This window comes from Mauremys reevesii, linkage group 3 (genome assembly GCF_016161935.1).
Source record: "Mauremys reevesii isolate NIE-2019 linkage group 3, ASM1616193v1, whole genome shotgun sequence".
Classification (NCBI taxonomy): Eukaryota; Metazoa; Chordata; order Testudines; family Geoemydidae; genus Mauremys; species Mauremys reevesii.
The window spans coordinates 121,562,387-121,674,073 of NC_052625.1; the positions used below are offsets into that span (position 1 = coordinate 121,562,387).

General features: G+C 41.6%; 1 protein-coding gene across 1 annotated transcript; it reads left to right on the forward strand.

Annotated features, from left to right (window-relative positions):
- The first annotated feature begins 14,447 nt into the window (after positions 1-14,447).
- Positions 14,448-108,327, forward strand: ROS1 (ROS proto-oncogene 1, receptor tyrosine kinase). Its single transcript, XM_039530714.1, is given in 45 exon segments — positions 14,448-14,627; positions 16,989-17,039; positions 20,663-20,722; positions 21,437-21,463; positions 25,089-25,149; positions 27,610-27,758; positions 29,035-29,173; positions 33,797-33,998; positions 34,784-34,860; positions 39,555-39,677; positions 41,379-41,563; positions 42,767-42,864; positions 43,725-44,236; positions 45,068-45,280; positions 46,218-46,328; positions 47,348-47,529; positions 48,557-48,748; positions 53,429-53,529; positions 55,072-55,286; positions 55,618-55,781; positions 56,254-56,416; positions 57,740-58,002; positions 58,826-58,889; positions 59,902-60,104; positions 61,050-61,261; positions 61,814-62,103; positions 63,091-63,267; positions 64,720-64,937; positions 66,050-66,197; positions 69,724-69,956; positions 72,839-73,015; positions 73,987-74,161; positions 74,644-74,761; positions 78,689-78,876; positions 79,598-79,690; positions 80,242-80,377; positions 80,916-81,078; positions 82,324-82,388; positions 90,504-90,633; positions 91,711-91,808; positions 91,939-92,142; positions 93,094-93,228; positions 96,252-96,415; positions 105,255-105,402; positions 105,404-108,327. Coding segments are annotated over 45 exon segments (7,092 nt in total). The 5' UTR covers positions 14,448-14,504; the 3' UTR covers positions 105,546-108,327.
- Positions 108,328-111,687: the final 3,360 nt, after the last annotated feature.

Genomic DNA, 111,687 nt, shown 5'->3' on the forward strand with positions numbered 1-111,687 from the left:
CCCACTTGTACCTTTCCAGCAGGATTGGGAACGATTAATAACTGCTCTCTGAGTACAGTTATCCAGCCAGTTATGCACCCACCTTATAGTAGCCCCATCTAAGTTGTATTTGCCTAGTTTATTGATAAGAATATCATGCGAGACCATATCAAATGCCTTACTAAAGTCTAGGTCTACCACATCCATTGCTTCTCCCTTATCCACAAGACTCGTTATCCTATCAAAGAAAGCTATCAGATTGATTTGACATGATTTGTTCTTTACAAATTTTGACTTCATTAAAGATTTAAGTTTTTTTTCCAGGTGTGTGAATATAATTCAGACTTGTCTACTACTGATGACTCATCCAGCTCCACTTGTAGCTTACTTTTAGTATGTACATGAGGTCTTCTGTTGCAGTTGTTTCTACCAACATAGCACTCAGGATTATTTTTGTGGCCCTGTTAACAGGTATTAATCATTGTCCAGGTCTTACAATGCAACTCCAAATTATTCAGACCTGTAAACTTATATGTAAATGCTATTATTGAGTCAGAATCCTCTACAATTAGATTCACTTCAGTGGCTGATTTAGCGTAAAATAATTTACATAATTAAGAATCATGAATATTAAGTATAAAGTAAAGCCAGCTTCCTGTTAACAATAAAGATGTTGCTCCATTAACACTTGGCGTCAAGATAATGTCAACTCAAAGCATTTAGGGAAATGTTTGTTCTCTTGGCACAGTGATGACAAAGTGTCAATTTAGGTAGAGGGTAGTGTTATGTTAAAGTTTTACATGGCATTGCTTTCCATATGAATAGTTATATATGCAGTTGCCCTTCTGACACTTCAAATTGAAAGGCCTTCTAAAGTTTAATACAGGTACCATACAACTAATTAATCTCTAGTATGCCAGATGTAGTGATTAGTTTTAAAGTATATATGTATTTTGGTGTTCTAATGGGAAGTGGGAGGGAAAGGAGAAGAAAATAAACAAATCAAGTAGAGTTTACCTAAGCTTGTCTCACCACCCTGTCAGTGTATACACTCTTCCTTCTGAAAGTGTCTCATTTCATGCCTTGGTTCTTAGAAAAAGAACCCCCTGCCTCATTTACACAGATCAGTTTGAATTTCACCTTGTTTGGGAGTATACTTGCTTTTCTGTTGCTAACAGGAGAGTTCTTGTTCTTTAGAGGTTTTTAATGCTTTTTTGTGACTTGGGGGAAATCATAATACACAATGAAGTGGAAAAGACCCCAGTCACAAACAGAGAGTTTAAAGAACAAATCTAGCCATTGAGAGGCATGTTAATCCCTTCACTTAGCACAAGGACAGCATGTAAATTGAGACTGCTTTTACAATCTGTGGGGCAAATTTGCCCTCAGTTTACACTATGCAAATTGCCGTCAATAGGGTAATTCGGATTTACAGGATATAGCTGAGAATGATGTTGGCTCTCTGTGCATTTTAATACAGCATTGAAACAGAGGCATGGGCTGGTGGCAGTATACAAAATTAGAAAAGAAGTCGTGTAAAATAAAAACCTTAGTTATGGCCTGGTATTTAGGAATGGTGAAGTCAATCCTGCTGTATTGCAGCAGGGTGGGCTAGAAGGCCATGAGAGGTCATTTCACATGCCCGTGATTCTATAAAACTAGAGTCTCCTGGAATCAGTAACTGAATGAAGAATGACTGTTTGAAGTTGAATCATGGGAAGACTAAGATCGTGCTGGTGGGAGAGTGGAGATTTTGAAGAACTTTTACATCTCTTTAACATCACTCTCTATTAAGGCCTCCAGACAGCTGAAGCTGGGTGGCCATGTGGACTCATCACTGCTTCTGGATATACACATAACCATAGTTGAGAAATGTTGTTTTAAACATTGTTGACAAAGGGATTCATTTTTGCGGGGGAGGAGGGAGGAACCCTGCTATAGACAAATTTTCCCATTTTTTTGACTGATTCTAAAAAGTTACAACTTGTTCAGCATGCAACAGCCCATCTGCTCAACAACACAAACAGCTGAGAGTATGTCATCCTAGTGCTCCGGTCATTGCCTCCCTGGGGAATTCCAGGTCAAAATCAGCTTTAGGGATCTTGCTGGGACTGGGCTAATTCAGCTGTAGCTGAAGGGCAGTCTGTTTGAAACCAGTTTGAACTGTACTGGTACATGTCATTGTTTATACTAGTGTATTGTGTCTATGGTATGAATTTGAATTGGTACAGCTACACTGATGGTTAAAATCCCCATTGTAGACATAGTCTAAACTGAAAGATAGTAAAAAAAACAGGAGTACTTGTGGCACCTTAAAGATAGTAGGAGCTCTAAATATTTCATGTGAACAGAATTTATGGCACATGACTAATTCTATATGGTAACAAAAACTGGGTGTAACTCTTAACTTCAGTGTGAGCCATACTGCAGATGGATGTATGCCTTTTATCACTTGAATTACTGTTGCATATCGGGTAATGTCAGTTTTTATGATCTAATTATGAATCATTATTATAACTGCTCATTTGTCACTTTTCACAGATTCTGCAGTTTTTCATAGCTGCTTAATAGTTGGCCCTGGTGCTCTTTTAGCTTTCAGTTTAAAAACAAATTTCTAGTCTTGGTTTTGACGATAATCTGCTAAACATGAACAAAAGTAACTAATGCAGTGCTGTCATCTTCAATCCTGTCAACAATTAGTGCTTGTGCATGTGCTTTAAGGTCACCTTTTAGGTTATCAATATTCCACATATTTGAATTAATGTACTATGTTTTAGTACATTTGCCATGTTAAGTCATAATCATGATTTTTGTTGATTGCCTTTACAGATGTTTGTTCACACTTTATAGGGATGTCAAGTGAGAATTTAGAAGCTACCCATTGCAAAATACACAGCCATATGGTGGCGACTTAAGCAGTGTTTAAAGGAATAACCAAACTAAGTAGAATTCATTTTTTTTGTTTTGTTTTTTGTTTTGTTTCGATAAATATAACTATTTAGTTATATTTGCTAAATATGAACAGAGGATTAGACATTTCAAGTCAGAGTCAACCCTGATTTATGTGTGCACAATTCCACTGAAGTCAATGGGTTTATACCAAGACTGAATCTGGCCCTTCACCAGTTCCGACTTTCATATTGCAATAAAAAAAAAATCTAGCAACATCTGCCATGAACTCAGTCTGACATTCTCTGAGGGTGAGGAACAGGTCCAGAGGTGCTCTTTCTAGTCTTTCTGTTTGTTTCTTTGAAGGAAGAAGTATGGGAATCATGCTAGTTAATTTAGGAATTTGTGTTGTGTGAGACAAATTTCTTTTCTGCTCCCTTTGGCTGCTTTTTAAAATCCACATTCCTCATAAGTGTTGCAGAGAGTAAGCCAGTTATGCACCGTGGAAGCATGGGTCATAAATCTCTAATAATAATTGTGTATGTGGAAAAAGTATGTTGTGCACCTTTTCCACATAGTATAGGGACATTACACCCAGAAAGTAGAAGGTCAAATTCTTGTAATTCATGAGTGTCACAGCTGCCAATTACAAATTTAAGTATAGTTTAAATGGTCACTGTCAATCAGTTTTGGGGCAAACGTTTATATGTAATTTTTTTTTGAGAAAAACTTATTTGAGTAGAACTATTACAAAGATGGCTGAGGAAGAATTCTTTTGTTGACATAGCTGCGTTTACAGTAGCAGTAAGATTGATCTAACTGTGATGCACCAGGTGGAAATTTTTCACAGCCCTGAGCCAGGTAAGTTAGATCAATCTAATTTTTAGGTGTAGACCAGGCCTCAGTCTCACAAGTCTCTTGGGATCTCAAGAGACAGATCTAGACAAAACAGTGGTAAAAATGTGCAGGTTTTGTCCATGCTAGAGCCTCTCCACTGCTGCTACCACCACTGGTGGGGCTGCACAGGTGGTGAGTTACAACTTCTGGATTAGTCAGTGTAGACACAGCTAATGTGACTGCTGCTGAATATACCAAGAACAGGGAGCTAAATGATTTTTTTTATCTTCTTCTCAACTAGAAATCAGACTCTGAGCTAATATGGGCAATCCTACATTGTCTTCCTCCCATTGCAGGAGGTCAGCATTCGTGGACCATGTCCCTTAACATACTTTACTGTAGATTGTTAACCTAGAGTTGCTGAGTCTTCTTAGGCTTTGTCTACACTAGAAGGCTTTGCTGGTATATCTATACTGGCAAAGTACTCCTAATGGTGACACAGCTGAACTAGCAAAATGGCACTTTTGTCAGCATGGTTTACTCCAGCTAGAAAGAGCAACATAAGCCATATTGGCAGGAGCACTTTTTTCTGGTATCGCTTTTGCTTTTGCCAGTACAGCTATGTCAGTAAAATATTATATCCCCTCATGCCCCTGATTGACATAGCCATGCCAGCAAGGCCTTCTAAGTATAAACAACCTTAATCTTTTTGTGACCTCCTTTATTTTAGCGTCATGGCCATTTTCTGTGTTTAGGTATATGTAGCTATGTTGATATAATGGAACAGCAAGGCTAAAGCAGAAGAAACAAAAAACATTGTAAAGATACTGTAGACACAAAATACTGATAAAATTTGCAGACAGTCTGCTGCCTTTCCTTGAGTATAACATCTAATTTAAGAAAACTTTAGTGCTTTAGTTGAGTATTTCCAAATTTTCTAATAATCAGGGGCTTTATCTAAACGTTACTACAACATTCTAATTTAAGATGTTTGTATTTTAATGTGAATTTTGATTCTCTTTATTTTCATTTTTTAATAGTTACAATATTGTAATGTATGTAATTACAACCTTAATTTTATCTTAATGACAGGCCATCTCATATGTATACCACCTTCTGTCCAAAATCTGTGTGTAAAAACTCAGTAAACTATCACTGACCTACATATAAAACAATTAAGTTTCGCCACTTAAATTGTACATTCTTATTTAGATTGTAGGTTCTTTGGGGGCAAGGACTGTCTTTTTGTTCTGTGTTTGTACAGCACCTAGCGTAATGGGATCCTGGTCTATGACTTGGCTCCGATGTGCTACAGTAATACAAATAATAAATAATAATGAGAACAGTTTGCATCTTAGAAGTTATGCTAGTCAGAAACTCTGCCTTCAGCTCCACTCTTGAGGCCTCATCCAAAGCCATGAAGCCATTGGGAGTCTTTTCATTGACTTCAGTGGGCGTTGGATCAGGCTCTTAAAGACCTTAGAAACTCTGCAGGAGTCCCAGCCCCAGCCTCTCTCTTTGATCTTGCACAGTGTATAATTTTTGAAGGCTCCCTAGCACTTCTGTCCATATGGAGCACAAGGGACCCCCAAAAGCTGCCAGGATTGGGACTAAGGAGACCCAACAAGACAAGGCAGCCTATAGAGCTTTTAAATTGTGGTGTAATAGATATACTTTTGCTCCTGGCTGCTCTTAGTCTGGAATTTAAAAGACCCACAGGTGTGGGTCTTTCTGTAGCATTTATAAACACTGCATATGTCCCTGCTAGCAACCCTGTATTTACAAAATCTGTTGGACACCCGGCAGAGTTATTGCAGGCTAATATTAAAGCATAGCAGATAACTAATCCACCAAATATTCTACAAATAATCAAAGGCACCAGTTCTCATCAATGACAACAGAACAGACCAAATCTGGGTTTTCCAGGCTGTCTCATTTCTGACATAAGACATTCTTAAAAATGTTGGCAAAAGTGAAAAAACCCACATTTTAAAATGGTTGCATTTAACAGATCTCTTGTTGGTTACTTACAACATGTCTCAAAAAACTCCAACTCCTTCCTCTGTCAGAAGATCATATGTGAGAGACTTCAGGTGGATTGATTTAGATTTGGCAGCTACTAGAGCTAGGTGATATGTGGCTTATCCTTTGCTATGGAAGAACTAGAGTCTCTGGGTTTGTCTACATGGGGAAATTATTCTGGAATAAGATAAGGAGTGTAAACTGCTATTTGTGCAACTTTGAGTCCAAGGAGTCCCAATCCAGTACACTGTTCCCTAGGCCACACTACCTTTCAAATGAGAAATGATATAACACTTCTCTCAGCATTTGAAATGAACCTGAATTTTATTAACTGTTTTGTTTGTTTTAATTTTCATGCACCTCTGCATTTATTGGTTTGTTTAATACTGGGGCTTGATTCCCTCCTGGCAGAGCAGAGGAATGTTGCCCTCCTGCACTAGCAGGGGCTTTTTGCCCAAACTGACAGTTCATGCCCAGAGGAGGGCAGATGGTGGTTTTGCGGGGATAGATCTGTTTTAAATTGTGGTTGAAACCCCATGGAGGTTACCCTAAGGGTAGCAAATTGATGCATCTCACCAGTACCCTAACCACATCCTTCTCTGACATGTACCAGTCATTCTGGGGACTTCAATGACCAAATCCAGGCCCCCTCAATCAAGGTGGATGTTGTAGGTGTCTGATGCCACCACAATCACCATCTGAGTGGACTTTTTGCTGCTGGGAGCATGGTATGCTGCCTACAGGCTGAATTTAGCTCTGCATGCAGAACTGCTGTGAGAATAGGGGTTTATGTGGTATTCCGACTTGGTGGGTAGAGGAAGTACTGGAAACTATGTAAGAAGGCTTTTCGGGCCTTCCATAGGAGAATTCCATAGGAGATAGATTTGATGTTATCAAAACTGAACATTTGAACCTTTTGAACATGGGTGATGAGTGAACACCCCCTTTGGGGAGACTAGCCCCCTGGCCTCACCCCTTCCTGAGGTCCTGCCGCTACCCTTCCACCCTCCCTCACCTGCTGGAGCCCCAAGCTCTCCCCTCTCCGCCTCCCCGTGGCTGGAGGAACCCCAGCCGAATCGCGCCGCCCTGACTCCCGGCCTGGGTTAGGGGAGGCTTATTCCTGGCCTATTATACCCGCTGCCCATGCTTTTGAAGTTCATTGTTCACTAGTAAAGATACAGTGAGTTGTTGCCCTCCTCCGGTTGTCTCTTTCTCCCTCTCTTAGCTTTACACCTTCTTACACAGTTATCTGTATGCTTGGAGCAATTATCCATGTCCTTTGCAGCAACCAACCTTCTCTTCCTTCCGTTCTCTCCTGAAAGTCTTTGTGTATCCTTCCTGTGCTGTTCTACTCAGAGACAACTTGTCAAGGCCGTCTTGTGCTTGAGCTATTGTCCCATCTCATATTTGTGTAAGGTCAAAATCCGGTTTCCTCATGGCAGGGACCTGGTCTTTCTAAGTGCATTTTAGTCACTCTATAAATTAACAGATATATAATTAAACAAGTAGTTAAAGAATATTAGAGTTATTTTGCAAACCTCTCCTCTTTATAGAAACACACACACAAAAAAATGGATAGTGAATTGGTAGGATTTGTTTAGTTCTTCTCCCTTAAAAAGAAAACCTGATTTCAGTGATCACAGTTTACCAACCTTTCCTATGTCTCCAGTGGTATCTTGTAGGATAGCTGAAAAGACAGGTTAATAAGCAACCTAGATTTTTCAGCTTTGAATTTTTCAGCTAGCTAATCTATACTTGCTACTCTGTCCTGCTCCTGCAACTAGTGATGATATACTGCTTATATATTTATGGACCTACATTAGCTCTTAACTATTCCTTCAGTTTTCCATTCCAGATTAGCCTTCAGTATTCTTACCATTGTTAATCTTCCAAGCCTGAATTTTCCCAGTCTGTACATTGTTGTACATCATTTAATGAGATATTTCTCCAGGCATCATTATTCCAGATCAGTGGAAGCAAATCCCTGTCTCCTGACTGCTTTAACTAAGTATCTCACGCATGACTGTCTTTCCAATCTGATCCAGTTTAACAGTCTGGTTTTCTCATACTACCTCCCTAATCTGGGGAGATGGATATAAATCTTGAGCCAAACTCCATGGGGTTTCTCTTGTATGCTCTTTCCCCTATTTGTGCAAAGTGTTCCTGAACCAGTCAGTTGTCACTGCCAAGCAAACAGCTTAGAGGTAGCACAGAAAAATAAAAGGCAGGCCCAGAGAAACAAGTTTCAAAGCCCTCATGGTTCTTGTTCACTTTCTTCACTTGAGAAATTCACAAAGCTAATGAGACATCATTGCTGGAGGGTAAATGTGAATAACCTCTGATCTTTGGGAAACAATGACAAGCTTTCAAGTCCAGTGATTCTTTGCATCGCTTTACATTTTCAAGGCTATCTGCACAAGAAAAAGGCCTAGGAACTTCTTGGTAAAAATGGAGATTCTCTTTTTCATTTCTAGGCCCTACAAATTGGGCTGGCTGGACTGCGGCTTTTGGATTGGTAGCCCCCTGAAAGACAGGCTCTGAAGATTTTGTCCTTGCCTCAAGGAGTTGACAGTGTAAATCAGAAACAGACAATGCAGTTCAGGCACAGGGTTCAGGTTCAGTTTTACTGTGGTGCAGCTTTTAAGGAGATTTTTTTCCCCCGTTTTAAATTGGGATTTGGCACCTGAGACGGGAGAGTGCTCCAGAGACCAGATGGATGGCTTGTAGTGAAAACATTTGACCGGAACAGAGTAGATGTGGGTTCTTCTACTGACTCTGCCACAGAGTTCATGTGAGACTTGGGTCAAATCACTTAGACCCTGTTCCAGCTAGGCAGATGCTTAACTCTAAGCACATGAGAATTCCCACTGATTTAAGTGAGATTATTCATGTGCTTCAAGTTAAGCATATACTTAAATAGTTTGCTGGATCAGGTCTCAATCTCTCTGTGTCTCAAACCCCTCATCTGTCAGATGGGGACTGTGCTTCCCTACCTCATAGGGGTTTCATGAGGATAAATTAAGTGACGTTTGTGAGTAAATACGTAAAATAGGTAAAGTGTGATGGTCGTGTGCAAACTGAGAATTTTAAAAGACTTTGCTGTTCTCAGCCAGTTGAAGTGTTCTGTCCCCTCTGTACTGCATTATAAAGGTCAAGTTTTATTAATAGACTTCAACAGGTTTGGGATTCACAGTTCTGGGCTAATAGGTACGGTAGCCGTATGAAACAGATCAAAAACCAAATTATCTGTGTGTAGAATTTCACCATTTGTGAACTCTAGTCAAGAGAGAGTTTTCTCTCTTGAACTCCAGTCTCTAAAACCCATAAATAATTTCCTATCTGGAGGCACTTCTTGGTATTTAGATGATAAATCCAAAGGCCCCTGTGCTAAGGTGAATACTATTATTTGTTTGGCACACGTATTACACTACATTAGCTCAAACAACAAGAAAGAATCTACATTTGTGTTTTCTCTCCAGCCTTATTTGTGGTGTCTCACAGTGCCACCTGGTGGAAAACAAAATATGACCCTTAGTAAGGATTTCTCTTTTCAGAGAAAAGTTGGCAGTGTAACAAAAGCCTTTTATTATTATTATTAATTATTTTATTTATTATTTTTTATTATATTTGTATTGCAGTAATGTATAGAATCCACAGTCAGGAATCAGGGCTATTGTGCATGCGTGTGTGAGAGTACACAAACACAATGTTTCTTTATTGATATTTACATAGATAATTACAGTATATTTAAAAATAAACCTTCAAATATATGTCACTGCTTGAAATCATGTACAGAGTTTTATTCCTTCAAAACACAATGAGCCAAATTGATCCCTTGAGTTACACTAGAGGTGAAATTTGCTCCGTATATACAACTCAGTGTATACGTCATGCATTGTTTTGTGTTTGTACAGCTCCTAACATAATGGGGGCACGTGTCCATGACTGGGACTCCTAGGTACTACCACAATATAAATAATAATTCATTAGTATATAAGAATCACCCCAGATAAACAAAAAATAACTATATTATGTTCTTAAATTTTTTCTCCTGAACTTAGACACTGGTGGGTACCTGTACACCAACTCTTGAGGGCAGGGGGATGTGCAGGTATTTACATTTGGCTGCTTTTGGAGGGGCATGTTCTGTGCCCCTGCCACAGCCCTGGAGGAGCTTGCTGTCCCTGCTGCAGCCCTGAGGCCGGAGAAGTTCTGTGCTCCTGCCGATTATTAGGGGTGTGAGGGGGTGCTCCTGCTTGCCTGCTTTTGTGCACGGCCCTATCTGAGCGACATACAAGCTCCTTACGCTCATGAAAGGGAGCTCAGCACTGTGGTATATTGAAAACTGTATTAAAATTATAAGCTATTACTTTAGATGTTCCTTTTTTTCCCCCAGGTCCCGCTTGCAGGCTAGGGAGCTCTGCAGGAAGTGTGTGGTGTGGGCCTAACAGCAGCAGTCAATCTGCAAAGAGCAGCTTAGAGTCAGGTGGGTAGGGGAGCTTTCTTTCTTTTAAGAAGCATCCAGCTTTGTGTGTGTCTATTTTTGTGTTCTTGTGTATTTGGCTTATAAAGTCTAAGCAGTAAAGCAGGGTTGTGTTGCAAGCTTCCAAAAAGAGTATTTTATGCTTTGTATCTAATTTCTTGGTGTGTATACTGTGAAGTTAACAGGCACCAGCTTGACCAATGCTGAGGACTTTGAAGCTGGCATATTTCAGAACAGCTCTAGGGTCAGGCTCTGAGAGGCTGCTGAAGGGAAGGGTGGTGAAGCACTGGAATGGGCTACCTAGGGAGGTGGTGGAATCTCCTTCCTTAGAGGTTTTTAAGGTCAGTGTAAACTCCTGTGTGGATCCTCCTATATTTGTCTTATTGGCTTATTTCAGTGTAGTTAAAATATTTTCCTGATAAATTTAAGATAGACCAGAATAAAGCACTCTTACACTGAAATAAGTGTCCATTCAACATTTTACAGCAGTACAAAATCACAGCTTAAGTTAAACTGGTGCAACTCCACATGTAGGCAAGGGCTTCCTGGTGCTACCAAATATAGATATTTTAAAAATAGTGCTAATTATAACATCAATAATTTTAAAAGTTAATGGGATCAATAGACAACCTATTGTCATTTCATGTATAGCCCAACTAAGTGTTTCAACTCAGATGATATTTTGGGTTTGTATGTGGCCTAGGGTTGTCAACTTTCTAATAGCACAAACCTGAACACCCCTGCCCCACCTCCTGCCCTGCCCCTTCCCCAAGGCCATGTTCCTGCCCTGCCCCTTCTCTGAGGCCCCACCCCCACTCACTCCATCCACCCTCCCTCCATTGCTCACTCTACCCACCCTCACTCACTTTCACTGGGCTGGGGCAGGAGGTTGTGGTGCAGGAGGGGAGTGAGAGCTTCGACTGGGGGTGCAGGCTCTGGGATGGGGCCAGGGATGAGGGGTTTGGGGTGAGGGAGAGGGCTCCGGGCTGGGGCAGGGGGTTGGGGTGCAGAGGGGTATGGGCTCTGGGCTGGACATGTGGTCCCCGGGTGGGGCCATAAATGAGTGGCTCAGGGCATGGGAGGAGGCTCCAGGTGGGGGTAGGGGGTTGAGGTGCACGGGTAGGGGTTGCAGACTCCGTCTGGGGGTGCAGGCTCTGGGTGGGGCCAGGGTTGAGGGGTTTGGGGTAAAGGAGGAGAGGGCTCTGGGCTGGAGTAGGGGATTGGGGTGCTGGGGCGGGAGGGCTGTGCCTGGGGGTGTGGACTCTGGTGTGGGGCCGAGGATGAGGAGTTTAGGGTACTGGGTCCCAGTGGCGCTTACTGTGGCTCCCAGGAACTGGCTGCCAGGTCCCTGCAGCCTCTAGACACATGGGTAGCCAGGGAGGCTCTGTGCGCTATCCCTGCAGCTCCCATTGGTCATGGTTCCCAGCCAGTGGGAGCTGCAGTGCTGGCCCCCAGGATGGGGGGCAGCGCGTGGAGCCTCCCTGGTCACCCATGCATCTACGGGCTGCAGGGACCGTGCAACCCTTCCAGGAGCTGTGCGGAGCAAGGCAGGAAGGGAGCCTGTCTTAGCCCCAGGCCCCCGCTGCACCGCCAACCGGACTTTCAATGGCCTGGTTGGCAGCTGGTCTTTCTGACCAGGCATTCAAGTCAAAAACCAGACACCTGGCAACCCTTATGTGTAGGGCCCTACCAAATTCACAGTCCATTTTGGTCAATTTCACGGTCACAGGATTTTAAAAATTGTACATTTCATGATTTCAGACATTTAAATCTGAAATTTCATGGTGTTGTCATTGTAGGAGGTCCCAAAAAAGAGTTGGGGAGGGTCGCAAGGTTATGGGTGGGGGGGGGGTTGCAGTACTGCTATCTTTACTTCTCTGCTGCTGCTGGCGGTGGTGCTGCCTTCAGAGCTGGACAGATGGAGACTTGATACCAGTCAGCTCTGTGTTTTTGGGGAACCAGGGCGCAGTGTCTGGCCTGTCTGACTCATGAGGGACACCCCTTCCCCGCCCCGGGTCTCTGCTTGAACCAAGATTGATCAGAGAAAAGGCTTGCAGAGAGCAGTGAAGGGCATTGGGAGACGCACCTAGACCCCTCCTAACAAGGGTGACAAGAGTAAGACATCTCCATTTGCATACAGAATGAAAAGCAGAGACAACTCCCCTAGGCTCATCTGCATGAAAGATGGGACTGGGATTAGCATACAGAATGAAGAACAGAGAACTGTACTGAACTCTGGGACCAGAAAAACAGGGAAGCACTGCATCATGGGAATCTCTTCTCCCGATGTTAATAAATCTACGCCTGCCCACACCAAGCTCAGCAGTTATCAGACCAATTCTAGTAATGAATCCTTGATCGATATCCAAAATACTGAAGTAGCCTAGTTGCACTGTCAGCTCCCTGGAAGAAAACACTACCCATAGCCAAGAGTGATCAGGTCCTTGGACCATTGTTGTTTCTCTACAAAAAACCCTACCTATGTTCAAGTAAGCGTTCTAAGGCATAGACCCAAGCTCTGCATCAGTTCCACTGGGACTCCGTCTCCTGACTGTGCGGGGGGCTCTGCCTGTCTTCTGCCCTCAGAACCCTGAGCTGCTACCATCACCTGGGAGCTCCGACCAGTTCAAGTTTCAGGGAGAGGTGAGATTCCCTTCTCTCTCTCTCTCTCTTTTTTCCTTTCTACCTTTAGGTATTAACCTTTAATAATGTATGTTATGTTGGTTTAGCCCTCCTTGTGTAGTTATCACTATTATTCAATAAATAAATTGAGTGGTTAAGCTGGTTGCTTCTCTCTCTCTTGCCGAACTTTACTCTTTTGTGGTTTTAGCTTCCCCATTTACTCTACAGCAATACTTCTTTTATATAAGCTAAAGAGCTCTGTAGTGCCCAAAATACTGTGAGGTTTGCTAATAAAGTAGGTTACTACCAGTACAGTTGTGATGTGAGAGTGGAGACAGGGACGTGCTGAATCTGGTACGCATAAGGGTGACAGCTTGAAAGTGCTGCTTGATCCAGCCCATTGAGCCCAGGGGCATATAAGTGGGGGGTCAGCTTGAAAGTGCTGATCGATCCAGTCCACTCAGACTTGCCCTGCTAGTGTGTGTGTGTGTGTGTGTGTGTGTGTGTGTGTGTGTGTTTTCATCCAGTTCTGGGGTGGAGGAACCCAGCCCTTGGGAACCTAAGTCCTGCAGGATAGTTCCATTGGGAGGGGACTTGCATAAGGGAGGAGTAGAGCTCCATATGAAAACACATGTGACACAAGCAGTACATTGATAGAATTACCAAAGAAAACCCTGCCCCCAGAAGAGTAACTCGAATAAATGAGCATACCCCAAAGTAACGGGCAAATCTGGTAACCGAGCGGCGGCTGCTGGCTGGGAGCCCAGCTCTGAAGACAATGCTGCTGCCAGCAGCAGCACAGAAGTAAGGATGCATGCTATGGTATTGTCACCCTTCTACACTGCTGCTGGAGGGGCATTGCCTTCAGAGCTGAATGTCTGGCAAACAGCCCCGCTGTCCGGCCACCCAGCGCTGAAGGCAGTGCAGAAATAAGGGTGTCAATACTGCAACCTAAAATAACCTTCCGACTCTCTCACTAACCTCTTTTGGGTCAGGACCCCCAGTTTGAGAAATGCTTGTCTTCCCCCATGAAATCTGTATAGTGTAGGGTAAAAGCACACAAAAGACCAGATTTCACGGTTTGTTATGCGTTTTTCATGGCTGTGAATTTGGTAGGGCCCTACTTATGTGGCCCCATATACCATATTTGGAAACTGTTATTAAAAACAGTCTCAGCTAAAATGGTTGTGCAGGCCAGAGTGGACTATTTGTTAAAGATGTTTTAAGAAAGTTATTCACCACTCCAATCAGCACAGCTGTGTTACCTGAAGCCATTTTTAAAAACAGTGATTAAAAATTGTTTCATCATAAGAGAAAATACAAACAGGTCTCCTCTCTCCCTCTCTTCCTCATTCACCATAATACCAGGATAAGATCACTCCACTTAGTTTTCTTTTCACTTCAATGATAAGGAGTCATGTGACCTTTCATCGGTCGACACCTTTGTCTGAGCGGTTTAATAAGAAACTATTAAATAGATGTTGCACAATTTCCAGACAAGTGATCCAGGAAGCCCCAAAGTCATAGAATGGATTGATTATAAACAATGATTTTACTAACACTTAGAAAACTTCCGCATTTCAATGTTCTATCTGGCATCTAGAATCCACGGAATCTATGAGGCAGAAACAAGAAAAGTAGCAGACTGCCAGATGAAATTGTCGTTCAAGCTATGAGGAACATTAACGTGTGGAAGCCTAAGCTAGTCAGTCTTCTTTCTGTTTACTGCATATGGATTTCTACAGTATATTGTACTTTCTTGATTAATTGTCAGAATTTATGTACAGGCGGCCTGGTAAGTTTTGGAAAAAATTATACTTAACTCTTAGATATATGATTGTTGCTACCACAATTAGCATTTTCTAATGCAAACCACTTTGTTTGAAATTGTATGTAAAGAACCTATGTGGGTAAAACTGGGGGCTGAAATAATGTTTTTTAAATTGTTTGCAGTGGAAAAATGGATGTCGTACCTTTTAAAGGGGAAACCCAGTTAATCATACTCCATCTGAATTTTATTTCCCCTCCGTTACAATGATTCATCAGATTACTGTAACTGGAAGAGACTACAGGAAAAAAACAAACAACAAAAACTATTTTTTTATTTTTTTTTATAGACTGTCTAATCTACAGCGTTTGCTGTAAAATTAGCTAGTCAATATACCCTTCTATTTGTATGGGTCTTTCACACAGCAACATGGAAGAATAAAACATTTTAAAAACAGGAAAGTGTAACTGTAAAATTACAACAACTGGAAGGGGACTTAAGTGCAAATGTAGCATATAAAACTGTCTAGCTTTCAAGTTGCTGGTGTCCCTTTAAGTAGAAGAGTGGGTTGTTATATCTTTAATCTTATGTTTTCATAGTGTTCCTTTGGGTAGTGAAGTGGAATTTATTTGTTTTCCTTCTGTTGATGCATAAAGGTGATAAGCCCAAACTCTAACTGAAACCTGACCAATAATTATGCTTCAAATTTCATTTTTATTTGGCTTAGTATGTCGACTGATCTTGTCTAGAAGACCATGTACTTGTGCTCTGTAGAAATGACTTTGTATGTGTTCTGGCTGATTAGCTCTGTCAGTTCTGAAAAATATACTGATTATGAACATGAAATCTATAGGATGGATGTACCAGGTACACGATCTTATTAAAATGGCCAGCCTTTAAAACCTGTTTCTGATGCATAAAAGAGCCCTGGCAGCAGTGAAAGGGTTACTCATCTTTCCTGCTATGAGCTTAGGTCATAATAATATTCCTAACAAGGATTCTTTGATTAATTTTAAAATAAATTCTGAATGAGAAATGCTCTGTCATGCTTCATAGCGCTGTTCTTTAAAAGCCAAACATGTGGCATCCATATTCCATGTGCCACTTAAAAATATTGTGACGGGGACTGAAATGAGAAAAAACTGGTCTCAAGGTCAGTACAGTTCAAAGCTTCCATTGCCCCATCCAAAGGGTACCTGTGTGATCACACCTGCTGTGTGACTGTTTTGCATCAGACAGGGGTTCTTAACCATTGCCACACTATATGCCTCTTATCCTGCAAATACTTGTGCATGTTCAACTTCTCTCTATGAGAATAGTCCCATGCTTAGAGTTCAGCACACACCATAAGCGTTTGTAGGATCAAGTCCTATGACCCCACATTCAGCTACTCAAAGCTGGTTAAATGCATCCCAGAATCATTTGCACTTCTGAAGAGGTACCTGGTCTTGCACAATTCAAACCAGGTGCTCTGGGAATAGGAACCATAGTTCTGAGGCACTTTTGGTACCCGAAGAGAATCAGTTGTCATGTGGTTCGGTATAGCCATTTCGGAAGGAGGCCAGAGGAAAAGCACTTAATTTAAAGAAACAAAATCTGTAACATGCATTTTGGAGGTTAGACCCAGTTGGACTTGTGCCATTTGCGTTCCAGGTTTGTTTATGAAGCATTTATTATTGTCTCAGTAAATCAGAATAAATTGGAGATGGCTCAAAGGATTGGAAAACATGCCTTATAGGAGCTCAGTCTATGTAACTTAGCAAAGAGAAGATTAATCACAGTCTATAAATACCTACATAGGGAACAGGAATTTGATAATGGGATCTTCAGTTTAGCAGACAATGGTATAGCAAAACCCAATAGCTGGAAGCTGAAGCTAGACAAATTCAGACTGGAAATAAGGCATAAAATGTTAACAGTGAAGGTAGTTAATCAGTGGAACAATTTACAGAGTGTCATGGTGGATTCTCCATCACTAGCAACTTTTAAAAGAACATCCAGTCTTGACTTTAAAAGAGATGCAGTAGTTCAAAAGGAATTATTTTGGGGAAGCTCAGTGGCCTACAGGAAGTCAGACTGGATGATCACAGTATTCCCTTCTGGCCTCAGAACCTATGAATCAGGAGACAAAGGGCCAAATTCCTCCTTGAGATAACTTAATTGACTCCTGCTGACTCCACCAACTTCCATATCCTAATGATACTCTTTGATTACTCTCAAGCAAGTAAGAAGCGATTGTCATTTCAGCAATAATTTTAAAAGTTTCACGTGAGGTGGAAAAAAATTGAAGGAAGGAAGGAAAACGCTGTTATTTTGCTATTTTTTTTAGTAGAGGAAGTACTGGATATCTAAACTCACTTATAAATATATATATTTTTTCATTTACAGGAAGGAGAGCTTGGCATTAATGCTTGCAATGTTAGTGATATCAGTGCAGCTGTGAGTAATGGTTTGCATAGTTACTTATGTTATTGCTGTATATATAACTAGGGTGCAATGGTCATATCTGGTTATTGCTTTGCCAGCATGGTGGATCATATTAAGCCTTGGCAGAAGTAGGTGCAACTCCGTTGATTGCAGAGGAGTTGCATCTAATTACTACAGGCCTGAATTTGGCCCATATTCTTAAAAAGACATGTTTATTTTTTTTTTAAAGTGAATTTGCCATAGTGGAGCATAGGTCTCTGTTCAGGCTCCTATTTCAGTTTAGAGTCTACAAAATTCAGAATGAAGAAATATTTGTGATAATTTGGGTCTCCATCAGAATCAGTGCTCACATGAGTAGGGTGACCATATTTCCTAAAGTACAAACAGGATGGCCCTGGGCTTGCTCCCCCTGCGCCAGCATGGCTAGACAGAGCCGCTGCCACTTGGGGCTCCAGCTGACTCCCCCCAAGCTCCATGCTGTCCAGGGCTGGGGCTGAGTGCCTGAGCCCTGTGCTGACGATGGCTGGAGCTGACCCACTCCGTGCAGTCTGTGGCTGGGACTGGGGTTGAGTGCCCAAGCTCCACGCTTCCGGACACTGGGCCTGGGCCTGGGGCTGACCCTCTTAGCCAGGTCTGCACAACTCGTAAAGTGGCGAGGGCCATATTACTCCAAAGAAAACAGCTGAGGGCCGAAACCCCCCAGCCCCCACCAAAACACAACCCCCCAGCACCACCCAGCCTCGCGGAAACACCCCCCCCCCACGCCACCCACTATGCGGAAACAAACCCTCCTTCCCCAGCTCTGCCCTGCCGAAACAGCGGTATTGAATCTTGGTAATATGTTATAACAGGCCCCTAAGGTAATATAATTAAGGTAAAAGAAAAATGTTTATTTGCTAGAAGTAGATTAAGATCTTCCCCCCCATTTTATAATCAATTGCCCTGTTGAATGAATGAGGTGTGAATGAGGAAGGCTTGGAAGGCAGGCACCTCCAGACAGCTGCAACCCTTGGAGAGGGGATGGGAGCCAGACCAAGGACAATCAAACTTGTCAAGTGGGCTGATTAGAGAAGAGCAGACATACTGACGGCCTCGGGGGTTAGAAGCAAGCGCCTTCCTTTGGGAACACCCTCTTTGCAGCATTGGGGCAACTCCCAGCCCAGAGAAAAGCAGCAAAAAGAACCAATTTTTATGAGAGACAAGATCAGTAGAACAGGTCAGCCACCGACTTGCCACTCGCCTCCTCACCCCTCCCAAGTATAAAGCCCACCCGCCACTGCCCGTCCGGCTCATCATTCCCCCACCCCCCGGCTCACCTACTCACCCCCCTGTTGCCCGCTCGCCTCCTTAGCCCCCGTCCCCTGCTGCCGGCTCACCTGTCCCCCTGCCACTGCCTGCCCACTTGGCTCGTCATCTCCCCATACCCCTCGCCGCCTGCTTGCCTCCTCATCCCCCTCCTCCCCTGCCACCAGCTCACCTGCTCCCTGCCACTGCCCGCCCGCTCGCCTCCTCAGCCCCCCCCCACCGCTGGCTCACCTGCTCCCCGCCACTGCCCACTCGCTCGCCTCCTCAGGCCCGCCCCCCGCCGGCTCACCTGCTCCCCGCCACTGTCCGTCCACTTGGTTCCTCAGCCTCCCGCCTCCCGCTGGCTCACCACCCCGCCCCACTGCCCGCCCGCCGCCTCCTCAGCCCCCCTCCCTGCTGCCGGCTTCCTTGCTCCCCCCACCTCCAGCTCACCTGCCTGCCCGCCACTGGCCTCTTACCTTCTGCTGCTGCCCCCGCCCTCTGCTGCTGGCTCACCCTCACTCCCCAGCCTGCCACTGGCCTCTTCAACAGCCAGCCAGCCAGCCGGCCGTTGGCTTGCCCCACCCCACCGCTTGCCTACTCACCCCCCACGGGCCACATGTTGTGCAGGTCTGCTCTGTGCCCTGCTGCCTGGCACCTCGCGTTGCCACCCCCCACCCCAATGTTCCTCTGCGCCCCATTTCGGGTTGCACCCGGCTTTTTTTGTAAACTGAGCATTTGTTCGTTTGCGCTTGCCAATTGATCAATTCGCAAGAGCAAACAGGACAAATGCCCATTTTTGTCAAAGAAATCAAGACAGCCGGCACAGAACTTAAAAAGGGAACTGTTCCAGACAAAATGGGACATATGGTCACCCTACCCATGAGAGGCACACAATTTTTACTATTGCATTCTGGGTAGTCTAGTAAATTTAAAATAACACACCCATCTTATTTTCTCATAAATTTGACAGGCAGGAAACTGAAAATGCTATTTTTAAGATGTTGTGTTAGACTTCTATAGAGCTATACATGTTTGGGTTTATACTGGAGATCTCTACAGGTTAACACAAACTTTTGATGGGGTGATTTTTGGAAGGAGCAGCAGCCTTCAGGAGAGGTTCCCATAGAAATCTTGGATCTCTAACACAGTTCATCCTGATAGCCACAGGCCCCTTGAAGGCTTTTTCCCACTTATTTGCTGGATGCATGGAGGATTCAATCATCAATGTTATCCACAATCTTTAGTGAATTACAGTCTCTCTGCAAATGGTCTCGAGTGTGGGGTGGCGGGGGTCATGTGAGCGCAAAAAGCTAGATTGTCACAATGTTTACTTGGCCATGCAGCGCTGCCCCCTTACTCACCTAGTGTCTTTGCTGAGATCGAGAGTTGCCAATTATCATGATTTTCTTATGCGTTGTGATATTTGGTGTTTTTCGTAAAGCCCCAGCTTTTGGAGTCAGGTGATTGTGAGAGAATTTCAACTTTTTTTTTTTAAAGGAAGTTTGTAGACCTCCTGGAAGCAGAAAAAAGTTTGAAATGTAATTCACACAATTTCAAAACCAGAAGATAAATAAAAAATCCAACATTTATTATTATTTTTTTAAATATCATGATGTTAAGCCAATTTCATGATTTTTGGAAGGTCCGTTTTTTATGTTTTGGCCTGTTTATGGCAAATTTGTTCCTTCTCTCTACCCGCGAGTCAGGAATAGACTTGAAAGGACTGCTTGCTCCACCCTGGCCAGATCAAGGAAAGAGCTTTCTGATGGGGGTGAATTAATTAATTTACTTCCTTCCTGGAGCAAGAGAGGAACTGGAGCTCCCTTGGACAAAATTAATTCTTTGCTTTGTTCCTGGAGCTTTGCAGCTGGCACCATCCCTCTCTCAGGGCACAGTGTAAAGCTGCAGTCTAGACCAAAATGATGGAGTTGCACACCAGCCATTACAGTACCCTCAGTCAGGATGGCTGTGTCAAGGTCCTGTCTAGAAGTGGTTGTGTGGATCACTCACACAAACTTCTATGTTTATTCATTATATTAATTTTCAGAGGAAACTTTCAGGAGTTTTATCTGTCTATCTAGGCCCCGTTACCATAGTGTATAAGCATCTCAAAATCTTTAATGTATTTATCTCCATGAGGAAGAGAAGTGCTGTTACCCCATTTTACGCATGGGGAACTGAGGCATAGAAAGTTTACATGTTTGCCCAAGATAATATCAGAAGTCTGTGGCAGAGCAAGAAATTGACCCTAGGTTTCCCAGATTAGCATCCTAACCGCAGGACCATCCTTCCTCCTTGTTTGACTGCAACTCTTTTAAAGTACTAACTATTCACGGTCTTTCTTGCAGTGCACACAGGGATGTCAATTTTGGAATGCAACAGTACAAAACAGTTGCCCACTGCAATGTGTAAGTACTGTATTAGTCAAAGTTCCACTTCCTATGCTTTGATTTTGTCTGATAAATTATCCAAAAGTATTCTACCAGTCTTTTTATACTAACCGGTCTTTTTATACTAAAAAAATTTAATAGCCATAATTTGTTTTCCAGTAAGTTTAGTTCAGAAGTGTTCGAAATAGAGTACATTAACCTGGGAATCACTAGTTCTTGGTATGGGGGTACCTTCACAATACAAACCTGCATTATGTCTGCCACAGTGTGGTGGGAACAGAGAACACTAACATTCAATGAAAATTAAATTCCCCTTCTGGGTTTTCAGTCAGTTAAATTGTCAGTGTTCAACACCTTTCTGCACCAGGCCCTGCTAGACCCCTGTCTTTAGAATACATGTTATCACCATGTTTCCTGCTGTTAACCAGTAATATCTGGACAAGAACTAGCACAGGTTCTGGGGCAGTTGCCAGGGAAAAGTTTGAGAGGAACTTGGTTCCTTTTCTTGAGATATCGGTAGCTCAGTCAGACTTGACGTAATTCAAATGCTGGCCTTCCAGTTTTGAATTTGGATTTTCTTCTTTTCAGCCATTTGTCACTGAAAAGCGTTTGCTATGTACTCTGTGAGTTTAAGAAATGTCTGATGAGTTAATACTACCTTATTTGGTATATTGGACTATTGAAAGACTATATTCCTGCTAAGCATGTCTCTTTTTGTTTGCTTCTCTATAGAATCAGACCTACATCAGAGCATGTGAGGTAAGTTAAATGCCAATAAGATCAGTATAAACACCCTAAAATGATAACTTCAGTTCACACAGCAGAATGAAACACAACTTTGATACCCAAAATTTTAAATCCAGGTGTCTGATTGCCTTGTGCAAACCCTGTGGCATTACATCACTGTGTTCTTGTTAAAAACATAAGATACATAGTGTACATTGGCCTAGAAGTGAAGTTTGAATGTAGATGTGTATGGATGAGGTTTTCAAATGGGGGCATAGATTTTCTTTATTTTTAAGCCTGTGAAGGAGAAAAGATGGTCCGGTGGCTAAAGAGTGGACTGGAGCTGAGTTCTGTTCTTGGCTATGCCACAGACTTGCTGTGTGATGTTGGGTAACATGTTAATCATTGTGGGCCTCAGTGTCCCTTCTGTAAAATGGGTAATAGCCCTTTTCCTCACAGGGACATTATGAGGCTACTTCATTGATGTATGTGAGTTGCTCAGATACTGTCGTGATGAGTGCCATAGAAAATGCCTATAAATAAACAATGCAGTATTCTTACAGCTGTTGAATAGTACCTTTTCCCAAGAGAAGTCCCATTAAAGTTAGTTGGAACACCAATGGAATAAGGTGCTACTCAACATGAATAAGGGAGTCAGAATCCGGCACTTAAAGGGGGAAATTCCACCAACAACAAGGATTTCGTGGTTTCATGGGAAATAGATGGCAAATTTACCTTTAAAAATCTCCAGGGAAAAGTTTATTATTATTCTCCTCAGCAAGAGCCAAAATCAGGTTTAGGGCTGTAGCAATTAATTGTCAATAGGAAAAGGAAGAAGGAAAACACAGAATAAAGAAAAAAGACAGGAAATATGTCTGTTGAATGAAGCACTTTATAGTTTCCTTAAAGCAGTACAAACCAGTGTAAAGAGAAGGTGTGCCCTTAGCCCAAACATTCTTGACTGTCAATGATTAAGACATTAAGTAGACCTGCAGCTTACAGTTTGTAAAGCTGTTGTAACACTAGGGTGACCATATTTGCTATGCTGAATACGGGACACCTGGTAAAATTACTCGTATTCAAGCGAGTTCAACGGCAATCAATCAGAACTATGCAGAACAAACATTCAAATTAACATCAGGTTGACTGAGCCAGATGTCTCAATTTTATAGGGACAGTCCTGGTTTTTGGGTCTTTTTCTTATATAGGCTCCTATTATCCCCCACCCCCATCCCGATTTTTCACACTTGCTGTCTGGTAACCCTAGCTACAGTGCAGGCTGGAAGGGGTTGAGCCTAAGGCATAGCCAGGGAAGCTGACTGCAGGGGCTTCATGGAAACCGGCCAGAGAGGTGGCTCAGCCAGGGAGGGTACCTAGGGACAGAGCAGCCCTGTGCTCCCTGGGGGCAGGACCCAGGGTCGGGGTGAGGGTGGTGAAGAGGGTGCTAAGCCCCTTCCTCAGGGGCTGCTGTGGAGCCTGCAGGTTCAGGGTGGGAACAGGCTGGAAATTGCTTCCCCCCTCCCACCACTCTAGAGCTTAGCTGAGTGGCAGAGCGGCTTCCTCGTGGCAGTGCTATGTGGGGCTTTGGCACATGCAGGGCTTGGCTCCTCCTGGCCAGCGCCCCTGCCCAGAGGATCTTGGGCTGCCCCAGGATGCCGGCCCAGCCAGAGGCAGTGGGGGAAGGAAGGAGCCTTCCAGCCAGGCTGTTGGTGAGCTGAGTGCTCTGACCAGGGGCTGGTTCTCTGCACAGTGCTGGGAGCAGGATGCCCCCTGCCGGAGGGGATATCGAGGAGCAGCAGGGCTGTGGGGGGGAGGGGGCAAAGAAGGGAGAGAACAGCAAGAGAGGGAGCACGTAAAGGGCCAATGGGTGGGCAGCAGAGGTGACACGTAGCTGGCTGCCACCTGGCGCCTGCCCTCACTCACCAGCCACCGCAGCTCACAGCGCACAGCCAGCACCGGCTGCAAATGGGATGGCGGGGGGTGAGGCCCTGCTGGCCGAAAGCCAGCACACAGCGGGGGCAGACTAGCAGGGGGAGTAGGGAGTGATGCTGGGCGGGTGGCTGGCGAGCTGGGATCCGGCCAGCAGCAGGACCCGCCACTACTGATGGGGGGAGACAGAAAATACGGGACAATTTGCCCATTTTAAAGAAAAAGTCTGGACACCGACAGGAGGGCTTAAATATGGGACTGTCCCTTTAAAAATGGGACATCTGGTCACCCAATTCAACGCTGTCCTAGTGCCACACAGAAGCATGACTGCTGGTATTTGTACCGTTTGCCTTTCCTTGACCAAGATATTTCTCTTGGAAACGTTGCACCTTGCTAATAATAATAAAACACAAAGAGCCACTTCTTTAATGCATGAACTTTGGAAATAAGCCTTTACTTTGTGCTAGGGCAATTTTCTCTTATCAGTTTCAGTGAGCTGCAGGAAATGTGTACAGTAGAATCATTTAAAGTTACCAAGACAAAAAATGCCACCTAATATAACATGTCACCTTAATGACCCAAAAGTTAATTATTACTTGATAGTTGTTTGCTGTATGAACAGAGATTATAAAGCTGGGGCATTTTATCTTCAGCTTTTGTAAACCAGACAATCTTGCAATGTAAATGAGCCTAACTAAAATACAGCAGAGAAAATTCTCATGGTGGGGGAGCTTTGTTGGGACTGGCATAAAAAAAAGGATAGTATCTCCTTTAAGGGTTCCCCTCCTTTGGGAATCGGGAGGGGAGAAGGCATCACCTGAATTGATGGCCAGGCCGGTGGGGCTCAGGTAAGCCATTGGCCCCTGCACAGCTGGGGGAGTGTATATAAATCCTGCCCCTCCAGTCTGAGCCCCCTCTCATTCCTTACTAGCAGCCAGAAAAGCAAGCTGGAGTCATTGCTTATTTAGTTATTGACTTTCAGTGAGGCTCAGGCTCCTATGTGCTTAGGTCACTTTTAAAAGTAGGCTTAGGATTGTCAGTTATTTGGGTGCTTTAGAAAATGTTACCCTCTGCGTCTCAGTTCAGTGGCGCTGTAAAATAGAGCTAGTGAGGCTTCCTTTGTCTATCTTCTCTATTTAGATGTTAAGCTCTTTGGGGCAGGGACTCTCTTCTTACTATGTATTTGTTCAGTGTGGGCTGCACTAGGGCTCCGGGGGTGGTTAAGACCTATAGACACAACTATAACACAGATAAAAAATAATAACAAGAAGTTAGATGGTAGATGTGTTTTTAAAAAAACGTCCAATACAGCTTATTGGCCAAGAGCAGGGAGCATTTGTGGGAAATAGTTGGAGCAAGAAGGGTTGGGCTCAATGCTCAGGGCTTCTCATCAATAGTAAGTTAAATGAGCCATATTCTGCTTCCCTTCCTCAGGTATTCTCACTGAAGTCTTAAATGTGTAAAGTGAGCAGGAATTGTCCCCAGATTTGTGCGTTGCAGCAAATGGGCAATATCGGGAATACAGAACCTGATCCAATGCCCATTGAAGTCAGTGGAAAGATTGCCATTGATGCCAATAGATTTTTGGAATGAGCCTAAGGTGCCAATGTTTTTAGAATGAATATAACTACTCTTGTGGTATTCCTGTGTACTAGAAATGTGTCTGGATGCTTCTAACAAGACATCCCATTGAAACAAAACTAACTGGCAAACTCTATGTTTTATACAGAGAGTTTCCTGTAAGTTTGGCTGCAGCTGTGCAGAGGAGGCTTATGGCGCTGAAGTACAAGGTAAGCACGGACATAGTGCTGTGCCATAACCCAGGGTTTGCTGAACTAATTTCTAGGAGTATCCTTTTGCTTTTGTTATCTGATTGTCTTTGAACAGGGCCAGGAATGTCCTGTTCCTTTTCTGATTCTTATTGTAGCTTAAAAGTAAAGAGATGGCTGCTGTATTACAAAAAGTAGGCTTTTTCTTCCAGGAACTTGGGAATTTTTGGATATAAATGCAGAAGTTTATGGTGGGATTTTCAAACGCACTCAGCTATGGCCCAACTCTGCTTCTGTTGAAGTCAATGGTAAAAACTCCTTTTGATTTCCATGGAAGCAGTCAGGCCAATGCTTAGTGAACCCTACCCTGAGTGATCTACCAGGGGTGCTGGAACAATTTGCATAGTGGGGGTGCTGAGAGCCACTGAAGCAAACTGAAAACCCTGTATATGTTGGAAACCACTTCAAACTGGGGGTGCAGCAGCAGCCTCAGCTCCCTTAGTTCCAGCACCTATGGATCTACCCTATCTGGCTGAAAAAATGTAGGGATTTCCATTCAGCAAAGCTTTATAATAAATGCTTTGCTGGGCTCATAATATCATAATAAAAAATGTATTGGGGCATTAGCATGCTGCCCGTTGCTTTGGGAACTTGGTGCCTCACATTCAGTTTCAAAACAAGCGTATATATATATATCACCACCAAGTATATTCCAACAAGCACATATATATATATATATATCTAGATATATATATATATATATATATATATATATATATATATATATATATATATATGCGCTTGTTTTGAAACTGAATGTGAGGCACCAAGTTCCCAAAGCAACGGGCAGCATGCTAATGCCCCAATACAACTTTATATAAATATATATATATAGTGTGTGTATGTATATATGTATGTGTGTGTATATATATATACAAAGTAACATGTACCTGTTCAGTAATGCCTTTTAATATATTTCCATTCAGGCAAAGATTGGGTTTGCTGTGCAACTTTATATAAATCTCCCCCCCCCCCCGGGATCACCCATATTTAGTGTGTACACACACACACACACACACACACACACACACACACACACACACACACACACACACACACACTATTGGTGATACCGGGGGAGGGGGAAGATTTATATAAAGTTGCACAGCAAACCCAATCTTTGCCTGAATGGAAATATATTAAAAGGCATGACTGAACAGGTACATGTTACTTTGTGCCCTAATATGATCAAACCCTGTATCTGACAAGAAGGCAGAGAGCAAGATCCACAACTGGTTGCATTCTTCTGAAAAGTTTTGCTGATAGCTGTAGAAAGGAAAATCAGAGGGACTAAAAGCATGAATGCCCCACCTCATATCTTCCCAGTTGTGATAGGACATAGGGAGGAAGCCATATTGCAATGGTTCTAAGTTACAGTATAACTCTGGCATACCACAAATGTGCATTGACAAAAGCAGCCTTGATTTTGTTTATGGACTAGGGACTTCACTTAAACCAAACCAAGCCAAAAAAATTAAGAAAGTATTTCCAATTTTGTCACAGATAGTAATTTCATCATGGTTGCAAAATTCTAAGTAAAATGGAACCAACATTTTAAATGGAAGATGCCCCATTCTTTATTCCATGTCTAGTTTCTGTAGTGTCTGTTATCTGCAAGTTCATCATTTGGCAGGTCATCCAATCATGACCTTCCACATGATTGTTTAAATATTGGTCCCCAATCCAGCAAAGCACTAAACATATGTTTAACTTGTGTAGTTCAGTAGAACACTTCACTGGGACTATGTATGTGCTTAAAATTAAACACATGCCTTAGTGCTTTGCTGGTTTGGGGACCAGTATTTTAAAGCATGTGTTTAACTTTGAGCACCCAAGTAATCCCATTGAAGCATGTACGTGACTGCACATGAGCTTAACCTTAAACACATACTTTAAGTGTTTTGATGGAAGGAGTTTCCCTTCAATGTTTTACCAGGCACTGAGTGGAGAAGGACTTGAGGACAGTAAAGAAATGGACGGATCTCCCAAAGCTTCCATTTAAGGGATATAATTCAACATAATAGGCCAGATTCACCACTAACACAGATGGGTATATGTCCATTCACTTCAGTATAGCTGCACCCACTTACACCAGTGATGAGTTTGGCCAGTTAATATTAAAGTATCAATTGTCTTATAACATTACTATGGTTCATTCTGTAACTCTTTTCCTGATATGCACGTTTTCCATGTTTTTATCAGCTTCACAACTGCTGAATGTGCCAGGTCCCTGGGGCAAGATGCACTTTACTTTTATCCAATGTACTAGGTGTATCACCACCAAAGTATATTCCAGCGTAACATCAGTCCTTCAGAGAATGCTGCTGCATTCTCCTACTGCCCAGAAGCTGCCACAGAATACGCCAGGGAGAGGATTAATGATTTAAGCCTTGTTTGTGTTTTATTGGTTTCCACACTCAGATTATTTGAACACACCTACAGCACCATTTGCATCTACCATTGGAAGCCACAATGTGACATTGAGATGGAAGTTGGCTAATATCTCTGGGGTGACATATATTATTCAGTGGAAGTACAATCAGCTCCCTGGAGACTGGAGGTATGCTGAGGTAAGGGAGGACAAAATAAATTCCTCTTTTAATAAAACAACCTAGTCTAATTTACAATCCAGTCTTGATTCAATTGGAAAGATATTCTTCACTTCCTCTCCTCACCTATCCTCTATTATTCTTGTACGCTATAAAAGAGTTGCCACATTTCACACCAGAAATGGCTAAATTTGAGTGGCGAATGACATGATTCTTGTGTATAATTTGTTAAGATTGTAAAGCATTTGGGGATTCTTTGTGTATTTTTGTTATGTTGGTGGTGGATTGTTGGGGATGTTTTTTGTTTATTTTTTTTCTTGGATTTATTTGGGTAAAATGACTATTATGTTAAGTTTAAGTTATTTGTTAGGTACCCAGAAGCCTGTGGGTGAGTGACAACAATTTAAAATTTACTGATGTTAATATATTTAATATTTTACTGTTTTCGCTATTTATTTGCTTAAAATTAGAATATTCTTTACATTAATTAATTAATTAATTAAGTCAGGCTGGAAATTAGAAGGTTTCTAACTATCAGAGAAGTGAGGTTCTGGAGCAATAGGCATAGTGGGGGCAAACAACCTAGCTAGTTTTAAGATGGAGCTTGATAAATTTAGGAGCAGGATTATATGTTGGGTTGCTTGTGGTAGCAGGGGATTTGATCTGACCTAGGAGATCTCTTCCAGGCCAATGTCGTATCTTCCTGATATTGTTTTCCATCCATCCATCCAATATTTGATGAGATTTGGCAATGGGTTTTGAAGAAAGTGTTAAAGGAGGAATCAGTACATAATGTTTAAGGGAAATGAATTATCTAGAACAGGGGTTGGCAACCTTTCAGAAGTGCTGTGCCAAGTCTTCATTTATTCACTCTAATTTAAGGTTTCATGTGCCAGTAATACATTTTAATGTTTTTAGAAGGTCTCTTTCTATAAGTCTATAATATATAACTGAACTATTGTTGTATGTAAAGTAAATAAGGTTTTTAAATTGTTTAAGAAGCTTCATTTAAAATTAAATTAAAATGCAGAGCCCCCTGGACCAGTGGCCAGGACCCGGGCAGTGTGAGTGCCACTGAAAATCAGCTCACGTGCCGCCTTCGGCACGCGTGCCATAGGTTGCCTACTCCTGATCTAGAACTTGTTCAGCTTTATAAGGGATTCTTGGAATTAGGTCTGTGACATCCTAATATGTACATATTGTTTTATGTTGTCATATCAGGCTTGACTGAGATCCTACATGGTAACTCCAGATAGAGGAACAGTGATAATGATTATATGTATGTGTATTGATCTAGGTAGTATCTGAGCATTCGTACACAGTGAGTAATCTTCAAGCCTTCACAGAATATGTGTTTCGAGTAGTTTGGATCATCACATCTCAGATGCAGCTCTATTCTCCGTCTAGTCCCAGTTACCGGACTCATGCATTTGGAGGTAATTACACTGTTGGTCACAGCTTCAAGGGAAGTGCTAAAAAGCTTTAGTTTCTTTTGATGTCATGATTCTAAAGCAGAAAACTACTTATCATTGACTTTCATAAGAACAGCCATTCTGTATCCAGTTTCTGACAATGGCCACTGCCAGATGCTTCAGGGGGAATGAACAGAACAAGGTAATTTTGACTGATCCATCTCCTGTCATCCACTCCCAGCTTCTGGCAGTGGGAGGTTTAGGGACACTCAGAGTATGGGGCTGTGTCCGTGACCATCTTGGCTATTGGCCGTTGATGGACCTATCCTTTATGAACTTATCTAAGTCTTATCTAAGTCATGCTTTTGGCCTTCACAACATCCCATGTGGATGAGTTGTGTGAAGAAGTACTTCCTTTTGTTTGTTTTAAATCTGCTGCCTATTAATTTCAATAGCAGAAGAAACCGGAGAAATGGCTGAAATGTTTCAGTTTTCACTAGAAAGGTTAGCAGTGATTGGACGATAAACATCAATGTAAATAGTGTGGGATCTGAGGCTAAAATAGTTAAGCAATAGAACAAGTTAAGACTTACTTATACAAATTAGATGTCTTTAAGTTAGCAGGGCCCAACAAAATACATCCTAAAACACTTAAGGAACTGGGTGAGAACCCATGGAGGATGGAAGAGATCCCAGAGGTCTGGAAAAGGGCAAATATAGTACCTATCTATAAAAAGGGGAATAAGGACAACCCAGGGATTTATAGAGCAGCCATCTTAAGTTGGGTACCCAGAAAGAAAATGGAGCAAATAACCAATCAATTTGTAAGTACCTAGAAGATAATAAGGTGATAAATAACAGTCAACAGGTATTTGTCAAGAACAAATCATACCAAACCAACCTGATATCCTTCTTTGATAGGGTAACAAGTCTTGTGGATAGGGGGAATCAGTGGATGTGATAAATCTTGATTTTTAGAGAGGCTTTTGATACTGTCTCACATGACCTTCTCATAAGCAAACTAGGGAAATACAGCCTAGACAAACCAACTGTGAGGTGGTAAACAACTGGTTGGAAAACTATACTCGGAAAATAGGTATCAAAGGTTCACAGTCAAGCTGGAAGGGCATATCAAGTGGGGTCCCACAGAGCGCTGTCCCATAGGTTCTTGAAATAAGGGTGTTGGGGGTGCTGCCGCACCCTCTGGCTTGAAGTGATTTCCATCATGTGCAGGGTTTACAGTTTGGTTCAATGGCTCTCAGTATCCCCACTATACAAAATGTTCCAGTACCCCTGATCTGTCCCAGGTCCATTTCTATTCAATATCTTCAGAAATTATTTGGATAATGTCACAGAGAGTACACTTATAAAATTTGCCGATGATACCATGCTGGGAGGGGTTGCAGGCACTTTGGAGGACAGTATTGGAATTAAAAATGATCTGGACAAACTGGAGAAATGGTCTGAAATAAAAAGAATGAAATTCAAGAAGGGCAAATACAAAGTATTTCACTTAGGAAGGAATAATCAATTGCACAAATACAAAATGGGAAAAGACTTCCTAGGAAGGAGTACTGCAGAAAAGGATCTGGGGATCATAGTGGATCACAAACAAAATATGAGTCACCAATATAATATTCTTGCGCAAAAAAAAAAAGCGAACATCGTTCTGGGATATATGAACAAGAGTGTTGTAAGCAAGACATGTAAATTAATTCTTCCGGTTGACTCAGAACTGTTAAGCCTCAACTGGAGTACTGTGTCCAGTTCTGGGCACCACATTTCAGGAAAGATATGGACAAATTGGAGAAAGCTCAAAGGAGAGCAACGAAAATGATTAATGGTCTAGAGAACATGATCTATGAGGAAAAATTGAAAGAATTGGGTTTCTTTAGTTTGGAGAAGAAAAGACTGAGGGGGGGACATGGTAACAGTCTTCAAGTATGTAAAATATTGTTATAAAGAAGAGAGCAATAAATTGTTCTCCTTATCCACTGAGGACAGGACAAGAAGTAATGGGCTTTAAATTGCAGCAAGAGAGATTTAGGGTAGACATTAGGAAAAACTTCCTAACTATAGGGTTTTTAAGCACTGGAACAAATTACTTAGGGAGGTTGTGGAATCTCCATCATAGGAGTTTTTAAGAAGAAGTTATGCAAATACTTGTCTGGGATTGTCTAGATTATATTTAGTTCTACCTCAGTGCAGGGGACTGGACTACATGACCTATCGAGGTCCCTTCAAGTCCTATATTTCTATGATTCATGGGTGACTCCCAGTTCTTGTATTATGTGAAGGGATAAATTACATTTCCCTATTCACTTTCTCCACTCCATTCATAATTTTGCAGATCCCTTAAGCATCTCTGGTTTAAGATAAAGAGTCTCAGTCTTTTTAATCTTTCCTCATATGGATGCTGTTCCATATCCCTAATCATTTTCTTTGCCCTTCTCTGAACCTCTGCACCAATATTAATATATCTTTTTTGAGACAGAGTGACCAGACCTGCATGCAATATTCAAGGGGTGGGCGTACCATGGATTGATATAGTGGAATTATGATGTTTTCTGTCTTATCTATCCCTTTCAGAAGCATATGTTCATTATATGTTGTAAAATTGCAGACTGCTAGGTAATATTACTAAAGATTCTTTAGCTTAATCTGAAAGAGTTTGGGCTGAATTTTCAGTTATGATTCCTACAAAAAGGCATATGGAAGTGCTTGCTTCTTCAAAATTATGAGGGCAGATTGGGTCATTGGGTGCTCAGTTACCTGATCTGTGTTCATGCAGCTTTATGAGTGCAAATGCTTTGATGATTATTTTTGTAGACACAAAACTGATGGTTGAAACTTTTGGCCTCGATGGGCTAGTTTGCATTTCTAAAGTTTGTTCAAGTTAAAATGTGTTTAACTGCAGCAACGGAATGGAAAAAGCATGATAATCTTACATTTCTCTGCAGTAGTGAGACAAAGATGACTCATAATCCGTTTGTTTGACTCAGAGTGTCACTAATGACCCTCTGAATGGTTTCCATTTTGAAACATTTATTTTCAGGTGTTTCGAGAGTTTTAAAATTACAACAATAAGGTTGAAAGAAAAAGAGGAAAAGCTACATGAGTAGGAATGGGCTAAGCCTATCTGAAAAAATGCAAATCTCTCCATCACACATGTAGCTTTAATCACGTATACTTACAACAATCCTTTTTAAATGAAAGGGCTGTGGGCAGAAGAGGGAGTAGATATTGTATGTATATTTTCTAACCTTTAAGAAGTGCTCTTGATTCTTTTGTATGCCAGTGTAGAGAGTCACATGCTGCTAGTGTGTCTCACCATTTTTGCTCTAGATGTTAACAACTGCCTCATGGGGTGAGTGCATTGTGCATTCAGACCTATCATATCTCTTACACAATTATATTTCCACCTGTTTGCATGGTGAGCTTCTGTGGAATGTGACCATTGCAGAGTGAAAGTCATGTGTCTTTGTTTTCAAATGTAATTTTTCAGTCCATCTCTAATAGACTTTTTTGGGCTTTCGCATTGACAGTGATAGCATTTTTAACACATCTTCTTGCCCTTGTAGGGACACATAGGGAAAATGCCAAGTCTTTTACCTCTGAATATTATCATGTATATCCAAGGAATATATAACAAGAAAAAAATCGGTACAAAATATATTGTATCCACCACCAAACAAAATCCACAGTGACTTTTAGGTGAGGTTCAGCGCACCAGGGCAGGAGGAAACTATCAGCAGAAATTGGTGGTGTCAGTAGGGGGGGGGGGAAAGAGTACTTGTTTGTTTTAGGCTTTAGGCTTCAAAGCTCATTGAAATCAATGTGAGTCTTTCCATTCTATTCTCTGGGCTTTGGATAAGGGTAGATCCTTACTTTGAGGCATAAATAAAAAAAGAAATGTTGTTTTTGTTTTTTGCATTTGCATTGTATTGTGCTGGTTGTGAACCTGTTATGTAAATCATTAGGTTATATTTAAATTAGACGTGGCTGAACCTCAAAAGATTTAGATGTTTAAGTGGCTAAGTTTCTAAAAGTTTAGACATTGAGTAATAATGAATTTAGATTTATATAGCGCCTCTCATGCTGAAGGAACTGGGTAAATGCTTCCAGAACTAAAGGCAGCACTATAGAAAATTAGCCTAAGGTGTAGGCTACATTCTGGAGGTAGGACGACAACCAAATGGGTGCACAGCACTTTGTACAATGGAGTGGGAGGGGAATTTTGGCTAAGGACATACTGTTTGTAAGAACATGTATCACAAGATCTATAGTAACTGCTCACAGCAGATAGACCTTTAGTTTTTAAGGTCCCGTCTGAAGCCCCCCCACACAAAATTATGTGGTTCTAATTTGTCTACCTCAGAATGATGGATTTTGACCCATGGCTTCAGGTGATGGTGACAAAACAATAAAGGCCACGCAAAATTTTCCTTCTTTGGCTTATGATAAACACTGTGACCTAGGAGTGCATGGTACTGCCAAGAGGAATGTGGGATTGATAAACCTATTCATATGTTTTTCCAATTAAACATAGAAGATTTCTCATTCCACCCCCTCATCTTCTCCCAGCCATCTGCCAAAAATCACATCTGAAAAACCAAGTCTACAGCCAGTGATTTCCGTCTTTTGCAGTTCCTGTTACAGCTCCTATCATTAAAGATATTCAAAGTTCGGGGCCCGACACCGTGGAAATTAGTTGGTCTCCACCACTTTTCCCCAGTGGATTGATTGTTGGATATAATTTACTGTTAACCAGTGAAAAGCAGGAACTGCGCACAGCATCCAGAGGTCAAAGTTTCCAGTTCTACTCCACCTTTCCTAACACCACTTACAGGTACAAAAAAAAAGGTGATCAGCTGGACAGTGTGTGCCCTTAGTGTCATAAAGCAGGCAGTAGAGTTCCTACAATCCAGAGATCTGTGTGTGTATGTGGGGTGAGAGTGGTTCTGACTGGCAGAACAGAGTGCACGTTAACACTGCTTTTGCAGAATCAGTGGGCAAAATTCTCCTCTCAGTTGTGCTGTTGTGAAAATTGGCATATCTCAATTTAAATTGATGGAGTTCTTTTAGATTTCCTCATGTATCATTGAGATCAGAATTTAGGCAAAAGCAAATCACTTTGGGGAGTGGGGTGACAATCTGATGCAGTGCCAGAATGTGGAATTTTGAATTCAGTAACCTTTTATATTTTTATTTTTTCCCTTCGTGGTGCACATTTCTGTTGTGTTCAGAGAATTATAGGGGAGCCCTTTTTCTAACTAATTTAGCATTTGTAAATTTCCCTTCAGTTTAACTAAACTCCAAATGGCCACATTCTGCTCTCAAAGGTGACTATAGATCTTCCCTTGAGATGAAACTGAGTTGCCTGCATAACTCTGAAGGCAGCATGTAGCTATGTAATTTATTAGATTGTGTTACCTTATCTTGCAAAGCTAGTGAGTTCAACTCCTCATGTGATTATATTTTTATTAGAATTTGTCCCCGAATGACTTTATTTAAACAGCTTTTTTCACTGAAGGAGAAACATGATAAGCATGTGAGACTCAATTGTTCTACTTCAGAAGGCATTTTTTCAGGCATTTATAATGTTCCATAAAATCTCTCTTTGATTTACTATAGGTTTACCATTGTAGCAGTAAATGAGGTTGGTGACGGGCCACCCGCAGAAGCTAATATCACTACTCCAGAACCCACAGGTACACACACAACATATTCCTTATAGTTTCCTGGTAATTAATTCTGGTTCACCTCAATTACGGGGTATACAGCAGAATAGAATGATAGTTAGACTGTACGCTCTTTGGGGAAGTGGCTGTCTTCTACTCTGAGTTTGTACAGCACCTATACAATGGAGCTCTGTTCTTGGTTGGTCTCTAGGCACTACCGTAATAAACATAGTAACAACAACAGGTTGGTTGTTGGGCACAATAACTCAGGCTGGTTCAAGTGACAAAAAAGGTGAACCAGTATCAAATGGGTGTGAATGAGTGTTTGACAGAAGATGCTTTCATTTTCTGGAACACGTGGTATCAGTGGCAGCATGTGCAGAACTCATGTTAATATTCGAGGGGTAGCCGTGTTAGTCTGGATCTGTAAAAAGCGACAAAGAGTCCTGTGGCACCTTATAGACTAACAGACGAATTGGAGCATAAGCCACGAAAGCTTATGCTCCAATTCGTCTGTTAATCTATAAGGTGCCACAGGACTCTTTGTCGCTTTTTACATGTTAATACTAACACTGTGACCGAGACCACAGGGGAGCCAACTGAGGTCACTCAATTAGGGTGAACTGCAAAAAATGGGGCAGACAATCCCCAAATCTGGTGGCTATTCCAATACTTAGTTTTACCAAGGCAACACAAAACAGCTTCTATAATACCTCACTGGTTACCCAGAAACCAACAACAGAGTTTAATTAAAGTAACCCAGCCTCAGGCCTCCACCCGGACACCCAAGTCAAATATAATGACGGTTACTGAAAATCTTATTCATCATATAAAAAAGTTCTACCAATCCCAAAGGATTGGACACATTACCTCCCAGGTTAATGAATATTCCAGATCTTACCCAAATACATGTTTACAGCTAATTCTTATTAACTAAACTAACATTTATTAAAAGAGAGAGAGAGTATTGGTTAAAAGATCAGTACACATACAGACATGAGTACAATTCTTGAGATTCAGATTCATAGCAGAGATAGTGAGCTTTGTAGTTGCAAAGAATTAGTTCATAGGTTATAGTCCAATATTTATATTCAGGGTGGTCCAGTCAGAATTGGGATCTCAGCCCTATGGCTTGAGCTTCCCCTGCATGAAGCCTCAAGCAGATTGAGATGACAATATCAGGCCCCAAGGGTCTTATATACAGTTTCAGGCTTCTTGTGACAGTACTTAAGTGAACAATAGGCACTCATAGGGACTTTGAAGTGGATCCATTTCCTAAGCATCACCGGTAATTATTTACATGGATTAACATGAGGCAATTGCCAGTTTTCCATCATTCTCAGGTGATTTGCTATACATTTCAAAGAAAGATGAATACTGTACAGCGATATCCTATGTTTACAGTTAATTTAAATAAGATGTCCTTTTGATCTCTGAATTAACAGAATACAGCATAAACAGGGACTGTTTGATTACATTGTTAACCACTATCATTATATATGTAAATACACAAAAACACAAACATTATCTACCAATATGTCTTTAAGAGCTGAATTTATCCAGCAGGATGCTTAACCATTTCTGGCCAAGTGTCACAAACAAATTTCACATTAGACTTTCAAGTAAAAAATTCCAGAATGATCTCATGCAAAACAACATTAGATCATATCCTTGTTTTTGCTATTTCTCTTCCTTTGTTCTTTTTTTCCCACTAATGGAATTTCATTATACAAAAAACAAAACATTATATCCAGCTATTTATCTGAGCCTCTTAAGATAGTTTACAAATATTAATTTATTCCCAGGGAGAAATATATTAAGATAGAGTTATGGATGGGAATAAAAGCAGTGTTACCAAACTGAAAAAACTAAATTCTAGAAACTCAGGAAATTCTCCATGAAGGTTACAACAGTAGCCTTAACTCTGTTCCTAAATCCTCATCCACCTTCCACCTTCTGTGGGTTGGAGAAACTGAAGCTATGTGTACATTAGTGCTTTTTAAACTCATGTTAGTTGATTGCCAATTGACTCAAGTTGTCTAACACACTGGTACATGCTGGACTGGACACTCTACTAACATTTGTTCCAAGGTTAAATGAGCCCTGATCACTAACATGTGTGTCCTGAAACCAGCATCCGTGGGAAGAGAGCATTCTTAGAGCTGGGATCCTGGTTGTGGAGCTCTTTGCCAGAAGGAATCAGACTGAGTCCAAGCCTGATTGCGTTTAGATCAAAATTCAAAACACGCCGTTTGAGAGAGCCCACAGAACTCTTTAAATATATTATAATAATAATTCTGAAACATGCAAGCAAACCAAACTACAAACCCTGCAATCACAAAGCCATTCTCCTCTGCTCTGGAAGACTGGAGAGAGAAAACCCCCTCCATTTTGGACTTTTGGGCAATTTTGTGTAGTGCTTACGTATAACAGTGATAGTTGCTATATAAACCTCACAGAGAAGGAAATTGCTTCCGCCCTGCTTCCTACACAGAAGCCAGGTGAAATTGCTGTCCCTACGCTTCCCCTTCTCTGATCACTAGGCAACATTTCCTGTATTGGAAGACAGAATTTACCTGTACATGAAGGCATTGGGCCTGATTTCCCACTGTATTACCCTAGTTTTGAAATGAATGAAATTATACCAGTGTAAAACTAGGGTAACAGAGTGGCAAATCAGACTCAAGATCTTTGTTCCTTATTTCACCCACTGCTTCTGATCTAGCTGAAGATCATAGTTCTCATCACAATATTTTCCCCAGGAAGAAACTCATTTCCCTTTCTCTCCCAACTTTCTGTCTCACTCTCAGGGGTTGCTAGGTAAGGTGAGCTCATTTGAACAACACGTGTTATATCGCAGATAAATCCAAAGTTGAACATCTGGTAATAAAGGATGTAGGTCATTTTTATAAAAAATCTCTAATGTAAACAAACTCCAGGATTGTATCCTGGAAATCTGTTACTCTGAAAAGGATTTGAGGGCCATGGTAGATAACCAGTTGAACATAAGCTTCCACTGCAGGGTCCAGTCCCCCCTGCTCCAATGACTCTTTAATTATTTATCCACAGTTAACAGCTTCAACAGGAGAGACTGATGGAACCCCACATCAAAATATCTCATAGCCCAATGGTTAGGGATGGTTTCAGACCCCTGTTCAAAGCCCTGTTCCTCCTCAGGCAGAGGGGAGGACTTGAACAGGGGTCTCCCACATCCCAGGGGAGTACCCTAACCACTGGGCTAAAAGTTATGAGGTGGGTTCTCCCCCTCCCAGCTGTTTTGTGTGAACTCTCCTGAAGGGCCCAATCCGGTAAGTGTGCTCAGAGGACGCCTTCTGGATTGGACCTCACATACGACTTATGTGGCTGAACGCCTTTTGTCCCCGGGTTTGTGAATCACTCTGGAGCTTAGGTGGGAGATAAGTGCCCAGACTTCTAGAGGAAGGCACTCAGGGGGCAAGATGTAGACACTGAGGGAACTTTATACTGCAGAAACTTAGGTGCCAAGCAGGGCTGGCTCCAGACCCCAGCGCGCCAAGCGCGTGCTTGGGGAGGCATGCCGCGGGGGGTGCTCTGCCTGTCGCCGGGAGGGCGGCAGGCAGCTCCGGTGGACCTCCCGCAGGCATGCCTGTGGATGCTCCACCAGAGCCGCGGGACCAGCGGACCCTCCGCAGGCACGTCTGCAGGAGGTCCACCGGAGCCGCGGGACTGGCGACCGCCAGAGCGCCCCCCCGCGGCGTGTCGGCATGCTTGGGGCGGCCAAATTGCTAGAGCCGCCCCTGGTGCCAAGTAAGTTGAGGCACCTACAGGGTTCAGCAGGACCTTTGTGCATCGCAGTGGTCCTGAGACTGGGACTTGGATTCCTAAAACAGGGACTTAGACACCTAATATGTTTTGTGCATCTAGGCCTATGTCCCTCAGGTGTCACTGGAAATCAGTAGACCCTCAGTGGTTTTTGCTAATGGCTAAGAAATCCATTGCAGATTACTGAATTTTGCAAGTTAGTGAATATATGAACAGATACGAAAGCAAATAGAACTATATGGATAATACATCACCACAAAACACACTTTTTCCATTTATTTAAGAGGTTTAGTTTTAAGAGAGGCAAAGTGGGGAGGTAATATCTTTTATTGGACCAGCTTATGTTGGTGGAAAGGACAAGCTTTTGAGCTTTCCATAGTTCTTTCTCAGGTCTGGAGAAGGTGACCAGAATCTACACACTGAATACAAGCTGAGATAGATTGTTAAGTATAAGGGGTCCACACATGCTGTACAAGACCACTTAAAATGAAGAGGGCAGTTAAGGGTTAGCAGGCAATTTTTCCAGACTCGAGGAAAATCTTTGTGAAGCTCAAAAGCTTGTTCCTTCCACCAACAGAGGTTGATCCAATAAAAGATATTACCTCACTACCTAGTCTCTTTCATATCCTGGGACCCACACAGCTACAACAGCACAGGGTTAGTTTTAGTTAGTGATGATAAGCTGCGTAACAGGAAAGTATATATTTTGCAAAAGTTGTCTAGCCTTAGTAGTTTTGCATATCATTACAGCACTCAGGAATTATGTTTTTTCTGGATGTGGTGGTGGACAGCCTTGTGTCTGTGGATGTGTGTGGGCATGCAAATGGTGGATTGTGGATTAACAATGTGCAAGTTAGGAAAATTGCCCTCTGCTTTTCATTTGTTTTCTAGCTTAATTTTAAAATTGTCTTTTTAATTGTCAGTTAAGGAAAAAGTGAAATGGCTCTTTCTAGCCAGAAACCAATCTCTAAGAAAGAGATCCATGGAATCTTTCTTGGAAGCCGCACAATGCCTTCAGAACGATGTAATACACCACAGTATTACAGGTTAGTTCTTTCTCTTTCTCTCTCCACCATACTGATCCAGCTCCCACTACTGCATTATACAAGTGCCTCCCAAACACCAGTGTGAGGTAAGAAGGTTGTCTGAGACACAGTGCAGAGTTATCAAAAGAGCCTATCAAAAGTGACTTGGGCACTTAGGAGCATAAGTCTCATTGCAAGTCAGTAGAACTAAATCCAAACTCACTTGGGTGCTTTTGAAAATGTTATCTTTGGGAGATTAAGTGGTTTTCCCAAGGTCACCCAAGGGATCTTGGGTGGAACCTTGAACTGAAGTAAGATCTCTTGAATCCCAATCTTATGCCTTATAACTACAAGACCTTCACTCCTCCATGCAGCTGCACTCTCCTCTTTGTAGCTATGTGGGTGATCTCAAACTCTTTTACACAGCCATTTGAAATTATTTTAGATACCAATCATATGGTATTGAAGGAGTTCAAGGGGCACCAGGAATCTGTTGACTGAAATTGTGGGAAGAGAAGAAAAAAAAATCTGGTGGGTGAGATTTAGGGCAATGTGGAGGGAGGTTTGCTATGGGTGGCAAGCTTGTTGGGCAGTTGAGGGGCTCAGTGAAGAAGGAGGAACCAGGAGAGAGAGAGAAATCTCACAATGGTCAGGTTTAGGTACGGCTCAACAGCTGAAGATGTTGTGCATTTGCAAATGAAATCTCTGAAGTTTCTGATGTTCACTGGGCCATAACCAGAAAGGAAGACAGTAGAGGGGAGTATGCTCTCAGAGATGTTGACATACTGGGCCACTTTCACTCCTGGTTTATTCTGGTTTCTGGCAGAATAATGTCCTTTAGGGATGTGTATAGATAGAGGGAGAGAAAAATGGCTGCAACCAACCTTGACCTGGTGGAATACATGAGGGGGCCAGCACCCCCCAGAAATGGTCAGCGCTGCAGGGGAAAGGATGTGGCCAGAAGAGCTGGAGAATGTGCTGATTCAGCCCCTCCTGCCTCAGCAGCATATGGCTACATCGTCACTGCAGGTTAGCCAAGAGTTAAGTAATCATGGGTTTGTCCATGCATGGTAGCGTAACTGTTTAGAGTGCAGCCACATAGGGCGTTTCAGCTGTGTGCAGCTATAGACAGTGTGTGCAATGGTGCTTTATCTGGGCATGAGACATTAGACAGGTATCTGGGCTCATATCCTAACAAGGGTGCCTACAGGGCTTCTTGGGATGCTATACCCTGCAGAAATGAAAGCTGCTTCAGGCTACAGTAATCTCCCATCACATGGTGGTGGTGCAGAGACTGGTAGTTCTCTGCCAGGGGATTAGCCCCCACCTTGGAGCAGAGTAATTGTGCTTTGTGTGGTGAGATGCAAATTGCATCTCTGGGCACCAGGTAGGGTGAATTGGTGTCGATTGATCTGTCTATTTAGTATTTTGTCTTTTTAGCTAATCTGTTCGTTGGTTTTCTGCAGTGCCCACTGTAGTATCAGTTCTAAGGGCCATTGTGTACAATCGTGCCACTTTCAAGGATTGTGGGAAATATTGTATAGTATGGGAATAAATAGTAGAAATGGGGGAGAGAAATGTTAATATTTTTTCAGGTCATGTAAGGTTTCAGATTGAGAGCTGCCCACCACATTCTATGACATTATTTTTTAAAAGTAATGAAAAATCAAAATGTGTTTCTCATATTAACATATTGTGTGTGTGTTGTCTTGCTGTTTCTAGGGATTTCTGTGAATATTTACCAGCAAGTTGTCTATTTCTCAGAGGGAAATTCTATCTGGGCGAAAGGAGCTGCCAGCATGTCTGATGTGTCTGACTTAAAGCTCTTTTATGCTGGCCCAGGGAAAATTACATCAATCTCAGTAGACTGGCTTTACCAGCGGATGTACTTTGTCATGAATGAAAAGGTTGGGCTCTGGAGCTTAATTATTTTCTTAATACTTATGAACTACTAATGTGTGCCCTATTTTACATATGGCAATAAAGAGTTCAGGGATTATGGTAGGGATGTATGGCGTACTGTTGACTATTATAATGTTTTTATTTTTAATGTAATAAATTTTTTTTGTCAAAGAAATAGGACAAAATAGTAATACCTGCCTCTACTGTGGTCTACAGGCATCTCAGGTCACATTAAAAGTAAACTGACATCCTAGAATTCCAGCTTCTTAGCTAATTTTTATCCTTGTGAAAGAAAGTCATGTCATTTCTGACACTGTCTCCACCTGTGGCTCGTGCCTTCGGTGGCAAGTCATTAAATCTTTAGATCTCAGTTCCTTATCTGTATAGTGCTTTCTTACTGTACCTTGCAGGGATGTTGTAAGAATTAGTTCGTTAACCATTAGAATGCACTTCGAAAGTGATAAGAGATATTTAAGTACTCAAAAATTTTCTTGTGTTAATGAAGGTGATGCAGGGTCAAGCTGTTTTGTCCTGAGAGGAAAAAATAGATGCCAACCCCGCGTTTAATTCTTCACTCTTGAAACTTTAATGACTTTAGAAGTGAGGTCCTGGTCTGGCTCCTTAGCTCCTCTCATGCACATGAGACAAAGGGGGAGAAAGCTGCCATAAACAGGGATTCCTTGTGCCAGTGCCATGCCACTCCACTCTTCACTTATTGCCCAGGGTGCTTATGTGGCCACAGATGTCTGCACTCTTGTAGCCTTAGGTTAAAACAATGGCTGCAGGAGTCCGTTGCAGCTAATGTAAGTTAAAAAAGGTATGAGGCCAAACTGGTCCCAGGCTGCTTGCAGGATCAGCACAAAGGTAGTTGTAAACCACCACCTCCCCTCCCCTGTCAGATCCTGCTCAAAGCATAGCTTGGCTGGACCCAAAATCTGCCCCTTCATTTTCCTCCAGCTTGAAAACCATGAGGTAAGTGGATAATGAATTGACAATTCCTTCATGGTAAGCATTAACAGAAGGCTTGGCATAGTGAGCAAACCTTGTAATTGAATGACTGGAAATGTAGGTGCTTAGAGGTGCTTGGAAGTGCCTTAGGTTATTGTCTGTCTCTGTTCTTCCCTGTAGGATGCTCAGGTCATGTTGCTGCTCATCAGTAAACATGCTACTGATACATAAGAGCCTTTCTCTTTATTTTGATTCTCTAGGTATGTGTCTGTAATTTAGAGAACTGCACAGTAGCTGAAGATATCACTTCTCCTTCCATTACCTCCCCTAGGAAAATTGTAGCTGATCCATATAATGGGTAAGTTTTTTCTCCTTTGATGACTTGGTGTCAGATGGGCTGTTGATCTTTTCGGCAATCGTCTTCACTGGGTTAGCTATCCAGTCACGAACCTCTTAAGAAACTGCCCGCTACGCCCCAGTTGTACAGACTGCCAAGCTTGCTCCTCTGTTATTCTTCAGTTTGCTCACTCCTCACCACGTTTGATTTGTTTCAGTCAGGGTCTGAAGTCTTTCCAATGTGTGAAGTGTTTGGAGGCATTGCATTTTTATTTGTTTTTAAAAAAAGACATTGAATTCTTTCATCAAAACAATTGTTTGAATGTTAAATGTCTGTGTCTAACATTGGCTCGATTCTTTGAGTGCATTTTTCATTATTTTTATCATCATTATTTGATAACTGTTATCACCTAGGAGCTCTAGTTGTGGATCAGGACCCCATTGTGCTAGGCACTGTACAAACACAACAGAAGACAGTCTTGCCCCAATAGGCTGATAATCTAAGTATAAGACAAGAGGCAACAGATGGTTACCAACAGAGGAGGGTGAGCGCACAAGGAAACAAGAAGGCAATATTGATCAGCATGATAGGCTCAGCACACCAGCTTGACTGTTGTCAAGTTTTGTTAAGTTTTTCTTATATAAATCATGGGCCAGACCCTCAGCCAGTGTAAATCAATGTAGTTTTATATTACAATGGTTGGGAATTGGGCTTCCTGTATTTAATTTTCATAGGATATAAATAAATATGAACCAAAAGAATTTCCCTATATTTTTTTAGAAGGACAGGTGTGTCTCTGAGACAATAGACCACTAAAATATCAGTGACTCGTCTACACTGTGTTCTATGGTGTAACTATCGTGGGCTTGTTCCATTGTTAGGTATGTCTTTTATCTGCTGGAGGATGGAATTTATAGGGCAAGCCTCCCAGTCTATCCTGGTCAGGTCCCTGAAGCTTTGCCGATTGTAAGAATCAACGCTCTGCAAGACTTTGTGATAAACTTCCTGTCCAAAAGACTAATTTACTTCAACAAAACTGATCAATCCTTTGTGTCTGGTTTTCTGGATGGCTCAGACTTTAACATCCTACGACCTCAAGTTTCATTTAGAGACATAGAGAGCTTTGTTTATGAGAACAATACTTTCGTTGTCACTGACGGCAGGGCAGTTTTCCGTGAGGAGTTGTCTCCAACTGGGATCAAAGCCTTTAATGAATTTTTGGTGGACTGCGATTTTACCCAGGCTGATTATTTTGGATACAACAACTTGCTTTCTTATGGTGTGGCAACACAGCCTTATCCTTTGCCAACTCATCCTCAGCTTGTCACAGTGCTGTTTGGATCAGACCAAGCTGTGGTCTGCTGGAGACCACCTCAACCAACTATTGGAACCAGTAAGTTCTATTGTTCCATCCTAAAGGTCCGGTCCATGTTCCAGTGTACTTAATGGAAAGATCTTCCTGATTTTTCCTTTCCCTTACACTGGTGTAAATCAGAAGTGACTCTACTGAATCTACTTGGGGGAGGGATAGCTCAGTGGTTTTAGCATTGGCCTGCTAAACCCAGAGTTGTGAGTTCAATCCTTGAGGGGGCCATTTAGGGATCTGGCGCAAAAATCTGTCTGGAGATTGGTCCTGCTTTGAGCAGGGGTTGGACTAGATGACCTCCTGAGGTCCCTTCCTACCCTGACATTCTATGAACATCAATATGAAACAGGTGTGAGAGACAAACCAGGCCCAATAATTTATGATAAAGCTGCCAAAATTTTAAGCAAAGTTTTACTGATAAAATAAAGAATGCACCTAGCCAAATTAATGGAGGCTTAATTGTGTAAGTCACTAACAGTCTTTCTGTCCCGCAGGGTTTAAAAAAGGCTGCATCTTAAATCATGGGGTATAATGAGCGCAGTGTTAACTACCGCTATCACAGTACTGTCACACATCTATGGCGAGTCACACGTGGTGGCTGCTGGCTGGCAAAGTCTGCTCTCCGCTCGACCACACAGCTGGGGCTGTGGAGACTGCTGCCACTCCCGGTTAAGGTGTTGGGAAGGGCATGATGTGCTGCCATGGTGCCAGGGACTAAAGCAGCGCCAGTTTTTAATTTTCTTCCCGGCTGATATCTCTGATATTGGCAGCTTTGAAATAGATCTCTAAAACTGCAGTCTTCCTGGCCTCTGTTGAAGTAGTTTCTTGTCCAATAATGTGATTATCTGCACCGTTCAGGTCCTTCCGCCTGGCAGAACTGGACGTACATTGTGAAGGTATCAGCCCAACATGGTGCTGATGAAGATTGGATTGTCTCCAATATCAGTGACACTAGGTTTACAGTGAAAGGGCTGACCTACTCCGCAGCATACCAGGTGTCAGTGAGAGCTCTATCTCCTGCTGGGGAAGGACCCTGGACAGAGTCTTTTAGGGGCACTACTTTAAAAGAAGGTAAGAACTACTTCACTGAGCAGTAAGGAGAAACTTGTCCTGTGCATACTCTCCACCTGTCAAGGCCTAGACCCGAGGAACACCAGGGGTTCAATCCTCTGCTGTGCTACTCTTCACATAGTGACACAAGCAGGTGGGACCTCTTTTAAAGTGCTTGGGGACAGTGCAAAGGTTGACATCTGAAGACCACCAGTGGCAGGTGGTTTAGCATGGGTGCACCGTCGGAAACAGTTGAGTATCCCCGTCACCATGTAATGAATGGGAGTGGGTGGCTTACTGGGAAAATGCAAAAGGCCCTTTGCAAGCATGTGTACAATGGCTCTAACCTGTACACTGTTGAAATATTTATTTAAATGTAGCTTATGTAGAATAATACATATGGAGAGGAAAGGAGGGGCTCAGGGTTAAATCACTGGAGTGAGGCTCAGGAGTTCTGGGATCAGTTCGTGGCTCCACCACAGATTTTGGGCTTTGGGCAAGGCACTTCATCTCTCTGTGCCTCCATTCCCCATCTGAAAATGGGTGTCACATACTTCTTTTTTCTCAGCCTTTGTCTCTCTTGTGTATTGAGATTTGCTGTTCCTAGGGGCAGAGGCTAGTTCTTCCTATGTTTTTGTACAGCCCTTAGCACAATGTGCCTCTGATACTGGTTGCTGGAACAGGAATAAATTCATGGTGGTGAAGTCCATAAATGGCTATTAGCCAGGATGGGTAAGAATGGTGTCCCTAGCCTCTGTTTGTCAGAGGGTGGAGATGGATGGCAGGAGAGAGATCACTTGATCATTGCCTGTTAGGTTCACTCCCTCTGGGGCACCTGGCATTGGCCACTGTTGGCAGACAGGATACTGGGCTGGATGGACCTTTGGTCTGACCCGATACGGCCTTTCTTATGTTTGTATCATTCATAAGTAGTTACAACTTGTTCGTTGTTTCTCAGTTGAAGAAGAACCTTATATCTTGGCTGTGGGGGACGATGGACTTTGGAAGCAGCCGTTGGATAGTTTTGGGCCAGGATTATTCTTCTCTTCTAATATAAGAAATGTCTCAGGTAAATACTGTTCAGGCTGAGTGTTCCTGTAGTGGACCTGTCTGCATTGATCAGAACTCCCCATAGTGGATGAAAGGAACTGAAAGACGAGAACTTTCATCACATCTGACTAGACTTTGAATGTGCAGTGAAACAGTTTGAACTGAACTGAGTCTTGAGGCAGAAGCTCCTTGCACTCCCTGGGCCAAATTCATCCCTGGTGAAATGCCGTGAATGTGAGTTACACTAGGGATGAATTAAGTTCCCTGGGTGTCTCTCTACAGCTGTGTAACCCCAGTGTTACAAAGTAATGCAGTGCTATTGTAATCCAGTGGGGCTACACTCATGAAAATGAGGTCAGTGTAGTAAGGTGATTGCTGTACATAGGGAGATTGTCATCATGATCTATCTTATCAATTGAGTTTTAGAGCTGAGCTGTATCAATCTTTGTACATTGTTCCTGCATTTGTAGGAGGTTTGACCTGTTTCAATCTTATATACAACGCCCTAAGTGTAGACAGAGTACAGACACTGCACGACCCCTAGCATGGGTATAAATAGCAGTGTAGACAGTGAGGCACTGCTTGAGTGAGTAAAAACACACCTGAACCCCAGGGTATATACCTTACACAGCTCTCTACATGCCCAAGCACTGCCTTCTCTGTCTACACTGCAGTTTTCAGCAGTGTACTGTCCTGCTGCCCACCTGCTGCCAAAGCCTTTCCACACCATAATGGAAGGCAGAGAAAGGCTCGGGGGGGGGGGGGAGACAATGGGGAAAGGCTCTGGTAGCTCTCTGCCGTTAGACTTTTCCCCACTGCCTCCCCCTGCCAGAGCCTTTCACTGCCACATGTAGCTACACACCACACTGTGGATGCATCCTGCCTTTTACAGTGGCATATAGCTACATGTATTTGCATGCTGCCGCTAATGTAGACAAGGTCTTGGTTGGTTGGATATTTTTAATTGTTCTTAAAAAATTGTAGTTTTATCGACATATTTGAGAAATAGTTGCTAGTATCCTTCTTTCTTGCTTCAAGACATGGACTGGTATAATGACACTCTCTACTGGAGCAACTCAACGGGGGAAGTTCATATGTGGTCACTGACTAGAAGAGCTGGTGCCATTGAAAAGTTTCATATATCTGACATCAAAAAAGCAAGGATAGTGGCCTTTGATTGGTTGGGTCAGTATTTGTACTGGGCTGGAAAAGCAAATACGGTATGTAAGAGTGTTACACTGAAGATAAACTAAAGTAATGAATAACAAAGATTATTTAAATAATATTTGGGAAAGCGTTTATTACCTCCTATAACTTGAGCTGCTGTTGACCTTTTCCTTTTATAGTAGATCAACTTGTAGCAATTACACCTTTCTTCCCATTGAGATATTTCCTTTTCCAGTTAGGAAAGGGCTTGAGGTGAAATGTAGTTATTAATTAAAGCCAGGATACTGAACTGCAGGTGCAAAAATATACAAATAAAATATACCGACAATAGTTTCATAGTCGTAGTGCTCAGCTAAAGATTGCCAACTGAATCTCATTTGTATTTATCCTTGTATTATAACCTTGTGTAGCAAATTGTGGGTGTTTTGTTAAATATAGGGGTGGATTTTCAGAAGTCATCTCTGATGTAGTACTTTGATATTGTGTGCCCAAATAGCTGCAAATGCACTCTATGCAGGCTCGCGGAGGCGCAGGCATGCATGTGGCAGCAAGCCGCGGCCCCGCTGACCGCGCGCCCCGCGCGCAGCTGCGGAGGTCAGCGAGCCACGCGGGGACCAGCAATGCACCCACAAATCAGTTGCTTATCCATTTCAGTTGTATAAAATGGGTCTACATTAAAAATGTAGTGCTAAGTTATGCAGTGTTATAAAATTGTACCTGTAATTACTTGAGTGCAAAGTCAGAGGCCCTTCTGAAAATGAGACCCATAGGGCTAGATTCTCCACTACCTTACATCCTAATTTACAGCTGTGCATAGTGAGTGCAAACTGGATGTGAACTCTTATCCACTCAGAAGGCTGGTGAAACAAGGAATGATAAGAGGGATTAGAAGTTCTAGTTTTTGCTTTTGTCACTTAATAGCAGATACTAAATACTAATTTTGCATAATTCCTTGTGATGTTTTAAACACATGAGACTGAAATCAATAGCTGTGAAATAGTCATATACATGTATTCAGGTGCCTGTGGCTGATAACTAATGTGTGAGGAGTTACACTGTCTTCTCCCCACCTGCCCCCAGATCTACAGAAAATCACTGCTGGTAGGACACACAGATGTTGTGGTGCATGTTGCATTCCTGGTGAAGGATCTTGTGGTCGATGCAATCAATGGCTATCTGTACTGGGCCACAACTTACTCAGTGGAAAGCACCAGACTGAATGGAGAGCACTACCTTATGTTACAAGAGCAGCCACGGTTTTCTGGTAAACAGGTGACTGATATTTAAAAAGGAGTGTTTTAGTGTCTAGTTGCATAGGATACAGTCAGTATTAGCGCTTGTGACATCAGATATAACAATACAGCTTTCATTTGTTATTGGGTGTAACTTGTACTTACACCGTAATGGTTAATTCATACAATTATTACTTTATTGAGTAATCACCATGGAGGTACAAGTTTGAATAACTGTATTTAACAATATTTGTGTTAACTGAGTTTTAAATTTCAGTGACTGCCGTTAGAAAGTGACCATTTACCTACTGCTATCACATAGAACGTGTGCTATTTTGCATTTTGACAGAGCTGTGGTATCTCAAAATAGCCTTGTACAGCAGCAACTGTTGGCAACTATTGACATTTTAATAATGACCACTGTAGATCCTGAAGATCCTCAGCTAGTGTAAATCACCTGGGTTCCATTGAAGTCCTGGCCCTGGATGTTTAAAATGACATTTCGAGCAAAATATTGTATTACTGGTTTCCTGCTATTCATTTTGCCATCTCTACCCACATTGTATCCACTGTTTGGCTTTTGTGTCACAACCAGTAACTAGGCTATCTATCACTCACATGAATTTTACCTGTCTGTAACAAGAAGATGGACAGTGTGTTCTTCAGAGTTTCCCTTCTGTTCCCAAAATAGAATTACTCTAGTGGTCGGTTTTGACTCTTGCAAACAAATTAGTCTTACCATAGCAAGTTGTTACGTAAAAAGTAGATGAAGATCCCGATTCTCCATTGCATCAAAGCAGCTTTCTACCATTTCCCCAGCTGATGTATCTGGCCATTTGAGGATTCCTTTTACTTGAAGGGATTGTCAGTTGATACAGAACCACAGTAGCCATTTCTGTGCCATCTGAGCACTGAGGTAGCTGGGGGAAAGGCATTGTGACCCTATGCCCTGGGAAAACCCTGTCTGCAGAAATGGATCCTGGGGGACACTGGCAGTCAGTGCAGCCAGAGGACTGGCCCAAGCTCATTAGCCCCAAGATTAGGGGAGTGCAAATTTGGCTCAAAGCTACCTTTCCAACCCCCATTCTCAGCTGCATTGGGCACTTTTCAGGAGCAGCCCAGGATGTGGGGCAAATCTTTAAATGCACTGTTTTTTCCTATGAAAAGGCTTTGTGAACTAGCAGTCACGTTTAGGTCCATCACATGAATATTTATCAGCACTTGGCTGAAAGCTGCCTTCTTTCATGACATGTGCTGAGTCACTCTCTTGGGAAAAAGTCCCTGTTCTCAGAGCTTGGATTAGTCATAGCCAAATTATCATTGAAGAGCTCAAGAATACCAAAAAAAGGCAACCTGCTGTAGCATACATCTTAAATGTTTTCTTTAAAATGTGTCCCTTCCTGATACAGCTTTTTCCTTAGGATTATACAAGATGTGCTCCCGTCTTACACAGATGCTGCTCATTATCAAAGATCCTTTTTGAACTCCAGATGTTTCCAAATCCACTGACTTCTTCCTGCTGCCTTCATCACAGTTCCTGGAATCCTTAAACTTTTACAAGTATTTTTCCTCTCCCTAGAGGGTAACCACTAACCGGCTGGGTTTCTAGGATGTAAAACTTAAATACTGGGCAAAACGGGTTTGTCCTTTTAAAGGTGACTAGCAATTCAAAAGTTCAGTTAATCTTATGGGTCTTTTTTGTTACATCCACTCTGTGTGAGAGGTCTCAGCTAGAACACTGAATGGCAAATTCTAATAGTACAATAACCATATTATAATCCTAAATACTGAAGAATTAAGAAGTTTTTGCCACACAGAAAAATATTTCCATGGTGCAACGGATCAATGGTCCATCCAGTCACCTGCCTTACACCCCACCTTGGATGCTGGCCAGTGCTGGCTTCTTCGCTGGAAGACGTCAATTTCCCATGCCCTGTAGTGTGCCTACCTGTATCAGATTTATCCCTAGTGATCAACTTCTGCTCTAACGCATAAGGACTGATCATAATTTTTAAGGTAGAAATTTTTTCCATTTGTTCTGCCCTTATCATCCATTTCTTTGAATGGTTGCAATAGCTCCCCACATCCACTTCAAGCTTCTCATCCTCAATGTCAAGGCCCTTGCCACAACTCTGCAGCTGTCTGCTTAGTAGTTGTTGTCATGTCACTCTGGTCGCCATTTCTGTGCCAATGATTGGGGCCTTGGGTGTTACTGCAGTGCAAACAATATAACAGCTAATAATAATTATTATTGTCCTCTAGCTATTGTAACTGCAGATGGTAAATTTAGTTCTATGAATAACTAATTCTTTGCTGAAATTTACTAAGACTTTTTTAAAAACAAAATTAATAGACTATTAAATAGGTCATTGCAAGATCTTCAACAATCCATAACTATTCATCTTTTGGGCTTTAAACCTGAGTCTTGGAGTACATCTCTGATTTGGTATTTCACTGTGCGGGGATGAGATGGCTAACTATTTTATCCAAAACTTAGCACTTAGATAGCACTTTATAACCCAGACCCTCAGGTGGTATATACTGGCATAGCTCCATTGACTTCTGACTTACACCGGCTTGAGGATCTGGCCCAGTATGTTAAAAACGCCATATAAACATTGATTAGTTAATCTTTACAGTATGCTTGTGAGGTCAGTACATTATAAAGGAGCAGCAAAGCATGCTGCATGCAGTGTGTGCCAGAACCCTGTTGAGTACTGCCTCATGACATATGGTGAATCAAGGATTATTTCAAGAGGCTAAATTTATGTTGCATCTTATGATATAGGGTTACATTGGAGGATAACAACTATACATCATGTTCAGAGATTAATGTCTGTCACACCATGGAAAAAATCTGTCTATTTTTGTAGCACATGAAAAGGGAGGTGTTAAATTACTGCATGACCCCTGAATATGAATAGTACACATTTTTCTTTGCTTTAATGTAAGTATTAATGGAGGGAGATGGACAAGCCTGAATTGGTGGAAGAAGGTAGTTGTGGTAAAGAGAAGGGAAGGGGAAAAAAGGAGCCCAAAATGGCTAAGGAACATAGATGTGAGACTGGGGTGCTCATGAGAGACAGGAAGACAAAATTTGATGTAGAACATGTCAGTGAGAGCAGGTAAGAGGATTAATGTGTATATACGCCTAATCTGACTACACACTGTCTCATACCAAAAGTAGTTTTTACAAAGGAAATCTACAAGAGCAATAATTCAAACTTTGATTTTCTGACATGCAATATCAACAGGAATGGGATGGAAATTGCATGAGAGTATGCAATATGATATGACATTTGTTTTTCTTTCCCTAATGCCAACATGTTTTGTATGAAGTGGGGGAGGGATAGCTCAGTGGTTTGAGCATTGGCCTGCTAAACCCAGGGTTGTGAGTTCAATCCTTGAGGAGGCCACTTAGGGATCTGGGGCAAAAATTAGTCCTGCTAGTGAAGGCAGGGGGCTGGACTCAATGACCTTTCAAGGTCCCTTCCAGTTCTAGGAGATTGGTATATCTCCAATTATTACCTTTATTAGTGAAGAGTAAAAGAATGGATGCTCCATTCACATCCATAATTAAATCTTAACTTTAAAAAATGAGATAGACCTATTACTTGACAAGAGAGTAGAGGTTGGGAAATATCGAGGCAAAATATCAGTGCTGTCAACCTTATCTCTAATTTTGCACTTGCAATTTTGTGCATGCAACAACTTGCAGGCACAATTAGCTGAGTGTTCATATGATATAATTCAGCTACGTAATTTGTGGATGCAAATCTTATTTTCACTCACAAACCAGGTTAGTAGATTTTTATTTCTATTGTTTGTGCACACAGTATTGCACATGCTGTTGACTGCAGGTATGAAATTATACAATTTGTTTGGAACATTTGGTCTAATTAAAAAAACACAACAACTTTTTTGTGTGCAGTGTAGGTTAGAGGGCTCTTCTTGGCCCTTATCCCTACTCTCATGTTTTTTCAGATTACTACTAAATAAAAATGATGGCATGCTGCTCTAACTGAAATTTAGCTATTTTGAATGTAAAGCTTAATTAATTTTTTTTCAACTAATTAGCATATCATTTTCCATAAATAGTGAGCTCAGACTCTGTACAAGATGTCCTTCTTTTGATTGCCCAGAAGTGATATAGCTTATGTAAAATCAACTTATAAAAACACAATTGGTGACTGTGTTGGTTTCCAATATGAAAATCAGTGTCACTTTTTAGAGGAATATTTCAAAGTGTTTTGGACCGAGGACATTAAAATGCCAGAGGTGTTTATGCAACTTTATGTATGGAAGGTTCATTAACTAACTGATATACTGCTACAGTAATATCTGAGCTACTCAGGTGCTATAGGGATGAGCAACATAGCAGATGCTTATAAATATAATTAAACACTTTATATAAAATCCTGAGCTGCTGAGAATTGGTGTCACTCTGCTGACATCAATAGAATGATACTGATTTACACCAGCTGAGGATCTGATCATTTGTTTATTGTTCTCCCTTTTTATATTCTGTCTAATTTAGACTGAAAAATCATTGTGATAGAGACCTGTCTTTATTTTTTTTTTCTGGTAAAGAGCCATTCTCTCCATGGTGCTGTATAATATAAACAACAATGAAGCAACATATCTTTCAAAATTGAAGGGATTTTTTTCCATGATGTATTCATTTTGTTCACTTTACTGATTGGATTTTTCTGTCTTGTAGGTAGTTGCTCTAACCTTGGATCTCAGTGACGGCTTCCTCTACTGGCTTGTGCAAGATAGCCTGTGCCTAAATCTATACAGAGTCTCACTTTGTGGAGAGAGGTAAGGGTATCTGTGTGTGTCTCTCCTCCCCCCCACCTCAAAATACATTGAACAATCAGAATTCCAGTGCATCCTTTCTTCTGTGTTTCTGCTTTTTAGATTGTAAGGGCCTCAAGGCAGAAACTCTTTATTTTTTGTGTATTGTACTATGCTGAACACATTGTTGGTGCTAAGCAAATAATAAACAGGAAGCATTGATGGTCACCTTTAGTTAATGGATAACTCTGTGTTGAGTTACCAGGAAGTTATTCAAATTTTTCATAGTGATAAAAACACCATGGATACGGAGACTTGATTCAGTTGAGGTCATAGTCATCTTCATGTTGGACTTGTAACATCAGAAAATAAGTGGTTACAGTTTCCCATATTATCTTGAATCTGGATCATTTTTAAAACCTGACATTTCTCAAATATAAAGGGCAGCAATTAACACTCCTTTCCATGGAATCTGCAACCCTTACTCACATGAGCAATCAGTAGTTATATGGTAGTCCCTTTGACCCCCATGAATATGAGATGGCTGCATTATTCACAAATGGCAAAGCCACAAGTGAGTTCCATAGGTCACATCAGATGAGTGTTGGTCCGTCCTTTATATCACTTTGCCATGCATTCTGCATGTGCCATGTATGCACAGGAAAACTACTTCCAAAGGTTTTAAATGACGTTTTTGCATCCCTTCATATGTAAAGCTTCTCTTAGTTACTGCAAGTCCAACTGTACAGGATTCAGAGTGAACCACTAAAAATTACTTAAGTCCATTTCATGTGGAGTCTTGGCTGGGCTCACTGAGTGGGCATCCGGACTGGTACTTCTGTGTCCTCTGTTGGCAGCAGTTGTACCAAGTGAGCTACTGGAAGAACCCATTCAGCCAGCCTATATGACAGGGGTGGGCAAACTTTTGGCCTGGGGGTCACATCTGGGTATGGAAATTGTATAGCAGGACATGAATGCTCATGAAATTGAGGTTTGGGGTGTGTGAGGGGGTGAGGACTCTGGGGTGGGGCCAGAAATTAGGAGTTCAGGGTGTGGGAAGGGGCTCCTGACTGGGGTAGGGGGTTGGGGTGCGTGTGTTTGGGGGCGTGGGCTCCAGCTGGTGGTGCGGGCTCTGGGGTGGGGCTGGAGATGAGGGGTTGGGGGTGCAGGAGGGTGCTCTGGCTGGGACTGAGGGGCTCAGAGGGCAGGAGGGGGATCAGGTCTAGGGCAGGGGATATCTTTAATAAATGGTAACATACTGTCTCCTTTTGAATAAATTATAATATTTTAGCATAAATGTTTACTTCATTTTAAAGGTGTCATCTTATAAGAGCTGAAGAAACAAAGTATTGTGTTTGGTGCTCCAGTGGTGCATCAGACTAAGGAATGTTCAGTGCAGGGGTGGGGCAGGAATTGAAAGAAAACCTTTTTATTTGTTCTTATTACTTGTGTAGGGGGAAGGAGAACTTGAAGGATAAAGTTTAAGGTATCAAAGTTTATTGCATAGATCTTTTTTTTCTTACAAAGCAAGTTTTGGCTTAGGTGATGCCATATTTATTTTCACAGTTGTGGTGATGCTGTAGTCACTGAATTCGCAGAATGGAGTTCTTCAGAAGTATCTCATAGTGCACTGCTGTATTACAGTGGACGGCTGTTCTGGATTAATGGCTACCGGTTCATTACGACACAAGAAGTCAATCAGAGTGTTAGCATCCCCTTTTCGCAACCAGCAGAGTTTGCAGCTTTTACCCTTGCTCAGAGGTCACTTAAACCTCTGCCAGGTATTTGATTTTCTGATCAACAGAACTTTAAAAATGTATCCACTGTCTGCTTGTAATTCTTAGTTATTAACATCTGGGTGGGAAAAGATGTGAATACAAATATCTTGTTAATACATTTATCAGAATAGAGATGGATAACTTATAACTGTATAAACCAGTAGAAGCAGAATCAAATGATACTGATGTGGCCTAAACAAACAACATCGTTTTATTATTAATAATATACTAATGGAAGTTAATGGAACTTGTGCTCATAAATCACGTAGGCAGATTTGTAAATTCCACCCATTGTTCATAATTCTTATTTTTTTCCTCATCTTCTGGATTACAGGAAACTTTTCCTTTCCACCCAAAGTGATTCCAGATTCAATTCTGGAGTCTTCCTTTAGGATTGAAGGGAATTCATCACATTTTCACATCCTTTGGAATACTTCCACAACTGTGGAATGGGGCACTGTCTTCTACTGTGTGGAGTCCAAGGTTCTACAGACCAGGGTATTCATGAGATTTCTTCCCATTATCTGGAATTATTGCTTCTAGACACTGACAGTTATAAAAATTAGACATATAGTCTGTGTTCTTTTATGCCATAATGTGCCTTTGTGTATTTCTTTTATAGATATATGGACAGATCTTCTAACTCTTCAGAAGTTTGCTTGAATTACTTTGATTTAACAACTTATCAGTGTAGACCATAATACGTCTCTGACCACCTGAACCATAGTTATAAACTTCATTTGCACTTGATTTTAGCATATTTGATAAACTATTGTTACACTTGAATCAAAGGAGTAGATCCTCAGGTGGTGTAAATGGTCACAGCTCCATAAAATTCAGTGGAGCTATGACAATTCAAAACAAATTTATTCTCATTTTGGTATGGGTGTTTTGGAAAATCAAAGTTAAAGATCAGGAATGTTTACAAAGTTTTTTCTGAGAGGAGAAAAATGTTTTGTGCTTATTTTAGTTTGTGGATAGTGAACGGTGTCTGCCTCCTCGGAATCTGACTGTACCATCCTACAAAGTCGAAGGGTTGGAGCCCTATATGCAGTTTGATTTTATTGTGACTCCTTATACGTACTGGGGAGAGGGACCTATGACATCCATATCCCTTCGAGCCCCTGAAGAAGGTACCAGACTTTAAACTCTCACTCCTAATCTTTAATGGGTACAGTAAGGCCTAGTTTCATAGAATCATAGAATCTCAGGGTTGGAAGGGACCTCAGGAGATCATCTAGTCCAACCCCCTGCTCAAAGCAGGACCAAACCCAACTAAATCATCCCAGCCAGGGCTTTGTCAAGCCTGACCTTAAAAACCTCTAAGGAAGGAGATTCCACCACCTCCCTAGGTAACCCATTTCAGTTCTTCACCACCCTACTAGTGAAAAAGTTTTTCCTAATGTCCAACCTAAACCTCCCCCTCTGCAACTTGAGACCATTACTCCTTGTTCTGTCATCTTCTACCACTGAGAACAGTCTAGATCCATCCTCTTTGGAACCCCCTTTCAGGTAGTTGAAAGCAGCTATCAAATTTATTTCAGGATGTTGGGCCTTTCTTAAGAAGTGTTAAGTTACTTCCAAGGTTGGCCCACTGTGAATTGAGATGAATCACAGAGGCTGCGGGTATGCATTCTTGAACGTCTTTGACAATCCACTGTTACATGTGCATGCATGCAGCCATTTGAGCAGATAATACATGGTGATATTCACTCCCTTGACTGTGATTTTAAAGATTGGATTAACTGAAATTTATTATGAAATGACCAGTAAAATCCTGCATATAATACTTTAGACAGTTATTTGAGTTTTTAGAAATGGTAATCATTTTTTACTTTGTAGGTGTCTTATTTTACTCAGGTCGGGTCAAAGATGAATCAGTTAAAGGGACACTTGGCAATATAATAACTGTAGAATTAATGCATCTAAACAAAGCACAGGGAAAAACTGTTTGGTGCAATATGCCAATTTCGCAGAGTTTGAAAGACTGTGGGCCAAATGCTCTGCTCTTTGTAAGTGATGTAAATAAGGACAGCTCCACTGACATTAGCGGAGTTCTGTTGTATAGAATAGTGCCAATTGTGTGGGTTTTTGTTGATCAAGCTAAAATCAAATACACATGTGACAATGAAAAACACATAGAAGTCACAGTCATAGCTAGAGAGTTTTGGAATTACCATTAGAACACACACTCATGCCTTCACATACCTATTTATTTAGTGAAATATTCACATTTCTACCTTAAAATCAAATTGTTTTTAAAGGACAATTTTAGGCTGAAGAATGAATTGCACAAGTTGCTGTATTCAAGTCTGAATGTTCCCCCCCCCCCTTTTTAGCAGCCTAGCTGCCTTAAACTAATCGTAGATGCCAGGCTCAGGGGTAAAAGCAGGAGTTATCGAACATCATATTTTAATACAAGTTCTCTGCTATGTTTGTGTGTATTTTTAATACAGTTCCTTCAGCCCCTGCAAATCCCAGAATATATGTGTCAGATAATGGTACATATGGCGGCAAAGAGAGAGCTATAGTGGAATTTAGGTGGAATAAACCTAGGAGAGACAATGGAGCATTAACAAAGTTCAGAATTTACTATCAAATAGTAAATCAAAGTGGCACCAATGAGACTTTTACAGAATGGAATATAAGCAACATTGCACCCTCTCTGATGTCCTTTTCACTCAAGGATGTGCTTCCCAGGCTGACAGTGAGGTTTCAGGTATGGAAAATTAATCAGGTGATGATCTGGTTATTTGGTGTTATAACCATGACAAGATGTAGTGCTTTGTTGTGCCTGTCAGTGTAATGTGGAGAGCAATACTGCTTTACCTCTCATAACTATTATGCAGGCTTGGAGTGGCCAAAGGAAAATTTCCCATTTTCCAAACCCCCGGTAGCAGCAGCAGGTTAAGTGCAGATCCTACTGAGTTGTAGCTCTGAATCCTGGGCTGGCTGAGAGTCAAAGACCCAACAGAACTTAGTTCCACAGATCAAGGACAGCCCCCACCACTGAAGAAGCGTGAGGATTCTGGTGATGCCTAGTACCAGCTGGCCTTTGATGACTCATGTTTAAATGTAGCATGGCATTGTGTTTTTCATTATCAAGTGAGAACTGAGACACCCATAATGCATGATTTGGTAATGCATTAAATTCAAAACACAAGGGACCAGGCGAGCTGTGCTGCATCCTAGTTCAAGGATGAAGCAGCTGGGCCTGCTGGAGAATTGCAACATGAAGCAGCAGGAGAAGTGCTTCCAGATCTCTTATCTGAAATGAGAAAAGCCTGTCTCCTTTGCTTGGGGACCTAGAAGTGGTTGGTAGACACAAGATGAACTATCATTGCCCAGACCACCTTTGGAAGCCCCCCTTCACTCAGTCCCTGATCCAGCAAAGTATTTAAACACATGTTTAAATGTAAACATGTGAGCAGTCAGTGGAACTACTCATGTTCTTATTGTTAAGCATGTGCTTAAGTGTTTTCTGAACTGGGGCCTTAGTGGAGATTGCTACTGAACATTTCTCCTGTTCCATTTATCTCCAGGTGCAAGCCTTCACATCGGCAGGTCCAGGACCTCTATCTCATATAGTGGAAGCGAACTCATCAGGTATCAATATTCAGCTACCACCTCTTGCAATGCAAATATTAATGCATGGTGGACTCAATAGTACAGGTGTTTGGTAATGAGATATGGAGCCTTTTATAACTAGGACGATGGTTCAAATACAGCTCAGATTGGCAGTGGCCATGGATGATTTGTGCAAACAGCCACAAATTTCTATACTCTGAATGAAGGCAAAGGTTACATACTGAGCCCTAGCCACTTCCCATTGTAGCAAACTAGGACAATTATTTGAACTTTTCATTGGGCTCTTGTAAAAAATCCATAGCTGAAAACAACAGACACTTTGCTAGTTTATTAGCACCTGTGTAGTATGGGGCATTAGAACCCATGACCTACATCAAAAATCCTAAATCTCTATCCTTTGAGTGAACAGAGATTCTCCATTAGCTGTTGCTAGTATCAAGGCTTACACTTTGTAGACAGTCCACTGAAGGATGACATAATCAGAAACAACGAGCAGCTATGATGCTCCAGTAAAAGGCAGTATAATACACCCATCAGCCAGCACATTATACTGTGTTGAAACTAATCCAAATGTTACCTTGAATGGCACCTTTGTGTGCTTGAAGCTCTCAGCTGTAAAAGTTCCTGTGTAGATATTGTTATTCATTTAGTCCCAGTTCCCCATCTGGTTGAAATTATGCAAGCAACAATTGTGTTAAACTCCAGAGTGGTTAGGACAGTTCTCACAGTTTCCCTGGGCACTGTGAATTGGGATGCTTTTCTGAGAACTGTACTAGCTGAATCACATTCTAGGCTATCTCCTGAAGTTGTCTAGGAAATTATTGTAGAACATGGTTCTTAGAGTGGGGGGAAGGCCATGATGCGAAACCATCCTAAAAATATGCTTACATATTTGTGGCTAGTGCAGTTTCAAACACAGTTTGTGCAGGGCCTCTGTTAATATTCGTTTAGTACCTGACTTTATCATGATGAATGCACATTTTTGTCAGAGAGTTTGGTATCAGTTGTTCTGTTTCATTTCCCCCTCCAGATTTTTTTCCAGTTCCAGCTCTCATAACTATTTCTGCCAACAAGATGGTCTTTACTGACATAGACAGAAATCAGACTATCCAGAGTCTTTCAGCAAAAGGAGATATAAAGGGTGTCTGTTACACTGCTAATGATGAGACAATGTATTATATCCAGGAAGATTCCCTTTTTCTTCTGAACATACAGAATAATTCCAGGCTTCAGGTATTCTGTTGTGTATTTCCATGTTTGAAAGGAGCATGTAAAATATATGCATATTATTAAGATTATTTTGGGGCCTGCTATGTAATGAATTAGAGTCCTGTTGTAGTATAAAAACTGAAAAGAGAAGCCTGACAAGCCAATCACTTTTAATGGGGAAACCAGCATTAGAAACATGGCCCATTCTGCTTTAATTATTGTCAGCTTGTATGAGATGCTTAGTGTAGGTTGTAGACGACTGAGTTATTTGATTTCTAGTAATATGATAAAAATCCTCATCTGGTCTGGCTGCTTTATCTGTAGCTGTTAGAGCTGGTTGAAAAGTTTTTATGTGGAAAGTTTTCTTATAGAAAATATGGCTTTGTTGACACTGAAAGTTTTTGCTGGAAAATGTCAAAGCTGATTGAAAAAAAATAATTTTCCAAAAAGAGATGTCCTGATGATAATTTTCATTTTGTATCAACATTTTGAAATAAAACAATTTTTCATTTCAACATAAAATGGCTATTTTATTTTATTTTATTTTATTTTTTTGATTTAAGAAAACCAAACCAACATGTTCTGTTGAAATGTTGATTTGAAATGACAACTTTTGCTTCTGTCAAAAAAGTCAATATTTCTCATTTGATGATTTTTTGGTATTTTGACTTTGTTACTAAAGGAAACAGAAACTAATTTCTAAATAGACTAACAGATGTATTGGAGCATGAGCTTTCGTGGATGAATACATCCAACGAATGCATCCAATGAAGTGGGTATTCACCCACGAAAGCTCATGCTGCAAAACGTCTGTTAGTCTATAAGGTGCCACAGGATTCTTTGCTGCTTTTATAGATCCAGACTAACACGGCTACCCCTCTGATAATTTCTATATGTCCACATTTCCTGTGCAATTAAAAATTCTACTTTCTGAACTGATGTACTAACTGTTTTCTTATTTCCCTTAAGCTTTTCAAACATGGATTTCTCCGCAATGTCACAGCTATTGCAATTGACTGGATTGCAAGACACCTCTTTGTTGCCTTGAAAACATCACTGAAAGGAACTCAAATATTTATTATGGATCTTGAACTCAAGGCAAAATCCCTTAAAACTTTGAACGTTCAGTCAAGTACCCAATACTTGACTATATCATCTCTCTCAACATATCCTTTCTTAAGGTATGGTATGAAATGACTGATAACTTTTGTTTTTAATTTAATTGAAATACAGCAATTTAAATAAATTAATAGTTTTTTAAAGCCAGAAGGGAAGATTGTGATCATCTAGTGTGACCTCCTGCATAACACAGGCCATTACTGGGTGAAACTCTGTATCCACAACTTCTAGTTGAGCTAAAGTATATAGTTTAGAAAGACATCATTCTTGATTTAAAGACTTCAAGTGTTGGCTATACTGACATGAAATTCCATTTATAGTGAAGCAAAATGGAAGTCGGTAGCTAAATTAAAATTTTCTGCAATCTGCACATTGTAATTCTGGTCATAGAGGACCTCTGTTTAAAGATGTTCTGTTTAAAAGCAAACAAAACAAACCCAAAAACAAATAGACGACAAAAAAAAAAAACCTGACGCCACTCTGAGGGAATTCCATTGTATTTACCCTACAATAACTGTAATAATTCTATGGCTGTATTAATTCATTAGACTGTATTTAAGGTAGGTTGCCTGGAGGAAGATTTTCTATTGTAAATGATACATTTTGTTTGATAGTCGTCTGTACTGGATGGAAGCCTTTGATTCGGGCTGCTGGATATTTTATTATGATATCGTGAATAATACCACGCACCACATTTTGGGACACACACCTTTAGAACATCAGACAAGAAGAAGCTACTGCAGTTGCAATGTGACTGAAACAGACCTTGGAAGAGCAATGACTATAGATATGTCTGACTCCAAGAAAGCCCATATTTTCTTTATCAAAGGAAGGGATGAAATCTGGGCCTCAGATTTAGATGGATGCCACTGCTGGAGAGTTATCAGTGTTCCTAGTCTTCAAGGTGAGATCTCTCTGATGCATTTTTAATTCTCAGTCTGTTCCCTACTGTGCTGTCAAAGAATTTACTTTTCAGCAAAAATAATGCAATACTCATCATGGATTTTCTCCACAACATTAACCACTTTGAAGTGAAGACAGGAAAAAAAAGTCTACGTCTGAATATTTAGTTATGCTTGCCATTGAAACAGAGCAGGGGAAAAGAACAGTGTGGGATATTTGCAGGAATTATTGTTTCCCATTAAATCATCAGTCAGATAGACACAGTGTTGCATCAACTCCTGCTGCTTGTCAATGGATGCCACTGTACCACATTGTCACATTACATAGAGAGGGTTTAATATTGTTGACAGAATTTGTGTGCCTCCTTCCCACAACCAAAAAGATATGCCAGAGGGTAATACTGGCTTGAATGTAGTGAAGATGTTCCATGCACAAAAAGTCTTATAGGATGACTCATACCCTGATAACTCTATAATGGTAATCCAGGCTCAGTTTTCAGCCTGGTCCTAGACACTGTAGCCAAAGAAACTTGGCTAAAAATGTCCTATTACAAAAGGGTCTATGGGATGTGTAGTGTTCCTGCCGCACAGAGCAGTTGCTGGTTTTTAACATCTCATCTTGGAAGTGAGGGATCATCTCCTCCTTAAGAGAGGGATTCCATTCAAGGTGAATGATGAGCCACAATTTTGTGTTCTATAATTACTGGTGTTTATCATTATTGAATTACACTTCCTGTAATTAATCTTAACCATAATAATTGGATAAGAAGAGAAGGCATCAAATCTACAGTTTGTTAAAGAGGGAAATGTTTCACCTTTATGAGACATGTCAGAAAATGTCAGAAGTCTTTTTTTAGGAGGAGCTTTCCAAAGACTCAGATGCAAGTTAAATGCTCAACTCATTTTGACTTTCAGTGGGACTGGGTATCTAACTGCACTTTTGCCTTTATTTTTATTCTGAAACATAACTCTGTAATATTTTTCTACAGACATGACCATTGGTAGTTTGACTGTCGACAGACAGTTTATATACTGGACTGTTGTAACAAAAGACTGTACAACAATTTATCAAGCAAATCAAGAGAGCAAACCCCTCTTCTTTCAGGAAAGAGCACATGAACAGGTGCAAATCTTAGCCTACAGCACAGCCATGCAGCCCTACCCAGGTAGCAGGTTTTTTAAATTTTAACATGTCTTTTTAAAAGAATGTATTTGGATTGTAAATTATTCTAAGAGTGTTTACCTAAAATTTACCACTGTAGATGGATTTCAGAGGAAAATGATTTAGATACATAGGACAGTTCAATAGATTGTAATACAATGCCAGTTTTAGAAGGTAGAATGAAAGCTAAGAACTGGCCGGATGTTGCATCGTGTCAGAGTGCATCATAATGCTGCTTACATTCCATGAGCATGGGATGTGAGTAGTGGAGAATACCTCTTTATAAAAGAATTTGGAATCTGCAGGTCGTACAAAAAGAGGTGATTTACAATCGAACCACAGGAAAGCTGGAAGTGTGGCATCCTGAAGACAGTCTGATGACTCAAAGTAGAATTGTGAGAGTTAATTAGCGAGCAGAGGGATGAAAAAAGTTAGTGTGAGAAAACATCACTGCAAATGAAAATTAGACTTTGCCCTGCAGCTCTTCTTCTCCTATGACAGGCAAATTCAGTGTAATCTACCTATTGTGCACTCGTCACCATAGTAACTAAGGGCCAGATGTTCAAAGGTATTTAGATATCTGTTGGAATTATTATTTATGCAGGGTATTTCCATGACACTAATTTAACCATAAATTCCTTTATTAAATCCAAAGGCTACAATTGCTCTAAACATGCCTAAAAAGCTAAATAATAAGCAATTTACTACATCCAAGCAGTAACAAAACATTTATAAGCATTTGATCAAGATACTTACAAAAGGGCTGACCCAGGGTGCTTAGACCCATATTGGTTGGCTCCAGCTTGGTCAGGCAGGTATTAGCAATGAACCCTTGAAAGGGTTTACATTTTTTATACCTTTTAACAAACAAGTGAAGGCATTGCCAGTTATTGGACCTTAGCTAAGGCCAGATGAAGGAGTTTCTTATGTAGCCAATTATTTACTGTACCTGGTACCCAGTTAATTGTGTTATTTCTATTACTTCAGCTCAAACCTTAAATAAGATAACACAGGTATTTTGAAGGCTCACTACAACTTTAACACAGCAATTCTTCTTTCTCAGGGTCATATTCTCTTTGGTCAAATGCTTTGGGCCTGTTGCTCATGCTAATATCCCAACTCAATTTCATACCATAGTTCACCCAAATCTAATGTGGGCCTATATTCCTACAGCACCTAACGAGGCACCTAAATACCTTTAAAAATCTGTCCTTGAGTAACTTACAAGAAAATAAACAAATCTTTCTCTTTGAAAAAATTTACCTTTACTGGCTGCAAAAAATGAACCCAAACTATTAAATTCAGACGTTTTTCTTCATCTGTTTATGAAACCAGTGAAAAGATAGTATTTGCTAGTTATACTTTCTGTTGCTAAAGGCAGTAGGATCACATCTAAAATCTGGATTGTCCCTACAGCTGTTATACTTCAGAATGTTTTCCCTCCCATCCCTTCTAGATAAAGGATGCCTGACTCTAGCTTCAAATGCTGAGAAACCTACTATTCTTAATATTACAAACACCAGTTTTACAGTAAGCTTACCGCCTGTCAAAACACAACTTCTGTGCACTGGCATAACCCACCCTACTTCAACATACTTGGTGTACTATGGAAAAGTTACTAATGATGGCAAGAGCTCAGCCCGCTGTTTGTCTGGCCTTCATTGTACAGTAATGGTAAGACTATTTTGGAGCAAAAACTTGCATGGCATCATTTATGAAAAGGTGATTCCATGACACTTCTAAGTATTTGATATTCCATTATGAAACCTTGTTTCCACAGACAGACACTACTATGTATTAATTTCCCACTCCATAAAACCATGCCACCTTTTCTGTATAATTCTTCTTGCCAGAAATGGTACCTTCCCTGGCTTTCTGTAACATATTTGCACACAAGAGGACTCTGACATTCTACTTTCTTAACATTTCCTTGCTAAAGCTTATTTGAAGGGACCCTTCAGTTTCTACTGCTCAAAAGCAGGTTGTGGATGCAATTAATCTATTTAAATAACCATTGAGACCAGTTTGATTTGGTATCTTTGTGTGCTTGCCATAGGAAATGAGTGTACTTTTGTGCTCTCTCTCTTTTTTTAGTTTTTTTTTTTTTTTTTGCGCAGTTGCTATTTCTAATCCCCCTGACAGTCGCTGAACAATATGGTTTTGTAGCTGTAATTTTTGCACTTAGCTCTTGGGCCAGTGCCTGCTGAAATCATGATAAGATTTTCCATTTATTTCAGTGGAGGCTGGATAAGATCCCTAGCTCACATCTTTATAATACCATGACAATGACAAAACATTTTCTGGGATGGAAGAAGTTCATTATCTGTGCATAAAACGATACAGTTTGATGATTCCTTGGTACTTTACATGAAATGAGTTGTGGGTCTCAGTCACAAAAACATCATTACACTTGGCACTAATTAACTGAAATCCTTGTTGGTAATCTCAGTAGAGAGGCCAAGGATTAAAATGGCACAAAAACAGACGTACCCTAGTTCATTCCTAGAAGTGACTCACCGAAATCAGGATTAAAGACATTGGTCAATTGCAGGACGATGACATGTGTTGTGCCTGATCTGTTAGAGATGTTAACATTCTAATGTGGTCAATCTGGCATCTTTCATGATCCTTAAATTTACTTTTAGGAAAAAGTACTGCGATATTTTGATTTTTTCCTACGTAATTAAATCATATGTTCCCATTTCATTGCCAGATGCTTGTTCGGACATACAGTGCTTTATTTTCTAAAAGTATTTATTGTCTGTAATTCTGCCTCTTAATTACAGGAACTTCAGGAAAATACTGAAGCACTTATTGAAGGCCTACAGCCATTTTCAATTTATGTGATACAAGCTGCTGTGAAAAACTATTATTCAGATTCTTCTGAGCAGCCACATTTGGGAAAAGAGACCATTGGCACAACTCTTTATGGAGGTGAGTTTTAGGCTCTACTCTGACTTTTGGGTCTAGTTCTAGTCGCACTTAGGCAAATGTAACTCTATTGACTTCAGTTAGAGTTATTTCTGAAGTACACCAATGTAAGCGAGAGCAGAATAAGGCCTTTTATCTTTAACTATGTATCATCTGCTAGAGAATTTGGAAGTGTCTGCTCAAAATTTAATTTACTCAGACCTGCACAAAAGGCTGGAGGTCTAACAATATAAATAGGGTTTCTGATTTTCAGTTTTAACCAATAAACAGTGATAAAACACACCGATATAACAGCAAAAAACCAAAATCAGTGTTTATCCAATAGACACCAGAAAAACACTAGAAATGGTTACTTGGATCTAAGGGCTTGTCTACATAAAGCAGTACTGTGAGCTAAGGGGATGTAATTTCCAAAGTGCATGAACATGGTGCACATTAATTGGTCTTTGTAGACTCTGCTGGTAAGCACTAAAGATTCTTTTGAGTGCTTTAACATAGTGCTGTTTTAAACAGTATACTACGTGGAAGCACACTACAGAACATTACAAAGGGATTACTTATTTTGCTATGTACCACTGTAATGAGTAATGCATATAATTACTCATTGTGGTATATACAAAGAGAAAGTCCTCAAAACCCCAATTTGTGGGCATCTACATAAAACTAAAAAATTGCTAAAACAAAAAACCTTTGAAAAATAGGGTGACCAGATAGCAAATATGAAAAATCCGGATGGGGGGTAATAAGTCCCTATATAGGAAAAAGCCCTGAATATTGGGATTGTCCCTATAAAATTGGGACATCTGGTCACCCTATTGAAAAAATGATATTAATAACCCCTGAAAAACTGAAACCCTAAATATAAACCTGTGAAATATCTGAGTCCATAGGGAGTGATCCATTAATGCCGTGGCTTGTTGACTTCCTGAGAAGGCATAAAGCAATAGCTAAGCAACTGCGGTGATTCTTTTTGACTGAGGCAGCATTTCAAAATAATTTCATGTGTGTGCAATATGAAGTCTTTTTTTTTCCTCCAGGAATCTAACTTCCACACTGCTGTCGGAATGTGTGTGTTTCCTGACTTTTGTTCTTAGTTTTCTGCAGGGGTGGCTCTAGACATTTCGCCTTGGGGCGGCATGCCGGGGCAGGGCGCTCTGCTGGTCGCCGGTAGGGCGGCAGGCGGCTCCGGTGGACCTCCTGCAGGTGTGCCTGCGGAGGTTCTGTTGGTCCCGCGGGACTCTCCGCAGTCACGCCTGTGGGAGGTCCACCGGAGCCGCCTGCCACCCTACCGGTGACCGGCAGAGTGCTCCCCGCGGCATGCCGCCCCAAGCACGCGCTTGGCGTGCTGGGGCCTGGAGCCGCCCCTGGTTTTCTGCATGTGATTAACAGTTTTATTAAAGCTTGGAATTAAATCAGCTGCTGTCAAAGCTTCTTCATGTTCCTAGCATATTTAACAACACATCAGAACTTTGTTGATCCTCTCTGTCTTCCCATTGTTTCTATGTCAAAATGAGTGAAGCTTGAATCAACCTTTACATCCCTGCAAATACAGAAGAGGGGTAGAATCAAAGGAAATAGGGCTAGGAAAAATAAATGCTTTGGTCTTGCCACTGAGTGTCACTCTTACTCCACACATTTCTTAGCAGGAAATCTGTTTTCGTTATCAACACAACCCGTGCAAATTTCACTTGAATAATCTATGATCTTGTAGCCAAAACATGAGTGTACTTTAGGGAAAAATACATATAAAAATTAAGTAAACCGCAGAAGAAAATGATGATGATTTACAAAGCACATCCTCCTCATTCTGATGTGTAAGGGACTCTACCTTGTTATAAACCTAATACTGACATTTACCTGTCTAGCCCTCCGTTTATAAAACTATTTTCCTGCTGAACCAGTATGGACATGCCATATATCAGTTCAAAGAGTATCTGTAAATGTCAAAAGAGGATTTGGTTTTTCAAAGTGGTCATCTAGTAACAACTGACATGGATAGGAAATGAAGTGGAGGAGAAATCTCTAAGCGTGGCTGTAATAAACTTATTTAAAAATGTTATTGAATATTCACAGAAAAATATGTACAATGATCATTCAGCTCTAGTTCCAATTCAGAGTGCATCCTTATTAATATTAAAATGCCCCATTCTATTATTTGAAATGGTTTGGAATGGATTCCATAGTGTGAAGGTATAGTTGGGAGAAATGGAATGAAATCAAAATAAGCAATATAGAAAACTCAGTATGGAAAACTTCCTAACAGTTTGATCTACTGGATTATGAAACCATTTCTCAAGATAAATGGTGAAAGCTTCATTGTTTGATAAACTTAAAAGCGGACAAAACAAAGCACTGAAAAATGTATTGTAGGAAACAATACTAGATAGACAGGAACTTGGTTAGCCTAACAATATTTTCCATTTCTAACTGTTGTGATTCCATGACTTATGAGGTGATATTTTATTTGTGTTTCTTTTACAAATTAGCTAATAGTTCATTTGAACGAAATGCAAGAATATGATGGTTTCACTACAGAAAATATCAGTGCAGTGCATCTGCTCGGTTTAAAATCTCATTGTACGATGACTGATACCTTATTAAATATTTCTCCTTATATATGGATGGCTGTACTTCTCTTGGCAGATCGTGAACAGAGTATCATTTCATATGTTCTTAGGATATGTGCCAAAGGCCAACTCAAGATCATAAGAGGCAACACTCTCGTACTGCTAAGAAAAATCTGTAGTGCTTCAAAGCAGCTGACATTTTGTTTTTGATTTTTTTTTTAAAAGAGAGAGAGATTAATAACACAAGATGTACAGAAACTGTAACTTCTTTGATGTGGAACCTCTCAAACACAGACATCCCTAAAACCAGGCTTTATAGATCTTGCTATCCTTGCATGAAGCCTCATTCTAACTTTCTAGCTTTTAGATCAAGCAAAACAAAAGTAAATCAGCATTTGACTCCGCGGGTTAAAATGCACACTTTATAGAATTAAAGCTATTAAACTGTCTTTCTTCAAGCTTGACTTACTCCTTATATTTCAAGAAGATCAACATAACAAGCCTACTTTTCACCTTTCTACCTTCAGACATTGTTGAATTATCAGTGTGCAAAATTTCTGATTTCAGTATATGGGCTTTTTTTTTTCTAATGCATGCCTAGAGTAAATGCATATCTGAGATCCCAGGTAGGAGTCTAGCAAAGAGCATGAGTTCTGTGGCACCACTGCCAGGCTGGCAAAGAAGAATAGCTGTAAGTGTACCTGCTAGGACTGTGGGATAGCCGAAGACATATTAAGCACCTCAAAATATTTTTGAATCAGTGCACAGTTTTTGATGTAGAAGAATGTGGATTTTATGTGTATGATTTGTAGGGGTAGAGTGTAATTATTAAAAATGGATTATATGTCTCATGCTTTTGTGTATATTTAAAGCCCTTTATACTGATACTTTCTTCTTGATTTCTCTGAAAATAACCCTTGTCACCTAAATCTACAAGATTTTTGTTTTGCTCTTTGTTTCAGTACCAGAGGCAGTTAACCTCATTGAGATACTGGTTCTGTCTGATGACACCATCAATATATCTTGGAGTGAGCCTTCACAGCCAAATGGACCCATAGACTCTGTCCGCTATCAAATTACTGTCAACTTTTTACCCCCAATTCCTGCAGCTCCTTTGAGAAAAAATGAATTTCCAAATGGATCACTTGCCTGGTCTATTAACAGCCTCAATGGTGGAACAAATAACGTATTCAAGGTATAATTATAAGTTACTTTATCATATTTTCAGGTTTCTTGAGTAGACATACTTATTACCCAAAAAGTGACCAAGCCACTGTTTTGTAAAGTAAGAGCATACTTGCATTTTGTAAACATGGGTTCAGACCCCTGGCAGAGTTGTCTCAGTCCTTCAGCTTTCTGAGGAAGATAAATCACACTTCATCCATTTCTCCTTGTGTGGGTCTTTCAGATGAGATCTTAAAAACTGAGCTCTGGGGCATTTCTGTTTTGTGTGGGCACTTAAGACCCCATACATATGTGTAATGCTTGGCTGTGATATCTTTAGCTAGTAATTCTCTTCTTGGCACTGTCATGCAGCATGCTGTGAGTTGATCAGATGGCTGCCAACCTTCCCCCTGTAAGGCAGAGTTTTTCAGTCCTATGGTATATGCAGTAGTTTGGGATAAATGAAGCTATATAAATTTAAAATGTTAGTTGGTCAAATCTTGAAGTCTCACTGCAAAACTTCTATCCTGATCCATTGAGGTCAATGGGAGACTGTCCATTAACTCCACTGGTAGTAGGATCAGGTCTTTGGCCTATTGTTAGTATTAATAAAATATTTTTATTTAATGGAAAATTCCTAGTTCTCCCAAAAAGCTGTTTGGTCCAGATCTACCAAGATATTTACCAAGAACTCCAGACTTAGGTGCCTATGTCTGGCATTTAGGCTCCACTGAGATCCAGAAAACTTCTGCCTAACGCTGTAGGTGCTAAACTCACTTGATGCCTAAATTGTCAGGATAAAAGTTCCCTTGATGCCTGAATTCCTGCCCCTGGCATGCACTCTGCTGCCTCACACTATTACTTGTGACGGGGTCAGGCCAGATGGCTACAGGAGAGTGATCCTATTAGGATTCTGCCCGCCTACTACTAAAGGACCTCCCCCCAGCCTAAGGGGAGTATCCACTCTAGGCATTTGGAAGCCTGTTTCCCACCTAAGCCCCAGGACGATCCATGATTGGGAGGAAGATAAGTGAAGGATAAGTGTGTGGGGCCTGATTTGGTCGGCATGCTCAGAGGCTGCCTTCAGGGCTGGGTCCCTTTCAAAATCTGATTGGTGTGGTACTCACCTTGCAGCTTTTAGCTCCTGGCCAAAGCACTCACCTGGGAGATGGGAGACCTGAGTTCAATTCCCACCTCTGGCTGGGGGAAAGGATTTGAACAGGGGTCTCCCACACATTTCAGGCGAGTGCTCTAGCAGCTGAGCTACGGGATATCCTGATATAGCACTCCCTCAGTCTTGCCTGTTGACGCTCTTCCACTGTGTGTAAGTAAAGTCATTGGAGCAGTGGGACTGGATCCTACATCTCCCATATGGGTGCCCTAACCACCAGGCTACAGAATCGTTCTCTCGCTCGCTCTCTGGCCCAATCGCTCTTTCATTATTTGATCCATTGTGGTACAGCTTCAACAGAGAGATGGAGGGAGCCCCACATCAGAATATCCCATAGTTCAGTGGTTAGTGCACTGTCCTGAGAGGTGTGGGAGGCTTCTTTTCCCCTATCAGGCAGAAGAATGAATTAAACCTGGGTCTCCCCAGCCCCGGTGAGTGCTCCAACAACTGGGGTAAAATGTATAGGGTGGTCACTAGACCTCCCCATGCATTTTGTGTGGAGTGAAGCAGGTGTCTAACCCACTCTCACAAAAAATGACTTAGGTGCCTACACCGCTTGACTCCAGGAGAGGGTTCTTGGCTGTGGGTCACAAAGCAGAGATAGGTGCCTCGCTGCACCATGGATTCAGGAGCCTGTCTCTGAGAAAAGGGCAGAGCTTTAGCACATGCCTCTCTCCACAGCATCTTCCACAGGCTAGCTAAGGCGGCTCCCTGCTTAGCATGCTGGCTTTTGAGGCTCTCATTGTAAGGTGCTTGTCTCTTCATACATATTAGCATGCGCACCTAATTCAGGCTTTGTGGATCACGGTGGTGTTGCTGTGATATTTTTAGGCACCTAAAAGTTAAGCGTTGGGAAGCTGAGCATCGCACTGCCTTAGTCCCTTTGTGGCATCCAGGTTTTTCTGTTTTATCCATAGAACTATACTTGATTATTTCACTGAAAGTTGACAGACACATACGAGCGGATTCCACCTTTCAGCTGTTTATAATTTTTTTTTAAAAAAGCATACTGCAAATAAATAGTTGGAGGAACAATACACCAATTCTGGTATTTCTTTAGTATTAGCAAGGGCAGGTTAACAAGGGTCTAAAAATGCATGCAGCGCATTGGCTGTTTGGTGGACTTTAGGAGAAAAACGTCTCTCAAATTAGGATGTGCCCAGGAAAGAGGAGTGCAGGGAACGGTCTTTAACATCTAGTTGGTTAAAATGTCGCAATTCCTTGTGGGTCATTGAATTCCACTGAAGTGTGACGCTATCCATGACACTGTCCAGGCAGGCTGCAGACAAAGGAAGGAGACTTATATGGACAGAATAGGTGATATTTTAATTGGTGATTTTAAACCTAGGGAGAAGGTCTCAGTGGGTGTCAAAACGCTACCCAAAGGTTTGCGGAAATGCTTGTGTCACACAAGGAAGGAATATGAGGGGAGCAGTTCTGTGGGAAAGATGAAACTGGGGAGCTGAGAAGAGTCTGTTGGATGGGGCTAGCGGCCAAGAGGAGTTCTGTCTCAGGGTCCCCATAGCTTTAGTGGGAAGGCCAAGAATGTTTGGATTCAGGCTGTACATAGTCTTAATCTTTCCCTGAGTATTAACTTTGTTTAAAGCACTTAAGTAATGTTCCAAGGTACTTGAATGACTAAAGGGAGCACTCACATTGCCATAACAACAACCACCAAAACCACACCCAATGCAGTTTTCAGAGTGGCTTGAGACTGTATGTTTCATTGTTTCTCCTGTTAGGTTCTTGCTTTTCATCCAGAGAAGAACTGGTTTTCTGAGAGTGCCCCTGTGTTTGCAGCAACATTTGAGACTCCGCCTGTCCCTGTTCATATAATTGCCAGAAACACCAGTTGTCAGTTAGAATGGAGGTCTCCTTTGCATGGCAACATAACCAGCTTCTGGTTTGAATTGCAGAAGGTAAACAATAGCCTTTTCTTTTCAGATTAAAGGCCAGATTTTGTCCAGCCTTGTAGAGGGTGGGGAGGTAGGGAAGGATGCAAGGAGTCATACTGGGTAATTCAGGCACTATAATGTCACTGCCAGTAGTAGTACTCCAACAAGGGGCAAGGTGAAGGCAACACTGGCCAGGAACAAGGGAGAACTGCCCCTGCAGCAGGTGTTCTCCAGGACTTCCAAAAGATTTTTGGCTGAGTCATCCAGAATCTCTCGGGGAAGGAATAGCCCTCTTACATGCTCTCCAGTGTGTGCTGTGGTTAGAAAGAAATAGGTGGGCTCCAATTTTTTTAAATGTTGAAATAATTTTTTTTAAAACAGTCTATGAATTTTATTTTCATCTCCTACATGGGGCAGGCCTAGAAAGAAACTGCTGGGGAAACAAATCAGTCCTGCAGCATGCGCTATGAAGTAAATGCTACAATGGTAGCAATATACATGGCAACTTCAGGTTTAACATCTGAACCACGGTAGTCAGAAAATGCCAGAGATGCTTCTGGACTGCATGAATGTCTTAATAGAGCTGATCATAATCGTGATGGCTTCACTTAGGATCAGCCTGGCAAGCAAAACTCACAGCGAGCCAAAGGTACAGGTCAAACACAGGTGTGGAAGGGGAAGGCTGCTTATGGTCTCTCCAGCTCTTGCACATCTATGCTACCCACTCTGTTGTCCCGTGTGATTTCCAGGCCTTGTAGATCTCAGAAGAATAACATCAAATTTCTAGGTGGTCTTGGTCTGTCGGAAGAGGGTTTGTAGTTCACGTTCCCCCGTCTCAATAGCCTCTCAGTACTCGTGTTTGTATACATACTTCTTTAAGGGCCCCATACCAAGGCCACTGAAGTCAATAGAAAGACTCTGTTGATTGCAATGGACTTTGGATCAGGCCCTCACAGAGTGAGACCATTGACTCAGATGATATTTTATTTTTCTAGTGGCAAACAAAAAATGGCTGGTTTTGTCCTGCAAACATCACCTGTACGGCAGGTCCCACGTATAAATGTCATCTCACGGGAGTTCGTCCTGACACCAACTACTTTGTGCGAGCAGCAGTTATTTACATAACCGGAGCAAAAAGCACCTCACCTCCAGGAAGCTTTAAAACTAGGGGTAAGCCCTTAAAATCATGTGATCCTAGATTAACACTATTTTGAGGGTGCAAGGAAACATTTTCAGGATGCTTTTCCATATAATATTCATCTTATAAGAATCACTGATTTCTCTCTGTGTGAACTCAAAAAAAAAAAAGGCACAAAATAAATATCTGCCAAAGGTGGGAGATGGGGAAGGAGAGAGTGGAATTGAAATGAAATACTTTAATGTTATAAGAACTCGTGAATCCAGGCAGAAGTCTGAATGTGTGTGGATGAACCTTGTGAAGTTTCCCATCATGAATAAAAGTCTAAAGGTTCCTTTTTCACAAGTAGCCTTTTAGATGAGAATCTCCAGTTCCTTCAGATGTCTCAACACCCAGGTGCATGTCGAAGTTTTGCTCTAGCCCTAGCTCTTGTCACTTTTTTCTCAGAATAGGAAATGTGTGTATTAATATACTATGTTTTCAGAATTCTACATTTTCTCACTTTACACAATAGCTGGAGTTCCAAGTAAACCAGGAATCCCCCAAATAGCAGAGGAGAATAAAAATTCTGTACAGTGGGAAAAAGCTGAAGACAATGGAAGCAATCTTACCTACCACATTTTAGAAAGCAGGTAAGTGAATTGCAGAGCATGCTCCTGCTAGCAAATGATCGATGGTTCATTTGTGTATGGGTATCCAGCAGAATGTTTTACAGTAATTAAGTAGGAAATAGGTTCAGATTAAATACTAATGAGCTTACATTTAGGCCCAAATCCCAAATTGAATTTAAGCCATTTTAGAAATTTCTGAATGTTTGATATCCTTTGTTTTGAAATTGCATTTACATGCTCCTGCACATCTTGTTTTCAGGCAAGACAGGAAGGACGATCATCAATATGATTTGTGGCTGAAGGGGGGAATTCGGGCTTTCAGCTTATTCCTCATATATACTTACTAATAGAAGAGGTAGGCTGAGGAGTTGATGAGGAGATTCAGGGACCTCACAAGCACGCTGGCCTAAATTTTCCAAAGTGACTAGAAATGTTAGGTCCCTTGATTTGTTTTGGGTACTCAACTTGACACAGTTTAAAGGATCTGATTTTCAGAGGGCTGGTGCTCAGTTCATTATGGAAATCATCCCCCTCTGAGGTGTCTCAGGCTTCCAAAAATTGAAAAGTTCCCTGCACTCAAGGCTGGACTAAGTGGTAATTAGACATTTCCTGACAGGTGTTTGTCTAACCTGCTCTTAAAAACCTCCAATGACAGAGATTCTACAGCCTACCTAGGTAATTTGTTTCAGTGCTTAACTACCCTGACAGTTAGCAAGTTTTTCCTAATGTCCAACCTAAACCTCCCTTGCTGCAATTTAAGCCCATTGCTTATGTACTTGAAAACTGTTATCATGTCCCCTCTCAATTTTCTCTTCTTCAGACTAAACAAATCCAGTTTTTTCAATCTTCCCTCACAGGTCATGTTTTCTAGACCTCTAATAATTTTTGTTGCTCTCCTCTGGACTTTCTCCAGTTTGTCCATATCTTTCCTGAAATGTTGCACCCAGACCTGGACACAATACTCCAGCTGAGGTCTTATCGGCGCAGAGTGGAAGGATTACTTCTCATGTCTTGCTTGCAACACTTCTGCTAATATCCCAGAATGATGTTTGCTTTTTTTGCAACAGTCTTACACTCTTAACTTATAATTGCCTTGTGATCCACTATGACCCCCAGATCCCTTTCTGCAGTTCTCCTTCCTAGGCAGTCATTTCCCATTTTGTATGTGTGCAACTGATTGTTCCTTCCTAAGTGGAATACTTTGTATTTGTCTTTATTAAATTTCATCCTGTTTACTTCAGACAGTTTCTCCAGATCATTTTTGAATTTTAATCCTATCCTCCAAAGCACTTGCAATCCCTCCCAGCTTAATATAATCTGCAAACTTTATTAGTGTACTCTCTTTGCCATTATCTAAATCACTGATGAAGATATTCAACAGAACTGGATCCAGGACTGATCCCTGTGAGACCCCACTTGGTATGCCCTTCCAGCTTGACTGTGAACCACTAACAACTATTCTCTGGGAATGGTTTCCCAACCAATTATGCACCCGCCTTATAGTAGCTCCATCTAGATTGTATTTCTGTAGTTTGTTTATGAGACGGTCACGTAAGACAGTGTCAAAAGCCTTACTAAAGTCAAGATATACCTCATCTAATGCTCATACCCCATCCACAAGGTTTGTTATCCTGTAAAAGAAGGCTATTAATTTGCTTTGACATGATTTGTTCTTGACAAATCCATGCTGACTGTTACTTATCACTATATTATCTTTTAGATGTTTGCAAATCGATTGCTTGATTATTTGCTCCATTATCTTTCCCGGTAATGAAGTTAAGCTGACTGGCCTGTAATTCCCCAGATTTTCCTTATTCCCCTTTTTATAGACGGGCACTAAATTTGTCCTTTTCCAGTCCTCTGGAATCTGTCCCACCTTCTATTAGTTTTCGAAGATAATCGCTAATGGCTCAGATATCTCCTCAGTCAGCTCCTTGAGGATTAAGAAATGTCTTAGGAAAGGCTATCTTCTAAATATTTCTGACTCTGATAAACTCAGAAAAACCAGAAAGTTCTGGAAATCTCATAAGAAAACTAGTTCTAATAAGATTTCCAAGCCATTTCCCAGATACATAGATCTGTTTGGATAAACTGGTTAATCAGATGAAGTTTTGAATGCTTTTCCAAATCAAACCTCTGAATCAATTAATGCATATTCATCACTAATTGAAGTATAGATACCTCATTATCCAGAGGCATTGCGGGGGAAATGTTAAATAGTTGTCAGACAAGGGCATTAAATGTTCCAGGTTACTGGGAACTCCTTGAATTAATCCTCTTACAAATGGTTAGCTATAGTGAACATGTCTATACTCATAGGCATCTACACAGCAGTAGCTAAAACTGTAAAAAGTCCTTCTTTTGGGATCAGATGGGGTAACTGTATAGCCTAGGATATTTTTTGTCAGAAGAGTTGTCTTTGATACTTCCAATTCCTGATAAGGAATCTGGAGGGGAATCTTGTCAGGGCATTCCAGAGTCAATGTAAGTATTAAATCTCCCAAAGATGAATACATTGCATAATATCAAAGGGGGTTCTTCTGCTGGGATATTTCTATGACATTTCGTAAATTGGGGGTTAGGAAAAGAACCAAAAAATAAAACTCAGTGCATTGTTTTTCCTAAGTTAATTTAGTGCTCATGATAGTGAAAGACTGACAGCACTGCCAGAACTTGGCATACTTCAGCTGCATAAGCTTTCACCCGGGCATACTTTCCTGGTGTTGTAAGCTTCTACCATGAGAACACGACAGTACTGAGCTGGATACGATAACTGAGATACGATGAGACCTGATGATTTTGATCTGCTAAAGGCCAGATTGCACCTGACCCATGTGTGGGAGTCCAAGGTGAGGAAAGGCATAAGGAGCTTTATCTCATGTAAGGGTTATGCACAGTCACAAGTTTGTATTCTCCTGGCTCCAAAGCAGCCCATAATCAGTCCATGATTCATCTTTGATTTTTCATCAGTTTTCTGAAATTTACTTTTCTCATGTGGTTTTGATGTAAAAACAGGAGAAGGTCAATGGTTTCAACTGAGTTTTGCACCCATTTGAACCCAGTTAGATAAGTGTGAACCCAGCTAACCAATACCAAAGAAAATATTGGCATAATCTCCTTGAGGATAACCACTGATTTTCACAGAACTCTATCAGTAACATGAATAACCCGACAACATATACATTTAGCTTCCACATGGCTTTCTGGGCTAGATGTTTTTGTTCTGTTGTTCTGCTTTAGAGTGAGTTGTGGGGTTTGTTGGCATACAGTACAAGGCCATTTCACATGGAGTACACCTGTATCGTGTAACATGAAATGACGATTCAGACATGCCCTACAGATCTAATGTATGTTCCTTCTTCAGATGATGTATAATCTGCTCTGAATTTGTGGTAAGCGAGCCAATCAAAGCCAACTTTAAAAGGAAGCAATATACCTGGCAGCCAGCAGATACTGTGGGAAACTGGCTAGCTAAAGGATTGTGTCTTCCCTGCCAGTGACATGCTTTCTGTATTAGCTTGTGAAACCTGATACACAAGAGGCACTGAACTGCTTTAGGCCTGAGAGAGCTAAAACCTCTAACAGTACAAAGAATAAATGAAGAGGTTTTTTTGCCTAAAATCAAACAACAATGTTCTGAGATCCTGGCTATGAGCGGCATATTAAAACTGCAGAAAGGATGCCCTCACCGGGTATGTCCAAAACATGCTGGCATTTCATTTTCTATGCCAGGCTAAAGAGGTGTCATCTCCTGCGTTACTGGAACGGCATGTTAATATCACTATGTTTCTGTAGCCAAACCCACATGAATGGAATGGTACTGCCTGTAGAGCATGTGCAAGAAGTGAGTCTTCATGTAGGCCATGCTGTTGAAATGATGTATGGCAGAAGCCGTAAATAACAAAAACTAGCTAATATATCTTTGTTGTTTTGCTGTGCACTTTGTAGGAAGGGGTCCTGGAACACAAGCAAAATGAAGCCTTCTTGGGAGATGGTTTACAATGGCTCTTGTACCAATATATGCACATGGAAGGCCAAGAACCTAGAAGGAACTTACCAGTTTCGAGCCGCAGCTGCAAATATGCTGGGACTGGGTGAATACAGTGGCATCAGTGACAATATAGTGTTGGTTAAAGGTATGTGCTGTACTTTTTATTCTGTAAATCAGCTAACATTGAAATGGTAGATCACCAACACAAATCATTTTTATTCAGGGTAACCCCAATGATTTATGAACAGAGACAACTATTTGTATGAAGATGTCGTAGCATCTATAGTGTAAAAGGTGTAAGTGGCAATTAATAGCAGTGTTTCTGTGAAGATTCCCCATTGGTAGTGCTAGGGATAACTTTCTTTTCAGAGAAACACTGGGACCAAACTCTCTCTGCACTCGTTATCCCTGGGTTGGATATGTTTTTCTACACTGTCTGGAGATGCTGTGGTATATCGAATGAAGTAAGGGTGGTGGGGTTCAAAGGAGCTCAGTGTTTGCTCAGTTCTGCTCCCATTGACATCAGTGAGAGTTTTCCCATTGACTTCAGTGGGAGCAGATGTAGGCATGCACTGAGGCTTTTGAAAATCCCATCCTAACTGTTTAACAGTTGAACAGCTCTGCACTCTTCTTTCATTTACAACCGTCGGAGGTTAGAGGAACGGCACAGAGCGGGAGTTCTAACAGGCTCCGTCTACACTGCACCGCTTACAATGGCATGGCTGTGCCACTGCAGCCGCACCGTTGTATGTTTTCACACCCCTGAGTGACAAAAGTTTTAACCTCGAAAGTGCAGTGTAGACAAAGCCACAGTTTTGCTGAGCTCAGTTGCAATGTCAGTGAACTACTCTTCTCTTTCTTAACAGATGCTGCACCCCGCCCAGAGGCAACCATGACCATAGCTGTTGTGACTGGAGTGATTGCCTTCATCTTAATTGTGATTGCACTGTTTGCTTTAGGTATGTGATTACAAAGTTTAATGCACCTTGTGCGTCTGCCAGACCACAACAAAATGAAACAAATCAGGAATGTAAGAGAAGGACCGTCTGGTGTTTTAGAGCTAGATCTTGTGAGGTGCCAAGCAACCACTGGAGCATGTTTCCTGGCCTTAGCACAGTAGAAACTTGGATCTCTACTGGGTGGTGCTGTATAGCCCCCATGCAGAAGACCTGGGGCTAGAAGGGACCTGAGAATGCTCATGTTTTGGGTCACCAGAGATTACCGGTTATGCTCATAGTGGCAAGTTTCATTGCAATGATTTTAGTTCTCTGCAGGGAGAGCAGAGGGATACTGAGGGTGCAGTTGCGCTCTTGCATTGTAAACTCACACTGGTACGGTTAGTAATTGTTTCGTCAGGTATGTCACTGATGTTCATATGTTTAACCCCAAATGCGGGAAAGGGACTAGAAAAGGGTCTATGATATAGAGGAAAAGCAAATGTAATTATTCAGCTTACTTGTGTAAAAGGATGTCGAAGTGCAATCTCCTATGTTCTGCTTTTCCCTTCCAGTCTGGCACAGAATATGGAAGTTCAGAAAGTCTGCGCAGCATGGGCAGATAGTGCTTGTCAGAGAAGATAAAGAATTAGATCAACTTAGGGGGCTGGCTGATGCTGTGGGATTGTCTAATGCTTGCTATGCTGTGAGGTATGTAATTGTGACATGTGTAAAAGCTACTTCCAGAGCAGAAAATTTAGCCGACCTTCGTGAGCCTGATTTTCACAGATGCTGAGCACCTAAAACTATGAGTGAAGTCAGTGGGAGCTGTGGGTGCTCAGCACTCAGAGAATCAGGCCCAGCGAAAGTTACTTAGTGCCCACAATTGGGGCAGATTTTTAAAAGAGTTCAGCTTCCATCTAGGCACCTAAATAAGGACCAGCTTTTCAAAAGAGCATAGGACCCAGCTGCTCCCATTGTGGCACTGTGGAATATCATTCCATGATTGCTCAGCATCCTCTGTGCTGTGATGGGTATAAATCTGGCTCTAGGTACACAAGAGGTGTAATTCCCTCCTCTGCAGAGGGCATGCAAAAATCCTGTGCATCACTTCAGTCTCTTGTGAACTGTGTTCAAGACAAATTGTACCAAATTTGTTTAAGGCAAAATTTGAGAGCATTCCTCAACCATGTACTTATTTGAATGAATATTTATTTTTAAAGCTATAACAAGCCATACTGTTTTGTAGCACTCTTCCTACTCGGGCAGAGATTGAATCTTTGCCAGCCTTTCCTCGGGACAAACTGAATTTGCATAATCTGCTGGGAAGTGGAGCCTTTGGAGAGGTGTACGAAGGGACTGCAGTAGATATCACAGGAGCTGGAAATGGGGAATCCAAAGTGGCAGTGAAGGTAATTTCAGCTGTGTAGCCCCTTTAGCAACAGCATGGTCTAAGGTGAGCAAACATGGCTTTGTGGTTAGGCCATAGGAATAGGAGTCAAGAAACCTGGGTTCTATTTCTGTCCCTGCCACTGATTCACTCATGGAATCCTTGTGAAATCACTAAGGGCTGAGCTCCCCTCATAGCACATGTTAATGTCAAGTCTTGGGCCTTTCCTTATCTGAGACAGTCAATCATGTTAAACATTTTAACTTAAATCATATATATATATAAGTCACTAGAGGAGGGTAATCCAGAATTTAAATTGTATATAGATAGATAGATATTTAAATTCTGGATTACCCTCCTCTAGTGACTTAACTAAGACCAAATCTACATTCAATTCCAAATCTTGGGAATGTGAGACTAACTCACTAGGCAACCCACGGCATGTCTACCCTGCAGCTGGGAGTGTGCCTCCCAGACGGGGTAGACAGAGTCACTAATGCTACTCAAGCTAGCACACCAAAAATGGCTGTGTGTATGCTGTGGCACAGACAGCGGCTCAGACTAATCACCTGAGTCCCCTGGATCAGTCCTCGGCTGACTAGCCTGAGCCTCCACCCATGCTGCAGCATCCACACTGCTGTTTTTAGTGTGCTAGCTCAAGCAAACCTAGTGTAAATCTGTCTACCCAGGCTGGGAGGCAGGCTTCCAACTGCAGTGTAGATATACCCCAGTGCCACAGTAATGTGACTTGACATAATGATCCAATCTCCCACCTGTTTAACCATCAGTTGAAACAAGACCTGGAGAGCTGGGAGGTGTAATAGCATGTACGGGAACACTGAACATGTAGCTTTACCTTTATCAAGAGCATGTTGCATTGCCACAGAAAGGGAAAGCAGAAAACAAACGGGATCCATCTGAAAACATTGTTAATACCGCATTGCACAACTATAGGCAACTCCTTTCAGCTGGAACACAATTTTCCTAAGTGTCTTTAGCCTCAGGTGTTACTCCCCTTCCCTATACCCTGCTGTCTGTTTACTAGGCTGTCTTTACACTGTGAGCTCCTCAGAGTAGGAAGAGGGCATAGATGCCTACTTCTGTTTAGAAAATGCCTATTACATTGTAGCCACTACTGGAAATATAGAATAGGAAAAGTGTGTGTGTTAGAAGAGGAAAGCGGCCCACTGAAATTTTTTTTCTATAGATGCTACATGGGTTATACTGGTACTGATCGAATTGTGCTAACTACTTGTTTTGGCCTTAGACTTTGAAGAAGGGTGCAACGGACTATGAAAAGAGTGAGTTCCTGAAGGAGGCACACTTGATGAGGTAATGTTGGATCTGCCACAAAATTTCTTTCAAGAATGATCTAAATGAAGGCTCTGGCCTTCAGGAGGCATTAGAGAATCACTTTCATCTGAATGGGGTTTGTGGGTATCTTTTGTGTCTCTTATTTTTGCTGAAGAATTAAAGCATCCCTGATGAATCATATCAAAATGAAGTTGCAAAATTTGTTTGCATAGTAGATGGAGATTGAAAGTTTATTGCACTAATTTCATGAATTGACTGGATCTTTGGACTGGGAATGTTGCAGCCTCGCTGCTCCTCCCTCTGAGCCAATTAATATAATAATAACTATAGTGATAATTAATAATAATGGGGTGGTGTTTGACAGCCCCAGTTTATCAGGATAAGAGTAGGCCCCAAAGTTTTAATTCCTTGTTGAAAGTTGGTTTTAACACATTCACCAGTAGAGGTTGTCACATATCCTTACCTATTCAGGGCTCAAATATACGATATATGTACATGCCCTCTGAGAATGAATTTACACAAAGAGGTCAGTGTTGAGCTGGAAATCCAGGTTCTCTGGAGTCCCCAGTGAATGTGCCATGATTTGAGGTAAAGACTTCACTTAGGAATATGAATAAGGCTTAATTTTCAGAGGTGTTGAGCACTTGCAATTCTCTAACTTCAAATTTGGGCACTCACAATAAGAAGCTGGTATTGAACATTTGGAATTTAATTTCCCATACTGAAAATATAATATTATGGAATTATAATAGACAGATAGCAATTGTATTGTGTGCATACTCCCTCTTTGCTTCTGTTTCCATAAGTTTTTTTAAAAAATCAATGTCACATTTCCTTTGCTCATTCCTTACGCACTGTCTGAACTGAGTGTGGAATGAGACAGGATCCTATACTTGTATGTGATTATGTAATTAAAGACTATCAAAATGCAGTTTCATAAAGGAGAGGAGTTAAGGTTTTATGTGCATTTCCTGACTTTTGAATGCATCCATTCCCTTCTTTGAGTGCTGGTCCCTATGAATAGTCAGTGTGGGTGCGCCTCTTTAGTTTGTCCTCTACTACCCCTGGTCTGGGACAGAATCCACCTGTGTTCTTTTCTTTCACTCGATGTTTTACCTGTAAATAATTGTAAATAGTTATTTCATTCTTATGTTTACAAAGTTGGTTAGCTTAAATCTAATTTAGTTAGAGTTGGGGAGGTTTCTTCCCCCACCCTGTCTCCCCTATGCCCAGGGTTCCTGGCTTCAATCTGCCTTGCCTGCCCTCAGATCTCCTTCTGAGTGACCCTCACAATACCAGCCTCCACTGCTTGGGGGAGTCATGCATTCTATCTAAGTGTGGGATTTGCCACTTGTCTCCCCCTGTACCAGGCAGGCTCTGGGAGTTACAGGTCTGCCAACCCTTTACAGAGCTAACCATGAGACCTAGATCAGATCCAGGGCCATCCCATTCTCCAATTCTTCACCTGAACCGCTGAGCACTGCTCCGGTGGCAGAACGTCCCACCAAGCTGAAAGACCAAGTGGAAGCATGACAAGGGTAAGGAACACAAAAGAGGAGAGAAGTCTGTTCATAGGTCCTCATATAGGAGAGCAGCTTCACTTCCTCTCTCAGGTTTGAGCAAGACTCTGCGCCCCATACAGTGTTCACCTAGAACTCATGGTGAGATTGGACACACATCGATGATACCAGCAGCTTTTGCTGATCCAAAACTGTCCTCTGAGTGATGCAAAGATAGTGCCAGTGCACTCCCTCTATGCTGGCAGTGTCATACTGCACGCTTAAGCCTGCACCATCAGTCCTGAAACCAAAGACTCCAGCCAGTTCTCTTCCAGCTCAACTGAGATGTGCCCTTCAAGATGTTCTGGCAACCTACCCGGATCCAGAGTCCCTGATCCTCATGTAACCAATGTTAGTACAGGACATTTGTAACCCACGCACCTCCTGAGTGTGGTGTTCTGTCCCCTCTAGTGGCCAAGACCACTTAGAGATTAATGAGTCTGCTCTACAGCCTTAGCTAAGGGCCAGTTGGCTTTTAGTTTATGCGGTAGAGGCTCATGCACTAATCTCCAGAGGCCCCAGGTTTGATCCTGCCTGCCGATGACCGGGGTCTATGTCGGTGTTACACATTGAAACACCATCCATTCCCCAACCCCACCTTCAACAGAGCTATGATATCAGGATGCTGTCCCTGCCCCACCTCCAGCCATACCACCCTCACCCAGGTGACACCAATGGCCCCACCTCTTAAATTGGAGAATTCTACTCAGAGGAGGAACAAGAGATGGTAAACCAGTTACAATAAGGCTTCCCTATAGGAGTCTAGCCCTGACAGGGCTTCATGGAGACTCTCCCCTGCCCAGGACCCATATTCACCCCCAAATGTGTAAAGGTACCAACATACGATCCACCTCCTTACCCGTACGACCCTATCTGGTCGCATTAGGGTGCATGGGATCCTTACCACCAGGCCCAGAATCATAATACTTCAGATACCAACCTCAACCTCCAGCGTTTAGAGAGAAAGCTCTGGCAGAATATCAAGAGGCGCAGCTGGTACTGCCAGAACACTCTATGATTTCATCCTGATCCCCAGATGAGGTGGTATTGCTAGTCTTCCCCACTCTGCCTGACCGTTACAGGCAATACCAAGAACTGCTTAGGAGGATAGCTGACACCCTTCAAATTCCATTGGAGGAAGTGCAGGACCTACATGCAAAGCTTTTAGCCATCCTCCACTCTGCAGCTCCTGCCAAGATGGCCTTATACATGAATGAAGCCATCTTGGACTTGGATAAGGCCATTTGGAAGACCTTGGCCACCTGAGATATCAAGACTTCCAGTCAGCTCACTGAAGGTTCATCTCATAGCTATCATTTCACCCTCCAATAGAGAGTTACTCAGTTTTCACTTATCCCATGACAGTCCAATTCCTTAAAGGCTTTGTTAGTATTTTCCCTCTGCTATCTTTCCCTCCCAGGGATCTGAATTTAGTACTAGCAGCACTTATGAGGCTGTCCTTTGACCCCTTGGCTTCATGCTTCTTTCTGTATTTGATGAAGATGGCCTAGATCCTGTGTTTGTTCTTATGGTCCTGTCAGATTTCCATCTAAATCAAATGATTCATCTACCTGTATTTCACCTGAAGCCCCACCTGAGAGACGAAAGAAGATGATACATGTTAGATGAAAGCCTTTCCCTGTCTTTCTACTTGGATTGGACAAAGCCATTTTGAGGAGCTGGAATGCAGGGCAAGGTCATATAGTCCCACAGATTCTTGAGGTGAATCTCTGGCTGCATCCTCCTCCGTTACCAGCTTGCAGAAATTACACCTCCTCCATGTTGTATCAAAAGTCACTCACATAGGGCACAGGCTACCTCAGTAGTATCACTGCAAGGTGTCCCTCTTTCCAAAATCTCCAGGGCAACTACTTGGAGCTCTGTCCATACATTGACTCAGCACTATGCTCTGACTTATGCCTTGGCAGATGCTGCATCCTTTGGTTCAGCAGTCCCACAGTCTGTGGTACCAGGTACCTTCTCACACCCTTCTCCAAAATAAACATGTTTTAGGAATTGCCCACAGTTAATACAGAACCAATGTTCTCTCTAATTTTTTCCGTCCATGTGCGGCATAAATTTTGTTATGTGCACCAAGGTATGTGCCTATGTGTGCCACCAGTAGAAACCAAAAACCTAGATAGAATATATAGTTTTAAAAAGTTACCATAGTGATAATTACTCCAGCCAGGACAAGTTAGGCATTTTAGAACTCACTACTCAAAGAATTAAATTTAAGTGTAAGAGAGAAATAAAAATGATGAAATGCATAGACCAGTCAAAAAACTGAAATAACACACTTTGAAAGAATAAAATTACAGAGTATCTGTGCATTTCAGGAAGTACCAAGAAGTAACAACAACAATAATACAAGTATGTTTTGGGAGGTGAGGGTGAAAGACACGCACACACCCACACACCCACAGAGAGAGAGAGTCAGTGTGTGTACTGTCTGCTGGGGAAGTCTCTGAGAGATGCCATGCACTGTCTCTTTAAGGCACCCTTGCTGACCGTGGGAAGGCTCATTCAGACCACAGCAGCTCTCCTGCTCCTGTGCCCTGCTCCCCTCTCTGCAGAGATGGGGTACATGGGCAGGGGGGGAACGGAGAGACAGAATATGTGTATGTGAGAGAGAGGTGGCGACAAAGACAGAGAGATCATGCACTGTCTTTTAAAGACACTCACTCAGCACTCGTTCAGATCTCAGATCACAGCAGCTCTCCTGCTCCTGATCCCTGTCCCGCCTACCCTGCTCTGTGGAGATGGGGTACAGAGGGAGGGGGACACCCTGATATTAGTGCCTCCCCCTTCCCCCACTCTGCACAGCCAGCAGGAAGATCCCGGGAGCAGCTGGCCAAGGGCTCCAAGGCAGAGGGCAGGAGCAACATGGCTACAAAGCAGCGGGGGGAGGGGCACATGAACATATGCTGCTGCCTGCCAGATGTGCGCAGCTCTGCTAATCAAGTGTGTGGCACCTGAATCACTCCTGGGCAGCCGCCCGACCGCACAGCTTAGAGGGAACACAGATAGGGACCAACACTAGAAGAAGCAAGGAAAGTTACGTACCTTATAACAACTGGATTTTTTTGAGATGTGTGGTACTTGTGGGTATTCCCGACCTGCTCTCCTTCCCCTCTGATTTGGATCCTCATGTGATTCGCGGTGGAATAGGAACTGAAGGGGCAGACTGTTGACACTACCATTTATGCCCTTGGTTTGTGGCATGAGGAGGCGTAGCATGCAGATGTGGACCAATGGAAAAAGGGGTAAACAGTGAGGTGGCAACATTTGCAGATGATACAAAACTACATTTGATAAATGCAAAATAATGCACATTGGAAAACATAATCCCAACTATACATATAAAAGATGGGCCTAAATTAGCTGTTACCACTCAAGAAAGAGATCTCAGAGTCATGGTGGTTAGTTCTCTGAGAATATCCTATCAAAAAAGCTAACAGAATGTTGGGAATAATTAGGAAAGGGATTAGACAGAAAATATCATATTGCCTTTCTAGAAATCCATGGTACACCCACATCTTGAATACTGTGTGCAGTATGCAAATAGCGTAGCTGAAGTTGCGTATCTTAGTTCGAACACCCCCACTAGTGTAGCCCAGGCCTTAGAGATAGGTAGAATACGAAACAAAATTTAAAAATTAATTGCTCCCATTAACCTTCACTCAACCAGGAACTTTTTTGTGTGTTTCATTTGCTATCAAATTTTCATGCGAGGCACTTAGAAAAAGGGAGATATTTTCATTAGCTGTCGAGGAAGTCTAATGGTAGATGCTTGATATTTATCTGTTAGATCTCATAAATTATTGAAGCCGAGGACTGACTGGGCAACATAATTGCAGCTATTTAAAAATCCTGATGTGCTTTTTATCTAAATATAACCTTTCTGTTGCTTGTCTGTCTAAATGAATATTGCAGTGCAGACTGTAATGCTATGCACACCGTTGTGTTTAAACAAGGAATATACGTGGCTTCTGTTACTATTATTATGCACCAGTGATAAAATACTGGAGTTACATTCTGTTTTCAAACAACCATTTGATATTGGATATTGGTAACTGAGTCTCTTGTGTTCAAAAATATATTGCAAAATCTTGGGAGATAAAGAATGACAGCTCTGTGGAGAAACTGTTGGAGACTTGTAAGGGAAGTACCAGGTGCTCCTACTCTTACTATTGTTCTTGAGAGCCAGAGTTTATGTATGATTGAGAGGTATGTGCCAGGCAGGGGAAGGGAACTGTCAACTTAAAAATCACACTTCTCACTGAAAAGTTTTTACCTACTATTGTTACAAGCAACACCTAAGATTCCTGGAACTGAAAGAGGTTAGAGGAAAAACGTTTCTCAGTTTTATTTGTTTGTTTACATTTGACAACACTTTGACTAAAGTCAGTTTTACTCTATCCCCTGTATAGTTTCCCAGATTGTTTGGAATCTTTCACGCAGCATTGGAAAACCATTTTAAATCACAAGAAATTGTGATTGTAAAAACAGAAATAGACAGAATCTCCTTTTAATTCCTTCTTTAAAATGTACTAGATTTTAGAGTGATAATGTCCCTATAATATCCCTATTTGTTTGGACACATAAAAGTCTGTTTATGGGGTTTATGCATACAAACAGATGCGATTGCAAGTATTCTTCATACAGTTTTAGATTTCCCTTGAAAATGTACTATAGGAACCAATACTGCAAAAGCAAGTGGTTGGGCTGGGTAACCTAATAGGTCTTTTACATCTCTAACTCTCCCGAATCTATGGTCATTTGCCCCTAAAGACTATACGATGGCAACCATCTGTCTCAAAAAACAATGCTGTGAATGCCAAAGAAGTCCAGTTACTGTGTGTCATTCGGCTAAAGTGGCTAAAAAGTCCAATTCTTGAGTGACAGTCCTTGCCACAGATAATGAAGGTGTAGGGTACAGGGCCAAAGGACGAAGCCAACTCATTACTAGCACTTGAGAACTGCTGCACTTTGCTATTCACTCTCCTCTCTCACAACCACCCCTTGTCAGCTCTTTGACTCTGTGGTAAAGTGCAGGCCTCTAGAGCAGCCTGTTGCTAGCTGCATCTTTCCCAGCTTATGGTGTCAATGTTGAAAGTTTTCAAGTCCCTCTTGCAAATGTCCTTGTACCTGACCCTAGGTCAGCCCAGTGGCCTCAGGGTATCTGCAAGTTCTCCATGTAGGAAATCCTTTGGACTATGTTCATCTTCCATCAGGTGCAGATGACCAAGCCAATGGAGACATCTGTGTTCGAGAAGAGTGATTAGACGTGGCAATGTTGCTTTCTCAGGTGTCAGGAACTTTGGTTTCCCACTTGATATTTAGACTACGGCAAAGACAGCAGGTGTGTGGAAGATGTTTAGCCTTCTTTCATGTCTGTGGTAGGTGGTCCAGGCCTCGCCACCCAACAGCAATGTCTGCTAGATGTGTATCTTGGTGTTCAGTGTTAGTTTCCTGTTATCTCACACACCCTTGGTTAGTTGTCTGAATATGGCAGCTGCCGATGCAAGAATTAAGCTTGTCATCCAGCAATAAGTTCTCCAGTACAGATGATCCTAGGTAGCAGAACTTGTGCACAATATTTAGCATGGTAGCTGTTGAAATGTCTGGTGCAGCCAACACACCTTATGCCATAATCAGAGTCTTCTTTAGACTGTTGATTAGTCCAAATTCATTACAAGCTTGTGTAACTCACACACCTCCTGGGTGTGGTGTTCTGTCCCATCTAGTGGCACTGAGACCATTTAAAGAGAGAGAGATAAAAATGATTCTGCTCTACAGCCTTAGCTAACGCCAGTTGACTTTTAGCTCATGCGATAGAGGCTCATGCACTAAGCTCCAAAGGCCCCAGGTTTGATCCTGCCCACTGATGACCAGAGTCTGTCGGGGTTACACTAGCACAAAGCTATGGCAAAGCTGCTGAAGCTCCTCTTCACTAAGATGATATGTTGTCCACAGACTATATCATGGAATGGATTTCTCTGGGTGAGTCATTCTACTCTAATAATAGTAATTGTAAAATGTCCTCTTTTTTCTCATTTAATTTTATGTTGTGAAAAACACTATAAATACAATAAATCTCCAGAATATCAAGGGCAGATTGCAGTTCATATTAACTTCAAGAGGAGACAATCACATGGGTATTCTTCTTCTGCACACGTACTTTTTTCTAGGAACACTAGGGTGACTGGATAGGATGGTGGGGAATAATAGGTGCCTCTATAAGACAAAGCCCTGAATATCGGGACTGTCCCTATAAAATCAGGACATCTGGTCACCCTAAAACACTCTGAAGAGTCCATGCCTAACCACCCTACCCCATAGAATAACATAAAGCTACATTTTTGGTATATATACTTGAGCTCTCTTTAAGGTTGAGGAGATACAGAACTTTGCAAGGGTCAAAAGCCTGCAATTGGTTCAGACAGGATTTTAGAGATGAAACAGCTTAGTACAGTACTGGTAGCTGGAAATGGGTGCAAGTCTAGTTAACTAGTAAAGTCCATGATTTTTCTTGGATATTTCCTCTGACATATGTTTTTCTTTTCTTCAGCAAATTTGATCACCCCCACATCCTGAAGTTACTTGGAGTCTGCCTGTTGAATGAACCCCAGTACATTATCCTGGAACTGATGGAAGGAGGAGATCTACTCAGCTATTTACGAGGAGCAAGAGGGCAAAAGGTAGGCAGCAGACTCAAAAAGGTATGTTTTATTTTTAGCATTCCTGAAGGATCCCACCATTTTCCTCTTTTCCCCTCCATGAAAAGCCCTGTGTCAGTCCAACCCTTTTTTCCATCTGAGGGTCTCTGGAGTGACTTCTTCATAGCAGCCCAGGAACTCAACACTGAGCTCATAACCAACTTCAGATCTTTTGTGTGGCAGTAGCTTGATCTGCCAATAGGCCTAGGACTGTATTTTCAAAAAACATTTTTTAGTCCTAAAATGCCCATTGAGTTTACCTAGTAAAATCATGTACCCCAAATAGGCATAAATAAGGCTGATAATATAATATTTTCCCTTTTTATTTGTATTGCAGAAGCATCTATAATGGGACAGGCAGTTCTCAAACATATAGGAAGACACTGTCCCTGTCTCAAAGAGTTTATATGCTAGGAGATCAACCAACTAATGAAGGGTTGGGGAGGAGGGATTAATCTTGGGTGATTCATATTTAGCATGTGGAATAATAACGTGGATTATAAAGTCACTAGCAAGGATGACTTAAAGCCAGGATTTTATGACATTGTAGCAACAACCTAATTCACCTCCATTCCTATGCCTAGTGCAGATCCAGTATACTGATCTTAGCTATTTATCCATACTACAGAAATGTTGCTTGTCTCCGGCCTGATGAGAGTGTTTAGTGATTAGCTGTTGCATAATTAACCTGTCCTCAATAATGCCTTAAACATGGGGGATAATTTCCAGGGGCTCCATTCTCCCACCACAGGGTACATATATCTCCCATTGACGTCAGTAAGTATTACGTTTACTCTGGAGTCAGCAAATAGGGTTTGTTTTGCTATCTCTCACTGATATTACTTAGATAAAAGAAAAGCCCCTTGTTCTTGAATACCCAGAGTTGTTTGTCCTGGTAATATACAGAGATTTTGCACCTGCCTGCTTTTTGCACTTTTGAAAATCTCTGGTAATCTCAAAAGGAGAAAAGCAATACATTTTGTCATAACAAGAGGTCCTTTTTGTTCTGCCTTTGTAAAGATGGAAGACATTACTAATCACTGCCTCTCTTTCTTTTAGTTCCGAGGTCCTTTGCTAAAAGTGGCCGACCTTCTGTCTATCTGTCTGGATATTTGCAAAGGTTGTGTCTATTTAGAAAAAATGCACTTCATTCACAGGTACAGGATTAATTTCCTTGTAGTTCTTACATGTTGTTACCTACAGTTGTAAGGACAAATAAACTAAACTGAAAATGATTGCCTGGCAAAAATGATCACAATTCCATCACTGTTTATGTTTGTATATTAGGGACCTGGCAGCTCGTAATTGCCTTGTGTCAGTGAAGGAATACACCAGCCTCTCCCGAATAGTGAAGATTGGAGATTTTGGACTTGCCAGAGATGTCTATAAAAATGATTATTACAGGAAAAGAGGAGAAGGGCTGCTCCCCGTGAGATGGATGGCACCTGAAAGTCTTATTGATGGTGTGTTTAATAACCGATCTGATGTATGGTAAGTTCCTGGGGGTACAGAGAGGTGGGAAAAATAATAAATACTAAAGCAGGGAAAAATCAGTTTGCAGTAGCAATGGCGTGTTATTAGAGTGCCATCTCTGGTCATTTTTTTTACTGAGGAAAATAATGTCTGCTTGGTTGATGTTTTCCTGAGTTGATAAAAGGTCTTGCCTTCTGACAAACACCTGCATGTATATATCACTTTATTTCTTCCAGCTGGAAGTAACTAGGGTCACATGACCAAAACAGATTTATATGGATGTCCACAAAGTGTCTATTTTGCTTTTTTGGTCAGTGAACTGACTGCTGACATCACATTCTTCCCACTCCACTTTCCATTAGACCAAATAGCGCATCCTCCACAGAGGCAAATATTTTCTCCTTAGCACTATTTCCCCGAGCTCCCCAATTACCTTAAGTTTTTAGTATACTTCATTCGACCTTTCCCCCAGTCTGGATCCTAGCACCAGCACAATTAGAATGTTCAACAGTACGTCACTGCAGCCATTTTATTTTCACTCTTTTTATTTACATAAGAGAAATATATAGTGCTTCAAGTTCAGGCCCCAGCTTGTAGGTGCTGACTGCCTCCCTAGTGATATTAAGCAAGTGTAACTCCCATTGACACCACTAGAGGCTGCTGAAATAAATATGATACAATTGTATGTTACATGGTGTCAGTGGAGGTTGAGGGTGCTCAGTTCCTTACAGGATTGACCCCAATGTGCGTGAAGGGTAGGTGGCAAATAGGTTAGTTCCTCTAGTTTTTTCTAGGAGCTCTAGAGACCCAATTAAGAATGTGTGAACTGGTTCATACGAAATTAAAACCTCTTCGCTCTGTTTTTTCTTATTTAGAGGTTAGAGAAAATTAGGTTAAATAATAGTAGATATAATTGTCTATTTTTGACATCCATTAAGCTCATTAAAATTCTCCCTTTGCCTTCCTCAGGGCTTTTGGAGTCTTGGTTTGGGAAACTTTAACCTTGGGTCATCAGCCGTATCCAGGTTACTCCAATCTTGATGTATTACATCATGTACAATCAGGAGGGAGGCTGGAGTTGCCAAACAATTGTCCTGATGATCTGTAAGTTAATTTTGTTTGACTAGTATCATGAACATTAATGAGACACTGAGGGCCACATGTCCACCTGCCCATCATTTTGCATGGGGCCTTTTGCACATGCAGTAGCTTTCCCCTGTAGCATTCAGTGTGTTCTTTCTTTGGCAGACAAAATAATCTGCATTTGCTTGCCCCAGCTGGCTATCTACTCATCCAATGGCCCAGTTTGTGAGTGTAGAACTTTGGTTGTGGCTGAAAATTCAGCCCTAAAATTAAATGGTGTGTATTTGTTACTGTACATGCAGGAACCAAGATATAATTTGGACATTCAGTAGTGGGAACAAATCTTGTAGCAAGAGATATATCTAATCAAATTCAGTGGTGATTTCAGAAAGTTCATCTTCTGTCCCTTAAATTTAACCACTTGAGTGCAGAAGTTGGGTTTTCTCAGTCTGTGCATTCTATTGCCACTAACAGAATGTGTCACATCTTAAACATAAGATGTATGATTGGTAATGGCCTATTGCAGCCTTTCACTTACATAGGTCACAGGTTTGACTGCAACCAGTTCAGTAGTCACTAGAAGTCATGATGGCTTTAAGAAATTTAGTCTCAGTCTAGTGCCTAGTGTGCAGGTGCCTATGTAACCGTCATGGTTAGCACCCTTGTTGGCAATTTTAGAAAACCAGCCATAGATAGAATGTGTATGGAGACCAGGCACCCCCTCACCCTAGAAGTGCTCTCTACAGAGAAAGGGTTGAGGCAAAGTGGGAAGAAAGAAGTTTCTTCTTCTTCTGACTGTTCTGTACTTATCTATGGATAAAAAAAGCACCTTTCCAGGCTATCTTAAGCACTAAATTCAAATGCAGTTTTTAAAAAAAGACTGATGTGCAGAGTGGCTCAATACGCCTGTTTCTTGGGGGAGATGGAGCAAATCCATTTCACCCTTTAAACTTTCTGAGGAGGACTTATATTCAAAGTTGCTATATCATCTAAGTAGTCACAGCAGGGCATTTGGCATTGAGTCAAAAAAATGGAAGGAGAGACCAGTTGACATACAAGATCCCTGCTGGTGTAAAAGTCCCACAAACATCTAGAAGTGGCTTGGGAAGAATTGGTGAGCTCTCCCCTCTATGGCAGGGGGGTTAGTGAGTAGCAACATGAGTTTAATGGATCATTCGTGGAGAGTATTTAACGAACACATGGCATGAAATTTATTTCTAGTAGGAAGTTGTTCAAGGCTCTATGTTGCCTTGATAAAGATTAAGTAGGCCTTCAAAAGGAACAAGGAAAAACTATTTTAGCTGAAGTAACCCTCTAAGGCATCAGTCCTGCAATTTACAATGTGGACCCCTGCAGAGATCCATACTTCAGGGGGACTGCACGGAGGTAGTGGGGGTCATTCACGTGTTGCAACTTGTAGGATCAGGGCCTAAGATCAATAACCTGGTCTTTAAAAGCTAGGAGTCTGAATTAGCTCTTTGAGTCTTGTACCTTCGTTTATCTCAGTGGCCAACCACTCAGCACCTGCACGCCGATTCTGTCAGTAAAGTAAATCGCTTGTTGCTGCTTTGCTCAGTTATTAATGGAATGCCTAGATTCTTGGCATTCCTGCTTCCCTCTACGTGGTTTTGAACCTGCATTGGACATCAGCAGTCATTAATCGTCTCCTCTGCACTTCAGCTCGCTCACTGTCATTTTACAAAACAAACCATCACCGATAGGAAGAGGGTTCAAAGGCCAAACAACTTCAATTAAGAAGTGTTTAGGAATTTGTGGTAGGCTTTCACTGCAGGGACAAGTAGAACTCACATGAAGCCTTACAACATAAAAGGCCTTAAAGGGGCAGGGACTGTGTGGATAGGGAAGAGAATGTGAATGTCCCCCCTGCCTATTTGTTTATCAAAATGTTAATCCAGGAAGATAATAATCCACTTTCCCTGTAGGTGTGGAGTGGGTAAATTCTAGTAGTGAGTTGGGACAGGGACTCTGTGACCTACAAGCATTTACACTTAAGTAAATATTGACTTTATCGATACTCAAAGCCCTGATATAGCAATTGATGGCCATCAGTTGACATGGCTACACTGGTGTGAACCCCTAAGTGTAGACAAAGGCAAACCAAGGTTTGAACAATTGAGCTAAATCAATGCAAATCCTAAAAGGCCCTTGTCTACATGTAGGAATCTGTACCAGCACAGCTACCCCAATAGCTGAATTATGGCTGTCCCTGAATGTAGATGAGGCCATAGTTTCCGCACATAACCCCTCACTACCCATGAAAGTCCTGCTGCTGAGTTTGGTGAAGAAACATTTTTGATTATGTGTGTAACTAAGCAGTTGTACTTGTAACTGGCCAATATTGAGAGTTCCTCCCCAGTAAAAGGCTTGATTAAATAAAAAACAGACACAGATATTAACTATCTTGAGTAATTTTGTATCATTTGCAAATTTTGCCACCTCACTGTTTACCCCCTTTTCCAGAACATTTATTAATATGTTGAACAGCACTGGTCCCAGTACAGATCTTCGGTGGGGACCCCACTATGTACCTCTCTTCATTGTGAAAACTGGCCATTTATTCCTACCCTTTGTTTTCTATCTTTTAACCGGTTACTGATCCATGAGAGGACCTTATCCCATGACTTCTTACTTTTGCTTATAAGCCTTTGGTGAGGTACTTTGTCAAAGGCTTTCTGAAAGTCCAAGTATACTATATCCATTGGACCACCCTTGTCCACGTGCTTGTTGACACCCTTAGAGAATTCTAATAGATTAGTGAGGCATGATTTCCCTTTACAAAAGCCGTGTTGACTCTTCCCCAGCCTATTGTGTTCATCTATGTGTTCATTAATGAAACATTCTAGTGTAAGTGACCATAGACTCATTACAGTCAATGGAGATATGCCAGTTTACCTCAGCTGAAGTTCTGGCCCTCAAAGCTGTTGGTGGTGAGGATTTAATGATCCACTAACATAGCTTTGTTATAATGGTGGTTATAATTACATTAGAGTTAATTCTTTTATTATATCATTTATTTTTTCTAGATGGGATTTAATGACAAAATGCTGGGCCCAAGAACCTCACAATAGGCCTATGTTCTGTTATATTCAGGACCAACTGCAAGAACTGAGAAACTCTCCTATGTGCTGCACTCCCCAGCTTGAGGACAGAATGCTTTCTACTGGAGTCCTCAACCATGCCTTTGAAGGTGAGCTTGAGACAATGCCTTCAGTCGCACTTGTTTCCCCTGTTGACCAGGTACAGGATAATTTAAAATAGACAACATTGTAGTTCAGTTTTTCCTTCTACTGTTCTTTATCATGCTTTGGTTCCATATTATTTACAACTTAGCTTTTAGTTAATAACTTATCCCTGCCTCTATAACTGGCATTCTGTATAGGCTAGTACAAGCAGAATATGTAAATGCTCATGTAGCTGTAAAACAGTGATGTAGTTACAAAAAAATAATGTTGCAGATGTTTAGACATGAAAAATATTTTGTTTAAATGGGCCAAATTGCAATCTCACATTGGTACAAATTTGAGGTAACTCCATTGGCATTAAGGGAGTTACTCCAGATTTCATCTAGTGTAAATTAGATCAGATTCTGGCCCATGAGTTTGTTAGCCAGAAAATGCTATCTCACGTGAAACAGTGTCCAAGGTTATGAGCAGTGGGAGAGCAGTGTGTTCTAGTGGTCTGAGAAAAAGACAAGGATTCAGGAATTCATTGTAATACAAGCTCAGACAGACACTGATACCCTTAGTGACTTCTTTACCTGAAATTCCCCAGTTACACTTATCTCCCTCACAGTGGGCTTGTGGACATTCATTGGATGACATTTGTAAATTGCAGAGGCGATCACCAAAAGAAAGGGTGAGGTATTCGTATTATTGAGATCGTTACCATAGTCATAATGCACAATGCACATACGCACAAGGGGGATGAATTAAGGGTGCAGAGATGAAATGGCTCATCCATTTTGGCTGAAATTTTCCAAAACAATTCAGCCTGAGGCAGACACCCAGCATGGGAAATTTCAGCCCAAACAGATGAAATTTGGCAAAATTATATGCAGCTGAAAAACGGTCTTATTGGGAGAAGTGCCGGACAATCTTAATAATAGGTGGTGCTACCAGTCTTGGCTATAATATATGTTGAAATCAGTGGGAACTGTGACTGCTCAGCACCTTTGTGAAGGAGGCCACTAACATTTTAAGCCAGTTTACACTATCTGTTGGTGGGAAATCTTCCACTACTGTGCAAGTGTAAGCAGGGCACTGGTGACAGCAAGCAGCTTTACTAGGTCATCTTTGCCTGTTCTGAATAGGGTTAGATGCCCTGATGGTAAAAATGCCAGTGCCCTGTGTACACAAGTGCATTCTCTCTTGCTACCTGCTGGTGGAGCTGCATCAGTGTTAGTACACTGGGGGAGATCCTAGAAAATCTAGTGTGCCTTAGTTAGACCATCTATAAAATGGCGATACTAACTCTGACCTACCTCCTGCGGTGTTGGGAGAATCAGTTAGGTAAGAATTCTAGAGCATTTGGAAGATGTAAACTCCAAGTAAGGCTAGGTATTATTATTATTAGGCCTATCACTTCGCTTCCCTCGGCATGCGACTCTTTCTCTTGGAATTAAATCTCTTGGTGACAGTGAGCATTTCTTGGGTGGAGGTTTGTAACAGGAATTTCATTACACACAAAGGCCAACGGTCATGTAACATTTTTGGAAAACAGGTCTTGGATAATTCATCGTGGAACAGACCTTTGGATTATTTGGTTTGGCCTTGGTCTTACCAGCGCTAACATAAATGTGCTTCATTGAGTCACAGCTAAAATGATAGCATGTGTAAACTCAGGATTATTCTTATTAGAAATCACCTGGCTATTATGGAGCGTTTGACATTCATAGACCGAGGCACTTTCCCTGCCCAAAACAATTTACAACAAAGTAATTAAGGAGTGCTCGTTTTAGTTTGGGAGCCCGAATTGAATTGTCACCTCTTGCTTAAATCAGCCCCACATATGGAGGCAATATTTGGGTTAATTCTATTTCAGGGGATTTACACTGCAGGCAGATAACTGTTTGAACTGATCTTGGGCACAGAGATCCATGGAAAATCAGGAGACCTACCTGCACATTGCACTGACAGGAGAACTTCTCTCTGAAGTTGTAATGACACTATATCAACCCTACAGCCGGGGCTGTGGAGGGAAGCTCATGTGGATGTATTCACACGAGATGCACAAACAAATATGTATCCAGAGGTGTCAGGAGGGCTTGTGTTGCCCATGCTGAAGTCTGGGCTGTAACATCCTCACTTCTATTTTTAGTGCAGCTAGCGCAGGTATATCTACACAACCTGCCATTCCCAGTCCTGGCTGCAATGCACATACACCCTAAGGACATTGAGAACATTAGGCATGCAGGTACCACGGTGAAGGGCACAGTGTAGGCTCTAAAGAGAAGCCTGCTGTTGGGGAAGGAGATAGAGGAGCCCTGCTTTATAACCCCTGACTCTTAGGAGAAATAAGAATGTTTGTAATAGAGAAGTGTGAATGACATAAAGACCCCAGCAAATATCTAGTCTCTTAAAATGCAGCTATATTGAAGGATGATATCTAAAACAGACACGTTCAGGAGACAAGGTTCTATGCCAAAGTTCCCCAATCTGCAGGGCACGAAATTAATCAGGGGAGGAGGAGAAAGGAGAGCTCAAAGAAGAGGAACAGCGAGGAAGAGGATAGCAGTTGGACGCCTGACCTATCTCCCAGTCCAACTGTATAGATGTCCCCACACCTGCAGAAAAAGCAGCTTACGGCTCCTGGAAAGCTATCCACTTTACCCGACTGCCTCCCTGGTGACTTCTAATAACTCCAGCTGTTGTACACACAACCTTTCTTACATGTCACACAGCATCCTGTTGGTGACAGCAAAATATTGATGAGTATGTGGCAGTAATGTGCCAAGAACCACGATCAAATACCGTGGGTTGTTCTTCAGAGGGGAACATGAATCTGACTCTGTAGAATATCCAACTCTAGAGCAAGCACGACAGTGTGAATATTAAAAAGGTACAGAAGAGAGAACCACTTTCTGCTCCATTACTCTGAGATTCAACCTTTAGTCTGTAGCCTTTCACCGGTCATCCACAACCAAACTCTTTGTGTTCTTCCCAACAACTACTGCGAGTGCACTGCACTGTGGCAGTTTAGAGAATTTAACCAATGTGAGCTTATAACTTCCCTCTCACTGTTGTTATTTCTATGGCATTTATCACTGTAGTTTCTGAGTGCCCACAAACAATGAATTTATCCTCACAACACCCTTGTGAGACAGGGAAGCATGGTTATCCCATTGTACAGGGGAGCTGAGGCACAGAGTAATTAAGTAAATTGCCTCAGGTCACATAGGCAGAGCCAGGATCAAACCCCAGATTTTCTGAGTCCCAGTTCAGTGCCTGAAACATAAGAGCATCCTTCCTCCAATTTCAAAAAGCCTAAATGAAAAGTATCACTAACTAGCATGTTAACATTAAGGCCCCAAATTTCTGTCGGCCCCCAGAAATGTTCCTGTAGAATTTCCAGGTTTATCCATTTACAGAACCCTCTGCATTTGCACATGCAAGCTGGATCTTTAGTTGTGCCATTCCCAGACTGCTTCATTTGTGGATGCAAGCATGGAGTTTATGCCTGCAAGTGCAATTGCAGGTTTGCCAATGTCTCAGTCTGCTGGATTGGATACTTAGCAAAGCTGAGTGAGCTGATCAGCTCCCTGCCTTTTAGACCTGGCAGGACTAGCTGGTTATTTATTTATTTAGGACATTTTAACAAGTTTACAAATCCTTGCCAGAAACAAAACAGTCATTACAAAAGTTGGCTTTTGCTTACAGAGACACTGTAATGGAATATTGTCAGCAGATCTATTTTCCAGGGCTCTACTATATTACAGAGTGAGCATCATTACAACCCCCTAGGTCTTTTCTAGTGATTTTATTAAATGGAGTGAAATATCTGTGTACGCACTCAACAGACCAGGCATGTCTACCAAATGTTAATGTTCAAAAACATTGGACAAATGTGCTAGGCTTTTTTGGGGCAGGTGAATGTACTTTGTCTGAGTATTGAATAGAAGGTAGTTAAAGATCTAAGTATCTGTCTGTCCTTTCGGCAGCACTAGTTTTGATCAGTGTACTACTCAGTGCCCACTTCTTGCTCCAGCTGGATGTATCAGGCAAATCTCTAGTTGCTCAAAGCGCCAGTCTGAGCCTCTGCTACTCTGTCACTTATAGAAATGGTCCCTCCAGACACATCAGGCATAAAGCACAAGGGTGGGGAAGTTTGAAGAAGGTGGCAGTGCCACTGTTCATGGTATATTATTTTGGGCTATATTATTTTCTCTCTTTAGAGCTGGCAAGCCGCCACCATTCTTAAATGCTGAATTCATATTTTGGAAAAGAAGAAAAAAAAAGAGTAATAAACTAACCTGAGTCTTTTTTCCCCCCTGAATTCTCTGTTGGTCAAAGGAATGATCAGATCTATTTAAACTTCTCTTCAGTGTTGAATTCTGGAATTAGAGAGCATAGCATCTGCTAGATGACTAGTAATGGTTTTCAACTCATGTACCTTGTTAAAACCAATCACTCTTACCTGCTATTCTGCACCCTTGCCTGTGTTTAGGTAAATCACGTGGAGAAGTAGAAGTTTGCTAATAAACTACATCACCTAAACCTTGTATCTGGCCTTCAGTGCAGGCTTCTGAAATTCCATTATCCTCTGTTGCAGTTAGTTCAGTTAGTGTCTGACCTAAAGCCAAATGAAGTCAATGGAAGGACTCCCATTGATTTCAGCAGGCTCTTATTTTGAGCCCCTTTGCTTTAGAGGTGGGTGGCTACAACGCTGCATGCAAAAACAGTACAGCACAGAATGGTCATTTCATCTCTGTTTCCTTGCCAATTACTATTTAGTTTCAGAGAGAGCAAATAATGGGTACTACTTGGTTAGGGAAACAACAGTCACACCTTCCTTTAGATTTTGAAAAAATACAAAAAGTAATAATTATAATGTCATTATAAAGCAGGAGAAGAAATTGTCCTCTGCATTACATGTATACACAGTGTCTAGCACAATGGGGCCCTGATCCTTGCTGGGAGCTGTTAGATGATAATACGTTTTAGTCTAACAAACTAGTCTGCATGGATCCCTGCTTTGAGTGTGGCCCACACTGTGTTTACCAAGAGTGTTTCTTGCATACAGAGATTTCTCTTGATAAACATCGCTTTGAAAAATGGACTTTAACTTTTTAAGTGTTGCTTTTATTTTTTAAACACTATGTAAATATGTGCACAGCACAGCTGGACCTTGACTAAGCAAAATTCTCACTTTTAGCATCCTTAGAATGACAGAATAGCAAAGCTTAGTGAGTCATCCTAAAAACACATGAGATGATATGCTTGATTAGACAGGAGACACAGATGCATCTCCACCGATATATAATACGGTGTGAAGTATTATAACAGATATATTTTTTGTTCTGTTAATACTTGTTACTGAAATACAGTACCTGCACCTTCAGGTAGTCCATAGGTATCAGCATAATACTTTATCTGTAGGAAATACCCCCTCATAATATCCTACATGTCTGAGACCGAGAAATCCAGGGCGCAGTAACCAAATTCTTACCCTTAATATTTCTTGAATAAAGATATGTAACTGAATACTTGTCTGGAATATACTCAACTTTATGCTATCCCCAGAAGCATCTCTTGCTCCCCAATATATGAATAGTTTGATGTGCATAGAGGTGGTGGGCAAGAGATGTTAGCTTAAATAATTATTAAAAAGAAAACAGGAAAGTAACTTTCATTTGGGGAAACAGTGCTATTCACCATATAAAAACTGTACAATATCAGACAGGTTTGTGTTGCGTCTTTATTACAAAATCATTAACAGCTCGGTCTAGATACTTAGCTGGTGTAAATTGATATAGCTCCACTGATTTGCAGCAGCTCAGGATCTGGCCCCTAAAATATTTTTAATGAAAAAAGTAACATTTCTAGACCAGCTTTAAAAATGTTCTGTTTGCTCCATTGTCACCAGTCACCCCTTCCATTGATTGATTTCCTCTTATAATTTGCCATCTCTGAAAATAAAGGATATCAAAAGTTTCTTTAAATAAAACTATACTGAAAGTACACTGAAGCTATTTGTATAAGCATTATAACAATTTGCACCTTTCCACACCAGATCTCAGAACATTTATTAACATGAACTAATTGCACAATACTCCACAAGGTAGTTAGGGAATATGCCTAGCGATTGCATCTCCCACCGCTGGGGTGGAATGCAGTAGCTATTTAGCAGCACTGAACAACACTGCATATCAATTTAGAACAGGAGGTAACTGAAGAATACTGCAGAAATTTGGCATTGGAAAGTGCAGGGTGAATTAGGAGAGTCCCAGTGAAATTAATTCAGCTGCAGTTTGGCCAAGGCATTGCATTTAACAACGCTTTTCTTGGGAAAAGTGCTAAGGGAGTAAGCACCCCCTGGTGAATCACCCACACCATTGCTTATAGCATTCAGACGTTGCTTGGAGGTCTCCCATTTGAGTGTTTAACTGGCTCAACCAGGCTTTGCCCGTGAAATCTGAAGGGATCACAAAGCAAGATTTAATGGCTGCATGTACTCACATATAACCTAGCCTGGGTATAAGTCAAACATCTAATGTTAGCAATGTTGAAACTAACAAAAAAATCTGACAAGGCCCAGGTATAAACCAGCCCCCCACCAAAATGTCCCTTTGTTCCCTTGAGAACCTAGCAGTTTTCTGTTGCCTCCCAAGGCTTATCCAAACTCAGCTCAGATGCTGGTCTATGGCTTTTCTGGCCCTTAGTGCTGCTTTGGGTGCTCACAACCTTTTCTCTAATTTCCTGAGGCTTTCCTAACCAGCCATGACTTTTCCGTAATTGTTCATCTGTGTATCCTCTGCTGGCCTCCTGTAATGATCCAGGTTAGCTTTTCTTGCCTTGCTATGCTGACCTATGCAAAAGGTGACCACTGTACTCAAAAACTTGACATCTTAGCATATATTTCTCAGCTTGTACATTAGTGTATAAGGTGCACAGGCGGGGGGATAGCTCAGTGGTTTGAACATTGGCCTGCTAAACCCAGGGTTGTGAGTTCAATCTTTTGAGGGGGCCTTTTGGGGAACTGGGGTAAAAATCTGGGGATTGGTCCTGCTTTAAGCAGGGGATGGGACTAGATGACCTCCTGAGATCCCTTCCAACCCTAATATTCTATGATTCATTGGTGTCTTCATTTGGAATGTTATGCCAACAGAAGAATAAATAGAAGCAAATGGAAAGAGCATACACATTTACCCATGTGTAAAACTTCAATGTGTAAACAGTGCAAAGCATCTAGTTGCTGCCATGTCATAAAGGTAAGGTACATTTAACAGGGTTGTATTGTTTCCCTGGCTTTGTACATTATATTGAATGCTTCTGCAAAATAGTGTTGCTTCTTATTTTGTCTCCAAAGCTGAAAGATTAAAAACAAGGCAAGAAGTTAGTTGCAAGATGTCTTCCCCTCCCCCTTTAATGGGAGTCACAGTGGCATGTCGGCTAAGCAGAAAATAATATTTTGTATATTCTGTGATCCTTCAGGACTGAGGGGGAAAGAATTAGTAATGTATCTATATATCTGGTAAAAATATCACAGTGACTTCATGCTCACATTTCTGTAACCATCACCTCATCAGCTCCAGATACTTATACAGGAAACAAATCCGAATGCTCCTCTAGTGTTCTATACTTAGGCTGGTCACCCGGCATATGTCTGGTCCGTAAATACCTGGTTTTACTTGGAAGTCCTTATTTTAAAGTTTCCCTCTTAAGAGTTTGTTGAGAATATGTCCTCGGTATGTAGCCAACATGCCTATTCCAGGGCAGCTTGCCCCTGAGGGTTTCCATTAGGTGCTCTATTAAGCAAAAAAACAAATACAAAGAGCTGCGCTGGTGGGTGAAATCTCGATGGGGATTGGCTTACTAAATATTGCCATAATGACCCTGAACTGACAAAGAGTGTATCAAATGATTGTTCTTAGCCGTCAGTCATCACAGTACATCAGCATAGTTTGATCTGTCTCCAAACGTCCCTCCTCTCAATAAGGTTCTTAAATTAAACTTCTTTTTTCTATAATCGTTCCGAATTGACTGTATCATGTGGACCCGACTCACTTCTGAGTTCTTCATAGTACAGAGAAGGATAAAAAAAAAAAATCTGGTGAATCAACATAAATAATTAAATGTCCTCTGGGTAGAACAGCGCAATGTTTATGGTTCCGAAGTGTAGATAAACCTGGATGTCACATGCTTCATTTTCATATAGATGAACCTGGGTGTCATATGCTTCATTTTCCAGTAACGAAATAAAGTAAGTAGGTATCTAATAAAAAAGGTATGTGTTACTAAGAATAAATACATAGAATAACAGCAATGATAACTCGAGCCTTTTAGTTATTCAGTTATTTTTCAGGTTTTAAAAGATATGCCCATCACTGGTCTGGGCACATGTGCAAATGTAAGCAATACAAAATTAGAATAAAAACTGTAAATTAAAGTCAGAAATGGACAAAACCTATTAGGTTATATGTCTCTTCCCCTAGAAGCACGGTAGAGAATGCATCAATCTATACTTTACTTGACCTTTAGCCAGTAGGCAAGAACCTGTCTAGATGGTGGGACAGTTTTGGTTAGAAGTTGGGTCCAAGAGGTTACAAACATTCTTGCCATATGCACACAGTCTTTCCTACCAGGATAGGCAAATCACTTATTTATAACTGTATTACTGTCCTTTTCAGCATGAGTGCTGATGAATTTTTTTGGTTCAAGATATAATCCAGGCATGCTGCAGCAGAGAATAAATGCAAGCTGTCATTCCTTCTGTGGTCGCTAGATTCACTTTCTCGACCTGCTGCTTGACTCTCTTTGCCTTCTAATATTGCATTTGAATTGGTAGTAAAACAGCAGCCTTTCTTTCAGATGCAGATGGTGATGCTCCACGTACAGATTCAGAAAGTACTCTTTCAGCTGCTTTAATGGAAACCAGGAACATTGAAGGCTTAAACTATTTGGTACTAGTCACAGAAAGCAACCAAGATCAAGAAAACAGAGATTCAAATGAGCTGGGTGAAATCTGATTCCTTCAGTCAGAGGAAAGAAGAGAAGGCACCACGTGCAGATGAAGAAATAAGCAAAGGAAAATACCCTGTACTCTGCCATACTTTCAGCAGTCCTGAAGGTGTGAACTGTGCCTCTGATAATGACGAGTGATCTGATAGGTTTATTTTCAGGTTAAGTACCTCGCTAGCATGTGTCTCTTGTCAAAATTAGAGATGTCATCTGAGGTTTTATTTAAAAAACTGTAATGACTAAAAATACTGGAAAATATTGCAAGGGAATTAATTATATATAACAGAATAGTAACCCGGTGACATGGGAGTTCTTTGATCAAGAATTACTGAATTTTAAGGCCCCTGGAGTATTTCATATGAACTAGGTTAATTGGACATGTAATCAGATGAGAAGTTATTTTAAAATGAAATTTTGGCACACATGCAATCATGCTCGAAAGAGAGCAATGATGTGCTATTTCATATATTACAGGAGTGGCCATCTGCGGCTTAGGAGCAGCCACATGTGGCTCTTTTACTGTTCAACCCCCCAAAGCCCCCATTCTCCGCCTACCAGACTGGGGAAGGGGAGCTTGGGGCTTGTCCCCTGCAGGGGGGTGGTGGGACTAGGGGCTTCTGCCCAGCGAAGAGGGGGTCCTAAGGGCTTCAGCACTGTGGGAGGGGCCTTCCAGGGCTCCAGCAAGAGTGGGGTAGAAGCCCATAGCCCCACCACTCTGCCGCAGGGCAGAGGCCCGAGCCATGGCAGGTGCGCCCGGCTCTTGAATGTCTGAAGTTTATTGCACGCGGCTCAGAGGGTCAGTAAGTTTGGCCACCCTGATATATTCTAAAGCTGCTTCTCACTGGCTTATGGCAACAATGTTGCCTGAAATTTGGCCCACATTTAGATTTGTGTAAAAACAAGCTTTTGCAAAACAGAAGAAAAATGTCATTGTTTTTATGACTTTATTTTTTTGTAAATTCCCCAGTTGAAACAGCTGCAGTCAGAGATCAGCCCACAGGCTGCGCATCATTGAGTATAGCTTATTTTATTTCTTAATTTAAAAGAAAAGACTTTGGAACCATTAAGTTGTGCAATAGCTTTTCTGTGGATCTATATAATCCTATTTTTGTTACCTTTGTCCTCCCTCCTCCTTTTGTTTGTCAGTTAGTGTGTCTCATTTCACGTCCGGTTGTAAGCTCTGCAGGGCAGAGGCTGTCTCTTACAATGTATTTGTACTATGGATAGGACTAATGGGGTTATGCAGGGAATGGGACAATGCAGGGGTACAACAGATCAAGTTAACAGACCCTGATGCAAGACCTTGGATTAGAAGATGTCAATATCCTTTTCTGTATTTGGAAATCAAACCAAACTGTTTGACAAGTTTTCCAAATGGAATATACTGACTAAAAAGCATGGATAGTCAATTGGGACCATAATTATAATTGAACGAGTTAGACAGAGTTATTAAATGGCATCTCTTGCATTATTTATCAAATAGCTGTTACAATATCCTGTTTTCATGCAAATATATTTAGTTATAGAGGACACAGAAGAGAAATAAAGAAAACATGGTATATGGGCAGAGTTGTTTTGAAACAAAGAGCCAGATCCTCAGCTAGTGTGTAACTCCACTGAAGTCTGGCCCAAAATGTTTGTTAAACGAGTAGAACGAGGTGTTAAAATTCTGGGCTTCTAAGAGATTATTACAAAATAAACACAGAAAATCTATTTTTAAAGTACTTGTCAAAGCCCCTATAAATGATTAAGAGCAGATGATTACAACTAAACTTGAAAGCCTGACCTGGTGATGCTGACAAAAAACTAAAGCTTCTAGCACTTTTTTTTCCAAATTATGTTCACTGGATAAGAAAAGTGTCTGTTTGCTTCCTCTTAATATGTTGGCTGATGAGAATTTTATATACATTGCTCCCATTTGGATACCCTTGAAATAATAAGTAATAGAATCTTTACATAAGGATTCTAAAGTGAAGACAGCGAGTCCCCCACCCCGAGTCCTGCCAACACACATGGGTAACTTAACACCCAGGAATAACTCCCTTTCATTCAATAGCATTACTCAAATGCAGCAAGGGCCTGCCTGAGCCAAAGCTCATTGAAATCGATGGAACAGATCTCCCACTGACTTCAGCGGGTTTTGCTTCAGGCCCAAAGTTATTCAGAAATATGGCTTTCATAGGATTTGGGGGCTTGGTTTGGAGGAGCAGGGCTTGATCCTGCCAGTGGTGCAGGACCCTGCCAGTGGTACCTGCACAGATGGGATCCTCAGGAGCACGCAGCATGGTGTGGTGGCCCTATCACTGAGGATCCCTAATTGCTCCTGATGTGGAGAGCTATGCTCACTTGACCATCCCACAGCCTACTCTGCAGGAGTGCTCAGAGGACAGATGGGGTGTGGCAAGAGGTAGAATCAGGACACGGAACCACACCCCCTGCAGGCACTGTGATCCAGGAGGTAGTAGCTACTCCCCACCCACCATCCAAAATCAAGCTCCCCTGTGCTTACTGGCTGCAAGTGTAGGGGTCAACCATGCAGACAGGGAACTGCAGGAACCCAGCAGTTGCACCACGAGCACCACGGCCCCAAGCCCAGGCAGCTCTGCTGGAGACGTGTGTCTGAAGGTTGGCCAACCCATGATGTGTCTATCTCAGCCAGATTGAGAGGTGACCCCAGACACAATCCCCCTTGCTGCACTGTTTTGAAGCCATGTGCCTCTGTGGCATGGGCATCAGTGCACAATGGGGCCCTGTCTGCTGCTATATGGGCAGATCCTTGTGTGCGGGCTGTCTTTGGATTGCATGCTGCTCTGCTGGCTGCTCATCCCACTCCCACGGGGGTCCACTTGCTTGGTGATACCCTAGGACCTATGCAGCAGCAGGATTAATCCCCTAACAAGAAGTGACAAGAAGTTATGCTGCATGGCCTTGAGCAAGTCACTTCACTTCTCTTTCCCTCACTTCCCCCATCTGTAAAATGTGAATAATAAAACAGAACTATTTCACAGCGATGTTATGAGGTTTTATTCCTTGATATTTATACAGGGCTTTGAACATGTGAAGTGTTACAGAAACGCAAATCAATAGGAGGCATAGGGAGTTTGTCTAGTGCACATTTTTAGTAGAGTAAAGCAAAAATTCTGAGAAGAGGTGCAGAAGAATGAATTTTCTTTGAATGAAGGTGGAAAGAAAGATCTGTAATCAATAATCCATGGTTCTGCGTGTCCTAGCAGATGAAAATGTCTTCTCAGTGCCGTTTTCCCCAACCGTATAGTGTGCTGCTTCAAATCTAGCTAATGTCTGTCGGGACTGAAAATCACTGCTGCTGGATGACTGATTAGTGGCCTATGCAAATTAAATTGGTGGTTCAATCCCGTTCGTACAGCATAGCTATCCACATTACAAAGACACTATAGACCGCTTTGGTGACAATCATCAAAAGGGCAAAGAGAATAATTTTATCTTCTTAGCTTTAGAGCCACACTCCTGGCTTGTTATCTGGATGCAGAGGAAACTGCCACTGCCTGTGCTGTACTTGTCTCTGAACTGTACCACCTCCAGCTGTGAAAGAGTAAGATAAAAATGGAGTAGAAACCTTGACCCTAAATTTATTGGGTTTTGAGGCTAGAAGTCAAAACTTCAAAGTAAGTTTAAGTGTGTTAATGAGCTTTTAAGCAAATGATGATATTTTTGAAGGAGGAAAAGAAATCCTTCATAGCACATATGAGATGCTTGTTATCTAAATTCGAGAGGAACTGGAATAGCCATTATGTGTATGCTGTAGTGGTACAAGAGCTTCAGTCTCCAAGCACAAATCACAGTTTATCTTGGCCTCCTCTGGTTAAGACACTCCAGTGTGCTTGGCATAAAATGCAATATACACAGTAGAAATTACATTATGGGGAAGTACTTGCTGAACATTTGTAGTTCCCACTTTCTTTGACTTTCCATATCCGTGCTGTTTTAGATCCTAGACTGCTTTATGGACCGAGGGCCAGATTTCTAACGGTCTGAGGCACCTAACTCCCATTCATTTCACTGGGAATTACACATGTAAATAGCTTTAAAAATCTGGCCTTAAATACCTATATTTTTAATCCAAATCAAAATTGTCTTGAAATTAAAGGATTGCAAAAGAGTATCTGCAAGTACAACTATCCTAGGGCTTGATGCTGCAAGGTACTGAGAACTCCGGCCGGATCCAGCAATCAGTAGGACTCCTTATGTAATTAAGGTTAAGCACAGAATCAAGGGACCTCCAAGTCATCAAGTCCAGTCCCTGGTGCTGTAGCAGGACCAAATAAACCTAGACCATCCCTGATGGGGATTCCACAGCCTCTGGTGGATGTCATTCCTGAGAGCGTCTCCTTTTTCCATCTCCTTCTCTGGAGGCAGCTATAGTGCTGCTTCGTTGTTTCCAGGTGCATTTACAGGCATTCAGGAGCTTTTTCTTTTGTAATGAAGAACCTGGACATCTATGGAAACAACGCCAAAAAAAGGAGGAGAATGAAGGAAGTTTTTATAGCTCAGGAATTATTGGATGCCCACGCAAGCACCCCCCCCCCCACTTGCTTTCATTACCTGCAGTTTCCAGTCCAAGGTAGCTGTTCCAGACAGAAGTCAGTCTTTGAGTTAGGGCTCTGGGCCCAGATCCTTAGAGATATCTGGGCACCTACTACCATTGATTTCAATAGAAGTTAGGCAAATAAATACACTTGAGGATCTGGGCCTGGTTATTAATACTCTCCAGTGCCTCCTTTCTTTACATTTAACAAAACATGTAAACATTGAGAGGCAGTGTTGTTCAAGAGATTAAGCGCTGGGCTACAAATCAGTTCTAAGCCCAACTCTGACAAGGACTCACTCTATGGGTTTGGGCAAGCCCCCTAGTCTCTCTGCTGCAGTCCTGCTATCTAGAAAGTGTGGCCGATAACATTTATGATTGCCAACCTTAAAAGTACATGGTAGTGGCTAACCAACGTCTGTAACTTGCTTTTTAAATGAAAAGTGCTACAGCAGGGGATCAGCAACCTTTGGCACACGGCCCGCCAGGGTAAGCACATCCGTCAGCCCGCGCCGCTTCGCACAGCCCCCATTGGCCGGGAGCGGCTAACCGTGGCCAGTGGGAGCTGTGATCAGCCGAACCTGCGGACGCGGCAGGTAAACAAACTGGCCTGCCCTGCCAGGGTGCTTACCCTGGTGGGCTGCGTGCCAAAGGTTGCTGATCCCTGTGCTATAGTATCTGTAGATATTGTTATGAAAGTATTAAACAATAAAATTTAAATGACCTAATTCCTAACTCCTAAAGAAGGATACACTAATTTCAATCAGGCCAAGATAATGGATTATTCTGCTGGCAACATAGATCTATGTTTTCCTCTGTTTCCTGTGGATATTTAGGGGGCAAGTGTGGGTGTGTTCTGGGACAGCACCACATAACCAGCCAGTTCTCAGCAGACCACCAGCAAATGCTCTGTGGACTGCCACAGGCTGAAAGACCAGTTCAGGAACCAGTGATTCTCTGTGTCTTTCCATCTGTAACCACTCTCAAGAGTCTATAGAACATGAAATAAATGCTTTAAATGACCAGAAATACAAGGATCTGATTGAGTGACAAAGAGGTAAGACCCTATTCTGCAACTCATAACGCTGTGAGTAATCCTTACATCAGTAATCCCCTGGATTTCAATAGGCTCACTCATATGATTAGGGTTTATCTGTGTGAGTAAGGATGGCAGGGTTGGGTCCTCAGCGATTTAAAATGAGAGCTAAGGCAAGCTAGTTATCACAAACTCTGAAGAGTGGACTTAAACAGATAGAGAAAAGGACTTTTAAAGGTGATCTGCAAGTGGAAAATATAGATGTTTGCCTTTTATTGCTTCTTTACAACGTATAAAGAAGAACTTTACATAAAAGAGTTTTGGTGTTTGTTTTGGTTTATTTTTTACATTAGAAATTTACATCTTGTGTACTCAGGAAAACACTATGATGACTGGTAGAATTATGACATCAGAAGAGACAAGAAACAAAGGGAACAATTGAAAGGGGCAGAGGGTTTTTTAGCTTGACTGGTTAAAACTCTTTGGTGGTGTTAGAAGTTATTTAACTCCAATGACTAGTGAGCATTACAGATAAAGGATGCAGCAGTTGTACTTCCTCCTGCCTCACATATCCCGACCATCCTGCCAGGCACCAGGTTGAGAGATTGGAGAGCTGATGCTCCTTGGTGAATCCTCTCAGCCCCATGGTCTCTTAACTAACAAATAAAATATTTGCTTGTGAG